This window comes from Sorghum bicolor, chromosome 1 (genome assembly GCF_000003195.3).
Source record: "Sorghum bicolor cultivar BTx623 chromosome 1, Sorghum_bicolor_NCBIv3, whole genome shotgun sequence".
Classification (NCBI taxonomy): domain Eukaryota; kingdom Viridiplantae; phylum Streptophyta; class Magnoliopsida; order Poales; family Poaceae; genus Sorghum; species Sorghum bicolor.
The window spans coordinates 77,668,738-77,797,258 of NC_012870.2; the positions used below are offsets into that span (position 1 = coordinate 77,668,738).

A 128,521-nucleotide genomic window follows, 5' to 3' on the forward strand; every position below is an offset into this window, starting at 1 on the left:
TCAACCATGATACTAGGGTACTCGTTGTCTCTACAGTCTAGACATCAGCGCCTAGCTCCTCATGTGGAGAAAAAGGAAGAGGACAAAAGGGAAGAGGACCGTCTTTGGAACCAATAATAATGATAATAATGTATAGTAGGAGAGGAGAAGGATCATGATCTTAGAGACGCAGAGATGTACGATGACGGATGACCAAGAGGCAAGAGCTATATCAATAGGATGCAGGGTTCAAAATATCAACAAAATTTTAAGAGTTTCAACATTTTATAGTTACTGAGTGAAAAAAAAATACTTATACGGAAGTGAAATGAACGGGTGGGGTCATCTACATCGCCTCGTCACTTAAAATATTGGCAATGCTACACGTTGGCCAATTTGGACCCTAGCCCCTTTGGCCCACAAAACATCGAGTCGTGCAATCCCTGTATATTGGAGGCCCATGCACCCCAGCCCACACTGACATAAGCTTCCCTCTTGTGTCGTCGAATTTCGATTAGGAAGCAACTCTATAGGAGTTAGCTAAAGGACCATTTGGTCACTTCACTACTGAAGCTATTTTTTCTTCAGCTCTATGAATAACTTTATCGGTAGAGTAGAGCTATGGTTGTTTTAGTAAATTATTTAACAAAACAGCTTCGTATGCAATCTCCTTAAAATGTACTCTTACATAACACTATGTAGGGCCCACTAGCATGAGGTAAAGTTGTGTGAAGCTACTATTTTAGACCGCAACCCGCCCCAAACCTTTATGAGAGCATGATTTAAGGAGCTTCTTGGGTGAAGCCATTTTGTTTTATCTCATTTAGCACAAAACAACTCCAAACGGCTCCTAAAACCGCTGAAGAGCCATGTCAAATAGGATCTAAAAATATAATCTAAGATATATCATTTAGTCATTCTATGAAATAGAATTTCCTTGAAAAAAACATGGGTTCTCCTAGAGCTTCTTTTACGGTGTAAGTAACCTACCTATTTGTAAAAGGTTAATCTTCGAATTGTTTAGACTGTGGAGGCCTTTTGTTTGAATGGGACTGGAGGGGTTTTACACCCCTACAATATTTATTAAAAGAAAACAACAAAAGTGCCAGTTACAGAACAACTAGAAACGAACACAAAAAGAGAGAGAGGAAGAGGTACAGGGGTGAATTAAGAGACGAAAAGAAAACCAGGAAAAGTAGTACTCGCACTGCGGCTAGTTGAGATTTGCAATCTATTGGTCAATGCCTTGGGAGTAGCTTCTTTTTGCTGTTAACAACAACTGGAGCTCGGCTTTGAAGTTCTGCAATGCTGAGTGGATGCTTATGTTTATTTGTCAGTTTCTGGATTTCCAGATGATTCATGCCATAATAATAATGATTTTCATGAAAAAAAAAGGCACTCCTAAGTCCTAACTGATCCCTGAAATTTTGCAAGTTCTGAAATGGGCCAGAGTTTTGACTTGTCTGCACATTAATCAGGTCCCAACACCGAATGGCAAAGGGGCATTCCAGAAAGAGATGAGGTAACGATTCCTCCATGGCGACATTACAAAGCACACAGTTAAAATCTTTCAAGTTCATGTTTTTCCTTCTCAGCAATTCCCTTATACTTATTATGTCCTTCAAAAGAAATCAGAAGAACACCTTATGCTTTGCTTTGGCATTCACATGCCCACAGCCATTTGAAAACTAGGTGAACTGTCTGATTTTGAGTTTACAAGTGTTCTCTTTTACAATACAAATTTGTTCCACCACAAACGATTGCATTTAACTGTTATGAAATATTTGGTGTTAAAGTCATTTTGTTAGGTACTCCAGAAGAATGTCGTTTTGAATGTTGACACGGTCTTCAAAGAAGAACACAACTACCTTTTGTTATCAAATATTAAAATAGAGTCTATATATACTTTATAAAACTAGAGAGGAATGTACTTACATCATTTTTATATTTTCAAATTCAACCCAAAAAAATTGTTTGTACTCAAAATTTAAACTGAATGTCGTTTTGAATGTTGACACGGTCTTCAAAGAAGAACACAACTACCTTTTGTTATCAAACATTAAAATATAGTCTATCTATACTTTATAAAACTAGAGAGGAATGTACTTACATCATTTTTATATTTTCAAATTCAACCCAAAAAAATTGTTTGTACTCAAAATTTAAACTATTTGACTTAAGGCAATCTCAAAATTACTTTCTTTAAGAACATCGAGGGAGTAATGCTTATCCTATTTCATAATTATTTTGAATATGGCAGCCATCATGATATACTCAATCCATCCTAAATTATAAGACGTTTAACTTTTTTAACACCAAATTTTACCATTCGTGGTATTCAAAAATTTAGGCATAATATCACTTCTTTTTGGTATGACTCGATTCATTTATATAAGTTCTTCAGAAATGGCTTAAACTTGACCAAGTCTGCACATATTTTTTAAATAAGATAAGTGATGGATCAAAAAAAAGTTAAATATCTTATAATTTGAGTGTCCTCCAACAAAACAGGAGGAGAAGAACGTAACAGGCAACTCGCTGGAGGACTTGAAATGGAAATTGAGGTGCTACAGAAAGAAGATTGAGGACCTCAGGCACCTTCTGATATCTGAAGCACGAACGACGACAATGGCCATACTGCACGAACGAGGTACGTTTTGAAAAGTTCGTTTCTTTGTTTCAAATTATAGCAGTACAAATCATGATTCTGTACGTGTAGGATAGTAACACAGCAGCAGAACATCAAACCCATCTCCTGCCAAGCTCTGACCAACGCCAAAGCCTCCAACGTGTACCGTACCCCGTACCCAGTCACCGACCCCTACCTCGGTCGCAGCATCCCTTTTACGTACACTATTGCGCGGCGCACGCACCAATCGACGACACGCCGGCGGGCGCACAGCTTATGTATGATTAGGTACTGAGGAGGAGGTAGTAGAGTAGCGTACATAACACCGTCTACTAGTGAACACGGGCAGGCAAAGAGGGTGGGAACGCCGGCCACCGCGCGCATCAGATCGAGGTCAGTTGGTGAGCGCGACGGCGGCCTCGTGCACGAGCGGCTGGGTGGCGTGCGCGACGCCGTCGGCCTCGCGCTCCACCTGCTCCCGGCACGCGTCCCGTGCGCCCGGCTGGGACATGCGCTTGACGAAGGCGGCGAAGCGGCGCCAGTTGTCGGGCTGGAACAGGTCGGGCCCCATGCGCAGGTACGTGAACGCCACCATGCGGTCCTCGGCGGCCCTGTCGGCCGCCGTGGCCACCACCTGGTCGTGCGCCGTCTCGTCGTAGCGCGGCAGCGCGTTCTCGCCCGCCAGCCCGACGCCGGCCTCCCGCGCCGCGGCCGCCACCTGCTGCACCAGCGCCTCGGGCCTGCACTGCGCGTCCTGCGGCTGCTCGTGGTCCCGCATCTCCACGCACGTGAAGTTGAGCACGGCGCCGTGGCGCGCCAGCATGCGCGCGATGGGCGCGTACCCGTCGTGGTGCCGGGTGTTGTAGTACCCCGCCGTCAGCTCCGCCGCGTGCGACCGGGTGCCGTAGTGCCAGTGGATCCCGGCCACCTTCACCGAGATCTTCACGCCGGGGGAACCCGTGTACACCCCCGTCGCCGCCGACAGGATGCGCTCGCCGTGCTCCAGGAGCATCTGCGAGTACCAGCTCATGAAGAACTGCCCGTACTCGTTGCTCCACCCGCCCTCGCGACGGAAGAAGCCCGTGTCCTCAGGCCAGTTCTTGTAGCCGCCGGCGTCGCCCGGACCACCGTTGCCCCACTCCGGCTTGCCCACCGACTCAGCAGCCGCCTTCAAGCTACTCAACATGTACTGCATAGATGCACTAGCTCTGATCAGAATCATATATCCGAGGGAGGGAGAAAACAAACGAACGAAGCATGGATTCATGCATTACCCTGTCATAGCACTGGAACTCGCCGATGCCAGGGAAGGACCAGGTGCCGTCGCTCTCCGGGTAGGACGGGTAGCGCAGCTCGCCGGCAGGGCCCATGCCGACCTGGATCTCCACGATGGTGTTGCCCATGAAGGTGGCGAAGTGGTCGCGGAAGGCGCGCATGAAGTCGGCGTAGCACTGGATGGGCGTGCGGCCCTTGAGCACGGGCAGCGTGTCGCAGCCGAGGGAGACGTACTCGTAGTTCCGGCGGCCGCTCCGGTCGGTGTAGGCCAGGTCCTGGTCCTTGTCCATCTCCTCCACAACCCATCTCGGAAGTGGTATGCTGCAACGTCCAAAGCCAAGTAGAGTAGGTAGCTCGTCGATCAGTGTCTTAATTCACAAACCTCATCAAAACCTTGTTATACATCGACCTGCCCGACCTACGCATGCAGGATCACGTGGCAGGAAACTAAAAAAAAAGCATATCTTCATCAGGAATGCAGGATTATGGGTTCTGCAGCCTGAACCTCTCTGGTCACGGATCTCATGGCAGATCACATGCCGAGTCGGCAGGAAGAGGAAAAGGACAACTTTTCTTCAGGTTATCAAGGGTAATGGATGGTGAACTTGTGGTTCTCCGTGGTTCACAATGGTTCACGGGGACCTTATTGCGTTCAGTCCACACCCAGTAGTGTGTAGTGGATGCAATTTTCAGACTTCTCGTGAAAAAAAGGTCCAGTTAAAAACAAAGGAAAAAGTGCTGATCTTTCTCAGCCACTGACTTTGACAGTTCTCGGCATCACGGAAGGCCCGTTGTTCACGAACAACCCCGAGCTAATCGACGGTAAAACTCGTGAAGGTGTGTGAAAGATTTCTTCCTTAATCAGATATCAGCATGCAGGTTTCGAATATATATAGTATTATAGTACTGATCTTTGGTGCATTTTCTTTCGTCAAAAAAAATTTATGTCAAGAGATTTAGTTTAATCTAGAGAATGTATACTATGTGAGGCAAGAACAAAAACACTGATGAGGCAGCATAAAGTAGTATAAGCAAAGAGTCGAAGAATAAAAGGCAGAGGTAGACACGTACGTGACTGAATCGCCGACGTTGCCGCCGCACTGGTGGAAGGACATGACGGCCTGGACCTTGAGCCCGGTCTTCCTGGCCATCTCCATGAGCTCCATGTACCCGTTAAAGTTGTACTGCCCGGGGCCATCAGCCTCGGCGATGCCCCACCAGACGTCCACCATGATGCCTTCCACCCCGGCGCTCTTGAGCGCCGCCAGGCTGGCCTCGACGGCCTTCCGGCGGTTGAGCGAGTTGCCGTCCTTACGCACGGTGTCGAGCGGCATCATCACGAAGACGGGCACACCGGCCTTGGTCTTGAGCTCGGCGGCGACGTCGGCGTGCTGCGCCTCGTCGGGCGTGCTTCCTTCCACCAGCGCCTGGCACGCCATGGCGAGGTCTGGCTTCACGGCGTCCGGCGCCTGCGCGGGCGCCGCGTCCACCGTCATCGTCTGCATCTGGAGCGCGGGCGCCGGGGCGGCGGACGCCGACGCGGACGGCGCCGACACGGTGGCGGCCGCCGCGACGACGGCGGAGCGTGGCGCCGTCGGTGCCGCCGTCACGGCCGCGCCGGTCTGGTGGGCCAGGTTGAGCGCCATCATTCACAGCGGTTGGTTGGTCGGATCGGATCGGATTGGACTCGAATGAGCGATGAGATCAGAGCACCAAGAACGAAGAAAGAGGAAGGATGGCTGGCTGGAGCGAAAGAGAGAGAGGGAGATGGATGGATCTTGCTTGGCCTTGGTGTCTGGAAATGGATTCGGTCCGGGACCCTGGGGACTCTCCCCTCCTGCTGCGATGTGACGGCGATCTGGACTGGGGATTCGGATGTTTATTAATTACGGGGAGGAAGGGGAGGGGAGCACCGGGCCGCGGGGTTAAATAAGGCTGGCGGGCACGGGCGCCCCGCGCGACGTGGCGCGCGGTGCGCCGGTGAGCGGGAACGTGAGGCGGTGACGGGAGGTGGAGGTGGGGGACGAGCCGGGAGCGGAGGGGCAGCAGCGAATTGGGGGATGGGCGGCGGACGGCGGACGGGCACGGGCCTCCCGCGGACGCGTGAGTGAACCGGCCTCGAAGCGTCGTGTGGGTGGACGGCGACGTGTTTGGGCGGGGACTGCGCGCCGGGCCACGTCGCGGTCCAGCGTGGAGAGAGGGCGGCTGGATGCGCGACGCGTGTCCCGAGGAACAGAACATGGGGTGCGGTTTGGACGGTGTTGGGCTGTTGGCTGTGTGTATGCTGCAGGGCCGTGTACTCCGTGCGTGGGCATGAGATGCCGCGGAGCGGTAAAATTGGTCGATAACATGGTGTTTTTTCGTGACTGTGTTTTGCGTGCGTGATTTTTATAGTGTTTGTTGTCCTGAACTAAAAAACTATAACATTTGGCTTAATTGGTTTTGAGAAAATCGAAGCCCCGCCAAAAAAAGAGCTTAGTCACCTTTATAGTCTAATGGAGGTCTCCTATTCTAATAGATATGGAGACGGCGAGAAGATTTTATTTGTATTGTCGGTTTATACAAATCTACATTGTGTAGCACGGTCAAATTTAACGTGTAAGTTAATGTTATAGGGTCTAATTGGTTGTCTATCTGTATTATGATATATTTTAGACTTTGTGCACTTTGCTCGTGTTTAATTATCTGTGTAGACTCTTATACAGACTTGCATTATGCTCAAAATAGATTTAGTGTGGTACGAGTTAGTACTCGCACAAAAATAATATATACTCTTATCCCTAAACATCTACAGTAATTAATAGAAACACATGAGACCTCAAGCAGATCTTGAAGGTGATTACATGCAACGAAACAACCAAACACAATTTTATGAAATGTGTCTTCTCTATGCAGAATAACCAAACATTAAGGGGCTATATATGTTTCCACCGGTTTATGTTATGATGTACGTATAAGATATAAGTTTGGATAAGAGTGACGTAAGCAACTAATTGGATTTTGTATCTGCTTTGAACTTAGCTAATGCTACATCAAGTCTACTTTAAGTACCATGCAGATATTCACAAGAGAGTATAGACACAATGTTTGGTTTGAGAAATGAGGCGGTTCATCTTCTCTACTCATTTCTCATTTGTCTTGGTTGATTTATATAGTGGTATATGTTTATACATCATCACTTTATTCCCCACAAACTAATAATTATTATTAGTATGATGAATGAACTTATGGTCAACTTATCTAGGACGGAATGGCTCCTCAAATCAAACACCACACTGGAAATTTAGAGCTTATTTGACAGGGCTCTGGCTACTCTGAACATGGCTCCGGCTCTGGCATCTCTGAAGAAGCAGCTTCTCTAGAGGAGCTAAAGCCGTTCTAGAAAACATTTGGCAAAACGGCTCATCCAGTCAATAAAGAGCTATGCAAAACTCGTTTTTTAGACTTCTCCTGTGCAGGCAAAAAATGGCTCCGAAGCCCTTTTCAAAACAGCGTTTAGCACAGCTCTTGTAGGAGCCGGAGCTGAAGCTCTGAGCCCTGTCAAAGAGGCTCTTTCAGCTCCGAGCCCTGTCAAAGAGGCTCTTTCAGCTCCGAGCCCTGTCAAAGAGGCTCTTTCAGCTCCGAGCCCTGTCAAAGAGGCTCTTATATAAAAACTAACACGCGTACAAATAAAATTAAAGAAAAAACAAAGAAACCAAAGACCAATAGTGTCGGATGGGGCGCATGGAAATGGACCATGATGGGTGGTCGGCGCTGGGCAAGCCAATTGCTCTGCGAGTTCTCACGCGGTGTCACATGCCTGCAATTCTGAACACACGCTACGCACGGCAAAGAAACCCAAACAACACTGCACCTCTCTCGCCTATCCTTGTGCAGCCAAGCCAGGCTAAACTTGCCCCTGTTATCTTGACCTAGCAAAAGACCCAAGCACACCCTGCCTGAATCACTCGCTGATCCGAGCAACTGGGGGCATGTTGCATCGCGTGACTTCGCGCCAACGCCGGAAGAACATGAATGGATTGCGATGGGCTACCCTCCTATCCACACGAACCAAAATCCAGAGCCCGATTGCTCTGAGCATGAAAAATCGTGTCTAGTACTAGTATATGCGGGAGCAGGAGGATCACGTGACACGTGACAATTCACAAGCTCAGCTCCTCCTGCAAAGCAGCCATGTCCCGTAGTCCTCCAGCGACAGTTCTACACACTTCCTTCGACTTTCCTTTTCCTTTTTATTTTTTTTTTGTATTTTTTTGCCTAGCACATTATTATAGCAACAGAAAAAAAAAAGGAAAAGAAAAGAAACTTCCCCAATAGGAGGATGAGGAGGTGCGATAGCGTTCGGTTTGTGGCTCTCCGAACTCTAACAACGCACGACGCCAATGCGACCGACCAGCACACGCCTCTGAAAAATAGCAGACGGGAGGGGGCCAAAAAAAGAAAGCGTAGAAAGCGGCGGAACGGGGCTGCGACGTTTGCGTTCGTTTAGGGCTGGAGGAGGCCAGATTTGGCGTCCCCTCGTCGCTCGCCTCTTTTGGTCTTTGCACGAAACGTGGGAGGCTGGGAGAGCAACCCGGCGGAAAATATCCCCTCGTTGCCATCCACTTCATCCACCTGGCCTGGTGTCATGGCACCCTCGATCTCAAATTGATTTCAATTTTCAACAAATCTTTAACGCAAAAAAAAAAAACTGGATAGGACTGAGATTACTCTCTTGTTTCTTTGAGGCTGAGATTTTAGAGTTTCAGAGACTCAACCGCGCGGGGTTCCAAGTGTACGTACGATATTTAAAACTTTACAGTGTGTTTCGTAGTAGCTGTTGCTTTCGTTTGAACCGAAAGCAAGGGGTACACTTTCAGCCTTTTCAAGCTAGAAAGAGAAGATAAGTTTTATAAAGTTTGACTAACTATTGTCCAAATAGTTTATGAAAAAAAACTTACACTAGAATATTTGTATTTAAAATGTCTCTGAATGATACTAATTCATTAGCAAATAATACATATTTTTGGAGAAACTAGTAAGGGTTAAAATTTGTGTCACTTTTGACGATCAAAACAATGCATATCATTTTGCGTGTTCCCATTATTATCCACAAATCGTACTATTGTGCTCCAATTTCACTTATGAGTTTTTTTTAGGTTGTCTTATATGAGTTTACGACAAGGCAGTGTGAAATACTTCCTCCATTTTAAATTTTAAGATATTTATGGTTTTCTCATAGGGGTTTGAACAATATATCATCTCATATCTTCTCAAAGGTTTTGGATGACTTTTTGTATTGTATGTTGTATCTCCAATTTTTCCACATGGGTTTTCAAATGAGATAAAGATAGTGTAACCTACAAATAACAAAAGGAGTTAAACTTATGAACCTATAGTTTTAGAAAGAGAGGGAATCCACCACCAAGCTATCGTTGTGTTTATGTAACTTTGGTGCATAAGCCATCCCGTTTCATTTTTTATCTCATGTTAGCATAATTGCTAGTAAGCTTATGTCATACCATTTCCACCTCTTTTTTCAAATTAGGTTTAGAAATTTATACAGCATATCCGTACAAATTTCATGCTTTTACAGAATTTTTTAGATTTGGGCATTATTGTACAATCTCTCTATGCTGAACTCGAGAAGTGATCTCATTACTTATAAAAGGTTAACTATCTTTGATCTTAGAATAGAGATTAACAATTATCTTAGTTAATTTGTTGCCACAGGTGTCGCTCGGTCATCGGTACTTTCAGGACAAGCTACGCTTTCACATGCATAAATTCAATAGAAAAAAAATACAATATTGTGTTCTTTTACTCTGTTTGGCTGATAAGCCCTGATTTGTTATCAAAGAAAAATGGCTGACAGACCAAAACGGCTGATTGGCTGACAAACTCAGTACCCGTAGAAGCTCAAAGCATACTCCAAACAAACCAAAACCGTTGAAAAACATTCAGATACGCATTTGTCAGTTTGCTGTACCGCACAAGATACAGACACCGCTGAGGGAAGGGCTGGCTCCAGGAAAATTTAGACAACAGAAGGTAACATAAAAGGTTTCACTCAACCATGGCAAAATCTTTAACGTTAACTAGCAATAGCCACATTGGTAATAGGTTCATAAAACCAGAACAAAAGAACTACGCAGTTATCAAAAAGATTCAGATAAGTATTTATGCCAGCTCACTTGAACTGCTCAAGGTACAAGAATCCTCTCTAGTAACCACCCTTGAGATCATTGACCACATCATAAGGAATAGGAGTGACTGTCTCAAGCGTAGCACCCTCAACCATGAAGCCAGGTTTGGGTCCCACAGGTTGCCTCTTGGTGCTGATCACCTCACCACGGGCCTTGGCATCCGCCTTGAGCTGGTCATTCTTGGCTTTCCTCAAGCGGAACTCCTCTGTGCATCGGGAGGGCTGCACATGCTCCACACGTACATGGATACGCTTCCTGATGATGCGGCCATTAACCTAGAAACAGCAGAATTAAGTCAAGTATTACCATGGCAATTCAGTCCAATTAGATGCACTAACTGATAACAAAAAAAGAGGCACGTCAAAGGGCATCATCACTTAGAAAAGATGGGTAGGGGGTATGCAACTTTGCAAACAATCACAACAAACCATATAATAACTTTACACATGTGAACAGAAAGAAACTAAACTACATATCCAACAGTTAAGGTTCAAGTGAAAGGGAAACAAGTCTTAGGCCTTGTTTAGTTCGCGAAGGGAAATTTTTCGCAACACTGTAGCACTTTCGTTTGTTTGTGGTAATTATTGTCTAACCATGGACTAACTAGGTTCAAAAGATTCATCTCGTCAATTCCAACCAAACTGTATAATTAGTTTTTATTTTCGTCTATATTTAATACTTCATGCATGCGTTTAAAGATTCGATGTGACGGGGAATCTTGAAAAATTTTGGTATTTTCGGTGGAAGTAAACAAGGCCTTACTATGCAAAGCAAACTTGAACAAAACAAGGCTTGAAGCATAAGTGCACAACCATAGAGGTGTATGCATATTGATCCGTGTAATATACATCTAATGTGCATACATAATGATCAATATCAACACGAACTTGTACTATGTAAAGAAAATAGTAAACACAATTGTAGAGTTAAATTTACATATGTATCATCCAAACAGGCTCCCCTAACTGATACTACTGGTAACAGAAGAGGTGCCAGAATGACAGAACTTGATGTATGCCCATCACACGTATGACGTGTGCCACAATACCCTCTCTCGTGGAATACCACGCCACCCCATGGCTTAAGGGGTAAGCGCTCGGCCTAGGGCAAAGAAAACAGGGAGAATCGAACAGTTCTGACACATCAACACTCAATGTTATTGGAACAGTTGTCAAAATGAGAAAATTTTCACCACGCCAGGACTTGATAAAGTTCAAGTTCTGAACACCCGGTAGTTCTAAATAACTGACTGTCAAATAGGAATGTGAAATTTAAAGGACAACTACATCAATTTGGTACTAATCAACACGAATTTGACATGAAACAAAAAAATAGTGTACTCACAATATTGATCGTCGAACAGTACAAAGAGTTACACTACGTCACACAATTTTCAAGAGTAGTTCAAACTTCCCTATACTACCAAAGTACAATCCATCACTCTGCACGGCTTAAATTACCAAAAGTACGAGCAAATTTATGTGATAGTGCAACATTATTAGTATAATATACATTCACCAACGAACGAATCGGTTTTTGTTCCAAAAAATGGTCTCAGGCGCACGACCACACTAAAAACTACTGTCAATAACCAAAACTTTCACTGTATAGGTAGCAGCAGCACAGATCTAGCAAACCGACCGCGGGCGTTATACCTGCTTGTTGATCTCGACACCGATGGCGCGCTTGGTGACGTTCCAGACGCGTCCGGTGCGGCCGTGGTAGAACTTGTGCGGCATGCCCTTGTGCACGGCGCCGTTCACCTTGACGTCGACGTAGGCGCCGATCTTGTAGGTGCGCAGGTAGGTGGTGAGCGGGATGTACCCCTTCTTGCGGAACGCCCGCGCGAACAGGTCGCGGGTCCGCGACCGCAGCCCGTGCCCCGCCGGCATCTTCTTCCTCCTCCTTCCTGTGGCTGGGCGGCGGCGGCGGCGGCTACTGCGGGAGTGTGCGGGTGCGGCGCTAGGGTTCGCGAGGCACGGGAGGTGGCAACTTATTTATAGGTCATCTTTGGGCCGTGGCCCGGGAGCGATAACTCTGTACTAGTTTTAAGATGGGCCGTCATGGGCTGACCCTTCTTGCGTTACTGGGCTGGGCTTTAGGTCTGGTACGAAGTACGAACTGAGGCCCATGACGAAATCGGACTCGAATTTGATGGATCCGGCGCCGGTACAGCATATATAGCCCATAGCGGCCCTCCAAAATCTCTCGCTTTTTTGACGCGTGAAGAAGAAAAAGAAAGAGAGCACTGAGCACCATTGGATTTCGACAAAAAAGCGAGCCAAACACGATGGCCGGAGATACACCAGTGCCCTCTCCTACTGCCACGCCGGTGGCGACAGCAACCACCGGCGACAAGTCCATCTGCAACCTCCAACCGGACACCATGAACAAGCCCTCCCTCTCTGGCGGCGACATCGTCCAGCGCAAGGGAAAACGCCGCCACGACGACGCAGCCTGCACGGCCGTGCCGGACGACAAGGGCGAAGAGAAAAAGGCCAAGATCGACAAGGCGGTCCGCCGTTCGAGCCTCTGGACGCGCCGCCGTGCGGACGCCGCGACGTCGTCGCACCTCGAGGTTCATGTTCCTGAGCGTGAGGCTCGCTTCTGCATGCTTCCGAGCTGCTGCGACTCCTCCTGCGGCGGTAGTATTCATGGCAGGAAGTGGCGGGTTCAGAAACGAAGCAAATAGGGGGCTTCATATTCGAAGCCTCCAAGTCTGAGCTAGCGGAAAATTAGATGATGTAATCATGGAGTAAGTAATAAAGAACACAAGTAACAGTATCGTCATGCTTATTGCTTCGAATGCGAGTCATGTTGATGCTTCGATTTCAGATTTCAGATCAAGGTTTTGTGGTAAACTTAAATAAATGTTTTAAAGTGCCACGTCGAGTCACTGAGCTTGTGCACCTCAGGTTGAGGTTGTGCAATCTATTCCTGCGATCTGACATCTCAATCAAACCACAGAGATTACCATCATCCAGTTAGTGGTCAATATAATGTCAGATGTAGGTCAAAGCTATATAGGCACGTAACAATTATGAACCCAGCATTACTGCAAATTCGTAAGGCATTAAATCTTAAGCTCAGACCACAAAGGGGGCAAAACGTTTGAACAAGCACCTGTTTTACCACTGGACAAGGTGTTGAAACTTCAGAAGCTACATAGTACCTTGCAAGATCTGTTTAACCACTGTTCAACCATTAATTCACAGATTTAAACCATTACACCAGAAAGTTTAGGTCCAAGCTCGCTATGACAGGAGCGGCCTAATGTTCTCCTAAGATAGGATACCAAGAAATCTGTCGATGATAACCTATCTATCAATGATATAAATAAAAAACTACAAGCATAATAAAGGAAAAATATTCTAATGGTGATGAGAACACGGTGGTGATCACTTCCAATGAAAAGTTCATAGCTGCGGAAGGTAAAAAGTATTTGGAGCTGTTCCACTCGGAGTAACACTGCTCTGAGATTTTAATTGGCACAAAGGCTGCTGGATCTGAACTGAACCAGATGAAAGAACAGTGCCCGGTTTCAATTGGCACAAAGGCTGCTGGATCTGAGCTGAACCAGATGAAACAACAGTGCCTGGTTTCAATTGGCACAAAGGCTGCTGGATCCGAACTGAACCGGATGAAACAACAGTGCCCCCAGGTGCATGATTTGAGGAATTATGCCCACTGGAAACCCCGATTTGTGAAGTTGCTGCCACATAGCTTTTCTTAACATAAACCTGTCGTCTGTCCTTTTGAGCACCTTGAGCAAGTAGTATGTCTCTAGGATGCACATGCTTATATTGAGGTGTGCTCGTTGACTGCTGACCTAATGGCTGATTGGTATTGTAATCAGATAATCCCAACTGACGTGCCAAATTAGCAAGTGATTCCTTTGATAGTATACCAGGCGATGGAACTTGTGAGCGTTGTGTTCCCTGAGCCTGAGTGTTCGGCGAGGAGTACCGTGAGAGGGGCACTCCAGTGCCAACAACTGTGTTAGGAGCAAGCTGAGGATATGATGGTGGTCGGTACTGGTGTCCCTGATATCCCATTGGTGCACCAACAGGAAACTGAGGGGGGTGCCTCTGAAAAGTTTCAGCACTAACATGGCCTCCTGGTGAAATTTGTGCAGGCTGAGATGCATGAAACCATGCTGGCTGCACCAGGCCATAGCTAGGAACAGAAGGTTGCAGATGATTACCATTTGAGGATGTATAAAGTGGAGCAACCTGGGCACCTTCTGATCCATAGCTCGGGATAGTTCTTGGCATAGTAAAACCAGTTACATTCACAGAACACTGCGAGGATGGTAATGTTGTGACTGAGCGATTGAAATGCTGAGGTATTCTTCGTTTAGGATTCGGCTGGCTTTTGTTTTTGGTTTGCCTCAGTCTCTTCCACTTTGAATCCTTATCTGTAGCATGACAATGCTGGTCCCAAAAGGGACAGGGAGCATGACAGTCACAGACATAACAATGGCACTGCATTTAAGAGATAAGCACACGAATGAAAATGTGTCCATGCCACAGCCTGCAGGAGTAGACTAAAGATTATCATCTGCAAGCAGAGGAAAGGGAATTAACTACTGACCATACTACAATGGCTTGCATGAGAACTGGTGCTGAATGGCAAGGTAGCACATAGATGGCGTGGATGAGGGAAATCCCTGCATGCTATCTGAAAAAGGAACATACAATTGTCAGTCCACATTATTAACCTCCCTTTAAAGCTGGAGCACTAAGATAGCTCCTGAATGCATAAGCACAAAAAATCATGAGAATATCATATGTAGTAGTAGTATTACTAGGGAACTGGGAACCCCTTTAAGGACATCCATAATGTGCATCAAGGAATCAACATGAGATTCAAATACGTAGATACATCAAAACATCAACCTGAACTTTTTAAATGATCTAGCTGATGCATTGACACTATTGGTAGAGTATTGCAACAATCATAATTATAAACAAGTTCCTCCCCACAAGTAACATTGGTCATCATATCATTACACGAGACCGAGCGGCTGAGCGACGCTCCCCTAGCCTCCGCCGGCGGCCACTCAGGCCGCCGCCGGCCACCACAGCAGTAGCCCTGCCCCCCCTACCCCCCCAACCCCCTCCCCCCCCCCCACCCCCAGCTTCCCTAGCGCAATGAAGTCCGTCGCCGCGCCGGAGTACGGTTCTCCCTCTCGCCTTGCTTGGGCTAAGGAGGTCGAGGATGCCGACTCCCTGGGCCGGCAGTCGCTGCCGCGTTCTCCGTCGCTGCTCAACCCAAATGCGGCGCCCTTCACCCCGCGCTCATCTCCCAGCGGCTCGCGTCTCAGCCGGGGCGGTCGGCTTTCCTTCTCAGATTCGGAGGCCTCTTCTGGATCTGCTTCCGCCGGCGTTGCGGGAGTGGACGTTGGGGCGCCCCGACGGCGGTTCCGGCGTCGACGCCCTCGCCACCGGCGTCGTAGGGCGAGGGCGGCACCTTCCGATGGCTGCGTTCTCCCCCGCACTCTGCCAGCAAGTCCCCAGCAATCTCTGCCAAGAAGTCCCCAGCGCCTGCATCCTGCCAGGCTCTCGGCGGAGCCTGACGCCGAAGGCTTTCGCGAGGTCCATAGCCGTCGTCGGTGGCGGCGCAGACCTTCTCCAGCCAGGGGGACGCAGGTTCCGGCAGATCTGGTCGGGCTATGTTTCAATTGCCTGCGTGAGGGGCACGTTCGGGCCGACTGCAGCTTCCCTTCGCGCTGTCGCGCCTGCCGGAGAGAGGGCCACCGTGCGCGGCACTGCCCGGAAGCTCACCGCCTCGCAGGATTCAAGCGTGGCCGTTCGCCTGGCTTCGCTGCCCGAGCTGGATCTCGCCGTCGGCGCTCGCCTGCGTGCTGCAGGTCTGATGCTGAGGACACTGTCTCTGGCCGCTCCATGTCCACCGGTCGCTCGATGTCGGTGCCTCGTTGCTGTGCGCCGCCGAGCCCGGGGCCGGCCGTTGTGCTGGCGTCTGGTGTTGCTGCCGCTGCAGGCCCTGGGCCGTCTAGTGTCGCGGCGTGTCCCTGACGCTGCTGGATCTGGGCCGTGCGCTGGAGGAGGTGGTCCGGTGCAAGCAGCTGCCTCCGGCGCCCCGTCTACGGAACCAGGGCGGTCGTCCCAGACAAGACTCCAGCTTCGAAGGAGTAGCCGTCGTCGTCTGCGTCCTGTCGATCGCCCGGCCGTGGAGCTGGTCATCGTTCCACGATCTGCGGACATCCAGGCTGCCGAGGAGGCGCTGTCGCTCGCGCTCGTCGCCATGGTTGCCGGCACGCGGCCACCGGTGACGCCTGCCATGGTGCGTGATCACCTGAGAACCCGCTTCGACATCCCTGATGATGCAATGTTGGTGCAGCGGCACGCGCCGGAAGACTTCATTGTCCGCTTCAGCAGGCTGGAGGATCTTGAGCGCGTTCTCAGATCGAGACCGCCCTCCGGCGGGGCGGCGCCGTTCATGTTGCTTTGGCGGCGCTGGTCAAGGCTTTCCGCGGCGTCCGGCGGGTCCTTCTCCTACAAGGTGCTTGTCGGCATAAAGGGCATCCCGGCCCATGCTCGTTCTCAGGCCGTGGCTGCGCAGCTCCTTGGGTCCTCCTGCGCCCAGGTTGAGCTCGCCACGGCGGATGCTGAAGGCGTGGATGATGATGACGCCCGTGAGCTCTTTGTGGCGGCTTGGTGCCTGCACCCTCTGCTGGTACCTGAACAGAAGCTCCTCGTCATCCCAGAGCCCCTGGAGCCGCATGACCCAGGTATCCTGTTCCTTCGTGAAGACGAGATCATTCATTCTGAGCTGCCGATCTTGCACTACCTCGCCGAGATGCGTGTAGTGGAGTACCAAGATTGGGACCCTTCAAGCTCCTCTGATGACGATGATGAGTTCCCCGGGGCTGTCGACTCTGACGACAGTGGGGATAGCAATTTCAATGGCTATCACCCTGGAATTGATGAAGGCCCGTCGCGTTCAAGGCCGTTCGGACCGACCACTGTTCGCCAAGGAGGCAGGAATGGCCCATCGCTGGGTCGTGGCTCTGGACCGGCGTTCCGGCCTCGACGACAAGTTGTCTCGGCGGGGAGCGCGCCCAGCGTGGATTTTTGGGGCGCTGCGTGCTCGGATACGTACCGGCTAATTCGTGAGGGCAAGTCTTCGCTCGATGGGAGGGCATGGTCCTGGTGTGGGAAGCGGCGCTTCGGACGCGCCCCCCGGGATGTGCTCCTGCAATCGGCTGCTATACATGGGCCGGCCACGGCGTGTGCGTCTGGCCAGGCCGCTCAAAGGACACTGTCTGAAGAGGTGCTCTTCCATGGGAAGGTTGACAGCCAAACCTATACCTTGCCCCGTGAGGATCCGATGCTGTTAGAAGCTGCTGTCGGAGTGTGCCGCTTGGCTGCTGATAGCTTTGAGTCAGTTGGCTCTCCTGACCTCGCTCCTTCGAGGTCCATACAGTCGAGGTCTGCGCGCGGCTTCATTGCTGAAGCTTTTGATGGCAGCCCGGGGGTTCGTGCTTGCATAACTGGTTCTCCGGTTTCGGTATCAGCTCAAACGGCCGTGGAGCTTCCGGTTGCGGCCTCAACTCAGACAGCCGCGGGGATCACGCTTACGAGCTTGCCCTCCAACGATGTCTCTAATGCAAATGACACAGAGAACAATGATGACAGCTCTGCCCAGGGGGAGCCTTTTGGGGATGATGATGCTGCCCAGAGGATGCTCGAGGAGAGGATATGCGTTCCGCTGCGGTCGCCGCTCATCAGGAGCCGGCCGAGACTACGGCGCTCTCGCACTCCAATCTCTGTGGCTTCGTTGCGTCGCAGTGCACGCATTGCTGCCAAGCCGAGGGCACCTAACACAACAAAGCAGGCGCAGCTGGTACTTCTGAGGAAGCTGGGAGTGATGGTCGATCAAGAGGCGCCTGAGGAGGACATTGAACGCAAATTCAAGGAAACCTTCCGCGGCAGCAGCATGTCCAGCGGCAAGCAGATGGCTCTGCAGATTCTGTTCAACTCTGATTTCGATCCGGCTGTTCTGGGCCTGGACGACGTTGTCGAGGCTTAGCCGGCTTGGCCCTGCACAATCTGTCGCTCAATGATGTTTCCATGTCAGCGCAATCGTCGTGTTTCGTTTGGAATGTACGTGGTCTCAATGGCCGCGCACGTCGCAATGTCGTCCAAGAGTTCCTGGTCCAGGAACGCCCGAGCATCGTCTGTATTCAGGAGACCAAAATCTCCGCGCTTTGTAATCCTATTGCCAATGAAATTCTAGGAGCTGCTTTCGACTACGACTGTGTCCCCGCCAATGGCTTGGCTGGTGGAATCCTGCTGGGATGGAACACGGACAGGTTCGTCCTCACTGATGTTGTCAAGGGCCGCTTCGCCATATCGGCTTTGGTGGCTGAGGCTGGCTCCACGAGACCTTGGTGGATCACGGTCGTTTACGGGCCGCAGCTCGACGACGAGAAGGCCCAATTTCTTGATGAATTGTTGTCTTTCCGCAACAATCACCAAGGGCCGTGGCTGCTCTGTGGTGACTTCAACATGATCTACCGGGCTCAAGACAAAAATAATGGCCGTCTAGACCGTCGCGGCATGAGACGCTTCAGTGCTTTCCTCAATCGAGCGCGCCTGGAAGAGTTAAACCTCGTGGGAAGGAAGTTCACTTGGTCCAGTCATCGTCAGCGACCGACGTTGGAGCTTCTTGATCGGGTGTTCGCCTCGGTGGAGTGGTTGGAGGGTTTCCCTAACCATGTACTCAAAGCGCTGTCGTCTGACTGCTCTGATCACTGCCCATTGCTGTTGCAGCTCGAAGCGTTGTCAGGTACCAAGCGCCGATTTCGGTTTGAGTCCTTTTGGGTCAAGTTACCAGGATTCCTACAAACGGTTGAAGAGGCATGGACGCCGACGCCCAGAGAGGCGGATCCTTTTCGTGTGCTGGATTACAAGCTGCGGCGAGTGGCTAAAGCTTTGACAGCCTGGAGCAACTCCAAGGTCGGTAGCGTTCGCCTCCAACTTGCCATGGCTAGGGAGGTGATTCGGTCATTCGATGAGGTTCAGGAGTGCAGGGAGTTGGCACCGTGGGAGACTGAGCTGCACAAAAGGCTAAAGCTGAGGGTCCTGGGACTGGCTTCACTGGCAAGGACCATCGCCAGGCAACGATCCAGGGTGCTCTTCCTGGCTGAAGGTGATGCAAATACCAGATTCTACCACCTACAGGCTTGTCACCGGAACCGCAAATGTAGGATCGATTCACTTCATGTACACGGGGCTGAAGTGGTCAGTGATGGGGCAATGGCAGATGCTCTGTACGAGTACTTCAACAGCATCATGGGAATTAATTTTGAGAGATCCAGAAGCCTTAATCTGACGGAAATCGGGGTGCCGACCGAGGACCTGTCGGACCTTGAGCCAATCTTCACAGAAGATGAGGTGCGTTCTGTCATCCAAGATTTACCCAATGACAAAGCCCCAGGACCGGATGGCCTAACAGGCCTCTTCTATAAAATCTCTTGGGAAATCATCAAAGTGGACATCCTGAATGCCTGCAACGCGTTCTGGGCAAGGGACAGGCGCAGCTTCAATCATCTAAATGAGGCCTTCATGATTTTACTCAAGAAGAAGGAGCAGCCGATGGAGATCAGGGACTACCGGCCGATCAGTCTCATTCACAGCTTTGGCAAGCTGATCACTAAGTGCCTTGCAAGAAGGTTGGCGCCACACTTGGACAGACTAGTAATGAAGAACCAAAGTGCGTTCATTAAAGGAAGGTGCATTCACGATAACTTTCGCCAGGTGCAACTAGCCTGCAGGGCTCTTCATGCCTCACGTATACCGGCGTTGCTGCTCAAGATAGACATCGCTAAGGCGTTTGACACGGTGTCTTGGCCCTTCCTCCTTGAGGTAATGCAGCACATGGGTTTCAGACAGCGGTGGAGGGATTGGGTTTCTGTCATCCTGTCCACGTCCAGCACCAAGATTCTACTAAATGGACAGTCTGGAAGACGGATTTGCCACGCTCGCGGCCTTCGGCAGGGGGACCCTTTATCGCCCATGTTGTTCGTCCTTGTCATGGAAGTTCTCAATAGATTCTTGCTGTGGATCGAAGAGCAGCAACTCCTAACGCCCCTGCGCTGTGTGGCGGGCAACAGGGTGAACTTGTACGCGGACGACTTGGTTGTCTTCATTGCTCCACAGGCAGCTGACCTCCGGTTCGTGAAGGCGGCTCTTGCGATCTTTGGCTTGGCTTCTGGACTTTTCTCCAACATGGAGAAGAGTGTTGCATCCCCAATCCACTGCAGTGACCTCGACATCGCTAGGGTCCGGGACATCCTTTCTTGTCGTGTGGAGGATTTCCCGTGCCGCTACCTGGGAATTCCACTGTCCGTTCGCAAGATTAAAAAATCAGATGAACAACACTTAATAGACAAGATTGCAGCACGGATTCCGACCTGGAAGGGGAACTTACTGAATGAAGCTGGGCGGACAGCCTTGGTCAAGGCGACCATGTCAGCCATCCCGGTTCACATGTCCATCGCCCTCTGTCTCTCCTCGTGGGCGCTGCAGTCCATTGACAAACTTCGTCGAGCCTTCCTCTGGTCAGGGAACGACGCTGTAGGTGCTGGGAAATGCAAGGTGGCTTGGGACACCGTTTGCCGCCCAAAAGAGCTGGGCGGGCTGGGGGTGACCGATTTGAGGAAGGTTGGCATCGCGCTCAGGGTGCGCTGGGAGTGGCGGGATCGCTCTTCTAGGCAAGACACCATTAGGAGATCCCAACTAGGCTCGGCTGATCACGCGGCACGAGCACTGTTCCAGGCAGCAACGGTGCTAACTCTGGGAAATGGACGCTCAATATTATTCTGGTCTGACAGATGGCTGGACGGCTGGACTGTTAAAGAGGTCGCGCCTCTAATCTTTGCGTCGGTGGGATCAAGAAAGAGAGGAGCAACAGTAGCCGAAGCCCTGCAAAACCACAATTGGGTACGCCATATCACTGCGCCTTTGACAATGCAGGTCCTCCTGGAATTTGATAAGCTATTCGACATGGTGGAGCGCTTCAGCCTAACGGATGCTCCAGACACATTCACCTGGTCCCTCTCAGCTGATCGTGCCTACAGCGCGGCATCGGCCTATGGAGCCATGTTCCTGGGCTGTTCAATGCCGTTAGGTGCCAAGCAAATCTGGAGGACTGCTGCTCCGCCGAGAGTGCGTTTCTTCTTCTGGCTTGTCCTGCATGGTCGCTGTTGGACAGCTGACAGAAGGTTTCGACACGGGTTGCAAACTTCCAATATATGCATTATTTGCGACCAAGAGGTTGAGACCATAGACCATATCCTACTCGGCTGCTATTTCTGTAGACAAGTGTGGGAGCCATGGCTAGCCAAGCTTGGTGTACATGGGGTGGTCTTGCTATGTGAGGAGCCAACCATGGAGTGGTGGATCAGGAGCAGAAAGCTTGTCCCAAAGGCAACTCGTCGAGGGTTTGACTCACTGTTCTTTCTCATCAGCTGGATGATCTGGAAGGAAAGGAATGCGAGGACTTTTGGGGGACCCGCGAGTTCGCCGAACGAATTGCAGGTGAAGATACAGGATGAAGTTCAGGCTTGGGGATTGGCTGGTTTCAGGCAGTTGCTGGCGTTTGCCTAATGCTGCCGTCGCGCTTCTTTGTAATGTTGTAATTTTGCTTCAGTGTCTTGCAGCTTAGGAGCTTGGGTAACCTGGGATTACCGATGCTCTGAGGGCTTTGTAACAAAACTCCTTTCTGCTTAATGAAATACATGCTAAGGCATGATCGCTAAAAAAAAAAGTAACATTGGTCATCAATAACAGCATATGCGCCCATGCAAATGTTAAATTTTACCCAAAGTTAGAATTAACCTTACTAGTACCGAAAGAAATAAAATGAACTGTGGTTCGACAGCTGCATTCGTAAAACAAATTTGTCGGTAGCGATATATAAATTGCCAAATATTAACTGCATAACAAGAGTACAGCTCGCTAAGAGGCGCCAACCCATTCAAAATCTTTTTGCCAGCCCAGTCAAAATCTTCTCGAGCTATAAACGACAACGGCGCACACGTACGACTCTGGATTCAATCGCTAGTGACTCACCATGACAACACAATCGCTAGTGACTCACAATGACACCATCATGCAACCCGTAACGGCAGTGGACAAATTAAAGCTAGTAAGCGGCGTAAGAGCAGTACCTCTCCTTTCTCCGCAACTATCTGTAGTTCATCCTCAGCAGCATCACGCGGGGTTCTCCCCTCTTCCTTGGCAACGGCAACCGGCTTATCAGGATCACCGTCAAGCATGACACAATCATCGTCATCGTCGTCGTCGCCACGAGCATCAGGCATGGTCGTGTTCTTGACAGCAACCACACCCTCGTCACCAACAACAATCCCCGTTTCAGCCCTCAGGGAATCAAAGATCTCCAGCATCTTCGCCGGACAACCAACTCCCTCCAAAACCGCGTCGTCGTAGTCTTCTTGGTCCAGTATTCCCTCCGCCCACGCAAGGGCGGCGGCGTCCGGTGACTTGCGCTTGCCAGCGGCGGGCGCCTGCGCGTCGTCCTCGTCGGAACTGATCACAACAGGCACCTCCGCCGCAGACCCCATCCGCCGCACAACGAACCCTCGGGAGGGCGCGCGGCGACGAGCAGGAAAAAGGAAAACCCCGGCCGCAGAGCCACCCACGGCGGTGGGCAACGAACCGTCCCTCCTTGGATGGAACGCACTAGCCGATCACCGTGGAGGTCGCCGAGCGCCCTGGCCGATGAAAGCTTGCAATCCGAGCCAAGAAACACCGGGGATCGCGGCGGCGGCGGTGCGTGGTGGCCTGGGATAAGAATCAAAGAATGCGGCTTAAATAAAAGTCACGGTTTTGTAAATTTCACCGGACTCTGCAACTTCCAGAACCCAAACCTCTCGACTCGGAAACAGAGAACCACCGTGCTACTATTTGCTAGTACTATATATAGATCAAAAAGAAGACGAAGAAAGATGGCAAGTACTATAGATATAAGTAGATTGATGAATGGAAAGAACAGAAGGCACAGACTGGGCTTGAGAACCGAGCGCATACCTAGGGGGGGGCTGCTTCGTTTTCTCCGTGACGGTCGAGGTCGAACGAAGGCGAGCACCGGCAGCAGGGCCGCAGAAGCCGAGACGAGATGGCTTGTTTTGGGCGCGTCGAGGAGGGAGGGAGGGTGTGATGGGACCTGAGGAGGCGGAGCAACTGCACTGCACCGCACCGGGGCCTCGCTTTTTGTCAGGTTTTGGGGCCCCGCGCCTACGCGGCCTAGCCACGGTGGGTGGGGCTGGTGTGGGGCCCACGCGTCAGTGGCCTGGCTCTTTTGCCCGCGCCGCGCAGCGCTGCGAGCAGGGGCGGTGCCGTGGTGGAGGAGCCAGGAGGTGCGGGGGGCTGCGGGCGCGGCGGGAAAGAGGAGAGGGGCGGACAAGGCGGCGAGCGGGGCGCTTTTCTCCTCTCCTCTTTCGAAGTTTCGCTCTCCGCCGTCCGCGAAAACTACGTAGTTCGTGTGCGACGTGTGGCATTAGAGCATTTTTCTAATAATTCTCGAAAAATAAATTGGCAGATTAACTAGTTTTTCCAAATGGCAGAAAAGTTGAAAGCATATTTATTGGTTCTTTAACAACTCTAAAACTTTTCTCCTAAAATATAAAAATCAAATTTACATTAAAAATTCTAGACTATTTATAAATCACCCTAACTATTTTTATGTTTAATTTCTCTCTTATACATTTGCATTGGTAACTTTTTCCTACTTCTTAATCTTATTGTTCCCCACATCCTTACACCTCTCCATATTAACCAATCCATATATATGTGTATATTTCCGTGCGATTGGAGAGATTTTACCAAGTGCAAAAAGATCGAGAGTTAAAACAAAAAAGTCGTTGCAAGCATTTTTTTAATTTTACTCAAAAATCAAGATTGAAAGTGGTTTAGAATCTCTTCAAGATGCTCTTACTCCCTCATACGTAAGTAAAATATTTCTTTGAGTTTTAAGTTAAATATTTAACTTTAATTTGTTTCATAAAGAAACATATTATCTAATGATATGGAATAAGTTGACTATATACTTCATGGTGTGTTTAATAATACTAATTTTAAATACTAAATTTTATTGATTTAGGGAAAGAGGTATTACTAAATATACCTAAAAACACAAGATGCAACCATCATAAAATACATTCAATAATATATTTATGATGGCTGTATTCCGTGTTTTTGTGTTGTGGAAAAATTTCAAAATGAGTTTATAAATTGATTATATCGATTTATTTTTTTCAAATGATTTTTCCTATAAAGTTCGATATATTTCTTGAAGCTTTTAGATAATTTTCATGACCAATTATATTTTATTTCGAGTTTTCATGCGTAGTCCATCACTATGTTTTTCATTGATATTATTTATGATTAAAAATCTTATTAGATGTTTATCATTGTTTTCAACTAAAAAATATTGCAATAGGATGCAATCTAAACGGATTTTATAGTTGGTAATAAGTCTAGTTTTAAAATTTAAGAAGGATAGGTAGACCAGAAAGCAATAGTTAACGGGGGTAAAATGAAACTTTACCTATATAGGGGTGTCTAGATGTCAGTTACATCTCGGGTTCTGTTTTTAGTTTGACTACTTTTTTTTTCTCTCCATGACATAGGAGAATATTGATGTGTCTTAGCTGTAAACTAAGATATGGTTTGCAATAACCAACGAGGCTTCCTCTGGCACATTGACACCCATCATCATCAGTCGGCTAGCACAAGGATCTTAGGACTGTAAACCCACTTCGAAGAGCGCCAAATAAACATAGTTAGTAAATGTGACGACCTACAACACTCTTTTTTCCGTGGTTGGTGATATATTATTATTATAATATATGGGGTGTAGTATTAGATTATGAGCATATTTGTTGCTAGTCACTCTTATTAGATATTATATATGATTAGAAATCTTATTAGATATTTATCAGTTTTCCAACTAAAAAAGGATGCGACCACTTTGAATACACTTTAAAGCGACACAAAGATGTAAGTTAAAAAATTATTATAGTTGGTAACATGTCAAGTTTTAAAAATTGAGAAGGATAAGTAGACCAGGGCAATAGTTAACACAGGGGTAAAATGAAACTTTTTGCACATAGGGAAACATAGAGATCGGTTACATCTCTAGTTCCGTGTTTAGTTTTACTACTACATAAGCGTCAAATTTGCTCTCATCTCTCTCTCTCATATAGAGGCATATTGATGTATCTTATCTGTAAACCAAGTTGTGGTGTATATAATGAGGTTTGCTCTGTTACATTGACACCTGTCATCATCACTCCACTAGCACGAGGATCGTTAGGACTGTGGGTCCATTTTAAAGAGCGGCTAGAGATACACTTGGTTATTGAATACGATGACCTATGACACGTTTTTGGGTGGCTGATAATATACTCTTATTATAATATGTGACGTGTAATGTTGGGTTGCATGCATAAAAGATACGCTAATAAAACCATATTTGTTAGTGTAATTGGTTTACAAGAGGATTTGCATGAGCCGATTAGTGTTTCTTTTACGGATTATTAGATCAAGGTTATTACCAATCCAAGAGATGAGCTGCCTCACTTGGCCAACACGAAGGGTCGGTAGGTGGTTAGAGAGAGCCACGGCTGGTGAATTGAATCCATAGAATAGGGCCTTTTTTAGTTACATTCAAAATTTAAAAAATTTTCAAAATTCCTCGTCATATCAAATTCTACGACATATATGAAGTACTAAATATAGATAAAAATTAACTAATTACACCATTTGTCTATAATTTACGAAACGAATCTTTTAAACTTAGTTAATTGATAGATAATAATTAGCAAATACAAACAAAAGTGTTACAGTACTTAAAAAACTTTTCACTCAAAGAACTAAATAATAAGGCATAGATTGCACAGTTCTGTTCACGATCGGTGTATGTATGTATATCTCCATACCTGCTCTCCGAAAACGCCTAATAATAAAGAGAAACCGGAAAATGGCGTGAAGAAACCAACATACCACCACTCTACCGTACTAGGAACATTTAACTGGAAAATGCCTTTTTTTTTCTTTTGGAAACTGGCCAATGGTGTACGCGTACACGTAATCCGAAAGAGGGTAAAGAAAACAAAAGGACAAAAGAGAGCCGGAGGGCTAGAGAAGAAAGCAAGCAGGATCGGCAGACGCGGGCACAACACGGCGCGTGTCACTGCTGCCTGCATACCGGATTTTTCTCGGAAAACGCTAGCAGGAACCGTTGAAAACGACGTCTCGGCGTACAAGGTTCAACGCCCTTTTAGGCCTCGTTCAGTTCCAAAAAATTTTGCAAAAATTTTCAGATTTTCCGTTACATCGAATCTTTAGACGTATGCATGGAGTATTAAATATAGATGAAAATAAAAACTAATTACACAGTTTGGTCGAAATTGACGAGACGAATCTTTTGAACCTAATTAGTCTATAATTAGACAATATTTATCAAATACAAACGAAAGTGTTATTATTCATATTTTGTAAAATTTTTTGAAGTAACCAAGGCCTTACGTCCCCGTCTCCTTTCCTCCAAAACGCGAGACCCTGCGGGCGAGCGTAGTAGCCTCTTGTAACGTCCCAAAAATTCACATTCAAAAATCACTCGTATTAAAAATTATTTTTAAAATATATTTTAAAAACTATAAAATAATTTGAGCTCTATAGTATCTCCATCTAATCCATCCATATTTTTCGCGCATAAATAACAGCAAGTACCAGCAAGCTTACATGCAAGAAAACATAGCAGTGCACCTACACGAATATATATCTCATGCATGCATGCAGGACGAGCATGCACCGTCCATTTGCATGCACCTGCATGCAAGGACACGGTGATTAGGCACCGTCCATTTGCATGCATCGTGCATGCAAATTAGGCACCGACCATGCGCTACAGTAGCATTTTTAATGGCAACGAGCTGAGCACTCTGGCCTATAAAAAGGCACTCTCGGGTGCTCACTCTCACCACCCGAGAAATACGTTCACTCACTCGCTCACTCGCTCTCACTTCGCGTATACCGTATACGGCCATACACACAAGCCGAGCTCGACTGTCGTCGCAAGACGAGGTGAGCAGCTCATGAGCATCTCCTTGCTCTTCTCTGTCTTTCTGTATTATTTTCCTGTATTTTTCCTTGTATTTGTCTGTACCGATTCACTGCCAAGAACTCCACGAATAGAACCATGACATACAGAAGAGCTCTAATGACCCCTGCTAATTTCTCTCTAACCATGCATGTGTGGGCCATAAGCATTAACTCCAAATAGTACATGCATGCATGCACTACCAGCCAAACAAATACCCACATGAAGCATCCATTCCTTAATCATCGTTAGCCTTTTTCGCATGATTAAATTCCGGCCATTTCACAAATGCCACATGCTAACTCTGATTTTAATAATTCTTTTTCCTAAATTCATCTAAAATTATGATCTACCTTCCATATTAATTTCATGATTTTTGGAGCTCATTTGAATTTATATGATTATTTATCTGTGCCTGTTGTCTGTGTCGTTCGTCGCGTATTTTAGCTGACGGAGTGAACGAGCCGGAAAACGAGAACGTTGGAAACGAGTACCGCGAGTTTGACGCCGAAGACCCGGACTGTCAGCAAGAGTTTGCTGAGGACGCCGACGGAGGCAAGTCCAATCGATCCCCTTTGATGCATATTGATCCTATTTTTAAACACAACCCGTAGAAGCCGTTTTAAATATTGCATGTACGATATATGTACGAAGTATTTTCGCTGCTTAGTTAAAACCTGTTGAATAGCCATCCTTGAATTGATATTACCCGATAATTGTCTTGTTCAAACCTAGGAACAAATAATATGCTATGACAGAAATATTATTATTTAGTATGCTTAGAACTTGTTACTCATCCTGGATACTCATCGCTATATTTTTTCAAATATAATGATTTTAAAAGTAAAAGGTGTGAGTGGTGAAAATAAATTGTGGATATTATGAAAGGGTTAATGAACAAGTTATAGATGTGATTACTATAGAGATGGGGCGGATGGGATCTCTTTTGGGATGCCCTGGTGTTGTGGCTTATACCTTGCGGGGTTAAGCGTGAAGATATCCGCCTTGTCTCGATTAAGGACTGAGTTGATGATTCATCTTGCCTAACTCATTTATCGTACAACCACTCGCCTTGCATGGGAAAGGCTTAGTCTAAATCCCTCTAGTTAGTATGGCAATCACCTGGAGGCAGGTGTGCAACGGGACACTAAGTGATGTATGTGAAATTGTGAAAATATATGAAAAGAGCTTTGTGAATTATTGTGGTATCATGAGAGGTGGCCTTAGTGTTCCCGTGGTGAGCGTCATTACTTAGCTATGGAGGATAATGACTTTGATGGATCTGTGCTTTCACGACGGTGTAAGTTATGGTATCCTACTTGTGGGAAAAGTGTACAACCTCTGCAGACTGTAAATCTATCTGGATAGTCGTGTCCGCGGTCTCGGACGGGTTATGGTTTGGTTTCAACAACTAGATGAGTTGGGATGAGTGAAAACATGAGAGTGAGTGTGATTTTGGAAATAAATGGTTGACTGCCATTGTGTTGTGGGAACAAGGGTTCAACAACACTTAAAATTGTGATCAAACCCCCATTTTCAGAAATACTATCATATGTGGAAAAAGAGTTCTTTTACAACAGTATTTGTGAAATGAAACCTTGCATGTGTAAAAAGATAGCTTTATGCAAATAAAACTAAGCCTCATCCTTGATTTATCCATATGCATATATATTGTTATCCCCTTTCGTAGGGTAAGGTTGGATTTGCTGAGTACTTTGTACTCACCCTTGCTTTATTAAACAGAGGAAGATCCGGACTTCGATCCCGAAGTGGCGTTCGAGTAAGGTCGTGTCTGCACCCAACTAAGCCTGTGGCATTGGGACTCGTCAGATGTTCGATTGTGATATCGTTTGTTTCTGGGTCCTTTGGACCTATGTTGTATTTTGATGTCTTATTATTATAGCGTGCCTTCCTTGTCCACGCTTTCCGAGACTACTACGCTGAAACTTATCTGATGTAATAAATGTGTTACTAGCCTCCTGGGACTAGTATTGTATCACATTTGAGTTCCTGGTTTACCAGGGGCGCTTCAGGTGGTATCAGAGCCGTAGTTGGCTGTAGGACGCGACCTTAGGCTTTTCTGGACCAGTATTTTACTAAATAAACGTATTTTACAAAAGTTCTTACCCTCTTCCCTCTATTTGAAAAAAAATATTTACTCTCATCTATGTCTCTCAGATGGCAGAAGGATGTTAGCAGAGGAAGACCAAGAGCCCATAGTCCTAAAAGGTATCCCAATCATGTCTCTAAAAACCAAAAGAAAGATGGACATAGAAGGGCCATCAGCTCTCCCACCCACAGAAGCCTCTCATGAAGCTTTAGAGTTGGAGCCCAGTAAGGAAGAAGGATTTCCCCTCCTCACCCAGCCACCATCAAAAGAAGACGGTGACCCACCTCTTAGTGCAAAGGAAGAACCACAGATGCCAGAAGCATGATCCACCTCAACACCAAGGGAATGAAGCCGTTCCGTCTGAAGAAGTTGAAGATTAGTATCACCTAGTTCCTCCTTTTTGTCTTGGGGAAGTGACGTTTACTTCACTTTTGTTCAACCCCCAAAGTAGATGAATCGTATTGTAGTACGCTTATTTCCTCCATTACTACGTTGTAAACCGCCCTCTTATTCAAAATATATATTTGTGCTTGTTGGTTGTGCTAAATAATTGAGTGCTCTATGTTGTTCCCTTACGGGATAGCAAGTCTTAAAACTTGCACCTTTTTAAAATATAACGCCTTAACAAAAAAACAACATCACTCAATAGATCTAACCCTTATCTAATGCTTTCTCATCTTAACCAACAGATGCCTCCCAAACCAGCTACCCACTCTCAACCAAGTGGTCGTGCAGCTAGTAGACAAAGCCAAAATCCAAATGGAAGTCAAGCCAATGCAAATGTTGATGGTATTCATGAAGATGAAGTGAGTCAGACTAGGAACCATAATGAAGGAGATGACTTGCCCCCTCCTCTAGTAATTGACTTAGCACAAGTCATGGCAACTCAGACTCGCCTTCTAGAGACCTTGGCTCAAGGCATGAAACGCCCTAGGAACAACCGTGGAGTCGGAGTCCAAGACAAGATGACTGAGTTCATGAGGCTTAAGCCACCCACCTTTACTGGATCTGACAACCCCATGGAAGCAGATGATTGGCTTAAGGTGATTGAAAGGAAGTTGGACACAATCCACTGCGATGGAAGGGATAGAGTTCTGCTAGCATCTCATCAGCTGACAGGAATTGCCCTTTCTTGGTGGGAAGCCTATAGTGGAGCTGTGGACAATGCAAACACTATCACATGGGAAGAATTTGTGGACGAATTCCGCCGGTACCACATTCCAGATGGGATCATGAAGCTGAAAGCTGATGAATTTCGCAACTTGAAGCAAGGAAATAAAACTCTGAGTGAATACATCTTTCAATTCACTGAGTTGTCTCGCTATGCCCCAGAATTGGTCAACACTGATGCCAAGAAGCAGACAAAGTTTATAGAAGGATTGACCTGTGAGCTTAGAACCCTCATGACCCCACAGATCTATCCAGACTTCAACACCTTGATGAATAGGACCATTCTGACTGATGTGGCCAAGACTGAAGAAAGGAAAGAGAACAAGCGCAAGTTTCTAGAGCGCAAGATTCAAGATGGTGCTAGATCCCAGAGGCTGAAAACCTTTAGCCAACCAAGCCAGCGGACTCAAGCCTCAATGCAGTTTTGCTCTCCTCCTAGTGTCTCCAATAACCAAATGCAGTCATCATATCAGCCCAAGACAACCTATCAAAATCAAACTTATGGCAAGACTCAACAGAACAGCACTAGTCAAGTCACAAACAATGTTAGAACTTGCTTTAATTGCCATGAGACTGGACACTACATTGCCAACTGTCCCTACAAGAACAACGCACCAGCAGTATCCACTCAGTCCCACTCAGTTAATGGACCAAGACCTGCAGTGTCTGGAGTCAACCGTGGTTTCCCTCGCAACAATAGCAACACCAACAATAATAGCCAGATGATGAAGCAACCTCAACAATCCTATGGTAGAGCCCGTGTCAACCATATTCATGCTCAGGATGCTCAGACTGCTTCAGGAGTGGTACTTGGTGAGTTCTTAGTCAATTCAGTACTTGCAACAGTATTATTTGATTCTGGAGCATCACATTCCTTCATATCATCAAGTTTTGTTGAGAAGCATCAAATACCCACAGTACTACTAAAGTTACCCCTAATAACCCGAACACCTGGGTCTGACATCAAATGTCATCTAGGTTGTTCAAATGTAAAGATCATTCTAAGTGGGGTAGTTTTCTTAGCAGACTTAGTAGTGCTCAAGTCCAAAGGAATAGATGTTATCCTTGGAATGGATTGGTTAACCAGACACAATGGAATTATTAGTTGTGCAACCAAGGAAGTATCATTAGTTAACCATGAAGGGATTAAAGTGAAATGCCAAACCCGAGGGTCTAAAGTTAATCCAATGGTCTTCAACTTGGATGCAAGGACCATAGAGGAAGTACCAATAGTGCAAGAATACCCTGATGTATTCCCTGAGGAACTACTTGGAATGCCACCAGACAGGGATATAGAGTTCATCATTGATCTTATCCCTGGGACTTCCCCCATAGCCAAGAGACCTTACAGAATGGCTCCGGCAGAGTTAGCTGAACTAAAAGAGCAGCTAAGTGAATTGCAGCAGAAAGGTTATATCAGACCTAGTTCTTCACCATGGGGAGCCCCAGTCTTGTTTGTGAAGAAGAAAGATGGAAGTATGAGGATGTGTGTGGATTATAGGTCCCTAAATGAAGTCACCATCAAGAATAAGTATCCCCTACCAAGGATAGATAACCTTTTTGATCAGCTTAAAGGAGCCAAGTATTTCTCTAAGATTGATTTGAGATCAGGTTATCACCAACTCAAGATCAAGAATAGTGATGTCCCCAAGACAACCTTTGTAACCAGATATGGACAATACGAGTTTACAGTGATGTCTTTTGGATTAACCAATGCCCCTGCCTATTTCATGAACCTCATGAATAAAGTATTCATGGAAGAGTTAGATAAGTTTGTTGTAGTCTTCATTGATGACATACTTATCTACTCTAAGAGTGCGGAGGAACATGGGCAACACTTGAGAGTAGTGTTGGAAAAGCTAAGAAGACACAAGTTGTATGCTAAATTTAGCAAGTGTAAATTTTGGCATGAGAAGGTTGCATTTCTAGGCCACATCTTGACAGCTGAAGGAGTTGCAGTTGACCCTGAGAAAGTAGAAGCTGTCTCTCATTGGCAGCAACCCACCAATGTGAGTGAGGTTAGAAGTTTTCTTGGATTAGCTAGATATTATCGAAGGTTTATAGAAGGATTTTCCAAGATAGCCAGATCCATGACAGAGCTTCTTAGGAAGGACAAGAAATTCACTTGGACAGAATCATGTGAGAAGAGTTTCCAAGAGTTGAAGAAGAGACTGACAACAGCACCAGTGTTAACTTTGCCAGACATTCACCAAGATTTCATCATATACTGTGATGCCTCAAGACAAGGTTTAGGATGTGTTCTCATGCAAGGAGGAAAAGTGGTTGCTTATGCATCCCGTCAGCTTAGATCTCATGAGCAAAATTACCCTACCCATGATTTGGAGTTAGCAGCTATAGTACATGCTCTCAAGATTTGGAGACACTACCTCATTGGAAACAAGTGTGAAATCTACACTGATCACAAGAGTTTGAAGTACATCTTCACACAGTCAGACTTGAACCTAAGGCAAAGAAGATGGTTAGAATTAATCAAGGACTATAACCTTGAGATTCATTACCACCCAGGAAAGGCCAACGTGGTAGCAGATGCCCTAAGCAGAAGGTCATATAGTCAGCAGTTGGTGCCTAAGAACACTCACCTACAAGAAGAGATAGCACAGTTGAACATGCATATAGTACGCCAACCTCAAAATGGCAGTCTGTCGTGCAGCCAACTATTGTGGAAGAAATCAAGCAGACACAACATAAGGATAAGGATCTGATGAAGATTCGTGAGCAAACTGGAGAAAATAAAGCTCCATACTTTAGAGTGGATAACAAAGGAGTATTGTGGTATAAAAACAGGATTTGTGTGCCCAAGGAGGGAAAGTTTCAAGAATTAATCCTTGATGAAGCCCATAACTCAGCTTATTCTATCCACCCTGGTGCCACCAAGATGTACATAGACCTAAAAGAAAGATATTGGTGGAATGGAATGAAAGCTGATGTGGCACGATTTGTTGCACAATGTGATGTATGCCAAATGGTTAAAGCAGAGCATCAGAAACTAGCAGGCTTGCTCCAGCCATTGCCTATTCCTGTTTGGAAATAGGATGAGATAGGCATGGATTTTGTGAATAGATTACCCAAAACTCTGAAAGGAAATGATTCAATATGGGTAATAGTGGACCGCCTTACCAAGGTTGCTCACTTCATACCTGTGCGCACCAAGTATAGTGGAGACAAGTTAGCCCAGTTATATGTGGATAACATAGTCAAATTGCATGGTGTGCCAAGTAGGATTGTATCTGACCGAGGTACCCAATTTACCTCTAAGTTCTGGAAAAGTTTGCATGAAGCTATGGGAACCCAGCTAGATTTTAACTCAGCTTATCATCCTCAAACAGATGGTCAGACTGAAAGAATAAATCAGATTATGGAAGATATGCTAAGAGCATGTGTGCTCACGTATGGTAAAGATTGGGAGAAAAGCCTAACTTATGCAGAGTTCTCCTATAATAATAGTTACCAAGCTAGTTTGGGCATGTCACCTTTTGAGGCCCTGTATGAAAGAAAATGTAGAACCCCATTGATGTGGTTAGAAGTTGGAGAACGAACCTTTCTTGGACCAGCCCTTATAAAGGAAGCAGAAGATCGTGTAGCTGAAATCAGAGAAAAATTGAAAGAGGCACAATCACGTCAAAAGAGCTATTCTGATAAAAGAAGGCGAGAGTTATGTTTTGCAGTTGGAGATTTTTGGAGATTTCGTGTATATCAAAGTCTCTCCTATTCGAGGAACTCGAAGGTTTCAAGTTAGAGGCAAGCTAGCACCTCGGTATATTGGACCATATCAAGTATTACAGAGGATTGGAGCTGTAGCCTATCGTGTTCGGCTACCTGAAGAAATGTCAGATATACACAATGTGTTTCATGTCTCCCAATTGAAAAAATGTCTCAGAGTACCAGAGGAACAAATATCGCCAGACACAGTTGATTTACAAGACGACCTAAGATATCAAGAAATGCCAATAAAAATCCTAGATACAGTCACCAAGCAAACTCGAACGACAACAGTCCGAATTTGTCGCGTTCAGTGGAATAGACACACTGAAGCAGAAGCAACATGGGAAAGAGAAGATGCCCTGAGAAAAGAGTTTCCTCACCTCTTTAGGACCCAGCCGAATCTCGAGGACGAGATTCCTTTTAAGTGGGGTTGGTTTGTAACATCCTAAAAATTCACATTCAAAAATCACTCGCATTAAAAATTATTTTCAAAATATATTTTAAAAACTATAAAATAATTTGAGCTCTATAGTATCTTCATCTAATCCATCCATATTTTTCGCGCACAAATAACAGCAAGTACCAGCAAGCTTACATGCAAGAAAACATAGCAGTGCACCTACACGAATATATATCTCATGCATGCATGCAGGACGAGCATGCACCGTCCATTTGCATGCACCTGCATGCAAGGACACGGTGATTAGGCACCGTCCATTTGCATGCATCGTGCATGCAAATTAGGCACCGACCATGCGCTACAGTAGCATTTTTAATGGCAACGAGCTGAGCACTCTGGCCTATAAAAAGGCACTCTCGGGTGCTCACTCTCACCACCCGAGAAATACGTTCACTCACTCGCTCACTCGCTCTCACTTCGCGTATACCGTATACGGCCATACACACAAGCCGAGCTCGACTGTCGTCGCAAGACGAGGTGAGCAGCTCATGAGCATCTCCTTGTTCTTCTCTGTCTTTCTGTAGTATTTTTCTGTATTTTTCCTTGTATTTGTCTGTACCGATTCACTGCCAAGAACTCCACGAATAGAACCATGACATACAGAAGAGCTCTAATGACCCCTGCTAATTTCTCTCTAACCATGCATGTGTGGGCCATAAGCATTAACTCCAAATAGTACATGCATGCATGCACTACCAGCCAAAAAAATACCCACGTGAAGCATCCATTTCTTAATCATCGTTAGCCTTTTTCCCATGATTAAATTCCGGCCATTTCACAAATGCCACGTGCTAACTCTGATTTTAATAATTCATTTTCCTAAATTCATCTAAAATCATGATCTACCTTCCATATTAATTTCATGATTTTTGGAGCTCATTTGAATTTATATGATTATTTATCTGTGCCTGTTGTCTGTGTCGTTCGTCGCGTATTTTAGCTGACGGAGTGAACGAGCCGGAAAACGAGAACGTTGGAAACGAGTACCGCGAGTTTGACGCCGAAGACCCGGACTGTCAGCAAGAGTTTGCTGAGGACGCCGACGGAGGCAAGTCCAACCGATCCCCTTTGATGCATATTGATCCTATTTTTAAACACAACCCGTAGAAGCCGTTTTAAATATTGCATGTACGATATATGTATGAAGTATTTTCGCTGCTTAGTTAAAACCTGTTGAATAGCCATCCTTGAATTGATATTACCCGATAATTGTCTTGTTCAAACCTAGGAACAAATAATATGCTATGACAGAAATATTATTATTTAGTATGCTTAGGACTTGTTACTCATCCTGGATACTCATCGCTATATTTTTTCAAATATAATGATTTTAAAAGTAAAAGGTGTGAGTGGTGAAAATAAATTGTGGATATTATGAAAGGGTTAATGAACAAGTTATAGATGTGATTACTATAGAGATGGGGCGGATGGGATCTCTTTTGGGATGCCCTGGTGTTGTGGCTTATACCTTGCGGGGTTAAGCGTGAAGATATCCGCCTTGTCTCGATTAAGGACTGAGTTGATGATTCATCTTGCCTAACTCATTTATCGTACAACCACTCGCCTTGCATGGGAAAGGCTTAGTCTAAATCCCTCTAGTTAGTATGGCAATCACCTGGAGGCAGGTGTGCAACGGGACACTAAGTGATGTATGTGAAATTGTGAAAATATATGAAAAGAGCTTTGTGAATTATTGTGGTATCATGAGAGGTGGCCTTAGTGTTCCCGTGGTGAGCGCCATTACTTAGCTATGGAGGGTAATGACTTTGATGGATCTGTGCTTGCACGACGGTGTAAGTTATGGTATCCTACTTGTGGGAAAAGTGTACAACCTCTGCAGAGTGTAAATCTATCTGGATAGCCGTGTCCGCGGTCTCGAACGGGTTATGGTTTGGTTTCAACAACTAGATGGGTTGGGATGAGTGAAAACATGAGAGTGAGTGTGATTTTGGAAATAAATGGTTGACTGCCATTGTGTTGTGGGAACAAGGGTTCAACAACACTTAAAATTGTGATCAAACCCCCATTTTCAGAAATACTATCATATGTGGAAAAAGAGTTCTTTTACAACAGTATTTGTGAAATGAAACCTTGCATGTGTAAAAAGATAGCTTTATGCAAATAAAACTAAGCCTCATCCTTGATTTATCCATATGCATATATATTGTTATCCCCTTCCGTAGGGTGAGGTTGGATTTGCTGAGTACTTTGTACTCACCCTTGCTTTATTAAACAGAGAAAGTTCCGGACTTCGATCCCGAAGTGGCATTCGAGTAAGGTCGTGTCTGCACCCAACTAAGCCTGTGGCATTGGGAGTCGTCAGATGTTCGATTGTGATATCGTTTGTTTCTAGGTCCTTTGGACCTATGTTGTATTTTGATGTCTTATTATTATAGCGTGCCTTCCTTGTCCACGCTTTCCGAGACTACTGCGCTGAAACTTATCTGATGTAATAAATGTGTTACTAGCCTCCTGGGACTAGTATTGTATCACATTTGAGTTCCTGGTTTACCAGAGGCGCTTCACCTCTTCTGCCGCCGCGGGGCGCGTGACTGACCGAACGCCTATGGGGGACGGTACGGATGGGAAGTTTCACGGCATGCGCGCATGCACCAGCGGCAGCGGTGGAGGTCGGGAACAGACGCGTGCGCTCATCAGGGGGCGGCCGTGGCGGTAGGTTGGCGTTGGTGCAGTGCAATCGTGCGTGGCGACTGGCGACACAAACCGGGCAAAGGGTGGATGGCCGAACCGGCGAACCGAGACTGCAACCGCGAACTGGCTAGCTTTCGGTCGGTCAGTGGGGGGATCCATGGACAAGTGTCTGCGTGCGCTTTGCCTTTCCTAAATGCCGATTGTAATTTGCCAATAGCTAGCTAATAGAGCTTCTCTCTTTGCTCACAAAAAAAAGTGGGAGATCCATGGGACGGACAGGGCAGTGCAGGGTGATTCAGCCGTTCAGATATGTGTACTTGCTCCATCCTAAAACAATAGTCGTTTGAGTTTTCGTGTCGTAAGTTTGACTAGATTTATAGAAAATACGTACAACATTTAAATAATTTTTTCATAAACTAGATTTAAAGATCTTTCCGATGATACTAGTTATGTATTATAAGTATTAATATTTTTTAATATATATTTAGTCAAAGTTATATAAAAGCGAGAACGGTAATTATTTTAGGACAACTGATGGCCAGTGAACACTTTAATGAGGGTCGTAAGCTGTCTAAATGCTGATGCAGAGGAGAGATGAGAGAAGAAAGAGAAGAAGCGGACTATAAGCTTTATAACCGATAGCCACAAGAACAAAGGAACTACTTGAGAAAGACAAGTGGATCATGTATTAATAGTGAAGAGCTAATCATTATATAGATAGACTAAGAGAAAACTGCAAAAAAAGCCTAAGATTTAAAGTTTAGTGATTCACACCACCACTAAGGCCTTGTTTAGTTCCAAAAATATTTTAATTTTTGGTACTGTAGTATTTTCGTTTTTATTTGACAAATATTATCCAGTTATGGACTAACTAGGCTTAAAAGATTCATCTCGTAATTTACAGGCAAACTGTGCAATTAGTTTTTGTTTTTATCTATATTTAATACTCTATGCATGTGCCGCAAGATTCGATGTGACGAAGAATCTTGAAAAGTTTTTGGTTTTCGGGGTCAACTAAACAAGGCCTAAAAGTACACGACAAGAATGTGTCCGGAAACAACTCTCTATCCTATATCATAAGGAGTCAATCTATCTTAATTTATTATATACCTATTTGTATCTTTAAATATATTTACAAAAAAATATGATATGATCAATCTAATAATAGTATCGTGTATTACAGGTATTATTATTATTATTATTATTATTATTATTATTTGATATATATTCGATAAAGTTTAAACTATTTGATTTTTTTTAATATGAGATAGGGACTTATTTTGGAAGGAAGAGGAAGTAATTTTTTTCGCTTCAAAAGCGAGAAGGAGCGTAGCGTACACCCCTAGCGCTGTAGTACTCTTCTCAGCTAAGGCCTTGTTTAGTTCCAAAAAATTTTGCAAAATCGACACTGTAGCACTTTCGTTTGTATTTGATAAAAATTGTCCAATCATGGTCTAACTAGGCTCAAAAGATTCGTCTCATCAATTTCGACCAAACTGTGCAATTAGTTTTTATTTCCGTCTATATTTAATACTCCATGCATGCGTTTAAAGATTCGATGTGACGGGGAATCTGAAAAATTTTGCAAAATTTTTTGGGAACTAAACAAGGCCTAAGCAACCAGGGCCTTGTTTAGTTTTAATTTTTTTTTAGAAATCGATACTGTAGCACTTTCGTTTGTATTTGATAAATATTGTCTAATCATGGACTAACTAGGTTCAAAAAATTAGTCTCGTCAATTCCGACCAAACTGTGCAATTAGTTTTTATTTTCGTCTATATTTAATACTCCATGCATATGTCTAAAGATTCAATATAACAGGAAATCTAAAAAAATTTACAAAATTTTTTGGGAACTAAACAAAGCCCAGGCAGCTACAACTGCACATCGTCTAGTACAGTATGGCGGCTGATCAGGGCTTTTTTTTTTGCACGATTTCTGCTGGCGTCTTCGCTTGGACAGTCTACTGGATATGTTCTTAGAGACTACTAGATACTATCATTCTTCTTGTAATGGCTGTGTGTCTTTGTTTTCTTTTGTTTTATATTTTGTTAATTAATGGTCGTGTGTATAACGCCTTACCACAGAGGTTATATATACGGAAAAAGTCTAAATAACCCCGTGAAGTATAGTTTTGGGCTTGACCTATGAAACCGGATATATGGGACATTCAACTTTGGATGTTGGTTTAATTTACCTCTTGGGTGATATTCCAGTGTGGTTTTCGCCTACGTGGCGGCCAGCGTGGCAGCTGACGGCGCATGGGGCCTTGAAGACGACCGCCCGCTCCGCTTCCGTTCCCTTCCTCGTCGGACGTTCCTCGTCGTTAGTAATGGCGGCACAGGACGCTCGGTGGTCCTCCACGGCCTCCGTGTGGGACCTCAAGGCGGCGCTGCGTGTCTGCTTCCCGCCCGCACAGGCCGCCTCGGCCTTCCACCTCTTCCTCCGCGGCGGCAAGCTCCTCCTGGACGCCCAGCTCGCCAACCTCTCACTCGCCTGGGGCGAGCTCGTGTCCCTCATCCCCTTCACCGCCAAGCCCGCCACGGGCAATGGCGTTGATGGCGTCGGCTGAGGTGTTGCCGCCGGGCGTGGATGACGGGTTGAACAGCAGGGGTCCCTTGAACACGCGCCACCCGTAGTTGCCGCCCTTCATCACCAGGTCCACCTCCTTGTCGGCGCAGTACATGTACGACGGCTTGCCGGAGTCGAAGCTGCACTGCCATGGGTTCTTGAAGCCAAGAGCGAAGACGGGGTTGTCCTTGGGGATGGCGTAGTTTCCCCACCCAGCCGTGGTGTTGCCGCCTGCAGATACATATGGTTAGTACACCAAGCTTGTCAGGATTAATTCAGATTCAGAGCTTGTTTGGTTTACTGTGATTTGTTATTGCGAACAAAATTCTTGATGCAGTAGTAAACTAGTAGTAAATCGAGTGGATTTATTTACTTGGCATGGTGTTGACGTCGATGCAGAGGATCTTGCCGAGCAGCGTCTTCTTGTTCTGCGCGAAGTTCCAGGGGTCGCCGCCGCTGCCGTCGTCGCCCATGGTGAATTACGTGTAGCCGTCGGCCGGGCTGAAGACGACGCTCTGGTACTGGCACGGCTGCTTGCCGTTGTCGGCGCCGAGCTTGGATGGGTCGCACCCGACGTCGGAATTGCAGGAGCAGCGGCCGGCGCAGGTGGCCGACTGCGTCTTGTCGCAGTTAATTGTAGGAGACGAAGAACCGCCCATTGGCTGCGAAGTCCGGTGGAAGGCGAGGGCCATGAGCCCGAACTCGTTGTCGAGGTGCACCTCGTCGGTGATGTCGAGGAACGGGTTTGCCGCGTCCAGCTGCAGCGTCTTCCCGGACCCCTGCGGCGGCACGGTGGCTAGGAACACCTTCCCGGCCTGGTTGCTCAGGAACACGCGGCCGGTGCGCCGCCATATATTGAGGTACGGCCCGTTGCCCACATGCTCTGTGGAGGTAAACTGCCACGCTGGCCACCACGTAGGCGGAAACCACCCTGGAATACCACCCAGGAGGTAAATTAAACTAACATGCAAAGTTTAATGTCTCATTTACCCGGTTTTATAGGTCAAGCCCAAAACTAGACACCCATCAATACTTTAAGGGGTTGTTTAGACTTTTTTCTTATATATACCTTTAATAATCTAAGTAAAGCTTCCTTCGTCCAAAAAAAAACATTGCACATCGTATAACATACTGTCAACATACACTGCACATCGTCGTCTTCTCCGAAATCATGTCAGCGGTCAGCGCCAAGCAAGGAGCGAGGTGAACACCCAAAGGCTACGGATGAGCAGATGTTGTATTCTCTCCTCTTCGAGTGGTTCAGGCGTACGTATTCAGCGAACTACGGGCTACGGATGGTCAGGAATCTACACATCCATCCATTTTTTAGGGAAGAAAGAAAGGGGGGAGAAAGTACATAGTTTTCCGTAACAAGAGATTTTTTTTTTGAGGGAACCCGAGAAAAGCCTGGTTACGACAGTTCTTATCCTTAGAGCAAGTATTATAGGCTGTAAGGGCAGTCTCAATAGAGAATTTATGATAGTTTCTATCTCTATTAATTACCTTGATAATTTAATTTTTTACTAATGTGACATAAGAATTAATGAAGAGAGGAGATATAAAACAAGGAAACGGTTTCTACCCCAAGGAACGATGTCGATCCTCGCCCCGAGGCGTGTAGACGCGACTAAATTTCCGTTGGGAAGAAACGAGTCGTTTCTTGTGGGATCGACTGCGTCGCCGATTTCCTCCTGCCTCCGCTTCCCTTGCTCCCTCTGCCGCGGCCTCGCCCCGTGGACTGCTGCGTCGCGATGCCTTCGACCTCGATGCCGGTGGCAGTTTCCGTGCCGTGGTCTGGTTCACCGACAACGAGGTACGGCTCCTGCGACGGCCTCCTCCTCCTGACGCCGCTCCGCGTCTCGTGGTACCGGGGCCAGTGGCACGACGAGGATGGTGCCGGACTCTAAGAAAAGGGTAGGGGATCGGCCTGCCGTCGGAGAAAGACGGGCACAAGTACAGGTCCAGGGACAACCGCCGGTGCTGCCGTGCTGCTCGGCCATCTCTATTGGATGCCGCGGCAGAAGACAAAAGTTAATGAGATCTGGGTCTGCAGGTATCGAATCCGGCTGCCGGCGATGATGTTCAGCACCTTCGCGTTCAATGAATCGTGGCTTAGGCCTTGTTTAGTTCGCAAAAATTTTCAAGATTTCCCGTCACATCGAATCTTTGGTTGCATGCATAGAGTATTAAATATGACGAAAATAAAAACTAATTACACAGTTTATCTGTAATTTGTGAGATGAATCTTTTGAGCCTAGTTACCCCGTGATTGGACAATGTTTGTCAAATAAAAACGAAATGCTACAGTACCCAAAAACGAAAAATTTTGCAAACTAAACAAAGCCTTATGTTATTTGTGTCAGAACGCAGAAGAGGGTGATATAGTCACCCAAAGTAGAAGCTGCTGCACTATGGCTTGAATCCGCCATCTTAAGATTGCTCTGCACACCTTCAAAGAAAGCCTCATTTGGCATGCATTTTTTGAGAGAGGAGGGCAATGTCTGTATATGCTTGGTTGGAATTGTCGATTGATCTGCTAGTTCATGCTTCAGATATTACAATTTACAACCTCGGTAGATGAAGTGAGAGTAAGCTAGCTTTTCTGCGAGATGTTTGATGTGATCAGGCACAAAACAATCAGGTTATAGGGTTGCTTGCCACAATTGATCGATTGCTTTATTGTGTTCCATTTAAGTTATCTCTTGTATATAAATTAATATAGAAACTATGGATTGGGAAGGATAGTTTCTATAGCATATTAATTGCTCTATTTCTCTCTTGGAATATGAAACAAGAAACTCTCTATTGGGGCTGCCCTAAGCCAGCTAAATGCTGAGGTGGAGGAGAGAGAAGAAGAGAGAGAGTAAAAGCGGGCTGTAAGCTTACAGCCGACTCAGACACAAAAACCAAGAAAGTCTGTGAGACAGACAAGTGAGTCATGTATTAATAGTGATGAACTAAACATTATATGAGTGGGCTGCAAAAAGGCTGTAAAGAAGTCTTACAGCCAGCAGCTGGCTGTATTGTCAGGCCACGATAGCTTAATGGGCCAACTTCAAGGCCCAAACAGGATAATACGGCTCAATCTAGTTTATATGGGTGTGTTTGGTTAGTTGACCTTGTGCCAACAAACTTAGCCTGGGCCACCTAGGCCTGTTCCTAGGGAGCCAACCAACGTATGTTTGTTTGTCTGCAAACATGAACATGGCTAACATCTTGTTTAGTTCACTCTAAGAACCAAAAACTTTTCAAGATTCTCCGTCACATCAAATTTTGGATCATATGCATAAAGTATTAGATATAGACAAAAATAAAAACTAATTGCACAGTTTGCCTGTAAATCACGAGATGAATCTTTTAAGCCTAATTAGTCTATGATTGGATAATATTTGTAAAATAAAAACGAAAATGCTACATTGCCGAAATCCGAATTTTTTTCGGAACTAAACAAGGTGTCAGTCAAGTTTTTATTTGGTTGGCTATGTTTTTTTTAATAGAATCATCACATGTGAACATTGGTAAGTTTACCCCAAATAACTATATCTTTTTTTTAAAGAATAAGAGAGACCCCTACTAGAATTAACTAAATAAATTAAAGAAAAAAAACGAGTACAAGTACAATGAAAGAACAGAGGGTCGGAGGAAAGTGGATAGAATCAATCCATCGAACAGCTTCTAGGTGTATCACCTCCGAGCTTATCTGATGATTTCTTGTTATCCTCGTCCTCTTCCCATCAGTCTCCACCATGAGCACAACAGAGCAAGCAATCCTCGTCCTCTTCCCATCAGTCTCCACCATGAGCACAACAGAGCAAGCAGGGAGAAGATATTCCACCATGAACAAAGTAGAGCGCGGCGGCTATGGCGGCGTCCACCACGTGCTCGCCCGCGTGCAGCGCCGTCGCGCCCACGCCGGACTCCACCTCGTGCAGGCTCTGCCACACTGCGGCGCCCGCGGGAGACGCGGGACCGGGACGGCCGCCGGAGCTTAGGAGCAGCACGACGCCCGGTAGCGCGAGGAGCGCAGCGGCGATGGCCAGCGCCGTCCACAGACGGCTACTGCTCGGGACGTCCCAGTCCCGCCAGACCGTTTCGTCGTCGACTCGAACTTCGAGGAACGGGCCCCAGAGATCCTCTCCGTTCGCGGTAATGGCTGCTCTGTCGCGCGCCCCGGCCGTCGGCTCGAAGATTGTCACCTGGTTCCTTGGGCAGGACGCTCGGGGGCCAGGAGGGACGCCGCGCGCCGCAGCTGCAGCACCAGCAAGCCCATCTCCTCCGATTGCTCCACCTCGGCGCACCAGCGGACCCATCTTCTCCACCCTGCTCCACCTCGGCGCACCTCGCTGTAGCTTGCTCACCGGCGTGGCATCCTCCGCCGTGTGCTCCTGCTCGGCCGACAACAATAGGGAGAGAGGGCGAGGAGAGGGTAAGTAGAGGAGGCGAGGAGAAGGATATCAGAGAAGACGGTGACAGGAAGCGCCAATGGAGCTGGCGCGAGCCAGGCTCCAGAAAAATGGATCTCCCCTTCGTTTTCTGGGAGCCTGGCCCCGACGCGTACGGTGGCTTGCTGAGGCCTGGCTTAGAGACGAAAACAATCAAGATCCGTTTGAGCAACTAGCCTGTCTAGGAGTTAGCCAGCTTACCAAACATGCCCTATGTTTAGAGAGATTTACCTCTCAAAAAAATGTCTCTTCCATCTATGGCCTTTGTTTCTTTGAACTTTCTTCTATGGCACTCAAACGAGTTTTTATTTCTTCTATGGCCTTTCGTCCATTTCAGCACTTAACGGTGTTAAGTAGAGGGGCAAAAGACCATAATACCCCTGGCATGAAATTTCTTTTCACAAAGTTTGGTTTGTTTTTTGTATAAATGAAATTTTTGAGCACATGATGTACTGTGATGTTGTCTAAATATTTATTGTGACCCAAATATGTATTGTTATAATGTCTAAATTATCAATTTATTTGTTTACTATTACTTAAAATATATAAGAAACAAACCAAACTTGGTGAAAAAAATTGACTCTAGGGGCATTATAGTCTTTTTACCCTGCACTTAACACCGTTAAGTGCTGAAAACGGACGGAAGGCCATAGAAGAAATGAAAGTTCGTTTGAAGGCCATAGAAGACGGTTAAAAAAAAAGAGGCTATACAAGGAAGAAGCATTTTTTTAGGGGCCATACAAGTAAATCTCCCGTATGTTTATCACTTGGCATTGTCATTATAACAATCTTAGTTGCCGTGCATTCTTAGGCCTTGTTTAGTTTGTAATAACTTTTGGTTCGGGGTATTGTAGCACTTTCATTTTTATTTGACAAACATTGTCCAATTATAGAGTAACTAGACTCAAAAGATTCATTTCGCGGTTTACAGGCAAACTGTGTAATTAGTTTTTATTTTCATCTATATTTAATGCTCTATGCATGTGTCGCAAGATTCGATGTGACGGAAAATCTTGAAAAATTTTAGGTTTTTTGTTGAACTGAACAAGGCCTCAGTACCGCACCGTGCTGCCGAATTGGAGGAGTTAGCAACGGGCATAAACTTTCAGAATGCTACTTTGAGTTCACGGTCCAATTTTCAGTAGTATTTTTACGGGATGTAAACTTTTAGTGTTATTTTACGGATATCGTGATCTTTCTCCATCCTCCACTGAAGTTGAGGTGTGAGCTTGCTTTGATTTCCGGTTGTCTTGCAAAGTCCTCCACTTGTTATCCCACGCCATGATTGAATAATGCTAGCTATGAATCCATCTCCTCAGCATCGTAACGATCCGCAACAGAACTTTTTTCATTCCCATCCACATACCTCCAATTACTGTCCCGCGTCCTGAGAGGATATGGCTCTTTGCCGAGCGTCCCGAGCTCTCGGCGAAGCGCCTGTTTCCAGTAGTGCTGTTTGAATAATGCTATCCATGATTCTATGTCCTCAGCATCATAACGATCTGCAACAGAACTCTTTTCATCCCCGTCTACGTAGCACCCTAAAATAAAATTTCATTTCTTATCTTCCATGCAGACCAGATAACTTATGAAGATATTATCTTACTAAGATTCTGACGTTTGTTAGCAACCTAGAACCGAGCAATCGACTGGCCCAGCAACTGTGAAACAGTTAACCAAACATTGATGACCATGCAACAATCACAAGAACAAAGTGTGAAATTAATTCCTTTTCATTGCAGAAAATACAAGGGGGTCACTAAGATCCCTATGTTTAGCCAAAATATCTCTAGTTACAAGTCTATTAAAGGACAAAAAGCCATCGAAAAATTTGAGCTCTCGGGGAAATTGAAATATGCTAAATTGAACTAACAAATCTCGGGATACCCCTTGTGATTAATCACAGCCGTAAAGAGATTACACATCATAGCGAAAATCCACAAAATTTGATTCTCCTCTTCAGAGAGGGAAATCTCATCCATCAAGCTACACAGTTCCCACCACAAGTTCATTATACAGTTAGAAACATTTCTTTTGAAGGTTAACATTAAGTCCATCCCAGAGGTGATGAATAGTTTTCCCTTTTGTTCATTGATAACATAAAGTCCAATAGATAATGGCTAAACTAGCGTTAGCTAACCAATGATCTTCTCAAAATCTATTATTCTTTCTATTTCCTACCACCCACTTAAAACCCATATGGGTTTCTTGCATGGCCCAAAGCATTCCCCTCCAAAAAGGTGAAGTTCCCATATTTGGGCAACATAGGACATTAGGCTTATTTGTTGTATATTGAAACCCACTATTCTTTTCCAAATTAGGTTTGAACTAAGTCGGTATCTTTTGTTTTGAAACGAAATTAAGTTGGTATCTAAAGATACAGGACATGCACTAAAAAGTGATAAGTTTAGAGTCTGAAAAGCCATGGTTGAAAATATTGTTTGCTGATTTGTTGTGAGAGAAAAATACTGCTGAATAGACATATTTAGCAGATAAGCTCAAGCGAACAGACTCTTAGTCTCCTCGTTCTAGGAATTCCTAAAAATCCCAACTTCCTTATACCGTGAAACTAGTTTCTTTTTTGAGGGATCTACTGTGAAACTAGTTGTTGCCAATTAGCATATATATTTTTTGGGAGCCACAATTGACAATTATCTCTCCATTCCAAATTATAAGTCATTCCAAAAATTTTGGAGAGTCAAAATATTTTTAAGTTTGACCAAAATTATAGAGAGAAATACTAAGATTTGTAACATAAAGTGAGTATACTATGAAAATAAAATTAAGGAAGAATCTAAGAATACTTAGTTGGTATCACAATAATAGTAATTATTTTATCATATAAATTTAATTAAACTTAAAATAGTTTGACTCTCTAAGATTTTTGGAATGAAACTTATAATTTGAGATAGAGGGAGTAGTAGATGATATTTATGCTGATCTACATCTGTACAGTACTATAATTCCACAAGATATGGCCCAACAGCCATGACCACCGTCCGTGACCACGGCCCAAAGCCATGGGATCCGTGGTCACGGACGTGTCGACACAGCCGTTCTGCCTCGCCTGGGCTTTTTGGCCGGCGTGGCCCAGACAGTGGGGACGGTGGTGGGCTGGCGGCAGCGGTGAGAGCGAGCGCGCGCAGGTGGCCGGACCGGAAGGGTAGAGCCTGAGCCTGCAACTCGGTCTTTGATTACCCCGCCCCGAAGGGAAGAGGAGCCTGTAGACAAGATGTGTCCCTGCCGTTGGCGGCGAAGAGGTAGAGATTGACGGCCAGGGCCATGGCGGCGACGGCTTGGCGGGGTCGGAGGAGTAGGTGAGGAAGGCGGACGAGGGGTCGGGAGGCGTTTCGTTGGCCGTTGGGTCTTGGGTGTGAGGACGTGAGCGGATTCCCTCCCGAGGAGGTGCGGCTGTCCCAGGAGCACTACAAGACAAGAGTAGAGACTAGTACTACAAGACGAGTGTCCAGTGGACACGAGTGGAGCGGAGTAGGACACGAGGTGGTTCCGGCCGGCCCACTCGCAGAATATTACACCGCCACTCGCCTTCCCTCTCCTCCCTTCTCCGCCACGAGTCATCCGCCGCAGCCATGGGCACGGAGGCGGAGCATCAGGACAGCAGCGTCCAACACGATGGCGTCGTGGTGGTGCCCGCGCCGCGCCCGCGCAAGGGGCTCGCCTCCTGGGCGCTCGACCTGCTCGAGTCCCTCGTCGTGCGCCTCGGCCACGACAAGACCAAGCCGCTCCACTGGCTCTCCGGCAACTTCGCCCCCGTCGTCGAGGAGACCCCGCCGGCCCCCAACCTCACCGTCCGCGGACACCTCCCGGTACCATTTCCATCTCTCATCTCTCCCTTCTTCTCCGCCAAAGCTACTATTCTCCTCCGTCCCAAAATAACTCTAGAATCTTCAATAGATTAACCGACTTTTATAGGTACTTATGACACCAAAAAAGTAGATTCTGAAAATATATTTATATATCACTCCTACAAGTCGATTTTTTTTGGGACCGAGGAATTAAGGCCTTGTTTAGTTCGCAAAATTTTTCAAGATTTCCCGTCACATCGAATTTTTGGTCGCATACATAGAGCATTAAATATAAACGAAAAATAAAAACTAACTGCACAGTTTACAGATGAATCTTTTGAGCCTAGTTACTCCGTGATTGGACAATGTTTGTCAAATAAAAACGAAATGCTACGATACCCAAAAACAAAAAAATTTGCAAACTAAACAAGGCCTAATAGTTCTACTACTACATGTATGTATCGTCAAAATACTTCAGTTTTGTGTGTTTCCTTTGTTTGCACACAAAAATTTCCTGTCACCGATTCAGATTCTCAGGTTCCTTGTATAAACAAACCAAAACATTGACCTGTGCTGTTGTGCCTGTGCGCTCTTTAACCAGACCCAATACAGTACTCCTACTAGTGCCTTGCCATGACATTGGTAGGCAACATGTATGAGTATCATTGGAGTCCTTTTACCAGTAGATGGACTCTTCAAGTCAACTAAAAACTATCCTTTTACCAGTAGATGGACTCTTCAAGTTAACTAAAAACTATCTTAAACTAATGCTTCCCACCTTAACTCTTCTAATATTTTTTCATGCCTGGTCTTCTTCCATTGTTCTTTTCATCTTTTGTTATTATGTCTTCACAATACCTTTTATATCACTACAGGCTACATCACTCTGTAGCAATGACCTGTAATTTGATAAATCTCTCCTTATAAAAGGAACGACTTTAAATGGAATAATGAGAATTGGCTTTCTTTGAGACAACTCCCTTTAGTAATGACATTTTCCTTATGCAGTCATGTTTTTGCTAGATTGTTCATATCTCCTTTCGTTGTCTCACTATCTTTTTTTGGTCATCTACAGGAGTGCTTGAATGGAGAGTTTGTCCGGGTTGGGCCTAATCCAAAGTTTGTCCCTGTTGCCGGGTATCACTGGTATTGACTCTTACTTGACGGCAACTTCCCTTTTCCTTAGAGACACTGTCGTAGTCACTGCTCCACTTTTCTGTAAAAGCCTAAAAGGTTAAACACCATTTTACAGTTCCAATCCAAGGGCATTTAATCACATACTATATTATATAGTGTTACTAAAGCATAAGATTCTATATGGCTATGTAATTCAAGAAGGGTTCATTCATAGATGTGCATTCACGCATCTTCCTTAATGTACACATAAGTGTGTACTGCTGTGGTTGTAGTTACTTACTTGTTTGTAATGCAAATTCCATTCCTACTTCCCAATATTTTTTTTGACCACAAAAGACTGGGGGAGATCCCCACAGTGATAGATCTATTTCCCAATATTTAAGTGTAGTATCTGTAATTAACAGCTTGTTTTTCAATTTTGTCTATGCAGGTTTGATGGAGACGGGTATGTGGTACTTCCTGTTTGGCTTGGAATACCATAGTTCTAGCAGTACATTCGTTCTGTCCTGCTGCCACTTGCATATACCATTCATGTATATTTGATTCTTTACAGCGGCATAGAATTAGGACAATTATACTATCACAAAATTCTCTTCATACACAGTTGCAGCTGGTGACAGGAAAACATATAATAAAGTTAATGCCCAATTGTACACGCAATTGTAGATGAACAATTTAAGACGTAGGTTATGTAGTTTGATTGTTCAGTGAAGAAACATAGTTACTCCCTCCATTCCAAATTATAAGTCATTCCAACTTTTTGGAGAGTCAAAGCATCTCAAGTTTTACCAAAATTATAGAGAGAATTACAAAGATATATGACATCAAATAGGTATACTATGAAAATATAATTAATGAAGAGTCTAATGATACATATTTGGTATCATAAATATTATTATTCTATTATATAAATGTGGTCAAACTTGAGAGTTGAGATGCTTTGACTCTCCAAGAAAGTTAGAATGACTTATAATTTGGGATGGAGGGAGTATAAACATGTCAATATTCAAATTTAAAAGAATTACCAGGATGTAATGAAGAAAGACGTGAATAGTCTACAAAAATACAAGAGGTCACGTTAGTAGTTTATGGTGCACTAATTGTGATACCATCTTCATTTTGTCTAATAGGATGATTCATGCCATGCGTATTAAAGATGGAAAAGCTACCTATGTATCAAGATATGTGAAGACTGCTCGCCTCAAACAAGAAGAGTATTTTGGTGGAGCTAAGTTTATGAAGGTAAAATTACTTGTTTCACTCGAAACCTAAGCATTTTATTAGCAAATGACCATTTGAAGTTGTAAGGCTAACACATACTTATCTCCATGTCCAAAGTCTGCTCTTTTTATAGCTAACCAATGTGTGACTTCTCTCTCGATTCACTAAGATTTTGAATACATACTAGGCATATGCTTTTTCTGGTCCACCATTTTGCTATGGAAATATTTGTTCTGAAACCAGCTTAGATTTTAATGAGATATCCAAAGTTCCAAATCGATGACCATCGTCTTGGAGTATGGTGAGCTTATAAGCTGTCATATCTTAATGTGACTTATATTGTGATGTCATCTTTGTTTCTTTGCCGCTATATTGATGACATATTTGGATTTCAGAGCGTAGTTTATTCTTGGTTATAGCATCAATTAGTAGACAATAGTATCATACAAATGATGTTTAGATCTTACCATCTGACAGTTCAAGGATAATGTTGATCCTAAATTCCTAATTCAAACCATACAACTTTAGCATAGGCCATCAGTGCTATGTGCAGGAATTACTGTTCACACACGTGAATACTGAATAGTACGCTTGTATTGTAGCATGAGAATAGGGATGTTAGAATATCTATTATTTGTTAAGCTCACAGCTTATCTAGATTTGTTCTGTCAAGCATGTAGAGGCTGCCACCCTTAGTAATCAATCAAGCAATGAAGAGTCAATTTAATTATTTGAGCCTTTCCAGTGTCTAATATAATCCATCTCCTAGGCAGCTCCACCTGGCTGTCCTCCTTACCCCTTACAAGCTTCGTACAAAATCATACATGCATGTGAATATGTGATTATTCCCTCAATTATTTGCAGATTGGAGACCTGAAGGGATTTTTTGGATTGTTTATGGTCCAAATGCAGCAACTCCGGAAAAAATTCAAAGTCTTGGATTTTACCTATGGATTTGGGACAGGTACCACCTTAGCCTATGATGTGTCTGTTAAATATCATGTCTAATTAAGGGTGTTGTTGTATGCGATGTAAATCTACAATTGTTTCACAAGCAATTTGTGATGACATTTTGGTTTTCTGATGCCTTTATCTTTCCAGCTAATACTGCACTTATATATCATCATGGTAAACTCATGGCCTTGTCAGAAGCAGATAAGCCATGTAAGTTCTCAGCCCATTATCACACTCTTTTTTGTGGACATGCCCTGTTGGAAAGGCATCTAACTTCTGTGTATAAATAAAATTGGTAAAATTTCCCCAAACTTTAGCAGTATTGTATGTTCTTGTGGCTAACAAGAAGTAACAATAAAGAAATCATATGCTAAAACTTGTGTGACAGTACCCAAAAAAATGTAGAATTCACTATTTGAGATAATGTTCCACTATGTAAGGCATGTAGGGGACACGTTGATTCATCTGTGCCATGCAGCTATAGAGGGTATGTGTAAAGAATAATGTAGGAGTTCAGGTTGAAGAGAGATACAAATATGGAAATAATGACAAACAGTCTATTGGTTGTTTGCTCCCACAAAAAATATTTGTTGATAATAGGATTTAAATCACCAAGTGCATTTACCACAGCAAAAGACGTCACACTGTGTAAGACAGATTTGCCATAGTAATCTTGAAAATCTTTTCTGATGGCATACTCTGCTTGCATCTATGTAGAGATCACATCCTGATTCATGATGATTTTTACACATTATTGCAACCTTTTGTTATCCACAGACCACACATCCTTTGCAGTAATTATGCTAATGCAGAACATGTGTTCCACATTTTCAGATGTTGTTAAGGTCCTTGAAGATGGAGACTTGCAGACTCTTGGCTTGTTGGATTATGACAAAAGGTTGAAACATTCTTTCACCGCCCATCCAAAGGTTGACCCTTTTACAGGTAAATTACATTGGCTTAGTACTATTTCTTGATTTCCCTCTGATTTCTGACTTTTAATGTTTGCATTTACCCTCCTTTTAGATGAAATGTTCACATTTGGATATTCACACGAACCTCCATACTGTACATACCGTGTGATTACCAAAGAAGGAGCTATGCTTGATCCTGTGCCAATAACAATACCAGAATCTGTAATGATGCATGACTTTGCCATCACGGAGAATTACTCTATTTTTATGGACCTCCCTTTGTTGTTCCGACCAAAGGTGTGTGGTATTGGTGCACAGAAAACCTTCTTTGCATTTTCTTTCTGTGCTACTTATTTACATTCAGCTGACAGATGTCCTAGTCGATTTCCATTTAATGCACTCGGGAAATGCTTCAAACCCGTTTTCATAACTAGATCCTTATTGTTTTTTTATTGTTTACAGGAAATGGTGAAGAACGGTGAGTTTATCTACAAGTTTGATCCTACAAAGAAAGCTCGTTTTGGTATTCTCCCACGCTACGCAAAGGATGAAAAAGTCATCAGATGGTTTGAACTCCCTAATTGCTTCATATTCCATAATGGTATGGCGCCTTTAGCTTTCTGCTGAATGTATGACCTTTTTAGATTTTTCTTGAACCTCCTTTTTTTTTGGCAAACTTGTGCTTCTCCTTTAGAAGCTTCTGATAGAATTATGCGACAGTATAAAGAACAGAACTCAAGCTAGATCCGTTTCCAATTACTGTGCTTGACTATGCAATTCCATGTATTGCACTTTCTTAGTTTGAGCTGATCTTTGAGGACATGTATTGTCACAGCTAATGCTTGGGAAGAGGGTGATGAAGTTGTTCTCATTACCTGCCGCCTTGAGAATCCAGATTTGGACAAGGTGAATGGACATCAAAGTGACAAGCTCGAAAACTTCGGGAATGAGCTGTATGTACCTGCAATCTCAATCTATATTTTATATGGAGTAATGCAGAGCTTGCCATTTTCCTAATGATAATATTTTAGGTACGAGATGAGATTCAACATGAAAACGGGTGCTGCTTCACAAAAGCAACTGTCTGTTTCTGCTGTAGATTTTCCTCGTGTTAATGAGAGCTATACTGGCAGGTACAAGGTGGAGATTTTCAATTCAGTTAGCAATGTTTCTTTTGTTGGAGTGGAAGCACACTTACTGTCAATTTCATTTTTAAATTTTATTTCCTCTGGTAGATAATACTATGAACTGAATGTCATAAAGAATTCTAGTTAGATGCTTCCTGAAGCTCTAAGGCTTTCTAATTCGCCATTTTGTTGAGAACAGAAAGCAGCGGTTTGTCTACTGCACTATACTTGATAGCATTGCGAAGGTGACTGGCATCATAAAATTTGATCTGCATGCTGAACCGGAGAGTGGTAAGAAAGAACTTGAAGTGGGAGGAAATATACAAGGCATATATGACCTGGGACCTGGTAGATTCGGTTCAGAGGCGATTTTTGTTCCCAAGCAGCCAGGTGTATCTGGAGAAGAAGATGATGGCTATTTGATATTCTTTGTGCACGACGAAAATACAGGGTACTCTATTCCTTGGCTCTGCATCCTCTTATCCCTGCATATATTGCCCATTTAATAGAAGGCCTGAAGTGTCTAACAGACAATGGTGTTGATGATGTCGAAAACTTGAGAACCCAACATATGCATCTTGCTCATAATATTTCAATTTGATGATTTCAATTTGATTCGACATGTGTTCTTGTGGATGCAGGAAATCTGAAGTAAATGTTATAGATGCGAAGACAATGTCTGCTGATCCAGTTGCAGTGGTTGAGCTTCCTAATAGGGTTCCTTATGGATTCCATGCCTTCTTTGTAACTGAGGTAATGACTACTTTGGCGCTTTTTCTTTGTTGCGTTAGTTTGTGAAATGTAGTTAGTTCTTAGTATCTGTTCTGCACTATTGACTTCGCTATAGCATCTCTGGCTATAATGGCAAGAGCAACTTCACGAGCCCTCAAACAAGGTTAATTTATTGTCTATGCATCAAAATCGAAAAAAAAATGCAAAACTGTAAAAATAGGAATGGCTATTAGTATATTTGAAACTTCGTGTGGTGGTTTGAGCTGTAAGTTTTGCTTGGTGTTTGGCGACAGGACCAACTGGCTCAGCAAGCGGAGGGGCAGTGAAGATACGGATACATCACCTGCAGACTCTGCACACGTGGGTACACGTTGAAAAATATTGTAGGATCTAAACTCAGAAACGGCAATGTATATGTATTTGTCTGGTAAATACAGTGGAGAGCCAAGACTACACATTAAACTCTCAAAAATCAATGGGTTGATATAAAGACCCCTTCACATATGTATGTATATATATGTCAGGTTTATTATAGTCCTGATCGATCACAAATTACTTAGTCTGTCTGTGGTTAGTGGGCTAAGTGTTTTTTTATAGAATAAGTGGGCTAAGCAACTGAAGTAGGCTAATTTTCCGTACCGCTGACGAGCCCGGGCGGAGGCCCTGGGTCCGCCAGTGCTGTGGACGTGTGAAATGTGATTGCACAGCTACGTCCATAAACCATAATACAAGTACGGCATGTGCCTCGCCGTCGCCGGGCAGGTCACAGCCTCACAGGCCAGCCTGTGATGCTCCAGAGCAACGGTCACGCGCCGTCTAACGGCGTATTTGGCCTTCCCAGTGGTCGGGGATGCCGTTGCCCCTGGCTCACCACGGCCAGCGCCGCGTGCGCTCGGAGCCAATCAAAGCAACAGGCAACAGCCAAGAGCCAACATGATTAAACACACACGTGTACCTTCCCTTGGTTCCTTTTGGACACGTGCTGAGCCACGGCAGACGCGGGTTAGGCCTCCCGACTCCCAAGACCCAGCTTGACGGACGCGGACGAACGCTCCAATGATGATAGAGAGGTGAGCTAATAAAGTCACGAACACAAGGCATGAGTCGCGACAGGGGGGCTTTTTTTTTTTCAATTTTTCTTTTAAAGAAGAAGGCACGAGTGGCGAAGGAGAGGAAGAGGACGAGGACCCCTTCGCCGGCGTAAATCATGTGAATCCCCGTGTGGCCGTGTGTGATGTGTACCCCAGTGCCTACGTCGGCTTCCTGTGCAAAAGAAAAAGCGGAGGAAGAAGACGACACGAGAGACGGAGGTGTAAAGGGCGTGGCGAGTCATCGCCATACCGGGCGCCAAACCAAACGTGAGGAGCTGATGAGTCCCGCCGCGCCCACCCCGCCGTTCCTCCTCCACCGTTGGCGAGCCCATCCAGCAGTGTGAGCACGACGCGACGCCACACACGCACACGCCTGCCTGCTGCTCCCGTGTACTACGCATGCAATCATGCAGATCCCGCAGCTACCGCGCGGGGCGGGCCCTTAAAACCCCAAGCACATGCTATGCTAACTAGCAACGCTGCCCTGCAGCATTTTGTCTGGAGTTCCAAGCAAAGCTCCGATCTCCGGATCACACTGATCCCCGCCAGGCGTGCCGGCGTCCAGTGGTTGCGTCGAGGGAGCCTTGGCTAGCGACCATGCTCGTGAGGAGCGCATCCACGCCGGTCCTCGGCGCGCTGCTCCCCTCCGGCAGCCACTCGCCGGCGGTGTCCTCCCCGGCCGTCCACTTTCCCGAGTCGCCGGCGGCAGCCGCCTACCACCCGCCGCCCATCTCCTGCCACCTGGCCGGGCCCGGGTCCGGGTCCGACCACGAGCGCACTCGCGGCCTCGGCACCGGCATACGCCGCACGTGCTCCGAGGACAACCTCGCGTCTCTGGCCGGCGTCCGCGCGGACGACCACCACCACCACCACCTCCCGCCGTCCGGCAAGGGCGCGCCCCGGGCGCGCCCGGTGCCGCTCGAGACCATCCAGTCGTTCAGGGGCCGGCAGGCGTCGTCCACCGACGACGAAGAGGAGGACGAGGAGGAGGACGCGTACGAGGTGGAGCGGGAGCTGCGCTTCGGCCAGTTCAGCTTTGCTGGCGGCGACGGCAACGGCAGCACCTACTCGCAGGAGCACCCGCTGTTCCTGGCCAGGGGCCTCGGCATCGACCGCCTCGGCTCGGGCCTCCTCAGCGCCGACGGCGGCGGCGGGTTCGGTGGCAGCGATGGCGGTGGTGGCGGGAACTTGGTGGCGTCGGGGAACGGAGGGGACCGCTCCGGCATCGAGATGCACTACAAGAAGATGATCGAGGAGGACCCCTGCAACGGCCTCTTCTTGAGGAACTATGCACAGTTCCTGTACCAGGCAAGCACCAGTCTCGTTCTTCTTGCGTTCTACTACTGTCAGTTTGGGCACGCAGATCTTGCAGAAGATAAAAAAAAAAGCAACGTATTTTGTTTCTGAATTCTGACGGCGGCACCTGCACATTGGGTTTCAGGTGAAAGGGGACTACAGGAGGGCAGAGGAGTACTACTCCCGTGCGATACTCGCCGACCCCGACGACGGCGAGCTCCTGTCGGAGTACGCCAAGCTGGTGTGGGACGTGCACCGCGACGAGGAGCGCGCCTCCAGCTACTTCGAGCGGGCGGCCAAGGCGTCCCCGCAGAACAGCCACGTCCTCGCCGCGCACGCCGCCTTCCTGTGGGACACGGACGACGACGAAGAGGGCGGCGGCGATGTGCTCAGCTGCTACACGGGGTTCGCTCAGCCTGCGCACTCGTCGCCTCTGGCTTCGGCGACAACCTGAACAGAACAGCCTCTCCGATCCGATCGTCTCTGAACTATGAAGTGAATTGTTGGAGGTAGCTAGTATGATAGTGTGGCCTGTGCTCGTCTCTGTAGCTACCAATAATATACGAGCGAACATAGGCCTAGTCCAGCGTATGTCTACTTGTGTTTGTTTCAGCAATGAGAAAGCAGATTGGTACTCTCTTTTCTTTGGGAGCTTAACCTTGATCTGTTGTTAATCTATGTTGTATATGCTTATCTGAAGATGCGATGCTAGTCTTCGGCTATACAGTCCTATTATAAATAGCGCGCTATAGCACTATTTAGCGTTTCTGGAAGAGAACTGCTAAGCTAGGAAGATTTCAACGCTAAATGATGGTTTCCGCTATTAGCAGCTAATAGCACGCTAATTTCGCTAAATTGGGTTAGTTTAGCGCCCCTATTTGGCCTTGGGCTTCATTTCCATCGGCCCAAATAGCAGGGATATGTCCCTATGTGATGTATGTTATTATTGATGTATCATGTATGAACTACGAATTTTGATGTAATATGTTAGTAAGACTTTTAAATATCTATCTCTATTGGTATCCATAATGTTTTATCTTTATTATGTGTAAAATTACATGATGTTTGACATATTTTTTGCTCAGCCGCTAAATGACTTAGCCCGCTATAAGCGTGCTATAGCTTTTCTTAGCTTTTTAGAGAGGCTGCCGCTAAAAGGCTTAGCTCGCTACTTAAAACATTGCTATACAGAGAACTGAGAGAAGGTTCAGTTGTGCTTTAGTCGAATGAATGCCGTGTAGCCATGCAATGATTTTGCGAGCAAGTTCGGATACTGTGCAGCTGCGGATAACTCTGTCAATCGGTTCAGACTTCAAAACAACTTCTGCTCGTGGTTTTCAGAAGAAAATCAGTAACCTGTGGAGGGCCAACACATTGCTGCGCACATGCTCGGATGACGTTTCTTCAGGTTACTGTTACCCCATGGATTCTGCAATTCTTAACACTGACATAGGTCACATCGGATCCCACGGAAACAAATCTGATTCCGATAAAAACTATCTTCGTTGACGCCTCCTGGCAATGCTCAATTCTGATTTCTGAAGCAACGCCTTCACTTCCACGGCAATGGAGTCTGAAACTCCATAAAGTTTCAGGCAACACATTCAGCGTAAAGCCCCTCTCTGAAAGTGCAAGGCAGATCGTCCAAAAAAAAAAGTGCAAGGCATAGTACCAAACTTGTCCTTGTACTTCTGTGCCATTGAGATATTTGCAGAATACCATAAATATCAAGCCTATAAAAATCCAGAGCTAATACCAGTAAGGCCTTGTTTAGTTCATCCAAAAAGCAAAATCTTTTCAAAATTCTCCGTCACATCGAATCTTACGCTACATGCATGGAGTATTAAATATAGACAAAAATAAAAACTAATTGCACAGTTTACCTGTAAATCACGAGATGAATCTTTTAAGCCTAGTTATTCTATGATTAGACAATGTTTGTCAAATAAAATCGAAAATGCTACAGTTCCGAAAACTTTTCAGTTTTCGGAACTAAACACACCCCGAAATCTAAAAAGTTTTTAAGATTCCCCATCACATCGAATCTTGCGCCACATGCATGAAACATTAAATATAGACGAAAACAAAAACTAATTACACAGTTTGTCTGTAAATCGCGAGACGAATATTTTGATCCTAGTTAGTTCATGATTGGATAATATTTGTCAAATAAAAACGAAAGTGCTACAGTAGCGAAATTCAAAATTTTTTCGGAACTAAACAAGGCCTAAATATCAAAACTGGTGGCGTAGGACGAGCAGCACCTGCACGAACTACAAGACGGATCGTTGCTAGGATTGGTTTTCACACCGCTGCATCTATGTTTCGTAGAGCAAGTATTATAATACAGCCAGTTGCTGGCTGTAAGATTTTTTTATAGTCTTCTTACAGCTCACTCATATAATGGTTAGCTCATCACTATTAATACATGGCCCACTTGTCTGTCTCACAGATTTTCTTGGTTTTTGTGTCTGAGCCGGTTGTAAGCTTACAGTCCGCTTTTACTCTCTCTCCTCTTCTCTCTCCTCCACCTCAGCATTTAGCTGGCTTACAGCCTGCTATAATACTTGCTCGTAGAGAGCTATCATGTTACTGCAAGACTCTATCATAGAGTCCAAGACAATTAATTACATATTATTTATGGTATTTTGCTGATGTGGCAGAAAGAGATAGAAAAAATAAGACTCCAAGTCTTATTTAGACTCTAAGTCCACATTGTTCGAGGTAATAAATAACTTTAGACTCCATGATAGAGTCTGCATTGTGACTTGTGAGTGCCCTAAGGGCATGTACAATGGGTCTTTTTAACCTGTCTCTTCACGGTTGTTTTTGCAAAAAGAACCCTGTTCAAGCCTGGAGACGGATGCGTCGTCGCTTCGCGAGACGACGGGGGAGGCTCGTGCTCCGAGATCAAAGCGACGACGGGAGCAGGCGTTGTACGGCTTGGCGCCTCGACTCGACTGCTTGCGAGGATCCCGCATGGGAAAGCTTTGATTTTTGTTTTGGCCCGTGCGGGTGTAGCACACCGACGCGGCGCTGGGCTTCAGGGCGGAAGATCTAGATGCGGTGCCATCGGCCAGTACGAGCTCCTCCGCAAGTTCGTCAGCCTGTATGCCGCCCACCACCATCCAGCTCCGTCGCAGTCTCGCGTTGTGCCGCAAGTGCTCGTCCACGGTAGACGGAGGAGCATCGACAGGTGGAGCTGTCGGCCATGGGATACAGAGGTGGATGTTGCAGCAGAGGAATTCCAATGTTGTGGCATGTCTGCTTTCTCTTACTGATGTAGCCATGATTATTCTGGATACTACTAGAGGTGAAGTTTGTTCTAGTTGCCTCTTATCTGTTTCTTCATAAAACTGCAGTCTTGTTTTTGATGATTGCAGATCAGTTTTAGCTCTAGTCTATGGAATGATTTTAGAAAATAGTGGTGTTTCAGTTATGAAAAAGGTTGACGGTTCTTGTGAATTCAATGTTCTATCAAATAGCAACACAATGGATATAAAATAATATTCATGAATAATCTTAGCTACATGCAAAGCATTAAATAGTTTATAGATGATCTCTTGTGTGTGGGTTGTACAATCTGTCTCTTTAGCTATCTGTATAGCAGATTCGAGGCTCTTAGAGACGACCTCCCGTCTATGGGTTGTACATGCCCTAACAGTTGCAGAACAATTCAAATGAAGCGCCAACAGGAACACTAGTGATCAAAGTGCTCAGGGCAATCAATCCAAAAGTGTCCTGCATAAATTCAGTATTTTGGTTCACCTTTCTTGGATGCTCTGTTCATAGACAGGTTACTCAATGTGATGTACCTGTTCTCACAACAACTAACAATTTATTTATCTTATAAATTGTGACGACACAGGGAAACGGAGGTATCTTATGTCCCTAGGACGATAAACATTTTGTTTAATAAGATTACTTCGATGGAGGAAGAAGAGGCTTTAGATGAAGAAGTTGAAAACCAAACTCCAGCAAAACCCAAGGCAGGAAAAGTGAGGCTTGTGGAAACAGAGGTTAGAAGAAGCTCCAGGCTAAAAGTTAGAAACAAGGGGTTCAAGAGTACTGGGTGCACCAAAATAAACTGTGTTGGGTGCAGCAACAAGCCCCCCACTCTTTCTATTGCAGTCATAAGGAACCTGGGAAAGGAGCTTGCTCAAATTGACCCTGAACTGCTGACAGATGACAACCTGATGAAGAAAAAAGAGACAGCTCCTACAGGGATAAAGAAAAACAATGACAAGAAGAACAAGAGCAAGAAGAAAGATGAAGACAAGAAGGACCAACCAGAGAACAAGAACAAGAAGAAAGATGAAGACAAGAAGGACCAACCAGATGCTTAAGTTTTTCTTTTTTTGTGTTGTTATTTTTAGATTTTGGTGGTCCCAGTTATCCTTTACCTGGCTGTTATATTGGGTTAAGACGCTTTCTAATGCAGTTTGCATTCTCTATTTTCTTATGTTTTCGTCCTCTATCTTCTTTTTTTGGCCTATGGTTCGCTTCTCTTTTGGTCTCTTAGGTTCCCCTCTCTAAACGTGTTTAATGAATCATTGTCGTTCTTGGAAAATTTTGTGTTGGAACGTCAGAGGCATTAATTCTGAGACTAAGTGGAACTCCATTATAAATAAAATCTCTGAAAGTAACAGTGACATATGCTGTCTACAAGAAACTAAAAGGGAAGTTTTTGACTCCCAATATATCAGAAACTTCTGTCCACCAGCCTTGGATAAGTTTCTGTTCATCCCTTCAAATGGTGCTTCTGGAGGCATTTTAGTGGTCTAGAAAAGTTCAATTTTTGTTGGGGAGTTACTGTTGCACAACAATTTCGCCATCTCTATCAGTTTTACCTCACAGCATAATGAAGAGACTTGGATTTTAACCACAGTATATGCTCCCTGCACGCCAGAAGGCAAAAGAGAATTCTTAAGATGGTTTCAAAATATACAGATGCCCGATGAGCTTGATTGGTTGGTTATAGGAGACTTCAACCTAATGAGGAGACCTGAGGACAAAAATAGAGATGGAGGTGACATTAATGAAATGTTCCTCTTCAATGAGGCTATTAGCAGCTTGGGGCTAGTGGAGCTCCCACTGATTGGTAGGCGATTCACGTGGACTAACAAACAAAATCCACCACTGTTAGAAAGATTGGATTGGTTTTTTACCTCCTCGGGATGGACAATTAAATATCCAAACAGTGTAGTCAAATCACTAATAATGGAAACATCTGATCATTGGCCCTGTGTAGTTGAGATCAACTCTAAAATCCCAAAAGGCGGGCTTTTCAGGTTTGAAAACCATTGGCTTCAGCATGAAAATTTCATACCCATGGTTCAGCAACTCTGGTCAGTGCAAACTCAACAACAAGACCCAGCAAGAAGGCTTACAGAAAAATTCAAAAATCTCAGAAGGGCAATCAGACAATGGAAGTCAAGTCTTTCTTCTCTTAGCTTGGCTATTCAAAAGATAAAATCACTCATCTATCTGCTAGAGACTCTAGAGCTACTAAGAGATTTGAGCCTACCTGAGTGGAATTTCAGAAATCTCCTTTGTGATAAACTCATCAATCTCCTAAAAATGCAGAGAACTTATTGGAAGCAAAGAGGCAAAATAAGATGGATTAAGGAGGGGGATGCAGGAACCAAATTCTTCCATGCACATGCCACAATAAGACACAGAAGAAATACCATATCTGCCTTAACTGATGATCAGGGTTTGGTCTGGACAGCACATGAGCAAAAAGCATGTCTAGCATGGGAATCCTTCAAGGAGAGGTTGGGGACATCAGAAGCTGGGAGCATGTTGTTCAACCTAAATGAATTATTGATCTCCCATGATGATCTCGAAGATCTTGAGCTGTTCTTTTCTAATGAAGAAATTGATAAAGTGATCAAAGAGCTCCCTACTGATAAGTCTCCTGGTCCAGATGGCTTTAATAATGAGTTTATCAAAAAATGTTGGCCCTTCATTGCTAATGATTTTTATGATCTTTACCAAGCTTTCTGCAATGGAGATCTATGTACAAGAAGCATAAACACCTCGTTCATCACCCTGCTGCCTAAGATTGAGGGGCCAACAAGAATAAATGATTTTAGACCCTTATCTTTGCTGAATTCCTCCTTAAAAATCATCACCAAGATCATGGCTAACAGGTTGCAGGAAGTAATACCAAACCTCATTCATAGGAACCAATATGGGTTTATTAAGAATAGAACAATTCAGGACTGCCTAGCTTGGGCCATGGAATACTTGCATATTTGTCATAAGTCTAAAAGAGAGATGGTTATTATAAAACTAGACTTTGAAAAGGCATTTGACAAAGTGGAACATAATGCAATTGTTCAAATCTTAGAGGCTCTGGGATTTGGTGAGAATTGGGTTAAATGGGTGAAGGACTTATTCAATTCTGCCACATCTTCAGTCTTGCTCAATGGGGTGCCAGGTAAAACAATACATTGCAAAAGGGGAGTAAGACAAGGAGACCCTCTTTCCCCTCTGTTGTTTGTGCTAGCAGCTGATCTTCTCCAATTTGTCATCAACAAAGCCAATGATAGAGGAATCCTCAGCCTGCCACTAGATTTGCATTACACAAATGATTTTCCAATAATCCAGTATGCGGATGACACTCTTCTAATCATGCAAGCATCTGCAAGGCAACTTCTCACCTTAAAAGGAATCTTACAATCTTTTGGTGAGTGTACTGGTCTCAAGGTAAACTACTCAAAGTCACTAATGGTACCAATTAACTTATCAGAGCAAAAATTAGAGCACTTGGCAAGGACCTTCAATTGCAAAAAAGGAGATCTCCCTTTCACTTATCTTGGACTTCCACTTGGGTTGACAAAACCCAAGATAATTGATTTCTCCCCACTAGTAAGCAAATGTGAGAGGAGGCTCATTTCTACTTCAATGTTCCTTAATCAGGCTGGCAGGTTACAGCTAACCAATTCAGTCATCACTGCTTTGCCAACTTTCTCAATGTGCACTTTCAAGCTTCACATCACAGTGTTAGAGCAAATTGACAAATATCGAAAGCACCGCCTTTGGAGAGGAGCTGATCCCAACTCAACTAAGCCGGCCAAAGCTGCCTGGCCAATGGTTTGCAGAGATAAAGAAGAAGGAGGTTTAGGAGTGTTAAATCTAAGAACACAAAATGAAGCCTTGTTGCTCAAATATTGGCATAAATTCCTCAATAGAGAAGATCTTCCTTGGGTAAATCTGATCTGGGAAAAATATTACCAAAACGGGAGACTGCCGGCAGCAAGAAAGGTTGGGTCCTTTTGGTGGCGAGATATCCTCAAGCTGATTGATAAATACAAAGGTATGGCTTGTGTTAACATTCAGGATGGAAGAACATGCTTGTTTTGGGAGGATCTCTGGAAAGGGATGGTACCCAGACTCAGTTTCCCTCGACTATACTCATTCTCAAGAAAGAAGAAAATAACCTTTTATGAAGCAAAGTTAACTCCAGACCTGCATAGCCTCTTCCATTTGCCACTCTCAGTGGAAGCTTTTGTCCAGTTGGGTCAGCTTCAAAGTATTATGCAAGAAACGCACTTAACTGATCTTTCTGATATCTGGACCTACTCATGGGGATCTACCACCTTCTCCTCAAGGAAAGCTTACAGGCAATTGAGTGGTCACTGCAATATTCATCCTGCCTTCAAATGGCTTTGGAAGAGCTCTTGTCAGAATAAGCACCGTGTATTCTTCTGGTTGCTCATGAAAGATAGATTAAGCACTAGAGGTTTGCTCAGAAGAAGAAATATGAAGATGGAAGATTATAAGTGTGTCTTATGCAATGAACAAACAGAAGAGACAGTAGAACACCTTTTTATTAATTGTACCTTTGCACAGGACTGTTGGAGGTTAATAAACTTGAGTGTGGACCCAACAGCTAATCCTTTTCTAAATCTAGAATGCCTCAAGAATCAGCTCAACCAACCTTTCTTCATGGAAGTTATCATTCTGCTAAGCTGGGCTATCTGGATGACTAGAAACAATAAGATTTTCAAGCATGTCAATGCCTCGACACAGAGCTGCAAGAATTTGTTTCTCCTGGAAATGGATGCTCTTTTGCTGCGTGCCAAGAAAGCCTATTCACCAAGATTAGAAGATTGGATAAGTGCTATTCCTTAATTTTTTAGATCATTGGTGGTGTACAACTGGTTCAGAATTTGCGGCTTGCTAGCTCTGAACTTCCTCTTTTCTTTCTTCTGACCTTTTCTTTTTTTGATCTGTATTTGTAATTGCTTTACAATTTTGCTTAATAAATTCCAGTAGGGGCCATCGCCCCTCCTGTTTCCTCAAAAAAAGAGGGCTAGGTAAGCAAAAAGCTCAAAATGACAATCACACACTTTACATGCATCAAGTCGCTGCTAAAAATGAAATACCATGCAGAAAGGTTTTAACTGAAAAACACTGCAGTATCAACTTATCTGCTGGTCTTTTCCCAGTATCCTTATAAGACGAAAAAGAAGGAATTTTTTTCTTAGCTGACAACTGTGGATTTGTAACTTTAAGCATACAACCACAGTTGTAAGCTAAGAAATGCAGGCATCACATCATAAAAAACAACAGAGATTTTAATAAAAATCCTTCGTAGACTAAATTTCAAGTTACCACCATATGCTTTGCTCTTATAAATAAGCAATTTGTTCCACACCTTCTAACTGCGGCACTACGTAGCTAATTAGGCCTTGTTTAGTTCGCGAAAAGAAAAGTTTTTAGGTGCTGTATCACATTTGTAACTATAATATTAGTGTCCAATCATGAATTAATTAAACTTAAAAGATTCATCTCGCAAAATACATGTAAACTATAATATAAGTTATTTTTAAATCATATTTAATGTGTCATGCATACGTCCAAACTTCGAGGCAAAAAGTTTTTAGAAGGGAACTAAACAAGGCCTTACACCAGCCGATTGTGATTTCAAGGCACTTCAGACTTGAACAAAATGACTTGAACAAAATAAGCCCCAAAGCAGTCAATAATTGGTCCATACCACAAACCTTTTGAACCCAATAAAGATTGTGCAAGGCAGCAATTGAAATTTTCAGAAAACATTGAATTAGGAATAAATATTTTTATTTCAGTAAAGTCCAATCAGAACACTTATCGTCAAACAAGATCTTCAAGATCATTCAATTATTCATATTAGAATAATGGAATTGAATTAAATTTTATCAAAATTTCAATTATATATAGATCAAATTGAAAACTTAATTTTTGACTTTGTGGGATGTGCCAGGCTCTGCCGATAGTGCAACGGTGCTGAGCGACACTCGAAAATCCCAATGGCAAGCCATTGTAATTGATTCTCTCCCACAAAAAATAAATTTAATATCAAAGTGGACACATGGTCTACATATCAGATATTAAACTGATAAAAACAGATACTACACTTGATCTTAGCCAAAAGGCCGAGAAAGGTATGAGTTGCCAATATGGGTATCTCTTCCTTTTATATGCACCTCGTCTGACCCACGATTCTGGCTAGGTGATGTGGTACTAAATATTGCTTCTTGTGATATTATTCGCAATCAGAGGAACGTAATCATGTAACTAAGTAAGCCAAACTGGGCCGCATAATCATATTGCTCCCTGCAAGCGGCCCATTAAGCAAGGTCCCTGCCCAGCATGGCATGAAAAAAAAATAGCACTATAGGACACTAGACTAGATATTTAAAAAGAAAAAAAAAGGTCACTAGACTAGATGCATATCTGAGTGGCTGTTCGTTTTTGTTAAAGAAAAAGCTATCTATATGTGCCTGTTCTGCAGTGCCTCGACCTCGAGGTCGAGGGATCACCTGAATGCTCCTTGCAGGCTGCAAGTGTGGCTTTAGAGTATCTCCAAGAGTTTTTCATATTTTGTTTCTTAAAATATAGTGTTTGCTAATTTCTAAATTAGTACGAGAAAGAAAAAAAGTTTTTTACTTGTCTTATATTTTGTATCAAAAATTCTAAATTTATTTCTACACGCGTTTAAGCCCTCCTACTAGATATTTTTCTCTTGACTACTTCTATTACGGAGCAACGAAGAAGTAGGTGGTATGTTTCATTGGTTTCGTGCCTCGGTTATCCTAGATTTTGGTACCTCATTGTCATAGTGTCACTGCATCTACCAACAACCTCAGGTTTTCTAAAAAAATATAAGTAAGGGTGATAAAAGAGGAAAACTATAAGCATGACAGACAGGCCCAAATGAAATCAAGTAAGGCCCCCACCGTAAGTTGTCTCCGCCTCAAGAAGCGAGACACCCCTTAGATCCACCCAACCAAGTAAAGATGACTTTGTACCCTCAACCAAATGCTAAGTTGGGATGGTTCCATCTAAAAAAATTAAAGATAAGACGACCACACTCCATCTTATACCGAAACCAAACACAACTAGCGCTAGTCGTGAGAGGTGGCCCCATGCACGCCGAGCTCTGTCCATGCTAGAGCCCTAGATCTAAGACCGTGTTGCTTGAGGAAGGGACGATAGGTGGCGGCAGAGACGACAAAGCACGTCTAGAGGAGGCTAGCGGCAGGCTCGGTCAGAAGGAAGGCTATGGGTGCAACTGGAGACAACAAGCGGATAGTGGGAGAAGGACAGACATAGATGATGTGCACGAGGATGCATAGGCAATAAATCGTAGCCTAAAGAAGATAAAGACAACATCGACATGTGAGAGACGTGGATAAAAGGAGACACTCCATGAGGTGGATGGATAAGGTTAGATGAATTGTTGACTTATACCAAGGAGGATAAGGTGCAATAGGTAAGATGAATTAGTTTTTTTTAACATTTTTATTTCTATATAACTTTGAAGTCTATACTTTCTTGTTTTTATTTATTCAATAAGATAATAACATATGTTGATGTATAGGATATTAGAGAATGTCTAAGCAGGTCACTATGGATACCGCATAGTATTTTTTAGAGTTATAATTAGATAAATACCATTCAAAGTATCACGGTTTGGAGAGATATATTATTACTATTCAGAATATTAAAAATGTGCTAATATATTTCACACATCTCAAAAATATACCACCACATTCATAATTTCTAAACTAAATTGTATTTTTTTCCTCTTCTTCTTTTTCTCTTTCTTCCATTCACCACTGTCATGGCACGCTGACTGACTTAGGCCCTATTTGGTTCATTGCTAAATTTTAGCTAGCTAAACTTTAGTCACTTTAGAGCAACTCCAACAGCTTGGCTATTTTTGTTGTAGAGGCTATTTTAGAATTTGCAAAGCAAAAAGTAGACTCCAATAGTTGTGTTATCTGCTTTTGTAAAATAGAAAGTTGGCTATCCCTTGATTTTCGGTGGCTATATATAGCCATGACACTAGCTAGCTGATTTTGTAAAATAACAAGACTGTTGTGGATCTCTTCTTTTTTAAGAAGTTTTATGTTTTACAAAATAGCTAAACAATGAAATTTGGTTACTAATTTTAGCCAAACTCTTGGAGTTGCTCTTAGAGCAACTCCAAAAGCTTGGCTAAAATTAGTAGCCAAATTTTATTATTTAGCCATTTTGTAAAATAGAAAACTTCTTAAAAAAGAAGAAGTCCACAACAGCCTTGCTATTTTACAAAGTTAGATAATGTGCACTAGGTAATGTGAAATAGTTTTTTTTTAACATTTTTATTTCTATATAACTTTGAAGTCTATACTTTCTTGTTTTTATTTATTCAATAAGATAATAACATATGTTGATGTATAGAATATTAGAGAATGTCTAAGCAGGTCACTATGGATACCGCATAGTATTTTTTAGAGTTATAATTAGATAAATACCATTCAAAGTATCACGGTTTGGAGAGATATATTACTACTATTTAGAATATTAAAAATGTGCTAATATATTTCACACATCTCAAAAATATACCACCACATTCATAATTTCTAAACTAAATTGTATTTTTTCCTCTTCTTCTTTTTCTCTTTCTTCCATTCACCACTGTCATGGCACGCTGACTGACTTAGGCCCTATTTGGTTCACTGCTAAATTTTAGCTAGCTAAACTTTAGTCACTTTAGAGCAACTCCAACAGCTTGGCTATTTTTGTTGTAGAGGCTATTTTAGAATTTGCAAAGCAAAAAGTAGACTCCAATAGTTATGTTATCTGCTTTTGTAAAATAGAAAGTTGGCTATCCCTTGATTTTCGGCCAACCAATGACACTAGCTAGCTGATTTTGTAAAATAACAAGACTGTTGTGGATCTCTTCTTTTTTAAGAAGTTTTATATTTTACAAAATAGCTAAACAATGAAATTTGGTTACTAATTTTAGCTAAACTCTTGGAGTTGCTCTTAGAGCAACTCCAAAAGCTTGGCTAAAATTAGTAGCCAAATTTTATTATTTAGCCATTTTGTAAAATAGAAATTTTTTAAAAAAAGAAGAAGTCCACAACAACCTTGCTATTTTACAAAGTTAGATAGCCCGTGTCAGTGGTTGCCTATATATGGCCACTGAAATTTAAGAGATAACAGTGGCGGAGGCAGGGGAGGGCCAGCGGGGACCATGGGCCCATCAAATGTTACCTAAAAAAATTAATAACTTTTCATTAGTTCTGTACTTCTATGCATATACCGATATATGGTCTAAGCCCATTAGCCATTTATCCATTTAGCCCATGTACGTAGGTAATCAAGCCTTCTCGACGTACAGATACAGCAGTTCCATACTTGCCTTTCGTCGAGACACAAATCTGAGTCTGCTGCCGTAGAGTGTCTGCTGCCGTGCTAACTCTATTAGTTGGTTATTTTTCTCTTAAAGAATCATAGTCATTCTTAGAGCAACTCCAACAGTTTACTAAAATTCACTTGATAAATATATAGTTTTGCCAAGTCTCAAAACCAAATGCCAAGTGAAAAAAGAGGCATTCTCCAACAGTTTGCTATTTGTGCTTGGCAAAAGAACTTGGCATTATAGGATTTTTGCCAAAATCATAAAATTGAGCCTCCAACAAGTTGGCAAAACTAGTTGGCAAATTGAGATACACGTGATGGCAAGCGATAGAGGACTTAGCATATTTGCCAAGTGAAGGGGGAATTTTGTCAAGCTCACAAAATTGCCAAATAGTTTTGCCAACTTGTTGGAAGTTATTTTTTATGGTTTTGGCAAAAATCCTAAGATACCAAGTACTTTTAGCAAACCGTTAGAGTTGCTTTTTCTAATAATATTCTTTCTTTGCAGATTGATTAGGCTCCTGCTAACTCTACCAGTTTCCACAGCAACAGTCGACAGAGCGTGCTTTTTCTGCAATGGAACTTGTTAAAACCAGGCTTTGGAATAAGATGGAAGATGGTTTTCTAAGAGATTACTTAATAATTTACATTGAAAAGGAGATTGCAGTGGAGTTTGCAACCGATCAACTTATTGATGACTTCGATGCGATTCAGACGCGCAGAGCAAAATTTAAATGAAGCATGTGAAGGGTCGAGATGGCGGACTAGAGGGGGGGTGAATAGTCCTTTCTAAAACTTATCGCGCTGGCTAACCGAAACAAATGCGGAATTAAAACTATCGGTCTAGCCAAGACTACACCCCTCTATCTAAGTTCTCTAGCACCTTGAAAAGATCCTAAACAAGCACGCAAGGTGCTACCTTAGCAAGAGCTCACCTAATCAAATCTAGGAGCAAGGTCACACAAACCTATGCAACTAGTACTTTACAAACCGAGGGAGCTCCTACACAAACTAGTGAGGCAAAGCGCACAAAGCCTAAGCTCACTAGCAAGCTCAATAATAAGGCAACTAATGCCAAATTAGAGAGCGCAACTTACTTAGCTACACACACTAAGCAATGTGACTAACAAGGTTACACAAACCAAATTAGTCACGCAAGGAAACTACTTCTAGCTACACAAGCAAGAAGGTAACTAGCAAGCTACACAAGCTAACTAATTACAAGAGCAACTATGCAAGCACAAGTATATGAATGTAAATACAAGCTTGTGTTAGGGACTTGCAAACCAACGGGAAGAACAAAGTTGACACGATGATTTTCTCCCGAGGTTCACTTGGTTGCCACCAAGCTACGTCCCCGTTGAGACAAGCTCCAAGGTTGCCGCCGGTCCTCTTGCTAGTGGTGACCCGCAAGTCACACTCTCCCACGTGGAGTGCTTACCACAAGCTCTAGCACTTGACCCGGCTGGACCACTTGTCGCTCTTCACGTCTCGCTCAACTAGAGTTGCTCTTCGCGATCCCCGCGGGGTGAGCACCGTACCCCTCACAATCTCTTCTCCGGAGCACCGCACAATCTCCTTGCGTGCATCGACGGAGTCACAAGTCACCAAGCCGTCTAGGAGGTGGCAACCTCCAAGAGTAACAAGCACCACCGGCTTGCAACACGAACACCTAGTGCCACTCGATGCAATCTCTCAATGCAACGCACTAGAATCACTCACTCGCTATTGATTCGCACTCTTGCAAGCACAAGTGAGTTAGAGGCCTTCCTAGCACTCCCCAAGCATGGACACTAAGTCCCAAGGGTGCTCAGCACCAGCCAAGGCCGGCCACCACTTCTATTTATAGCCCCAAGGGCTAAACTAGCCGTTGCCCCTTCACTGGGCAAAACACGTGAGCACCGGACGCTCTCAAGGAGCCACCGGACGCTCAACACCCAGCGTCCGGTGCTCAGCTGACCGCCACGTGTCACTAGCCGTTTGAAGTCCACCGTTGCCGCCAACGGCTACTTCGCACGCGCGCCTGCACAGCACCACCGGACGATGGGCACCGGACGGTCCGGTGCTCACCGGACTCGTGCGCAGAGAGTTTGTCAAACTCGCGACCTCACCGGACGCTAGGCACCGGACGGTCCGGTGCTCACCGGACTCGTGCGCAGAGAGGGTTGCAAAAACCCCTCACACCGGACGCTAACCACCGGACGCTCTCAGAGTGCGTCCGGTGCTTAACCCTAGCAGGGTCAAGCTCACCGGACGCTGAGGCCAGCGTCCGGTGCCTCCGCACTCAGCGTCCGGTGAGTGTTTCTCAGTGAGAAAACACTCCCGCGACTTCTCCAAAATTCCCACCGGCGCAATAGAAAATATACACTTATTTTTCTCAAAAGCGCCGAATCCCGCCGAGCGACCTCTCTCAACCCTAGGAACACCACCTCCTTTGCAAATGTGCCAACACCACCAAGTGTACACCACCATGTGCATGTGTGTTAGCATTTTCACAAACATTTTCCCAAAGGAGTTAGCCTCTCAAACTTGCCACGCCACTCGATCCTAACACGTATGCAAAGTTAGATCGCTCAAGTGGCACTAGATGACCGATATGCAAACAAGTTTGCCCCTCTTGATAGTACGGCCATCTATCCTAAATCCGGTCATAAACTTCTCTACACACCTATGACCGGTGAAATGGAAATGCCCTAGGTTATACCTTTGCCTTGCGCTTTCCATTCCATCTCCTCCAATGTTGATGCAACACATGCACCAACCAATCACCAAATGATATGATCCACTTCATATCATCACGTGACCGTATTGGTTCATCGATCTTGACCTCACTTGCTCTTCACCGTTGCCTCGGTCCATCGGCGCCAAGTCTTGCTCAAGCTTCACCGTCACACGCGGTCCCTCGCTTCAAAGCCTCCGACTTGCCCTTCACTCTTGCAACCGGTCCATCAAGCCAAGCCTCATCTTGATCTTCTCCACCTTGGTCACATGACTCCATGTCATGTCTCATATGCAATGAGCTCCTCCATCATCACATAATCACCTGTGGACTAATCTCCTGTGTATCTCACATAAACACTATTAGTCCACCTAAGTTGTCACTCAATTACCAAAACCAAACAAGGACCTTTCAGCATGTTAGTTCCCTTAATCATTTATGCTTTTTGTTGCAAATTTGTCAGTGCGTATATATATATATTGAAATTTTATAGTATACTATATATATATTTGATTGTCCGGCCCCCTCTATATATAATTCCTGGCTCCGCCACTGAGAGATAACCAACTTTCTATTTTACAAGACCAGATAGCATATCTGTTGGAACCTACTTTTTGCTATATAAATTCTAAAATAGCCTTCACAATAAAAATAGCCAAGCTCTTAGAGCAACTCCAAGAGAAGAGCTATCCATGTCATGTATTTTATATTTAGCTATTTTAGGAGAGAAAAGAGAGTCCAACAGTTATTGTATTTGGTTTGCTAAAATAGCAAGTCATCTATCCCGGAGTTCTCGCATGGTAAATATAGCTTGCATGTCCCGCTAGCCATATGATTTGCCGTATAGAAAGACTGTTGGGGATTTTTGTTTTTTTACATGATTTTCTATTCTAAAGGCTGGCTAAATCTTGAATTTAGCCATCCATTTTTATCAACTCTTTTGGAGTTGCTCTTAAGAGTTGCTCTTAGTAGCTAAAATTATAAACATATTGACTAAAAAGGAGCTAAAATAGCTTAGAGCAACTCCAAGAGAAGAGCTATCCATGTTATGTGTTCTATATTTGGCTATTTCGGGAGAGAAAGAGAGTCCAACAGCTATTGTATTTGGTTTGCTAAAATAGCAAGTCATCTATCCCGGAGTTCTCGTATGGTAAATATATCTTGCATGTCCCGCTAGCCATATGATTTGTCGTATAGAAAGACTGTTGGAGATTTTTGTTTTTTTACATGATTTTCGATTTTAGAGGTTGGCTAAATCTTAAATTTAGCCATCCATTTTTATCAACTCTCTTGGAGTTGCTCTTAGTTCAATTAGTTACTCAAGAGTAGCTAAAATAATTTTAGCTAACTAAAATTTAGCAAGTGAACCAAACATATTTTTAAAATAAAAAAAAACAAACATGCCCTTATGTTATACCCACACCCTTAAAGTTGGGCACAAGAAGGTGAGAGAGAGGTAAGCTGGACTAAATTGCCCTTGCCCTTGCCCGCACGCCCCTTAGCCCGCCGCCTGGACTCGTCTCGCCCGCGGCCAATCTCCTGCATCCGCTCGCCGCGCCGCAATCCGGAGGCCGGAGGAGACTGCGCTCAGTCGAGCACTACCTGGGGCCCAGCATCCTCGCGACCATCTCCGGCACAACGTCCGCCCTCTGCAGCCCCGGTGTCCCTGCGACCGTCGCTGCTGTCCTACTTCGCCACTGGCCACTTTGCCCGGCGACGAGCACCAGCAGAACACTAGGTATTCCCTCCTCCCTTCCTGCTGTGCGAAACCGTGCGCCCAAACCTTAACGTAATTCATAGGTAAAAAAATTCGTGCGCCCAAACCCTAACATACTATTTGTAATCGGATCTGAATCTAATTACAGTTGTATAGCCTACTAACTTCGATTGCTTTGCAAAAATTATTGGGTGTACATGTGTACACCCATGTCCTTTACTGGGTCCGCCCCATGCCTTATTCTGATGTAATTGATTTTAGTCTTCATATTGTGCTGGCCTATGTGTCGATTTCTGGTGATTACAGGTTCCTGCTGTTTTTAAGGGGGAAAAAAGATCAATGGAGGCAAAGTTGGCTTTCTCCCAGGACAGCCCACCAATTTCGATAATCTGTGCAGCAAAGTTTGTGGGTCTACCCCTAACCATCGACCCTGCTGGCTCGGCACCCACCCTACGGTTTGCTTCTGGGTAAGTTCTTGCTCCTCTTCTCAGGTACATGTTATTTTTCTCTTATAAAATGTCTCTTTGGTCAATTGCTGCAAACAGCATACAACTTGTATCATAGTTAGCTTTGGAACAGTTCACATATGGGTGGGGATGCTGCCAATGGCAACCTCGGGTTGTTGCATGGAACTAGAGATGGCTGATGCACTGTTAGTTATGCACAAATTATTGCTGCAACAGCTATTGTGTTTCACACAGTTCATTATTATTGTCAGGACAAGAGTGATGGAGTATATCTAATATGATTTCTACTTTACTATTCTGTACCCACCTTTTGTGAGTCTGCAACTTTGTAATGGCACTCCCTGATACTTTATGTGTCAATATGTAAAATTTCCAAATAAATGAGGGCTATCTGTTTTTATCCAGTTTCATTTCATGTATTCATATTTGGTTTCACTCACCATCTGGGAGTTTATATGATTTCTCACACAACCTTTTGTATTCGTGTACAGAGAATCACTCCATGGTGTCAACCCAATCCTCCTCTACCTTGCCAGCAGTGCATCAGTTTCCTGCTTCTCTGGGAAGAATGATATTGAGTTTGGGCATGTATGTTGCTGTCTACTGCTTATTAATAAGTTACTTATATTGTCCTGACTATTTCTAATTTTCTATATTCTAAATTGCTGCTGTTAATAAACTTGTAGGTTGTTGAATGGCTTGAATATGCCCCCACCTTCCTTTCGGGCTCTGAATTTGAAAATGCCTGCTCATTTGTTGATGGATTCTTGGCCTCCCGGACCTTTCTGGTTGGTCATGGCCTGACAATTGCTGACATTGTAGTTTGGTCAAATCTTGCTGGTAAGCTGTGTGTTTTTTCATCATTTTTCTTTCAGGCTGGCTCTAGGCATTGTAATGTTTAGCTTGCTGTGTCATTTTCCTTCAGGAATTGGTCAACGGTGGGAGAGTCTAAGGAAATCAAAGAAATACCAAAATCTTGTCCGCTGGTTCAACAGCATAGCTTCAGAATACGGAGACATACTGAATGAAGTTGTGGTTGCATATGTTGGGAAACGAGGAATTGGAAAATCTCCTGCACCAAGCCTTAAGGAAAAGGTACATGATTCAAAGGATCCATCAGCTCCAGAAGTTGATCTCCCAGGTGCAAAAGTTGGAAAAGTCTGTGTTCGTTTTGCCCCAGAACCTAGCGGTTACCTCCATATTGGGCATGCAAAGGCTGGGCTATTGAACAAATACTTTGCTGAAAGATACCAAGGGCGTCTAATAGTTCGATTTGATGACACAAACCCTTCAAAAGAAAGCAATGAGTTTGTCGAGAACGTTTTAAAAGATATTGATACTTTGGGGATCAAATATGATGTTGTCACATACACATCTGATTATTTCCCAAAGCTAATGGAAATGGCTGAAAGTTTGATAAAGCAGGGTAAGGCATATGTTGATGACACACCAAAGGAGGAAATGAGGAAAGAGAGGATGGATGGTATTGAGTCAAGGTGCAGAAATAATACTGTGGAGGAAAATCTGTCATTATGGAAAGAGATGGTTAATGGAACTGAAAGGGGCATGCAGTGTTGTGTACGGGGTAAACTTGACATGCAGGATCCTAACAAGTCACTCAGGGATCCTGTTTACTACCGCTGTAATACTGATCCTCACCATCGTGTTGGTTCAAAGTACAAGGTCTATCCAACATATGACTTTGCTTGCCCATTTGTTGATGCATTGGAGGGGGTGACACATGCTCTTCGTTCCAGTGAATATCATGACAGGAATGCACAATATTATCGGATTCTTCAAGACATGGGGTTGAGGAGGGTAGAAATTTATGAATTCAGCCGATTGAATATGGTTTACACTCTTCTAAGCAAGCGGAAGCTTCTTTGGTTTGTACAAAACAAGAAGGTCGAAGATTGGACTGACCCACGTTTTCCCACTGTCCAAGGTATAGTACGACGTGGCTTGAAGATTGAGGCATTGATACAATTTATACTCCAACAGGTACACCTGTGTGCTAATGTGCTCTTGCTTTATCTTCATATTTCCTAAGTGTTTAATACTGATTTCATATCCATGTTTGATGTTTTGAAACTATATCTATTTTGTTTGTTGAAGGGTGCTTCAAAAAATCTGAATCTTATGGAGTGGGATAAACTGTGGACAATCAACAAGAAGATAATTGATCCAGTGTGCGCAAGGCATACTGCTGTGCTAAAAGACCAGCGTGTCATCTTTACTCTTACAAATGGTCCAGAGAAGCCATTTGTTCGAATTTTACCAAGGCATAAGAAATTTGAGGGTGCTGGAAAGAAGGCTACAACCTTCGCCAACAGAATTTGGTTAGATTATGCTGATGCAGCAGCCATTAGCAAGGGTGAGGAAGTAACCCTTATGGATTGGGGGAATGCTATTGTTAAAGAGATCAAGGTGGTGAGTGGAGTAATTACGGAACTAGTTGGAGAACTACATCTTGAGGGCTCCGTGAAGACAACAAAATTGAAGATCACATGGCTAGCAGATATAGAGGAGCTAGTCCCCCTCTCATTGGTTGAATTTGATTATCTCATCAGCAAGAAAAAGGTATTTATCTGCTCTCTTCACCCACTGCTTATGTACTAGCCTGTGATGCTCAAAAATATCATTTTGTGCATGATTGTCCATGTTTCTTGATGATTAGTTTAATCATAAAATTAGATATGACATATTAACATGTTATAATGTGATTTGTGCATTATCTTATATATAGAAGACTATGCTGCATCTGCACTGAATCAGATTGCATGCTGATTTCCATGGCATCTTATATTCTAGATATGCAGCAAAACTGCAGTTTCATTCACTAGTTTTCCCCTTAATTTCTAGTTAATCTTGTATAACGATGCTACAAGAGAATCTATGTTGAATCCTTTTTATTTTGTTGAAAAGTATGTTGAATCTTTAGAATGGACATTGTCGGAGTGAATGCAATGTCTGCCTCCAGATTAAAGACTTAGGGAAAATTCCTTGTTAAGTTTTAATTAGAAAGACCCCTTGTTCTTCGACAAATTAATGTTGAATTATTCTGTTGGTGGCCTCTGGCAGCTAGAGGAGGAAGATGACTTCCTTGAGAATCTCAACCCTTGCACTCGACGAGAGATCCCAGCCCTTGGAGATGCAAACATGAGGAACCTCAAGCGTGGAGAGATAATACAGCTCGAGAGGAAAGGCTACTATAGGTGTGATGCCCCTTTTATCAGATCGTCGAAACCGGTGGTTCTGTTTGCCATCCCAGATGGCCGGCAGCAGGCCTCGCTTAACTAGGCATGGTGACCAATATTGTTGCATTGTACACTTTAATATTGTACTGTGATTAGGTTTTACTCGCAGTGGATGTCTTTCACTGCTAGATGGCCAGGTATATCCTGCCAACCAAGCAGAGCAGCCATTTTGATTTTGGTCGATGGTACTTTTACCTGAGCTTGAAGATTCTTATACTTTTCTAGCAGTGCCTTTGTTATTTTGCTGTTAGATTATTTTTGTTGCGTCAACTGTTTTTTCTTTTGCTCGGGTATTAACTAGCTTAATGTATCGTGGACGGGTATGGTTTGTTGTGTCATGAGTATTTGCAAGTGTTGACCGACCCTAAGTTTGGGACTGGGAGTAGGATGACCAAGTTGGCCATTCTGTGTTTGTTCGATGTTTTCTTGTCCAAGATGTTTCTCGTGAAAACATTGTCTCGCCTGTGACTGCTTAGCTCGGCCCCTGCACATGCCAAATAATTTGAAGATAAGGTTTTCTGGTCTGAAATCTTTGGGCTTTCTCAACTGACAGCGCCGATTGATGCGAAAGGAAAGGAAATGCCTCGATTTGTACAGAAGAAGTGCAGATGTTAAAGGTGGTGAAGGAAGATGGTTGCATGGCAAAGGCGGATGCCTAAGGCCTTGTTTAGTTTTCAAAATATTTTGCAAAATTTTTTAGATCTGTGTCACATTAAATTTTGCGGCACATGCATAAAACATTAAATATAGATAAAGTTACCTGTAATTTGCGAGACGAATCTTTTGAGCCCGGTTAATCTATGATTGGACAATATTTGTTAAATACAAACGGAAGTGCTACAGTGTCTGAACAAGGCCTAAGCTTGTGAGAACACAATGATCACATCATCAATAGATGAGGTGTTTCTTGCATGGGTTGACTTGCATAATACTCCCTCCATTCCAAATTGTAAGTCATTCCAAGAATCTTGAAGAGTCAAACTTTTCAAAGTTTGACTAAATTTATATGATAAAATAATAATTATTATGATACCAACTAAATATCATTAGATTCTTTCTTAATTATATTTTTATAGTATACTCAATTTACGTTACAAATCTTAGTATTTCACTCTATAATTTTGGTCAAACGTGAAAATGCTTTGACTCTCCAAGATTCTTGGAATGACTTACAATTTGAGATGGAGGGAGTAAGTAGCAAACAGAGCAACTGACTGAAATGACACCTGGATTTTGCATATAGCATACAAGTCATAAAGCATGATAGTTGTAAACAAACGATTTGGTGCAGTCCATGGCGGCCACCAGTAAACAATGGACAGGTCCACGTTTTCTGGGTTCACACATAGGCTGATAGGCAATCTTCTCCACTCACTTGGAGGTTTTATTTTTGTTTTCTATCAGAGCTTAATCAAAGTTCAGCTAGCCCTTTCTCCGTGTAGAAGGCTTACTGTACAGTTTAGATTGGTTTGACTTTTGAGTGTATGAAGTGCCAAATAAGAGTATTCTTGTAGTGCCTATAGCTTGTTGCTTCATATATTAGCAGGTGTTGCACTTTGCACAACCTCTCTGCACAATTCTGTTTCCCTATACTTTGTACAGCCGATACCCATAAAAAGAGCAGAATGACTTATGCACTTCCATATAAATTAATGGAACATGCTCCTGGGATCCTGGCAGATTGCAAAATTGCTCCATGCACAGCTTTAGCAGATGGTTGTAACTTATGAAACACTCGATATAATTTTCATCTTATTGCCAAATCTGTCATACAGGCAGTAGCTACAGGTGAAGCAATTTCTGAAGAAAGTTTATCCAGATGTCAATATTATCTGTCTGCTATCCAAACAATGTAAATGCCATCTGCATCCCATATTTCCACGTCCCTTCTATCAGCAGAGAATTTGCAGCAAATGCTGCTTCTAATGCTCAAATATATATCTCCTGGTGGATCTGCTCACAACTGGGCTGACCTCTCAATTTAGATTCCAATTAGATTAGCCTAAATGATGCTTTGCATAGTGATTCAGTGGCCAGGACTAAGAGTGGCAAATACTATGTCCAGATTCACTCTGAGAAAATGATCATACAGCTTCATGGAAATTCTTTGTTGAGTAATCCACAGGTGCAACCATCATTCTAGCAGTGTGCACAAAGGTAATCTGGAATTGTAGCATCATCATTCATTTTCATCTCCATTGCTATTAGATTCAACAAGTCATAGATCTCCACTGAGCCAGGATGAGTCTTGTCCTGGGCAGTGAACCTGGAGAGCCCTCCACCAACATGAATCTCACTAAATCCAGGGACCTTTTTCACACCCCTATCCTCCATTACCTTTCTAGCTTTCTTTGCCTCTTGCCACCGTCTGGCAACAGCATAGATATTGGACAGGCCAATGTACCTGCCATCATGGTCTGGCTGCAACTGGACAAGCTGCCTACCAACTACCTCCCCCAGCTCCACCCATCCATGCAAATGACAGGCATTCAAGAAAGCACCAAGCACAGAAACACTGGGCTTCATCGGCATACTTTTAACAACACCGTACACTTCCTCCAAGCGCCCTGCTCGGCCAAGCACATCTACCAGGCAAGCGTAATGCTCAACATGTGGTCTGAGCCCTTGCGCTTCAAGCGAGCGGAAGAACTTCCAAGCCTCATCCACTAGACCGCCATGGACACAAGCACTCAACAGACAAAGGTACGTGATCTCATCCGGTGCAACCCCAGCACACTGCATCTCCTGGAATATCTCCACAGATTCAGTGGCCATGCCATGCACCGCAAGGCCACCAATCACAGCATTCCATATCAGAACATCGGTGCTCTCCACCGGCACAGCCCAGAACATCTCTAGTGCCTCATGGATGGCCCCGCACTTGGCATACATGTCAACGAGCGAGGTCGCAAGCTTGAGGTTCAATGGGAAGCCGCGCTCCCTCAGGCACCGGTGCACCCACCTCCCACGCTCAAGGTCCCCAAGGTTCGCACAGGCTCCAAGCACGCTCACCATCGTGACGTCATTCGCCCTTGCCCCACCCCCACCATCCTCCACTGACCTGGCGGCAGCGTTCTCCATCATCTCGAACAGCGCGAGCGCCTCACGGTGCTCTCCACACTTGACACACCCGTCGATCATGGCACTCCAGGACACCACGTCCCGCTGGGGCATCCGAGCGAACACCTGCCGCGCGGCGGGAAGGTCCCGGCACTTGGCGTAGCCATCGAGGAGAGCGTTCCAGGAGACGAGGTTGGGGCGCGGGATTTCGTCGAACACCCGGTGGGCGTGGTCCGGCATGGCGCAGGCCGCGTACATGTGGACGAGGGAGTTGGCGACGTGGAGGTCGGCGGGGAGGAGCCCAAGCCGGAGCGGGTGCGCGTGGAGCGCGGCCGCGAGGGAGGCGGAGGACAATCGCGCGGCGGCGCGGGCAAGGAATGGGAAGGTGAAGTGGGACGGGCGGAGGGAGGAGCGGAGGAGGTGGATGAAGAGGGAGAAGGAGAGGGAGGGGGACGGCGAGGATGAGGCGGACCGGATGAGGGGGTCGAGGAGCTGGGTGGTGAGCGTTTTGCCGCGGAGGTCGCGGAGAAGGTGCGGCAGCGGCGGCGGGTAGGGAGGCGGAGGCATGAGCATCAGTGATGAGGCCGTCAGCGACCGTCACGGGATGGGCGGCAACGGACCAACACGCCTTCTAATCAAATCAAATCCAAACGGAGAGCACCAGCCTTGCCGGGTTGCCTGCTCCAAAACAGCTCATACCCCGAAACCGCCGCCTCGCCGTCGCCGGTCATCGCCGCCCATAGCATCCCGCCTTAGATGGCCATGCTCGCCGGGGCCGCATCCCTCATGGCCTCGGCCTCCGAGGTGGCCGAAGCGGGCGGCGACCCGGCCGTTCTCCACGCGGTCCTGGTCAAGACCGCCTCGTCTTCCCGCGCCGCCTACAACCTCCTCCTCTCCCGCTACCCTCCGTCGCTCTCGCTGCCCTTGCTCTCCCGCCTCCCGTTCCGCCCCACCGCCGCCTCGCTCACCTCCTCGCTCTCCTCCCTCTCCGCGTCCTCCCCGGCCTCCGCGCTCCCGCTCCTACGCCGCGTCCTCGGCATGTCCTCGGCCCTCCTCGCCGACGGCCCGCTCTCCTCACTCCTCCGCTCCATGACGCCGTCCCTCGCACCGCTCGTGCACGCCCTCGCCTTCAAGCTCGCCCTCTCCTCGTCTCCTTATTCCGCCTCGTGCCTTATTACCCTATACTCCCGAGCCCGCTCCCCCGCGTCCGCCCGCCACCTGTTCGATGAAATCCCCGTTGCAAATCGGGACCCCGTCTGCTACTCTTCCACGATTGTTGGGCTCGCACAGAACGGGCAGTACGAAGAATCTCTTTCTGTGTTCGCTGGTATGCGCGCAAATGCTGTTGATTCTACCATGTATGCACTGTCCGGTGCTCTCCGTGCCGCTGCAGGGCTTGCTGTGCTGGAGCAGACTTGCGGGATTCATGCGCATGCGCTGGTGGTTGGGCTTGATGGAAATGTGGCTGTTGGGACCGCGCTGGTGGATGCTTATGGTAAGGCTGGAGTTGTGGGTGATGCAGCGAAGGTTTTTGAGGGGTTGGGCGGTGATCGGAACCTAATCACATGGAATGCGGTGCTGTCTGCTCACGCTCAGCAGGGAGATGTGCAAGCCGTCATTGGGCTGTTTAACCAGATGATGGAGCTGGGTTTTGCTCCTGATGGGCTAACATTCCTTGCTGTTCTCACGGCTTGTAGTAATGCCGGAGCAGCCACTGAAGCTGAGTTTTGGTTGGAAGCAATGCAGTCGAAGTACAGTGTGAAGCCTGGCCTTGAGCATTATACTTGCGTGGTGGGTGCAATGGCACGGGTGGGGCGTCTAGTGGATGCAGAGAGTGTTGCTTGTACAATGCCATGCAAGCCAGATGCAGCAGTGTGGCGGACACTTCTGATGGGCTGTGTGGTTCACCGCAAGGTTGACATGGCAGAATCTATGGGACAGAGGCTTCTGGAGATTAATCCCAAGGATGACTCAACTTATGTCATGCTTGCCAACGTGTACTCAGCAGCTGGGAAAAAGAATGAGGAGGCTGAGGCATGGACTGCAATGAGGGACCGTGGAGTCAGGAAGGAAGGTGGCCGGAGTTGGATTGAGGTCAGAGGGCGGGTACATGTGTTTGTTGCAAATGAAAGAAGGCATGAACAGCTGCTAGAGATATATGACAAGCTGAATGAATTGGTTCAAAAGGTAGAGAAGTTAGGGTACAAGGAGGCAGATGAGGGTTTCTGGCATCATAGTGAAAGATTGGCCCTTGCATATGGGTTGATCAGTGGTGCTGCACCATCAGGAAAGGTGTTGAGAATAGTTAAGAACTTGAGAATATGTGCTCATTGTCATGAATTCTTCAAGTATGCTAGCATGGTGATCGACAGAGTAATTGTAGTACGGGATGTTAATAGGTACCACACAATTAAGAAAGGTGATTGCAGCTGCAGAGACTACTGGTGAAACACATATATCCTGAGGACAAACTATGATGTAAGAACCATTTGTGTGATTTTCAGATACAACATGAGATAATTGACTCCAGAAAAAACTCGCTGCAGATTGATTGGAAACTTGCTTTGAAGTTGTTGCCATAGGGCCAACTTCCCTAGATCTTTGAAACCTTGAAGAGAACTGTGGTCTTATGGTGTTGCAGACACCATAACATCTTGGTTGGATAGACACCAAAGCTTCTTGTGACTCATGAAGCATAAATTAGGATGGCAAAGTGATGCTCTTTAAGTGCAATTACTCTGGGAACCGTTCGTGCCTGCTGATTAACAGTTTGGGTTCTCAGAGATGCTCCAGTCCAATAGTGCCTAATAGTTGCTTCTTCTTGTTGTCTTGGGGCTGCTATGCTCATCTTGTTCCGGTAACATGAACTGCTGAGAGGAAGTACCGTTCCTCAGTTGATCCGTAGTCTGTAGCATCCGATTGATTCTTCTCTCCCTTTATTTATGATCGTTTGGCTTTTCATAGGTTTTTTCCCCTTTGTTTTTTATTCTCGTATTGTTTTCCTCTCTCTTTGCATTCTTTCAGTGAAGAATTATCTTCGATTCCTTTTATTTTGACTTGATTGAAATTAAGTGGATACAGTGAAAAAAAGAAGTTGAGCTAGACTATTATTTCAATCTAGTATTTTAAATTATAAATGTAGATTCAAGATAACATAACGGTGTGTAGTTCTTTCTACCACACTTTATGATCCCAAGCATTCCTGGACACGATGCGACACGTATATCTGACCCCGTGAGCCACGTCCGATTAAAAGGAAGCAACTTTGCACCCGCGTTGAGAAATTTTTGATGATTTACTCGTAATGACTGATTTCTTTGTGACTCTACAACTTTGTATTCGCAGGTACTAATGAGCTGGTGTCGCAACGCCGCGGCGCGACAGGGAGGACCGAGAAGATGGAATGGAAGAAGGTAGGGTCCAAGGGAGGTGGCTATGGCTACCTACAAAAGGCAGCAGGCAGCGATTTACGGTGGCGGCAGCACTGCATTACATTGTGGAGAACTGGAGATGGAGAAGAAAGAATCAACAACCAAGGAGAGAGAGAGACGACGGCAGTCGCGTGTGCACTGCGCAATGCCATGTGCATGCACTGATTAGCTAGGCTAACCCTTACGTGGGCCGGATGGATTAGCAAAGTCAGGCTCGCTCGGAAGCCCATCGGCATCATTTGTCTCTTGCTAGTGATGGAAGGACTGACGTAACAAGGAAGCCACTTATCAACTTTGTTGCTGCATCTGCAGCTAGTCTTTTTTTGAAGAACAAAGATTACATGGCAAAATTATTTCTCAACACTGATCGTGCCGTGACATGTCATGCTCGTGCAGTGCTAGGGTCGACCCGCTCGTTTGGCCAACTATATATAATCTGTTCCATCTTCTTTCTCCGTCTCCTCTTTGTAGCTGAGAATCATCCATTCGATTCAATAGAGTGGCCATACTCCAGCAAACGACCTCACATACGAGCTGTCATGCTCTCGTTCTTCCTCCCTTAATTAATCCCTTCCTCCCTACCTCTTAATAATGCGAGCTAGGCTATCTTTCCATCCAAATCTGAACTCCTGCCCCTCGGATTAAGGATGAGGATGATGCTTCAAATAGATATCCGTGGTTTTTCTCTAATCTAATTTAATAAACTAAGGGAATGGTGCTCCAAATGGGTACTCGTGGTTCTTCTCTAGTCTAACTTAATGAAGAGAATTTTTTTTTATCTATTTAGTTTATTAAGTTAAACTAGAAAAGAACCGTGGGTATTCATTTGGAACACCATCTCTATCATTACCTCGGATGTGGAAGCACCAAGATCCTCCATGTCACTCTCCACATTGACGACGACCATGTTCTCCTACACCTGGATGACGATCGAGCTTGTCCAAAGCGGGAACGGCTTCCTGCACGCGCACGGCGCAGCGTGAGCAGGAGCAGGAGCAGCCAACCGACGCAAGTGTCTCTTCTCATATATATACACATTTACATACAAAAGCAACATAACAAACAGATAACATGATACAAAAGTGTGTGGTAGTTTCTTGTCAGTGACAATAGACGCATGTACTATTTCCACCAAGAATTGTCGCCTTCACTTTTCCACCAACCATCGCCTGCAAGCTTTACACAGAAGGAAAATCGGCATCAAATGCATATGCAACACAAACAAGCAAGCAAAAAAAAACTCAGATTCCTTACAGAAATGTCAAAGAAAATACAAATTGCTATCTCCTTTCAATTTGGATACAAGATATATCTAAGTAAACCATGTACTGATTGCCGTAGAAAATGACTTTGCCTCACCATAGGAAAAAGTCTACATCACCCCTTGAATTATGAGGTGGTGTCTACTTTACCCCCGAACTATGAAACCGTCTAATTTACCCCCTAAACTATCGAAGACCGTTCAAATCACCACCGGGTGGGTTTTGATGGCGGTTTTTGCTACAGTAACCACGGTTTTGCTACAGTAACTATGGTTTTGCTGCAGTAACCGTAACTATGGTTTTGCTGCAGTAATCGTGGTTTTGACTTTTTTTTCTATTTCTTTTCATATAATCTTTGAAAAATCATAGTAGTGATCAAACAACCTATATGCGTCTACTGAACAAATGGATGCAAGATATATAATCAAACTTATGTACTGATCAAGGACTCTGTGCTTGGCTCCTATTTAGAAGTACTCCTCGCTCTACTCTTCACAAGGTACGAGCAGGCGCTTCGTATGTGCTCCGTAGTGTGTGAAAAAATAAATGGTTTATAAATCTAATTTCAAAGTGGTTTTAATAAGATAGTTAAACCTTTCTTTGCTCTCATTTTCCTTCTCTCCCTTTTTGGCCCATTTCTTTTTTTTTGAAACGGAATCCACTATTCCCTTAACAAACATGTCCATGCAAATCGCCAGATACAAGGTCAATTACAAATTCAGGAGCTTGATTGAAAAATATAGAGCATTCAGGGGTCAAAACACAAGCTCCATGAGAGGCTAAAGCATCAGCAATCCTATTACATGTTCTATCACAGGCAGAGACTTTACAAGAATTGAAGTCATGCAACATGTGGTCTCTAATCTGATGGATTAATGAACCTATTGTACTTCTGTCCCTCTCCATTGAAGATAGAGCCAATGCTAAGGTTGTAGCATCCGTTTCCAGAATGATATGCATCATGCCAAGATTTGCTGCATGCTGTATTTCTTGGAGGGCAGCCATTGCTTCAGTTTGCAAAACAGAAGCCGCATATCTAATATTACCAGCACCAGCTGCAAGCACATCCCCACATGTGTCCCTAATCACAAAGCCCCAGCCCCCTGTTCTTGTTTCTTGATAAAAGGCACCATCAATATTGATCTTGTAAATGTCAATCGGTGGTGGCTTCCATGAGCATGGTATAGCTTTTTTAATTGACTGGCCTGTATTGTTCAATCTCTCAAATTCAAATAGATGGTATAAAACAGAATTCTGAGTTTCTTGTGCATTCATGAGCCTGTGTCCTTCATTTGCTTTATTCCTTGCCGACCACCATCTCCACAGCAAAACTATCACCTTTATTTGTACAGATTTATCCAGAGACAAGATCATGTTGACAGTTTTCTTTCCTGATTGACACGTTTGCAACATCACTCTGTGTTCCTCCATGTCCATTAGTCGCCAACATTGTTTCACATATTTACATTTGAAAAAAATATGGCCGCAGTCCTCATCCAGTCTATTGCAAACCGGACACAGGGTGCCTATCTTGATTCCTCGACGTGCCAAATTTCTTTTAACAGGTAGACTATTGTGGGCTAAACGCCAAATAAACATTTGGACTTTGTTGGGGACTTTCAGTTGCCAAATCTTATGCCAATGGAATTCGTCTTCCCTGTTACTTGCACTCGCAGATGTAGAAGCATCCATGTGGCTAAGTGCATCTCTCTTGGCCACAGCTAACTTGTAACCCGATTTAACCGAGAAATGTCCCTTTGAATCAAAATGCCAAGCAGGCCAATCTTCCATTCGGACATCAACAGGAATCCTAAGAATCTCATTTGCATCTTCTGGCCAAAAGTTATCCTGTACTAGTTGCACATCCCATTGTCCTGTTATTGGACCAATTAGCTCATTTACTCTTGTCAATAAAGAAGTACGCCTTGGTGTAATTGGCCTTCTAGGTAGTGCCTCTAGGTAGCCATGGGTCATCCCAGATTTTTACTTTTTCTCCATTGCCGATCCTCCAAATCAAGCCTTCCTTTAGTAGTTCTACCCCTTTTAATATACTTCTCCAAGTATATGAAATCCCTGCATGCGGGCGACAACTGAAAATATCTGACCGTGGGAAGTATTTGGCTTTTAAAACTTAACCACATAATGTTTCAGGATTTGTGAGTAATCGCCATGCTTGTCTGCATAACATGGCCATATTGAAAAGATGCAAATCCCTAAATCCTAGACCACCCTTTTTCTTTGGTCTAATCAGCTTATCCCAACTCAGCCAATGAATTTTATTATTTTTGTCTTGCTGACTCCACTAGTACTTAGCAATCATCATGCTCAACTCATCGCACAGGCTCTTTGTGAGATCAAAACACGACATAGCATATGTTGGACTGGATTGAGCAACAGCCTTGATCAAGATTTCCTTACCAACCTTGGAGAGGAGTTTTTCCTGCCAGCCCTGTATTCTTCCCCATATTTTCTTCTTAATATACTCAAAGGTCCTTTTTCTTGATTTCCCTACAGACACAGGCAAACCCAAGTAATTTTCTCCTTTAGTTTCATAATCTATTGATAAACACGCCTTTATTTCAGTTCTCACATATTGATTTGTATTTGGACTGAACATGATATATGATTTGTCCTTGTTGATCATCTGTCCAGAGGCCCTTTCATAAATTTGTAGGATATGTGCCAAATGTTGTGCATCACTTGTTCTTGCTTTCATTAGAATTAGAGAGTCATCAGCAAAAAATAGATGATTCACACTCGGTGCATCTCGACAGATTTTAACACCCTCAATTTTCCTTGTGTATTCTAATCTTTGTAATAGTGCTGACAGACCTTCTGCACATAAGATAAATAAGTAAGGTGAAAGTGGGTCACTGAAAGGTCCTTGTTTGGTTTTGGTAATTGAGTGACAACTTAGGTGGACTAATAGTGTTTATGTGAGATACACAGGAGATTAGTCCACAGGTGATGATGTGATGATGAAGGAGCTCATTGCATATGAGACATGACATGGAGTCATGTGACCAAGGTGGAGAAGATCAAGATGAGGCTTGGCTTGATGGACCGGTTGCAAGAGTGAAGGGCAAGTCGGAGGCTTTGAAGCGAGGGACCGCGTGTGACGGTGAAGCTTGAGCAAGACTTGGTGCCGATGGACCGAGGCAACGGTGAAGAGCAAGTGAGGTCAAGATCGATGAACCAATACGGTCACGTGATGATATGAAGTGGATCATATCATTTGGTGATTGGTTGGTGCATGTGTTGCATCAACATTGGAGGAGATGAAATGGAAAGCGCAAGGCAAAGGTATAACCTAGGACATTTCCATTTCACCGGTCATAGGTGTGTAGAGAAGTTTATGACCGGATTTAGGATAGATGGCCGTACTATCAAGAGGGGCAAACTTGTTTGCATATCAGTCATCTAGTGCCACTTGAGCGATCTAACTTTGCATACGTGTTAGGATCGAGTGGCGTGGCAAGTTTCAGAGGCTAACTCCTTTGGGAAAATGTTTGTGAAAATGCTAACACACTTGCACATGGTGGTGTACACTTGGTGGTGTTGGCACATTTGCAAAGGAGGTGGAGTTCCTAGGGTTGAGAGGGGCAAATGGTGGTGTACACTTGGTGGATTCGGCGCTTTTGAGAAAATTAAGTGCATATTTTCTATTGCGCCGGTGGGAAGTTTGGAGAAGTCACGGGAGTGTTTTTCAGTGAGAAACACTCACCGGACGCTCTGTGCGGAGGCACCGGACGCTGGCCTTTAGTGTCCGGTGTGCTGTCGGGTGCAACAGAGTGCATCGGACGCACCGGAGAGAGTCCGGTGCTCAGCGTTCGGTGTGCGGGCGGTTTGGCGACCCTCACTGCGCATGAGTCCGGTGAGCACCGGACGCTCAGGGTGCGTCCGGTAACCGTGCGAGTTTGCGGAGCTCTCTACGCACGAGTCCGGTGAGCACCGGACGCGTCTGGTGTAACGCAGTAGAGCGTCCGGTGGTGCTGTGCAGGCGCGCGTGCGCTGTAGCCGTTGGCCGCAACGGTCGAGTTCAAACGGCTAGTGACACGTGGAGGTCAGCTGAGCACCGGACGCTAGGTGTGGAGCGTCCGGTGGCTCCCTGTGAGCGTCTGGTGCCCACGTGTTTTGCCCAGTGAAGGGGCAACGGCTAGTTTAGCCCTTGGGGCTATAAATAGAAGTGGTGGCCGGCCTTGGCTGGCGCTGAGCACCCTTGGGACTTAGTGTCCATGCTTAAGGAGTGCTAGTGAAGCCTCTAACTCACATATGCTTGATAGTGATCATCCGATTGTGTGAGTGAGCGATTCTAGTGCGTTGCATTGAGAGATTGCATCGAGTGGCACTAGGTGTTCGTGTTGCAAGCCAGTGGTGCTTGTTACTCTTGGAGGTTGCCACCTCATAGACGGCTTGGTGGCTTGTGACTCCGTCGAAGCACGCAAGGAGATTGTGCGGTGCTCCGGAGAAGAGATTGTGAGGGGTACGGTGCTCACCCCGCGGGGATCGCGAAGAGCAACTCGAGTTGAGCGAGACGTGAAGAGCAACAAGTGGTCCGGCCGGGTCAAGTGCTAGAGCTTGTGGTAAGCACTCCACGTGGGAGAGTGTGACTTGTGGGTCACCACTAGCAAGAGGACCGGCGGCAACCTTGGAGCTTGTCTCAACGGGGACGTAGCTTGGTGGCAACCAAGTGAACCTCGGGAGAAAATCATCATGTCAACATTATTCTTCCCGTTGGTTTGCAAGTCCCTAACACAAGCTTGTTCTTACATTCATATACTTGTGCTTGTGTAGTTGCTCTTAGTTAGCTTGTGTAGCTTGCTAGTTACCTTCTTGCTTGTGTAGCTAGAAGTAGTTCCCTTGCGTGACTAATTTGGTTTGTGTAACCTTGTTAGTCACATTGCTTAGTTTGTGTAGCCAAGTAACTTGCGCTCTCTAATTTGGCATTGGTTGCCTTGTTATTGAGCATTGCTAGTGAGCTTAGGAGCTTTGTGCTTTTGCTTACTAGTTGTGTATGAGCTCCCCGGTTTGCAAAGTACTAGTGGCATAGGTTTGTGTGACCTTGCTTCTAGAATTGGTTAGGTGAGCTCTTGCTAAGGTAGCACCTTGTTTGCTTGTTTAGGATCTTTTACAAGGTGCTAGAGAACTTAGATAGAGGGGTGTAGTCTTGGTTAGACCGATAGTTTTAATTCCGTATTTGTTTCGGTTAGCCGGCGTAATAATTTTTAGAAAGGACTATTCACCCCCCCTCTAGTCCGCCATCTCGACCCTTCAGTCACCTTGCCTAAGACCCCTTTGAGGAATAAGACGATGAGTGTATGATCCATTAATTTTAATGCTATAAGACACCGTGGACACACACTTGAAAATAAGCTGCACCCACTGCTCATTAAACCCCATTTTGCGCATCATTTTCATTAGAAAATTCCATTACTCTATCATAGGCCTTGCTCATATCAAGCTTGATTGCTGTTAGCCCACCTGCCCCTTTTGTTTTAGATCTTAGATGATGTGTCAACTCATATGCCAGTAGGACATTATCAGTAATTAACCTTCTTGGAACAAAGGCACTTTGAGTTGAAGAAATGATGTTGGGAAGGATCTTTTTCAATCTATTGGCTAGGACCTTAGAAATTAGTTTATACAGCACATTGCATAGGCTGATTGGCCTAAAATCTTTAATACTTTGAGGGGCTGCAATTTTAGGGATTAGCACAATAATTGTATGATTCCATCCTTCCGGCATTGGGCCACCATTCAGCACCCCTAGGACCTCTTCTTTGACCCTATCACCAATTAGAGACCAAAAAGTTTTATAGAAAATAGAAGGCATACCATCAGCACCAGGCGCCTTTAAATCCCCTATACTTTCCAATGCGCACCAGATTTCATCACCAGTGAAAGGCATAAGCAGGGAATCATTCATTTCTTGTGTGACTCTAGGTTGCACACAATTCATGACCTCTTCGAAATCATTACCTACATATGACATGAATAATTGTTGGTAATGGTTAGCAATAAAATTCTTTAGCTGTTCTCCTACTACCACGTTTCCATTTTCATCCTTCAGTTGCCTCACAAAATTTTTCCTTTTTCTTTTTGAGGCAAAAGCATGAAAGAAGCTGGTATTCCGGTCTCCTTTAGTCAACCAGGTGTTATGAGCTCGCTGCTTCCAATACACATTTTGTTGATCTTGCAAGCGTTGAAGCTTATAACACAATAGATGTTCCCGGTTAACATTATATTCTGATATATTTTGTCTTCGACATTTTTCTAATTCCTTCTTTATATTGTTGATCTTCCTCTCTAACTCACCAAGGACATTTCTATCCCACTCCCATAACTCCCCCAACATTCTCATTTGTACCTCCATCAAGGTTGTATCACTTTCTGCCAAGGCCATCTTCCATGCTTCCTCCACCCGTGCCATGCAGTCATCTTCTTCCAACCACCTTGCTTCAAATTTTGGTAGGCTTTCCATCTGTTGAATCCACTCTCTTCTTTCTCTAGTACCAACATCAATAATTATTGGTCTATGATCTGAGTGTCTCGGATCACCATTTATCACTTTTACTACAGGAAAAATACGTCTCCAAGCACTATTTGCCACTGCCCTATCTAATCTTTCCTTTATGTACCGGGCAGCAATATGGTGGTTGTTACGCCAAGTATATGGGTCCCCAATAAATCCCAAATCATGGAGATCGCAATCTTCTAGGGCCGAGCAGAACTTCTGCATGCTCAACTCCTGTCTAGGGTGTCCACCCTCCTTTTCACATCCAAATAAAATCTCATTAAAATCCCCACTGCATAGCCATGGCAAATCATATTTATTTTTCAGATTACGTAACTCTTCCCATGTATTATCTTTTGACAATGTGATATTTGGATAAGCTTTGTATAGTAACATCAATCTCCCTCTTCCAAAAGAGCGCCAAACCACCAGCCATTCTCACACTATCCACCGTTATCATATTTGGCATTTCTATTTTCCACCTCAACCAATCCATCCATTTCCTATCATGTTTGGTTTCAGATAGGAAAAGGATATCAGGGGCCTCCCTCTTCTGGACATCCAGAAGACCATGAATTGCCGGGCCATTCCCCAATCCCCGGCAATTCCAAGTGATGATCCTCATTTTTGCGAGCGAGATTGTACAAGCAATCCCGCCTGTTCAATTTCTGGACCCATTTTATTTCCTTCTTTTAGTTCCTCATCTATAATATCCATAGAAATATATTCTTCTGGTTTCAACTTCTTCTTTTGATCTAGATCATTAGCTGGTATTACAAAATCCTCCTTTGTAGAAACTGCTCCAAAGATGGTTCCCTTGGCTTGTGGTACCATTGCCAACTCATTCTCAAAATCTTGATGTATAGGTTGACGCGAATCAGTATCTGACCCCGTGTTGTTACATGGCTGCTTGCGTTTCTTGCTCTGTAAATCCATCTGGTCATTCTCAGAAGGCAAAACCTCCAAACTGATAGTATCACATAGATGAGGGATCAAAGCATTCATTGGAGATGTTGCTTGTTTTATCATCCCCACCTTTGGTTCAGTCAATGCCTTATTCCTTACATTGGTGTCATTCTCAGTATTCTCAGTATTTGTATATCAGTATCATCAAGTCGACTGCTCCTATTGATGTTGCGAACATGATCATTCAATGACAAAAAATTACGATGTTTCTCCTGTACTAAAATTTTCTTCTTATCATCAGAGGCACGAAGTTTCTCACTATATGGCAAAAAAACTCCATCATCACGCTCAGCTGGGTTAGGACATTCAATTGATGAATGCCCTATAATTCCACAAGAAAAGCAAAAAAAGGGCAAGTTTTCATACTGCACATCATACCATTCATGCGCTTGTCGTCTTGCTGAAAAAATGCCCACACAACGACGGAGGGGTTTTGAAACATCAATCACAACTTTTGCACGCAGGTATGGGCCCCATGCCCTTCCTTGTTCATCAGTTTCTAATTTTTCAACCTCACCAACCATACCTGCAAGTTGAGATCCCCATTTATTATTCATAAGGCCTAATGGTAAGTTCATGATTCTTACCCAAATTGGTAATTGATTGAACCTAATATTAGCAGGCCTCAGATTTGGATCAAATCTTTTTAATAAGTACAGCTCGTTTATTTACATTCCATGGTGAACCATTTAGTACACGTTCCATATCTTGTTTGGATCCAAATTCTGCAATGAATAAGTTCTCCCCCACTGGCAACTAGGTCTTTTGGATTTCCCCAAGCAGGCCGAAGTGCACTCATGATTGTTTGTATGTGTAGCACACTAGACGATAAGATCTTACCAACAATAGCACGGTCAGAAAAAGCTAAAGTATCCTCCATATCATCATTTACTGTCAACACTTTCCTTTCTTCAGAAGTAAGTTTCAATCGGCTGAATCAATCAATCACTCCATCCCCAAGGATTTCATTATCCCCAATTTCTTTGCCCCTATCCTGATTCAAATTTTTCGAAGAAATTTGCTTCTCAGCCTCCATTATAAAGCTCAGTTGGACACAGGACACAAAAAAATCCCCAACTTCTTGCCACTTCAATAGATCAAGCTAATAAATCTGTCTGCTCCTCCAATCGCAGACCAAGGACGGGCAGTGAAGCTAGGTTCGCCCCTTAGTCGTCCCAAGTTGCAGAGAAGAGAGAGCAGCAAAGATAGGCAGCTGACGAACAAAGAACTAGCAAACTGTGTCACCTGTTGCTTCTTGAGACGATCCCAAAAGCAGCCGGAAGCTCCCGAATCCCAAGATCCGCCACACGAAATGTGAAAGCCGAGCTTGGGATTGGAGAAGATCGAAAGATTCGATGCTTTATCAGCTCAAAAGAAATAGCTCAGAAGGAGAAAAGCAGCCTCTCTCTACTGTTCACAGGGAACCCTCGAGAAGGCACACGATGTTTACTATATTGCACTTTTTTGGCCCATTTCTTCAATCTAGCCCAATCCTCCGGTCTTCTCTCTCCCTTCTCTGACGTCTTGTTCAGCTGGCAAAATTTTAAGATTTCAGGTACTGTAGCTTTTCCGTTTGTATTTGACAAATATTGTTTAATCATAAACTAATTAACCTCAAAAAATTCGCCTCACAAATTACAGGTAAACTATATAATTAATTTTTATTTTTTTATATTTAATACTCCATGCATGTGTCACAAGATTCGATGTAAACGGGATCTAAAATTTTTGACAAAACTTTTTGGGAACTAAACAAGGCCTAGTTGAAAACCATCCGGCCCAACTATCAGCTCGGCCCACTCCTCCCTCCTCTATTCCTCTCTTCCCTGAGGCCCAGTCCGCGGCCTGGCGGAAGCAGCCCGCCAGCACGCGCTCTCCTCTCCCTTTCTGCTCTCTGCCACGCCGACCCCGCTCCCTTGCGACACTGACGTCCTGTCCCCACTGGTCGGCCTCTCTACGCCCTTCTCCTACCTCAGTCCGACACGGACTCTTCTGAATGGTGGAATCACAAATCAGCAGCAGTAATCCGCGCATCCAAGCCGCCCTATAATTATAAAGGTCACAAATCTTCGCCGCCCTCGCCTTTCGGTCTCCTCGTGCTACCTTAAGCCCAAGCTTCGTCCCCGCAAACATCGGATCTTTGTTGAGCTTGGAGAATGGAGACCAAAGAAGCCGCCGCAGTCGTGCATGCCGTTTGACCATCCCCAACTCGCCGTCGAGCTTCGCGTCAAGGTAAGGAAGCTGTAGGTACTATTGGATATTGGAATTGAGCTTTCTTTCAAATAGATTATTCATTGTTATAATCCCGATTACGAAGAAAAGTCTTTCAATAAACACATGCGTACCATACATGTATATTTACTAGTTTGTTGAAAACTCTTCAATGTCCTCTGCATTTCACAAACTAAGAACAGGTGTTCCAGGGTAGCTATTGTGGCGTGTACATTTTATTATGAGGCAGAACTGGTGCCCAGACTTAGGTGTTGCTATTTGACTGAAAAAGTTGCTTCAGAGAAGTTTCAGAGTTTTGGTCATGCAAAGTAGTGCTACTATTATCCAGTTCTGTGTTACCATTGTGACACAAAGTTGGTGTTAAGTTTATATGAAAATGCATTCTTTTCTAGGAGTACAAGTTATTGGTAGCTTGATCTTCTATGTTTCACTCTGGCTTAGTAGTTGCATGTTCATGCTAATTTACCATATATCTGCTGGACCCTCTGAAAGTTCTGTCTCTTTACCGTTCAATCCCTTTGGTGCTGTTGAATTCTGTCACGAGAACAGGAAGAGATGGTGGCACAAACAGTCGAAAAATGCAATGATTTGTCTCATTGCGAACGTGCTGCCATTAGCGAAGATTCTTGTCTGCAATAAAAAATCCAAGAGAATTTCCACCGAGGGGTTCCTTCTCTACTCTGTGCATCGTGTGAGTGAGCAGGACGACAAGTGGCTCATATATATTATTTAAGACTTGGAAAATCGTCCCCAGATGCAAGAATAGTGTGTGATCTGATCTGGTCTGATGTCAAGAACTGCATCGCAACCTTTACTTCTCGCGGGCCCTGATGTCACTGTTCACCTAAGCTGCAAAGGGAAACAAGGAGTTTCATCATAGGGCTAAAGGGAAACATGCAGGACTGAAAGAAGGAGCCTACAGACTACACAGAGAGTCAGAGATGAGGGCTTCAGGTATGTAGTATGATCACATCAAAGCTCGTCCAGAAAAAAAGATCATGTTCTTTTCCTCCATGATGGGTGGCCAGGGTTTTGTTCCAAGTTGCAATGAGGGTGGGGGCAGCAGTTACACTGCATTGGATCCCAAGCACACTTTGCACTAGGTGTTGTTGAACTTGGACAGATAGAATAGTCCAGTTAGGCAGTTTAGCACGCCAAGGTCGCAATAATGTTAGAAATCAGGCTTGAGGAGCAGCCGAGCAGGCAAGAATGTTGGGCAACGTGTGTGTTTTCCATCCTCCGTGCAGCTACTCCTATCCTATATATGCCGAACCGTAGGACACGCTTATGTTGATGAACTGTTGTTTACCTTGCCCAACATTCTTTAAGTCGGCAGCATTGTATTGTATACTACTTGAACACCGACTGACGTGCTGCATTTCCTTCCTTGTCAGGCTGCTGGCTGGCTGGCTTGGTGGTGAGCACTCGCATTTCGCAAGCAAAGACCAGTGGCCTCTGTGGTCGGTCAACAGGATCGCCGACCGAATCTTTGATCAGATCAACAACTCTGCTCGCAATTGAACCGGCCTGCGAAAAAGGGGCTGCCAAAGATTGCCGCCATGACCTGAATCTCTGAAGCTCTGAATCCCTGATCATGGCATTGAAACGGAACCGCACTGTGGAACGGAGAAAAGAGGTCCTGTCAAAGCGCTCTCCTCTCCGTCCTCCCGTTCCTCCTGCTCTGATCCTCTCCGGCTCTCCCACTCCGGAGGCAGACTGCCAGCAGAGAGAGCAGAGAGCAGAGGAAAGCAACGACCTTTTTTTACCCGGGCTTAGGCCCCAAAAACCCAAAACTTTACAAGATTTCCCGTCACATTGAATCTTGCAGCACATGCATGAAACATTAAATATAGATAAAAAAGATAACTAATTGCACAGTTTACCTGTAAATCACGAGACGAATCTTTTAAGCCTAGTTGCTACATAATTGAATAATGTTTGTCAAATAAAAACGAAAGTGCTACAGTGTCAAAATCCAAAATTTTTTTGATCAAACCAGACCTTATTAGGGCGGAGGGAGGTGCAACAACGGACGGACGGACGGACGCTCCTGCTGCCGGTCAGCCGGTGCGGTGCCGGCGTCTCCTTGCCTTTTCACCTACCCACCCTTCACAGTTTCAGTTATGAACGAGCAGGCGAGCAGCGACTCCTGAAGCCGCTTGAGGGCGTGTGGTCCGGTCGTGTGGGCCATGCCTGGGCCTGATCCGGCCCCGTTGCCCACCGGAAGAAGGTCTATGGGCCATCATTGACCCGCTCGTCGACGTCAGCCGCGCGTAGACGCCGTCCATGTCCAGGTAAAAATCTTGTCCAGACTTTGACGCCGCTGTTGTCCATCAACACCTTTTTAGATTAATAATAACGAATACTCTCTCCATACCCATAAAAAAAACCATTTAGAATAACGACACAGTCTCCAAAACTTAACTTTGACTTCTTATCTTTTATAAAAATATTTATAAAAAATAGTATATATATATATATGAAAATATTTTTGAAGATAAATCTATTTATATGTTTTTTATATTTTCAAACTTAATAACTTAAAAGTTATTCATGATTTATATTCCCCAATGTTTTGATCCAGACCTTGTCTAAAATAATTTTTTTATGGTTATGAAGAGAATATTTATTATAACACAAAGTACGTATTACTTATTCTTCGATCACCATATGCAGGGTACAAAAGATGGAACAAATAAACAAAGGCTCTTTGACAGTAACAGGAGGGGCTGCAAAAACTTGTATCAAGTGACTAGCGACCGTATTCCTCTAGTGAAGACAACATAACTCAATGCATCACAACGATGCCCAATAAGGAAGGTCTTCAGCATTGAGTGGTTAATTAGCGTTTTGTTGATGTGCATGATTCTCAGTAATCTCTCACGCGTCTCTCGCTGGGACATGCTCCCATTATTTATGCATCCTTTCTCTCTCTCGTGTGAAGCCACAAAGAGATTTACGACGCACTTGTCATCTACTCTGTGTGTACACACACGTGTCGACGTGTTGTCAAGTTGTGAGTGAGGTGTTTGTGTGGGCGTTGCGTTCATGTATGAACATGCACTACTGTGTGCCCAATTAAATAAAAAGGCATGGACACTGCTTCCGTTAATCATGCACTGCTATGTCCTGAGAAAACACGTACCGCCTCGCTACCACGCTAGAAACCATTAGGGTTCATGTATAGTACGTAGCTCCGATCCGATTGACATGTCGGATTATGGTCCATGCATGCATCCACATGCATGTGTCTGCTGCGACAAGCACGCACATACGATACGATACATTGCCGGGCCGGGGGCTCGCGCGGGGGGGACCCTGGATTCTTGCGGGAGCGCGCGTTTTGTGTTTTGTCCCACTAGGGTACGGTGGCATGCACACACCCTTGCACTCATCCTGCTTGCCCAAAGCCCCCAAATTTAAAGGCAAGGCCACAAAAGTACAATGATAGTGGCGAGTGGTGTAAAGATCGAAAAGCTATGCACACATGTACGTACAATATGATTATAAAATGTGTATATCTCGCAAGCAAGTTACCAGCACTTGCCCGTGAAAGATCCATGTATGGCAAATTGTCAATGGCCAAAAAGCTAAGGTGTGCCCTCCAATTTCCCAATTGCCCTTGCCTGGATGAACCACCCAGCACGCCAGCTGACCATGCATCTGATCTGGGCCCCCGGCCGGCCGGCCGGCCTAGCACTAGCCAAGGGCCAAAGGAGGAAGAACTCAGAAACTATGGGCTGATGCATTTGGAGGTACACCTATGACCTACTCCTATGTTATGTATGTTGGAGGGTATAATGCCATAGTGGTCGAAAGTGAAAGGCTCTTATTTGCACTGCCAGTACTGCTGCACCTGGTGAGAGAAGGCAATCATCCAAAGGGGAAAGGCAGGCGATCAAAGCGAGAGGAAGTTTCGTGCTTGACTGCTTGCTTTGATGCCGCCTCGCCCTCCCTCGGTCCCTCTCTCCCTCCCTTGTGTTGGTGTGGTTTTTTTTTCACTTTGCCCAAAGGATGCGTATGCGTGCGAGCAGGGGAGATGGCCGGGGTAGAAAGTAAAGCGATCACGATCACGATCACGGTCACGCAGCGATCGATCGGGGTTGGGTGAGGCGAAAAAACTGCTTTTTTTGCGGTGTGCGAAAGCGTCGGTCGGGCCTTGTGGGTAGACGGAGGGAAATGTACTACCTACTGTGCAGCAGCTTTCGTTTCAGGTACTGTACCACTCACTGCCTACAAGTATGAGTATTTTTCTTTCAGGCTTTCAGCGGAGCTGCTAGGGCCTTGTTTACTTCTAATTTTTTTTTTTTGCAAAATAGGAATAGTAGCATTTTTATTTGTATTTGACAGATATTATCTAATTATGGACAAACTAGGCTCAAAAGATTCGTCTCGTCAATTCTGACCAAACTATGCAATTAGTTTTTATTTTTATCTATATTTAATATTTCATGCATACGTCTAAAGATTCGATGTAACGGAGAATCTGGAAAATTTTGCAAAATTTTTGGGAACTAAACAAGGCCTACATGGCACCTTTCCGTGTATGTCAAATCGGTCACTGGTCACAGATGCACAAGTCTGTGTGTGTATGTGTTTTTTTTTAAATAACTTTGAAGTTTAAGTCTCCTTTGCAAATACTAGTACTAGACTACTGTAGTAATGCTCTACTATCAAAACACCTTCTGATCCGTCTCTTTGCTCCAAACCTTTCTTGTTCGTGTGGCTCATAAGCCACAGAAAAAATACTGTTGGCTGATTTATTGTGAGAGAAAAATAGATCAAGTGAACAACTATCACCCGCTGCAAACCACAAAGCCTTTACTGTAGCACAGGCCAGCAGGTACATTCTAAAAAGGCCGATGCGCCGTGGCAGGAGCACGGTCCGACATGCACATGCAGCATGCATTTGCATGGGGAGGAGTCAAGTCCCTCAGCGTGACAGGGAAATTGACAGGCATGTGAGAGCATATATTACTCTCGTTGGTTTATGGTTCATCCTTTCATCATCAGCAAACAAAGTTTCCTGAGTGCTGCGAGTATAATCTGCTAATCCCTGTCATGTTGATGTAAAGCTGGGGGTGAATCTAATCTAATCCTGAAGTCACGGTTCTGGCACTCCACAACGAGATCTTGGGTGCAGAAAAACGAACGTTGCGGTCGAAGAAAAGCACGACAACTTGGAGAGGCCTACAAGTTGATCTTCTGCGGCCAAACATTTTAGTACGGGCAGCGGTGTATTAGGCAGGCCGCACAGTAAGCAGAGAGGTCCATAAAAACGCCATTGCACCAAAATTTTAACTTCACGTACTTTTTAACGAGTTCAACGCGATGTATATTACTATATCCTAGCCAACATATACACTTTTTTGTAGCGTATTCTTGTCAAAGATAGGATGATTATGGTGTCCATCACAAAAGGCCTCGAGTCAGAATGTCCCCTAAGCTCTCTAGCCAAATTGTCATATTAGCTACAAGACCAAAGCCGCAGTTGTCTGGGAGGACAAATGAATGTGGTGTGACTTGAGAGCTTTAAGCTTTGTATGAACGAAAAGTATTGACGGATAAAACTTCTGCGGACATGTACAACAAACGCCACTTTTGAATCGAATCGGTTTAAAACAAAGATAACACAAATTGATGGCCGTCGAAGAAGCCACTTTTGTTTATATATAAAAAGTGATCGAGGAACGAGGTTAGAGCATCTCCAAAGGTTTTGGCAAATTAACTTGGCATTTGTTGCTATTTGCAAACTCCCATAACAAAATGCAAAGGATAAAAATATGTCATCTCCAAGAGAATTGGCATTTGGACTTGGCAAAAGATAAAAATAGAAGGTCTCCAGGCGTGCGCGCTTTTCTCGCGCGTGACTTTGCTCGCGCAATCGGATTTGCAAAGTCGTCCACAACTTGGCATTTTTGCCAAGTTTGCTCCCTCATTTGCCAAGTTGCCCAAATTGCAAACTCTAAATGCAAAACCGTTAGATACCTCTTTTGGAGCTTTTTAGCAAATTACTCAAATGCAAACTTCAAATGCAAAACACTTGGAGGTGATAGAGTTGGAACTGACAAGATCCAAAGCACAGGCCAAATGCCGAGTCCCTGGTCCTATACCGAGTACCGAGTGGTACACCGTGCGTCCAAATTAAAACCTGTAGTACTCCAGAAGGCCATTAGCATCAACTTAATGCGCCTAATAATAACAGAAGGGTACAATCAAAGACTGAAATCAGGCCTAACGCCTCGATGGAAGTACTCGTACTCCAAATACTGCAAGATTTGCTCCCGTTCCAGTGCTCCCCACCACAACATGTCACGAGAGGTAGATGATGATTGTCGATATCAGGATTTGCTGATTTAATCTTTTTGAAGTGCTCATAGAAATAACGTGCAAGTCTACAAAAGATTATCCAATATAAATAATTAAATAAATAAATAAATAAACAAATAGAATTGTTATCTTGTTTAGCCACATATTCTTTTAAGACATCAGTAATTTAAACCGTGGATTGTTAGTTGATACTATTTTGTTGTAAGAGAAAAAAAAACTATACCATAACTGATAAGTACTGATGAGTTGAAGCGGGGCAGTCTTGCAGTCCCTCCCCTTGCAAACGATGCCCAGTCAGCAGCGCACCTGAACATGGGCGTGAGGGACAGAAGAAGGATTGTCAACCTGCTGAAGTCATCCAAGAGCAACGGAGTTATCGGAAGCGTCCCCGTTGCAACAAAACCCTCTAGCCTAAGATAACTAAGATTACAAGTCTCTTTCCTGACAACAACATTAGTATATATCCTCTTTTTTAGCTTTAGCCCATCGAGACGTTGGTCCACGACATTTTGCTTTTGAAAACCGTAATCTTGTTTAGCACTTTCGCAACCACAGCAGGTCCGTTTTGCGGTCGAAAATAAAGCTGATGAGTGCCACCAGCTGCAATTTTGATTTTGCGTGCAAGCTCCGATTTTTCCTCCTCGAGCTCTTGTTCACTTCATTTCACTTCACACGCTAGAGATGCGCGTGCTTTCCCCCGTCCTCTTTCCACATTAACCGCGGCATTAACGTCATCAGCCGAAACAAACGCAGAGGGGCGGAACGGAACCGGAGAGAGAAACAAGGCACCTGGCGGTGGTGGCCTGGTGGGCGAGGCCAGAGGAGCGCGGCGCGGGGCGGAGGCAAAGGCAAGGCAAGGCAACCCACCAAGCAGGCGGAGCCGCGAGCGACCGTGGCAGAGTTCAGGTCCAGTCTCCAGTCCAGTACACTCCCACTCCACACCATCACCACCGCCGCCGCCGCCGCGACGAAGGGGCGAGCAGAGAGGGAGAGTACGAGGGCCGAGGGCAGGGAGACGAGGCCGAGAGATCCCCCCAGGACCCGGCGGCGAGATGGGCATTCGCAGAGCTCGCCGGTTCCTCTTCCTGGCGGTCTTCGTCCTGCTGCTCCACGCGCCGCCGCCCGCGTCGTGCGCCGACATCTACGCGCTCATCTACAAGGGCTGCGCCAACCAGAGCTTCCCGGGCGGGGTGGCGCCCGCGAGCATCGCGGCCCTCTCCTCCACGCTCTCGACGCAGTCCGCCTCCGCCAAGTTCTACAAGACCTCCTCGTCCTCGGCCTCGACGGCTTCCTCCACCTCCGTCTTCGGCCTCTTCCAGTGCCGCGGGGACCTCTCGGCCTCCGACTGCGCCGCCTGCGTGTCCCGCGCCGTGTCCTCCTGGCAGGGCGTCTGCGGCGCCTCCGTCGCCGCGCGGGTCCAGCTCGCCGGCTGCCTCGCGCTCTACGAGGTGTCCGGGTTCCCCCAGGTCTCCGGCATCCAGATGCTCTTCAAGACCTGCGGCACGGGCGGCGGCGGCGGCGGGGGTGATTTCGAGATGCGCAGGGACACCGCCTTCTCTGCGCTCGAGAGCGGCGTCGCCACCAGCTCCGGCGGCTTCGTCGCCACCAGCTACCAGGCCGTCTACGCCATGGCGCAGTGCGAGGGCGACCTCTCCACGGGGGACTGCAGCCAGTGCGTCAACCAGGCCGTGCAGCACGTCGAGGTCGAGTGCGGCGGCGCGCCCTCAGGACAGGTCTACCTCGACAAGTGCTACATTAGCTACAGCTACTACCCGCACGGCGTGCCCCACGGCGGCGGCGCGGGAGGTCAGTCTCAGTCTCCTGTCCTGCCTTGTTTAAGCTACGCTCTTCGATTTGACAACTTGGTGCCTTGGCTGTGCTTGCAAGTTTCATTTGCATCCCCAGTATTCCGATTCATTCCAATTGCTTGTTGATGGGTCCGTGGATACATTGGCCCGATTGATGAATCGGGCAAATGCAGCATCATTGTTCAAGTGCAACCAGTTATTAAGATTCATGTGGGTGCCTAGTTTATGACTCTGAAAGTTTTGTTGGAAGATTTGTTTGTATGTGTGTAGGTGAGATCTTGGCAGTGCTCTTTGTTCACTTGTGCTTCAGAATTGATTGATTGATAGCGATTGGTACCTTTTAGGTTGTTCCTTTGGTTGTTTTGGGCAAATTTGTGTAGATTAGTCCACTCTCAGGTGTATCATTTCATACATTAGAATCCTTTAGTGGTCCAGAACAGAACTATAGATAGCTATGGCTCTGACGAAGTGGCACTTTGATTGAGATGTGGCATGATCTTGCTCTTATGCTGTCTGTATAGTTTATTTATGAGTTGACAGACATGGATACGTTTGTTTGCCATACCATATGTACATATCCTTCCTCTTTCTCTTCCACATTCTACATGTTTCTTCGGCTAATTAGTTCACCTTAAGCTTAGGACAGAAATTTGTGTAGATTACTGAACCTCCATCAACTCCCATTGTTTGGCTCACGCTTTCTGTAGGTACTATATGGTAGTTGTCTAGTAGGGTATTGTAGTTCCATTTTCCCACCTTGTTTATGCATCTGTCTATTCAAAGCTTTGATAAAAGTTGTGTTCATTGCCTTTTTGCCTTTCTTCCTGAATTTACCGGAGATATGCATGAATGATTGTTCCCATGATTAGACCGTGGTGCCCCTAGTCTGATCAATCGATTTGCCTCTTCCCGTTGTGCTTCTCACTTCTCAGGGCAGCAGACAGCAAAGACTGTAGCCATTGTGCTCGGGGGAGCTGTAGGCCTGGGTTTCGTGGTCATCTGCTTGCTTTTCGCTAGGAGCCTGGTCAAGAAGAAGGATGGTGAGTTAGTGGAAACACGAGCACGAGCAGCACCACGGCTCTCTTTGGGCTGCCACCAATCTGTAGCTCCCACTGCTGTTTGTTTCACCATATGGCTGACTGTTCCTCCTTACCAAACCTGTGTGTATCTCATCCTGTGCTTGCAGAATACTGATGGAAGAGCACGGGAGGAGAATCTGGACAAAGGCATTGGGAGGGGCATGGTATGGCATTTTGATGGTAGGGTTGTGTATGTTTGTTTCTTCAAGGTGGTGACTGGCGAGTGGAATACAGAGGGGGTGTTTTTTGGCTCTTCTTCCTCTGGCCATGTGAGGGTGCCACCCCTCCATGATGACAGAGAGGGGAAAAAGAGGTGGGAAGCTGTTCAGGAAAGAAGCTGTCCACTTCTGGGGGGCTATTTTGATTCTGAATTAAAATTGGTAGATGAGCTCGGGGGTGTCATCTTCTTAGCCTCTCCTGCTTTAGGGTTCTAGGAGTACATTGATTCTCTTGTATTTTTTTTCCGCCAAATGAAAATACTTGTTAGGTCTAGGCTGAACGCACTTAGTCTCTTGTTTAAGGTTGCAGGAGCAGGTTTAGAGTCAATTTGGTTGGTTTGTTATGGAAAATTATTTTCCATATGCACTAGAACCAGATTTAACTCTAGGGTTTGGTAGTAGTTGGTGCTACCACCATTGGTTAATTGGTCGCTAGCGCTGCTGTATGGACATTGCTGACCTGATAACCACACAGCTGTGCTGCTGTGCAGCTGTTTTCTTCTTTTGACTTGTGGCTATTCGTCGTATGTTCCTGAATGCTTGCCTGAAAACTTGCTGCTCTAGCGACCAACAAGGGCCGTGTCAAACTTGTGATGGTTGCGACATGTTGTGTTGTCGCTACAAAAGCTGTCATGACATCAGATGAGAGTTACCTGTTGACAGATCATAGAAGCAGGTAGTTAGATGGGTTGATCTTATCTGAATGTGAAAAGGAGCTTCAGATAGCACTGCAGCCTGTACATAATTGATAGTTCTATACGTTTATTTGGCGGTGCTTCACACTTCCGATATACAGTAACAATTTCTGTAGCCGAGTTCGTTACGGACAGATGGCAATCGAGCAATGGGCTGGGCCGGTTATATGGCTAGTGGTGGCCCATGGAGCCCCTCCCGTGCACCCTGACACGAAGCCCATTCTTCATGTGAAGTACGATGGACAGCTTCAGCTCCACGACGTGGCCCGGTACCAGCTCGACGGCGAAGTTCCACAGCACGGCCGCTGCAACTGTCTTCATCTGCACGAACGCCATCTCCTTGCCGAGGCACGTCCGTGGCCCGGTGTTGAAGGTGAAGAACCTGTAGGCGAGGTGCAGCAAGAGGCTCTTCTCCACCTTGTCGCGGCTGCACCGTGCCGTGAAGGCGCGGAACCGTGGAGCGGTCACGAGCATCTGGGTCTTCGCCCGCTGGCGCCGCCACGACTCCCCATCGGAGTTCAAGATGCCGGCGCCAAGAAGAACGTCGAAGATCTCGGTGTACTCGTGGCCTTTAGTGTAGTTAGCGAAGTTGGAAGTGAAGATGTGGCGCACGTTGGCCGGGGCGCAGGTGACGATGAACCGTTGGCCGTGGACTCCTTTGAGTTCCATCTTCCATGTTGTAGCCGGCGTCGGCGAGGAGGGCGGTGGCCCAGTCGTGCAAGTGGTGGATGTTGGCGGCCAAGCCGGGGAGCTGTCCCACTATTGGCCATTTGATGGGAACCAAAGGGCTCGTCTTCTGAGATTCTAGGTAGCGGTAGTACAGGGATGAGAAAGCAGAGAACAAGGAGCAGCTCTATGAGCAGCAACAACGGATGCATGTCTGGCGAGAGATGGAGCAAACGACACGATGCAACATGGTTATTTTTATACTGCATAGCCGCACGGGGCACGCAAACACCATGAATTCTGAGGCTGGTGAGGCGTCTACCATCGCCAAGAGACGGAGCGGTCAGTGTCATATTGTCACTGCCGTCTCCCAATTACTCCAAGTGGTTGTTCGTTTGGACAGTTAAATTTAAAATAAAGTTTTTTTTTAGCAAAACACACGTTTTTAGAGGATGCTTAGGAAAACGAGTTTTTAAGGTTGTCATTCAGTTTTTGATGCAAAAGGTTATTATTCAGTTAATACATATGTAATTTTAATCCTGTTTGATTTTTTAGAAAGGGGAATATATATATTAACATCCCAGTTTCTGCATCGATCAATGCATGCATATGGCTGTTTTTAATCCTGTTTGATAATAACCCTTCTCTAGTCTTGATTGATTAATTAGGCACTAATCCTTATATCACTGTTAACGGCAAGGCCTGGTTAGGTGCGAAAGCGTGGTGTTGAAAGAAGTTTCTGCGTAACAGTGGCTCCATGAGTTGCTCGAAAACTGGCCATCTTCGGTCGGCTCCATCGGGTTTGTTTTCTTTTTTTTTTCGCGAATGTGTAGAAGGACGTATTTCATTAGGAGGAAGAATCAAATTTGTTTTCTTAGACCTTGTTTAGATCTATTTTTTTTTGGATTTGACACTATAATATTTTTGTTTATATTTAACAATTATTGTTCAACTATGTACTAACTAACATCAAAAGATTCGTATCGAAAATTATAGACACACTATAAATTAGTTATTTTTTAATCTATATTTGATGCTCCATGCATATGCCACAAGATTTGACTTCATGGAAAATTTTAAAAAGTTTTTAAATTTTAGGGTGAACTAAACAAGGCCTTAGATTGGAGATGGTAGTAATATACATGATCAAGAAGCAAAGGACCGAAGAGAGTGCTAGGGATATGAACAGAGGATCCATGTCTATGGTCTTGGCAAAAATACGAGATTACTGTGCAGTGTCTATGATCTTGCCAAAGATGCGAGGTTACTGTGCAGTGCCTACGGTCTTGGCAAAGATGCGAGCTTAGTGTGCATAATTCCATTCTCACGGTCGTTCAGTAGTTTTCAATTCAGCGAACGATATCCAGCGAACGATCTGACAACTAATACATACCGGTCGCGTACCCTCCTCCCCCCTCCTCCCACTTTCTTTTCCCTCTGCTTTTAACGTTATCATAAAAAAAGCAAAATATTTTCAAATTACTATAACTTTTAAATGATGTATCTATTTTTAATTCTGTCTACATCGGTGTGTTCAACGTGATGAGACGAACAAAACTAGACCTGGCTTCTGTATGTTTCGAAGATTTTTATTTTTCTAGTAGCAATTTATGTATATTAACTTATAACATATAAGTTATATTGCTAACTTATTCTGCTAAGTTATGTTGCTAACCTATTCTGCTAAGTTGTATTTTATAACTTCTGTTTGTGTATAATAACTGCATAACTTTCTATATACACTAGTGTATTAGTTGTGTAACTTATGTACATAAGTTGTATTGTGTAAATTATGTATCCCTTTATTCCAAATTATAAAATGTTTTGATATCTCTACATATATTGAATTTGTTATGTGTATACATATATAGTTGTGTCTAGATACATAGTAAATTCAATTTGGAAAAGTCAATATGCCTTATAATTTGAAATAGTGGGAGTAAACTTATGTACATAAGTTATATAGTATAACTTTTTTGAGAACGACTAAGTTAGCAATGTTGAGTTATTCCTCAAACTTATATTGTCTAGAAGCACTACTAAGTTAGTACTGTTAAGTTTATTATGAAAGTTATGCTTTTTAATTTTGTTTTATAAGTTATGAGCACATGCTCCTTAAAAAATTTAAAAAATATTAAAGAACAGGTGATCTAGCAAAAGAAAGTGAAAAGAGAATCGAATGTCTTAAAAGAGAAAGAGAAACGATTCCTATTCTATCTAAAAATAAAAAGTAATATATGAACTTTTCAAAAAAGAAAAGGAAATGACTGTCGGAAATTAATTGACCGCTGGTTTCGTTTTCGATGAACGTTCGTAAAATAGTGGCGTCGCTTAGTGTGTGCAGTAGATTGGCTTGATTTATACTGCATGTGAGAACTCTCAATTACATGTGATAATCAACACATACACACATGCGCGTACTACAAGGTTGCTTGGATGCTAGGATACTGAATGACTGTAGCAGTTAGCAGGACGATTGGTGTAGCGATTTGCTCGATTAATCCATGTGGTATTCTGTCATGTCCCCAACCCTCAAGATTGCGAGTGTCGAGGTTTCTACTTCTACTCCATCCATCCCGGTGTAGCGATGTGTAGGTGTAGCGATGTGTAGCGATTGATCGATTAATCCATGTAGCACTTTGTGTCTAGGTTTCTATTTCTTCTACTCCATCCATCACTAAATAATTGTTACCTTTAATGTACGTATTACAAATTTAACTTGATTTAAACAAAATGTATGTAATGGTAATGATACTATGCGGGCGTCCATCCCATCTGGGCGCCGCGCACCTAGGCCTGCAGCCCAATTAAACAAACGCACCTGAACCAACTCACCTAGCTTCGTCCTTGTTCCTTATCCCTTTCTTCGAATCGGACTCCCGCAGCGCTCATGACGTTCTGCCTGCCCTCTCCTCCTCCGGCTTTTCCACTCCCTCGCTCTACTCGCGCGCTGCCTTGCCTCCCCTCCCTCCATGACCTCCAAGCCACCAGAGAGGAGGGCGACATCAACGGCTTCCGGCGAGCCCCCTTCCTCCATTCCTCCCTCCCTCCCTCCCCCTTTCACGAGAGAGGAGGGCTACGGCTTCTGACGAGCCTACCTTTCCTCCCTATATCGCTTCGCGACCTCCATAGAACCGAAGACGAGGACGACGGCGGTGGCTCCAACGAGGTAGGTGGTAGAGGGATCTAGATCTGAGGTCTTCCTACCCCTCCCTTCTGTTCTGGATCTGATCCGAGCCCTCCTCCTCCTCCTCTTCTTCCTCCTCCTCTGGATCTAAGGGATGCGGTGGTGGCTAAGATTCCAGTGAACTCTCGAGGTTCAGCTCTCGCGCATGTTGTAATGGTGTTCTCCAGATGGTGCAGTACGTTTTCAGCTGTTGTCTTAGTGGGCTAGGCTTTCGGCGAGCTCTTGGGTTTAGATTTTGCTGTTGTTGCAATGGTTCTCTCTGGATGTTGCGATGGGTTTCAGTCGTTGTTGGAGTACTGTTTTTTGATATGTTGTTTCAGTTTCTTCAGTTGGCATGTTGCAGTAGTTGTTGCAGCAGTTGTTCGGGTGTTGTTGTAGTAATATATTCATTGTGTTTCAGCAACTGCAGTATAATATTTTAACTGTTTTTTTCTTGTTTGTTACTATAATATGTTTAAGGTCTTTTAACTTCATCATCTCGCTGTTGGAGTTGTTGTTATTTTTTTGTTGTTATAATATATATGTTTATGGTGTTTCAACTGCTTCAACATTTTTGTTGCAGCAGTTTGTCAGGCGTTGTTTCAATATCGCGTTTATGGTGTTTGCAGTGACTTCACCCTTATGTTGCAGTGCACAGGTGGGGAGGGGGTTGGGGGTTGTGGGGGCGAACTGACAGCAAGCGGATGTGCTGCAGGCTGGCGAGGTTGGGGCGAGTTTGATCTATTTCCTCCTCTGTGCGCACGTTGGGGGACGGGGTGGCGAGTGTGGGGGCATGCGGGGAGGGGGGGGGGGGGTTGTGGGGGCGAACTGACAGCAGGCGGATGTGCTGGGGGCTGGTGAGGTTAGGGCGGGTTCGATCTACTTTCTCCTCTGTGCGCACGTTGGGGGGATGGGGCCTTTCCTTTTTCACTTTCTCCTTCGTGCGGGGTGGGCGAGTGTGGGGGCGTGCGGGGACGGACGGCCCCCTAGGTACGTACGGACGCCCCTGCATCCGGATGTCTGGACGCCAGGAGCACCGTTTCAATAATACTAATTATCATAAATATTAATATATTTTAATATATATTTAGTAAAAGTTTTTTCTTAGGAAATGAGAATAACATATATTTAGGGACAAGTATGTGCACTTCTAGATTTAGACATTTACTAGGTAGTATGCACATACGTTGCTACGAAATAACTAACATTTTGTACTTAAAACACACAGATCACACACGATAAGATAACAATAATGTGAATTAAATACTGACGTTAAAATGATATTTAATCGAAAAAACAAAGTTCGTGAAATTAATAAAGTCACGAAAAGTGTGACATCGATAGGCCTTTTCGTGATGCGGCTAATTAAGATAAAATAAGAAATCTCTAATATTCATTTCTTTCGTGTACCAATAAATTCATGAATAAGTTAGGTTGTATCTCTATATTATCCTGTATATAAGTTCCTACCATGTCGTCCGTGTATTGCTGCTAGTAGATAGCCCTATGCTAACGCTATGGTTGGCATTTTCGATGCATGTGAAAACAAGGCCTTGTTTAGTTCACCCCAAAAAGTAAAAAGTTTTCAAGATTCTCCGTCACATCGAATCTTGTGGCACATGCATGAAGCATTAAATATAGACAAAAATAAAAACTAATTACACAGTTTAGCTGGAAATCGCGAGACGAATCTTTTGATCCTAGTTAGTCCATAATTGAATAATATTTGTCACAAACAAACGAAAGTGCTACAGTACCGAAAATCCGAAATCTTTTCGGAACTAAACAAGGCCAAAGGGGAATCCATATATAGGGCCCGCTCTTCCTCATCCTGCTCGTTGTTTAGGATAACAAAAAAATTAATTCACAGCTATACATACTGATCTCTATATTTATATAAAACAAACAAGTATTGCAGGGCTCTTATCATTTGGAGGAACTAATATCAAAAGAATCGAACGTGTTGATTGTCGATAAAATTAAAGAGCTCTCATTTGAAAGGAACTGATATCCTCTCGTAGCAGCTCTTTCTCTAACCGTGGCTTGCTAGCGACCGGGAAAGGTGAGGGCGAGGCTGTGGTGGAGCTCGCACCCACCCTTCAAAAGACTGACACACCATTTGTCCGGATACTAGGAGCGACATTCCAATAATATTAATTATATATCATAAATATAAATATATTTTAATATATATATTTAATAAAATTTATTTCTTATAAAATGAGAACGACGTGTATTTAGGGAGGGGTATGTGTACTTCTGGATTTAGACATTTAGTATGTATCAGATGCAGCATATACGATGTTACCCGTCACACGTCAAATCAGAAAGGGAAGGATGCAACAGCAACACCCACCGGCCACCGCCACCACCTAGTACAGCACGATCGCCGTTCGCCGTCGCCGTCCGTGGCTCCAGCGCATGCCCGTCCGAATCAAATCATCACGCGAGCACAGCACGGATTTCACGCAGAGGAGGCACAAGCTTCGTGCTCGCCCTCCGCCCAAAACTTTCCTGAAGAATGCCGCGCGCCGCACTTTTTAGCAAATAGAGCGATGAGATGAGCGAAGGCTTGGAGAGGAATAAGAACCAGAGAAGCATGAAAAGAATGGCGATCGAGGAGCCGAGGACAGGATTAGTATTCTGAATATTCGTTTACAATCTTGCCTCGTCTAATGAGGGATCCGATTTGTATGTTGCTAGGTTATATATATGGGAGCGTATGCTATGGAAACCAGTTTCTTATGCAAACTATAAAAACTCTCATCAGGAGCGTAGGATGATCATCTGATGGTTAGAGATAATGGTGGGATATTTTCCACTTAAATTTCCCCACTCATCATACTCTAATTAATTCTTTTGCAAATTACCTCCTGAAACCTAGCAGAACCCACGCCGCTGTCACCTATGCGAGACGCTGTCGCCCCGTCACCTACCCGAGGGAATCCGGCTCCCGTTCGCCCGGTTCGCATACGACGCCCCTCTTCTACGCGAGACGCCGTCGCCCCGTCTTAGGAACGCCATCGCCCCGTCTTCTACGCGTGAGGAACGGCTTCACGAACAGGAGCAGACGTCGTTGCCCCGTCTTCCACGGCCGCCGCGTAGCTGGCCGCGACCGCCTGGCCACGTCGCAATGGATCAACTTGCTGCTATTACTGCTGCCGACGGTGTGTATGCGAACCGGGCGAACGGGAGCCGGATTCCCTCACGTAGGTAACAGGGCGACGACGTCTCGCGTAAGTGACGGCGGCGTGGGTTCTGCTGGGTTTCAGAGGGTGATTTGCAAAAGAATTAATTAGGGTAGGATGAGTGGAGGGTTTAAGTAGAAAATATTCTACCATTGTCCATAACCATCGGATTATCATCCTATGCTCCTGATGAGAATTTACATAGTTTACATCTCAGGACCTCGTTGGTACACAGTTCTATCCGAAGCTGTTTTTTAATTTCTTTTTTCCTGCTATATCTATATATATAAACCTTTTACAAACAGTTACACCCATAAAGCTTCTTAAAACACAGCTCTCACATAGGAATGAGATGAGATTATAGATGATGCCCCCAAGCCCATTTAGCCATAAACTTATGTATATGTATACATGCTTGATGCTTCCTTTATTTTCTTACCGGACATACTTCTACTTAACATGATGAAATGAGCTAGTCGTGGCCGGCCTATGCCCTTCGGTGCACCCTCACAAGAAGCCCATCCTTCATGTGAAGTATGAGGGACAGCTTCGGCTCCACGACGTGGCCTGGCACCACCTGGACGTCGAAGTTCCACAGCACGGCCGCCGCCACGGTCTTCATCTGCACGAACGCCAACTCCTTGCCGAGGCACGTCCGTGGCCCGGTGTTGAAGGAGAAGAACTTGTAGGACGGCTCGTGTCGCAGCTTCCCTTCCTCGGTGATCCACCGCTCCGGCCGGAACTCCATGCAGTCCTTGCCCCACACGCCCTTCATCCTCCCCATGGAGTAGTTGAAGAACAGGACCTTGTCGCCTGCCTTCAACTTCTTCCCGCTCGGCAGCTCGTCGGCGGCGGCCGCGACCTTGTGCTCAAATGGGACTGGTGGGTACAGCCTTAGGGACTCGCACAGAGCAGCGTGCAGGTATACCAGTTTGTTCAGTTCGCTCGCCTGGAACGTCACCATGCTGCTGTCCCGAGACCGGGAACTAACAACAACGGTGGACAGCTCGCCTAGAAGCTTCTGCTCCACGCGTGGGTTCTTGGACACGAGGTAGAAGAACCACGAGAGCCCAGTGCCCGGGCCGTCACGGCCGGCGAATAGGAGGTTCACGGTCGTGTCACGTATGGACTCGTCGGTACTCCTCCGGTCGTCGTCACTTGTGTTATCGTCGTGACAGATGAAGGATGAAAGCAAGTCGGCACCTTCGTTCACTTTGTCTACTCGTCGTCGTGTGATCATCTCCGCGACGAAGCTGTCGATCGTCCGGCGTGCAGCGGCCATCTTCCGCTCGGGACCAACATTTAACCTTCTCATCAGCTTCCAGCACGCCATGGGGATGATGTGCCGGAGGAAAATCGTCTCCAGCGCGACGTCCGCGGCGCGCAGGAAGGGAACCTCTGGCGGCAGCCCGGTCACCTGCAGGCACGCAGGGTCGATGCCGAAGATTAGGGTACAGGTGAGGTCGAACGATAACCTCAGGAACACGTCCTGCAGATCGCACGGCCTTCCCTCGTCGGCGGCGAGGGCGAGGAACGGCAGGAGGCTCTTCTCCGCCTTGTCGCGGCTGCAGCTTGCGGTGAAGGCACGGAACCGTGGAGCCGTCATCAACATCTGGGCCTTCACTCTCTGGCGCCGCCATGACTCGCCGTCGGCATTGAAGAGGCCGCCGCCGAGGAAATCATCGAAGATCTCGACGAACTCGTGTCCTTTAGGGTAGTTAGCGAAGTTGGAGGTGAAGATGTGGCGCACGTTGGCCGGGTCGCAGGTGGCGAAGTACCGCTGGCCGGGAAGTCCGTTAACTCTGAAGGTGTAGCCAGCGCCGGCGAGGAGGGCGGTGACCCAGTCGTGGAAGTGATGGATGTTGGCAGCCAAGCCTGGGAGTACCCCCATCACTGGCCATTTGATCGGAACGAAATGACTCGTTTTCTTAGATTGCAGGTGGCGGTAGTACAGGATGAGAAAGCAGAGGATGGAGAACAGCTCTATGAGGAGCCACAACGGATTCATGTTGGCGAGAGATGGAGCAAACAACACGGTGCAGCATGGTGTTATTTATACTGCATATAGCCGCATGCAAAGGCTAACAATTCTGAGGCCGTGTTTAGTTGGCGAGAAGAAAAAATTTTGGGGTATTATAGCACTTTTGATTTTATTTTACGATTATATTCAACCATGGACTATTTAGGCCCAAAAGATTCATCTCGCAGATAAATTGTGTAATCAGTTATTTTTTATCTATATTTAATGTTCAGAAAATTTTAAAAAATTATTGGATTTTGAAAGAACTAAACAAGGCCTGAGGCTGGTGACGTGTGCCATCGGTAAGTATCGGCTGAAGTGACACATGAGCTTTGTCCTTGTTTAGTTTTTGAATTTTGACATTATAGCATTTTCGTTTTTATTTGATAAACATTATTTAATTATAAAGTAATTAGGTTAAAAGATTCGTCTCGTGATTTACAGGTAAATTGTACAATTAGTTTTTGTTTTTCATCTATACTTAATGCTCATGTATATGCCGCAAGATTCGATGTAACGGAACTTGAACAGTTTTTAGTTCGTAGGGTGAACTAAACAAAGCCTTTGTCAAAGCAGATGGCAGGTGCTCATCCATAACAATGCGCATCCCAGTGCAACACGTGCATGTTTTTATTCGTCTGTGCTTGTTGACAATGAAGCAAGACTAGGAGGATAAAGCAACCGGAAGCCTGGGGAGCTCTAGTTCAAGTCCTGCTACAGAGGCTGTCCCAAACAGGCACTCATGCTGCTACAGTCTTGTAGGAGCTTAGGATTAATGCAGTTAGCTGGACGACTGTGTAGCCATTGCTCGATTAATTAATCTATGTCCCCAACCCTCATAATTGGGGTTGTCGAGGTTTTTCCATATCTTGTGTGTTATTTCTGTAACCGTGACACGACGTCAAATCAGAAAGGGGATTGGAAATGAAAACACCCACCGGCCACCGCCTCCGCGTCCGACGATCACCGTTAGCTAGAGCACAACACGGATTTCACGCAGAGTTGGCACAAGCTGCGTGCTCGTGACGGCGGTGACGAAGGCAGAGGCGGTGGTGACGGCGGCAGCAGCGGGCCACAGCAGCAGGTCATTATGCACACACCCATGAGGAGGCGCGCCCGGCCGGCTAATCCACAAGGACATGCTCCAGCTGCGCGGACGCACCGGCGCTTCCGCCGTGGAGACGTGCCATGCCGCCATCGGCTGCGAGGACGTGCTCCAGACCATGCGGATGTGCCCCATTTTTTACAATTTAGCTTTTTTTTTTAAGAAAATTCTCTTTTAGACCTCTAAAAAACTTAAACTCAGTTTTGAACCCAGAAGATCGACGCCATGCTTCACGGCGTCGAGGTTACACATTTCGACGCCATGGATCACGGCGTCGAGCTCCCTAGCCGAGCCCAACGTGGCAGAGAGGTCGACGCCGTACATCACGGCGTCGAGCCTCCGAGGCAGCTACCCGCTAGCATATAAGTATGTACTTATATATACAGCACAAGCATGCGACGCCAAAGCCAAGCAATAGAAGTCCGTGCATGCATGCCTCCACGTGTCGGCACGCATCACCCGTGGTGGCAACACGTGATCATACGAGAAGCCAAAAGGCCACCTGTGGTTTCGATCGCGTGTGGGCACGCATCTATACTACTCATCTTTCCTTTTTCCGATGATGGCCGGCGTGAGTGATTACTGATCTGCTGGTCGAGTGACACGCAAAATAAAACCATGCAATGCATGCATGCATCCATGTCGTCTTCTTTGATGGAAATGGGGAACTTGAAATTTTCTCTTATATTAGGAGTAGATCTCAACGCGTGTGCAGCGAGGCGCGTACGTGTAAAGACCCTGCCACCGCTTCCCCGTTCCCGGCGGCCACCAATAGCCTTGACACCGCCATGACGTGCGCCACCGGCTGGTCCTCGCGGCGACCGCCGACCGTCGTCGAGGAGGTTGTCGTCTTCCCCTTGGGCTTCTGCGCCGGTACGGAGGGCGCCAGCTTACGTGCCGCCTCCCGGAGCTTCACCTTCTCGACCTTTCCGAGCGCGTTCCTAGGCAGCGCTCCGACGACCTGCACCTTCTTGGGAACCATGAAGCGCGCCATGCGCTTGCGGCAGAACGCGAGCATGTCGTCCTCACTGAGCTCGGCAGCGTTGTTCCTGGGCACGACAAAAGCGCACGGCGTCTCGCCCCAGCGGGGGTGCGGCATGGCCACCACCGCCGCGTCGGCCACGGCCGGGTGGCGGAACAGCACCTCCTCCACCTCCTTGCTGCATATATTCTCCCCGCCGCTGATGATGACGTCCTTGGACCGGTCCTTGATCTCGATGTATCCATCCTGGTGCACGACGCCGACGTCCCCTGAAGGCGTTGTCGTTCGCCTCCGGGTTGTTGAGGTAGCGCTTCATGACGCTGCTGCCTCGGAGGACAATCGTTGAAGGCTCGACGCCGTGATCTACGGCGTCGACCTCTCTGCCACGTCGGACGCCACGCTGGGCTCGGCCAGGGAGCTCGACGCCGTGATCCATGGCGTCGAGACGTGTAACCTCGACGCCATGAAGCATGGCGTCGACCCCGTGGGTCCAAAACTGAGTTTAAGTTTTTCAGGAGTCCAAAAGAGAATTTTTTTCAAAAAAGGATCAAATTTTAAAAAATTGAGGCGGATGTGCTCCTGGCCGTGTGCGAGGATGGGACACTGCCGCAGGAACAAGACCTCAGCCGCGCGTGAAGACGCTCATCTGACCATGCACGGTGCTGCAACCTCAGCCATGTGCCTCCAAGTGAGAAAATGCTCTGAAAGAGAATGACGACCGAGAGGGATGGAGGGAGGAGAACGGGAGAGAGTGAGGTGGGAGTTTCCTTATATATCTAGGTTTTCTAGATCCAACGGTGAGAAATGCTCAGAGTGAATCCAATGGCTGAGAATAATCGAGCTGTAATCGTGCCAGCCCAGCACTATGGGCCGGACCTGCGGCCCAAGCACGGTCCGAGATCGTGCCTGTGCCGGCACTGGCACTATAAGTCACGTGTCCGTATCGTGCTAGTGTCGTGCTTTTTCAGGTCGGACTCATGCCAGACCATAGTGCTTGGGCCAAATGGCCAAATATACCCGGCCCCATGGTCAACATCGTGAGGACCTCATTAGGAACGGCGCCGAGGCCTCATCCGTCGACTGGTAACTAATGCTCAAAATAGTGGGATTTAGCACCAGGCATAGTGGGTTTTATGGTCACTCACAATAAATCTGCATAATATCAACCGCTTTTACAGCAGCTGAACAGGGCAGCGTTTTATTAATTCAGATGCTAACATCCTTTAAAGAGATTAGCTAAATTGTTTTCTAAAAATAAATATGGTTATTATTAAAGAAAAAACATCTCCAATAAACTCAATTAAAATGAATTTTCAAATTTAGTGGATCTCTGTCTCGATTTTTTTTTTGTAAAATCTACTTTATAAAGTATCTAAATCAGTAAATTAGCCAATATCTTGAAGATGATCTAAGCTATGACAAATTTGTCGCTAATTAATTTTTCTGCTAGTAGAGACAATAGCATGCTATTTCCGCTAAATCGTTTTCTAGTGGAAAATCGAGGTTCATTTAGGGCTGCTATTCTGTGTGGGCATTTTTCTCGGCCCAAATCATGCATACCCAAATAGCTAGGATATCACTTAATGTCTTGTTTAGATGTTGTCGGATTCACCTCAATCCACATATGTTGGAGTGGATTGAGATAAAATTTAGTTCAATTTCCACTGCAACTCACCCCAACACATGTAGATTGATGTGAATCCGACTACATCCAAACAAGGCCTAAAGGTAGGTGTCACACGTATAACCCTAGCCATTGGACACCGTTCCTTCCGACCTCGCGTAAGGCCAGTCTCAGTGGGGGTTTCACTAGGATGTCATGCATATTTATTAGAGCGTCATGTCAGCAAAACTGCACTTTTTGCATGAAACGAAGAGGAAAGAGAATGAAGTAGTTTCACCATGGTGAAACCCCACGGGCGTTGTTTTCCACGCGGTGAAACGGGATGAAATCCCCACCTTGCATGTGATCTAATCATTTTGCATCAATTAAATGTTTTGTTTAGCCTTGGAAACAACAAAGTGAAATGCTTCATTGCTGGGGTTATTTTATAGATGGTTTCATTTCAATCTTGATAACGTGTTGGTATGTGAAACCGTGCAGTGATACTGTCTATTGAGACTGGCCTAAGTGCTGGCGGCGCCGCCGCCGGATGTTGTTGTTGCTGCGACCGATGAGCGGCGAGGGTGCAAGACCGGCGATTGGTGTCTGGAAGTGCGGGCGGCGGCGAGGCGCCTGTTGGTGTTGCTGTGACGACGGCCATGTTCCCAGTCCCAGCCAGAAGGGATAACCGATTGGCTTAGGCCAGTCTCAATACATGTTTCATGAGAGTGTCATGCACATTAAATAGAGTGCCACATAAGTAAAATTGCTGACTTGGCAGAGTTATTAAATGAAGGAGTTTCATTAGATGAGAGAGAAGTTTCGTCTCTATGAAACTCATGTGGTTCGATTAACTAATTTATAGTCTTGATAACTGTGCCATAAAACTATACATTAAGACTGGCCTTAAGAACTTTTTTTTGTACTACTGCATTAAGCTTGCTAGTGTTGTTAAGTGGTTTACTCGTTAGTCTTTGCTGTAAATAAATTGGCATTTATAAAGTAGAGTATCAGATCTGTTCTAGTGCATTAAATGTGCCACTGCGATTGTTGATTAGGTTCACTCTTTATTATAAATACAAATAGCTTAGGTTTTTTTTTCTTTTTTTTTTGTGCTGCTGCTGCTGATTGGTTTACAGTTTACTGTAAATAAATTGGTATATATCCTATCAAGCAAGTAGAGTATCAGATCGATCTATTCTAGGTTGGTGCAGTAAGTTTAACATTTTTTTATCTCATATTTATTTTGTTGCTTAGGTGGCCCATAAGTGCAATCAGCTTCAACCAAAGTTGCTATGGCCGGCTGCTAGTAGTATAGAAACTTACAGCCAATCTATCAACCCACTCGTATAATAGTTAGCCGACCTACTGCCTATTTGTCTGTCTTACAGTATTTCTTGGTTCTTGTATATAAGCTAGTTGTAAGCTTACAACCTATTTCTCTTCTCTCTTCTCTCATCTCTGTTCCACGCCAGCATTCCGTCCTCTTATAACCTCTTAGGCATTGTTTAGTTCCCAAAATATTTTGCAAAATTTTCCAAATTCCACATCACATCAATTCGTGTGGCACATACATGAAGCATTAAATATAGATAAAAATAACTAATAATATAATTTGTTTATAATTTACGAGACAAATCTTTTGAGTCTAATTAAATGATTGGACAATATTTGTTAAATACAAATGAAAGTGCTACAGTGTCTATTTAAAAAAATTAAACTAAACAAGACCTTTGTATACTTGCTCTCATCCAAGATGAGTCAGATGACCCTACGTGGGGTCATTGTTATTGTCCAGATGCGAAGAAGCATTTAATAGTGTGCAACGATAAACGTTGGAATTACAAGAGCGAAGTATCTCATCTTGCTCATTTCAGTGGCAAAATGTTACTTCGCTCTTGTTTCGGTCAGTGGTAGTTGTATCACGCGTGCATGCATCTAGCTTGAGCGACGTGGCATGTAAAAGAACATGAGCACGACAAACCAACGCTAAATTAATTCGCGGACTTGTAGCGTGCGTTGGTGCCTTATTTATATATATATATATATATATATATGAAGTAGATAGAGATGAAAACGGATCGGATACGATCTTATTTGTCTCGGTGGCAAAATGTTAGTAAGTGTGACAAGGTTCTGACCGATGTGAAGGGATAGATGCTAATATCCCCCACCTCCACCACCTGTTGCCGCCCCGCCGCGGGCGCCTTGTTCCACTCCTCTCTCCTGTATGCCGCTGCAAGCTCTAGGCTGGACTTCCTTCTTCCCATGACGAGCTCCGGCTATGGCAGCCCTGCCCTGACCTGGCCACCGCGAGGGCCTAGAAGACATTCAGCCGCCATTCTCATCGTTTGGCCAGCTTATCTCTCCCCAAAATATCCCGACCGGAGTTGGAGAAAAAAATATGAGGAGATGCTAAAGAGGGAGACCGGAGTTGGAGAAGAAGGTGGCCGGTGCCGTTGGGCGCAGGCACATCGGACGGCCACGCATCGGACGACGGAGAAACAGTGCGTGCGCTAAGAGCGTGGATTCTACACGTGTGAAAAGAATAACTCCCCATAATAAAAACATAGATCTTATGGGGGTGTTTGAGACTGCTCTGCTCCACGTTTTTCAGCTCCACTCCACGTTTTTTAGCCAAACGGTTTCAGCTCCACGCACTGAGTTCGAGAAAAAAGGGTGGAATTGTGAGGTACTTTTTGTGGAGCTACTCCATGGTGGAGTTTGTGGAGCAGTCCCAAACACCCCCTATATCTATTTCGGTATTGATCTCACCTATATTTTGGTATCATCTTTACCTTTTTTGGTACTTTTATGTACTTTCACTTTGATCTCTTCTATTTTACACCGTTCGATTTCTCTCGTTAGACGGTCTATATTTTTTCCAATTATTGTAAAATTTCTCAGTCTTTTTATACTACTAGTATATCAAGAAAATTTATATATTTGTATTTGCACCAGACAAAAATTATGATAAATGGGTGATATTTGTAACTGATTGTATGGGTATTTAAGAGCAACTCCAAGAGCTTAACTATTCTTATTGTGAAAGCTATTTTAAAATTTCTATAGCAAAAAATAGGCTTCAACACATGTGCTATCTGGTTTTTTAAAATAGAAAGTTGACTATCCCTTGATTTTCGGTAGCCATATATAGCCAACCACTAACACTGGTGATTTTGTAAAATAGCAACTGTGTTGTAGACTTCTTCTTTTTTAAAGAAAATTTCTATTTCATAAAATGGCTAAATAATAAAATTTGGCTACTAATTTTAGTTTTTTTAACTTACTAATTTTAGTTAAACTCTTGGAGTTGCTCTCATCCGTTTTCCTCACCTATGTCTGTGTCTGTGTTGTCTGTGTGCAGTCGGTTGGATGGTTGGTGGCAGCCGGGGCAATTGCGCATGCACGGCATGAGATACGGAAGCGGAGCATTGGTGGATGTCGTGAGCACACCGTTGGTCGTTGGGGGCAGTCATGATCGCAGAGATACTCCTATATAGTACTCTAACAGCAGGGGTAGTCAGCCTCAAAAAGGAAAAGCGTAGCAGGAAGGAAGACGGAGAGCGTTTGTACGTGCTGAGTTTTGTGAGGATGACAGAACAGCAGTTGCCACCACCGCCAGCATGGTTCTTCTTCCTGTTGCTCGCTGTCGTGGGCGGCGTCTACTCGGCGTCGCTGTCGTTCCGCCTCCTCTCCTACCTGGCTCTTTCCTTGCGCCGCCCGAAGGACCTACGCCGCCGGTACGGCGCGTGGGCCGTGGTCACCGGCCCGACGTCAGGCATAGGCCGGTCCGTGGCTCTGGAGCTCGCGCGCCGCGGCCTGAACCTCGTCCTCCTCGACCTCGACGCCGCCAACCTTGAGGAGACCTCCGACATGGTCATGTCTCGCCATGGCGTGGAGACCAAGACCGTGGTGTTCGACCTCTCCCTCGTCGGCACCTCTCGAGGTACGGTATACTATACGTGCCTCCTCCGCGTTTGGCCACGCACGGGCAGGCACTTGCATCACTGAGTCTTGTTGGTTTTCAGGCGACGAGTCCATGAGGCGGCTCCGAGCAGCGATCGAAGGGCTGGACGTCGGTGTGCTGGTGAACAATGCCGGGGTGTTGAGGCCGTCCATGGTGTACCTGCACGAGGCCGACGTGGAGGCGTTGGTGCGGATGGTGCGTGTGAACCTGTGGGCGCTGACGGAGGTGACGGCGGCTGTCCTGCCGGGGATGCTGGAGCGCCGGCGGCGGGGAGCCATCGTCAACATGGGCTCCGCGTCGTCCGAGGCCATCCCCTCCTTCCCACTCAACACCATCTACGCCGCCACGAAAAGGTACGTACGCGTTCGTTTCAGCACACTACGATGCTGTAGTACGACGTTACATACATACAAAGCAGAGGCTACTGGTTGTTATTGGGTTTCATTTTCATTTCATCAGCTGTCTCTCTTGCACCGTCGTCTGTTCATCTTAAGCGCAGGTACGTTGCCATGTTCTCCCGGAGCCTTCACGTCGAGTATAGAAGCCAAGGGATTGATGTACAGTGCCAGGTAATTAATATTGATAACCAGCAAATTTCCGTAGCTCAAAAAGATTAGTTCCTTTTTTTAGAGTGTGCGTGCCGCACACAGGCTACAGTAACTTAGGATACGCTAGGTGTGCTTATAAGGAGAGAGAGAGAGAGAGAGAGAGAGAGAGAGAGAGAGAGAGAGAGATTAGTTCCTTAACCTGCTGCTTATTAAGTCGAGCAAAGAAATTTCGCCGCGATAATATATGTATATACTTTGACGGCAGTCACACATCAAAGTTTTTGTACCTCCTTTGGGGTAGTAAATGTTCCAAATAGCCCAATATAGTCAGATTTAGCCTCAAATTAAAGGCTGTAGCTAATCCACTTTTAGTTCTAAACGCTTTTTGCCGCTATTAGATGGATTTATCCCGCTAAATAGCACCTCATTTAGCCCGCTAAATATAGGGAGAAACTGAACAGAGTTGTTGAACCAGCTGTGCAAAGATAATCCACTTTGAACCTATGTGTTTATGATAGTATTTGTAGGACTATGACTTGTTAATTGGTATTTGCAATATGTGATTCATCTTTTATGTTTATATATAGGTAGAATCCACTAATATTTGACATATATTTTGTTCAGCCGCTAAATGGCTTAGTCCGCTATTTAGCTCGCTATAGCCTTTTTTGGCCTTTGAAAGAGGCAACCACTAACGGTGTTAGGGCCCGCTATTTAAAACATTAGGTAGTATATATATGTTGTGGTACGCTAGCACGAAGTAGCATATTGAATTCTTGTGACATCAGGTAGTTGCTCACATTCAGAGGTGTTAAAACTTAACATATATTGTAACATTTTTGTTTTATTTAACAATTAGTGTTTAATCATGGACTAATTAGACTCAAAAATCATCTCGTATATTATTTTCTAACTGTGTTTTTAGTCTTATAATTAGTATATATTTAGTACTATATATATATATATACTAAAACATTTAATTTGATGAAAGTTTAAAAAAATCGGGAGAAACCAAACAAGCTCTCTATTCACTGGTCTGACACTGCACTCCAGGCCCCGTTCTTCGTGGCGACCAAGATGGTGACCAGCTGGGCCGTGCGAGACAATTGGCTCTCGGCGCTCGTCCCCACACCAGACGCCTACGCTCGAGCTGCGACGCGCTGGATCGGCCACGGCCCGCTCTGCACCCCTAATCTCGGCCACCAGCTCCTGTGGTGCCTCGCGGGCATCCTGCCGGACGGCGTGCACGACTGGCTCCGCCTGCGCGAGCACCGGCGGCTGAGAGCGCTGTTACAGGAAAAATGAGGGCGTCCAAAACTGGGCCGAATGCAACAAACTGACACCTCAGTTTTTAATTTGTTATATACAATTATCTCAATTCGATCGTGCACGGACAGTAATTTTAGAAAGAAGATGAAGTTTATTGCAACACACGAGAAGTGATTTCGTATTGTCAGCAGACAAAAAAAAATTTTATTGACTGATGGACACTTTGGTTTATGATAAGTTTGATGAAATACTCTGCACATGCACCCATTAAAATGTTCATTTGTAGCTTGAGAGAAGAGAGAAAATTAATGCCCAGCTCGCGTTCCCGCCGGCGTGTGTGCGCGCTGTCGTCCTAGCTTGGCTTCACGCGAGCTCGCTCGTCCCGTTCGCTCCAGCCCAGCTCACGTTCCCACCCGCGTTCGGGAGATCCGGCCCGGTGTTCACACTCACGCAGGAACCAATCAGAGATATGAAAAATTAGAAGAATAAAGGTTGCTGGAATCACATGTAAAATTATATTATATGTACAACTAAATAAAGGTTAGTAAATGACGTGATAGTAACTTAAATAAAAACATAATGATATTTGCTAGTTGGTTGTACTAGTGGGTGCTGATGGAACGCTTTGCATAATGAGTTGCATATGCTAGTAGATGCTGATAGATGTGGACACTTTGATGGCAAGATAGATAGCTAGTGGAGGTTGAAAATAAAAGAGCAACTCTAAAGTGTGGGTATGAGCGACTATGGTTGTCGTTACGATAGACCCCTTCAATAATGGAAAGGGTTTTATGTATATACATTGTTTCCTATATTACTTATGCATCCCCTCTAGAAAGCAAGGTGTGGTTGGATGCGGTCACGATTTTTCAAATCAATAATATGCAGAAGGGAGGGTTTTTACGCGACAATGAAATTATTCTTATTCACCAAACCACTAATTTCTATGCAACGTAGGCGCCAAAAACTTTTCTACGCATTTTGACTATTTGATTCTATGCATCTAATCGTCATCACGTGCCATGATTCAAATCACGGTTGTGTCAGATGAAATGTCCATCTCGCGGCTTTAGATGGTAATAAAATTAATTTTTGTTCATCCAACCACTAACTTCTGTGTAACGTCAGCACCAAAAACTTTCTGTGCATCTTGGTCGTTGATTTTATACATCCAATCGGCCATGACATACCATGATTCAAAAGTCAAAGTTTAGAGGAAGACGAGATCATCTCCATGTTTTACACGTCCGGTCTCTATGTTTTATGAATTGTTCCTATGTTAGTTATACACCCTATAGTGAGGAGCATGATATTGGTGGAGGCAATTACGGTTGTTTCGTGGAATATCTATCTCATAGAGAAGTTTTTATGCGATAACAAAATTAATTTTTATTCACCCAACAACTAATTTCTATGCAACGTCGACGTAAAAACGTTTTTACGCATCTTGATACTTGATTCTACGCATCCAATCGGCCATCACGTGCTATGATTCAAATTTAAAATTTATGAATTTTAAATTTTTTCAAAAAAAATATTCACAATGGATCTTGAATCATGCACAAAAATATCAGGAGTTTAATGGTGAAAACCGTTTTTGAATCGAAAGCTTCATTGAGAAATTATTAAGAAAAAATGGACGAGATTAGAATGGACGCATACAAGACTGCATGTGTCAGTACGTGTCAGGTGCAGTTAGGTGGAACGACTAACTCGCAGAAAGGTTTCTATGTGGTAACGAATTGATTTTAATTCATGCAACCACTAGATTTTATACATTGTCGGAATAAAAAACTTTTTGCGCAGTCTGACCTAGAATTTTATGCGTTCGATTGGTTGGGTCCCCAAGGGGTCCACCACCTACGCGCATGTCAGCTCCGTAGTGAGTTAGGTGGGATGGCTGGTTGGGGCTTCCAATAGCTATTTGTAGCCCTGGGCTCCCAATATACCAGCCCTATATATATATATGGCTGTAAGATGATGATGTATTCCATAGTGCTTGTAAGATGATGATGTACTCAACTATGATCTAATATGTTTATTCTTTCACCTAACAAAGTAGTATAATTAAAAGAAATACTCTCAAAAGAGAATTCATAAATTACAAAGGTGGCTGAACATTAAATAAAAAATTAGGCACCTGAAATATAGGACAAGTGTTGCCATATGTATGGTGTGTTTAAGTCACAGCATACATACAGTATGAGTCATATTATAGATGCTAATTTGTGAATAAAGTAGTAGAGGACTGCTCAGGAGGGAGTTTTAAAGTTGTTGTCAACAATATTGCACCACCTACTTGGAAGAGCGCACGCATTGCCTCCTTCTTCATGGGCACGTGGCGGATCAAGATCCTAAGAGTGTTCCTTATAGGGCCACCTACCCGAGAAGAAGATGGGACGGCCCACGATCTGTTTGAACTTTGAAGGCACGAGGGGTGATGTGTGCTCTTCTGCAACTAAGTACTCCATGGGCAGGATGGAGGGATGTGGGGGCAAGGACTCCCCCATCACATTTTATACTTCTATTTACACTTTTTTCTAATATAAATAATGTAAACGGAGCGGAAGAGAGCTACCCACCAATTCCATAGCTTTTTAGGCGTTTAAGCCTTTTACACTTGTTCCAAATTATTTGTCATTCTCACTTTCTAAAATACATTTTCCCTAATACATCTCTATCTTCATCCTTTTCATTCTTATTTTCTATACATTATATATTTTTACTTTTTTAAGATTCCTGTGCCTAGAGCTAAAACGACTCTTATTATAAATTATGAGACGGAATGATTGGAGTACATGCATTTGATTAGGAAAAGCTCATACTATATGTTAAACGCTAAACGCTAAGAGAACTCTGCATCGCTAGTAGAAGTTGCAGATTCTGGTTGTGATGACAATGTGTTTCTGCCACCTAAAGGTTTGACTTTGGCAAGAAACAGTGCTACAGTTGGAGCTGATAAAAATCGCCACAAATTAATATCAGTAGAATTTATAATAATCCTTTGGAGTCTGCTGTGGAATCTAATCGAAATGGAAGAGTTCAACAAAATAAGACGATTTTTTTGGGGGGGGGGGGGGGGGGGGCAAAAACTACTCGAGAAAGTTTCTCGAACCTCTACTCTCTATCCCGGGCAAGAGCCGACAGATCTAGCTAGCAAGAGATCACACATTCACACATAGATAGGTACTGTAGAACTTATCTTTCCATGCATCATGGATGATCACGTGCATGGAGACTAAATAAAAGATATATAACCTACATGAGAGAGCTACCAAAATCAGAGATTTTGGCGAACCAAAATGTGGTGCCTGAATTCGTCCATTTGCTCAGTTTGGTGACACATCGAGCTCATCATTTCTTCACACCCTGGCACAATAATGCATGCTAGGCCTTGCAGCTTGGACGCGCTATTACTTTAATTTCTACTGATATACGGACGATTTACAAGCAGTACGCGATAGGACTCACAAGTCACAGCCCATATGCACTGGTCCCTATTAGTATCTATCGATCGTGATATATAGCAGGTGTGACGACGATGCATGCGTGTGGATATACTAATTACTAATGCCACCGGCATATCCATATAATGCTTGGCTGGCATGGCGCTGCTACAGTGCTATGTAGTAGTGTATGTCATCTCGCAGTGGGAATTTCAGGAGAATTTGACTTGCATTTAATAGTCTAACTCTCTTGTCACAATTACTAACACTCTCGTTGAGTCTTAGAATTTAATGTAATGAAACTTTATATTGAGAGTGATTGTTTCATCTAATTTTCATTTTGACATGACAATTTAGAAATAATATAAGAATATGACAGTCTTAGAAATAACATAAGAAAACTATCTCCACTGAGAGAGTTTCAGTTCCACAACTTGGCCATAGCGTTCCTTCTGAATAACTGGAGCAGTACTTAGCGTCGCGTTCCAGCCTAGGAGCTGTTTGGTTTCTTTCGGAAAAGTTTAACTCCTATTACGTCAAATATTTAGATATATACAAAAAATATTAAATATAACTAGACTATTTATAAAACTAAAAACACAATTAAATAATTTATGAGACAAATATTTTAAACCTAATTAGTTTATAATTAAATACTAATTGCTAAATAAAATAAAAAAATATTACAACTCCAATCAAACACCGGCTCACGCAGGGATCGGAGAAGAGACCCGCCCAAGTGCCTCCTGCCGCCCACACCTCCTCACTCAGGCCTTGTTTAGTTCCTTGTCGAAATTTTTTCGAGACACTGTAGCACTTTCGTTTGTTTGTGGTAATTATTGTCCAATCATAGACTAACTAGGTTCAAAAGATTCGTCTCGTAAATTTCGACCAAATTGCGCAATTAGTTTTTAATTTTATTTATATTTAATACTTCATGTATACGTCTAAAAATTTGATGTGACGGGAAATCTTGAAAAGTTTTTGAATTTTAGGTGGAAGTAAACAAGGCCTCATTTGATCCATGCATGCTAATTGCTATGTGAACCCTGCAGCTGCAAGGTCATTTTAGCTTACGTACTATACATGATTTCTTTTGCTAGCTACGAGTACGTGAGATTTTTGAAGCACAAGGAGCGTCCCTTCACGGCTTCACCAACCTCCAAAGAGGGGCAATCCATGATGGATCCGTACACACGACAAACAGTGAAATCACCTGTGTGTAAATGTACCATGCATGCATGGACACACAGTACCGACACGGCGACAGGCACGCGTGTCTCAGGGCAGTGGCCATGCAGATACTGTAGTAGTACTACCTAGCATGCACAGCGAATGGGTTCGCAACAACGGCAACAATCACCATGCATAATCACTGCTCTGCAGCAAAAGCCCACGAGAAACGAGATCATTGTGCATGCAGCATGCACATCGATCATGCATACACAGAAGAGTCGATCGTGCCGGCCGGGTCCCATACAGATCGAG

The 128,521-nt window shown here is 44.9% G+C and overlaps 12 protein-coding genes and 1 pseudogene across 12 annotated transcripts; 7 read left to right on the forward strand and 6 right to left on the reverse strand.

The window, feature by feature from the left end:
* LOC8080586 (beta-amylase 1, chloroplastic) lies at positions 2,631–5,810 on the reverse strand. The gene is made up of 3 exons (XM_002468488.2): positions 4,955–5,810; positions 3,883–4,204; positions 2,631–3,797 (listed from the first exon to the last, which is right to left on the reverse strand). The coding sequence occupies exons 1-3, from the start codon at positions 5,530–5,532 to the stop codon at positions 3,003–3,005; spliced, it is 1,695 nt and encodes a 564-aa protein (XP_002468533.1). The 5' UTR covers positions 5,533–5,810; the 3' UTR covers positions 2,631–3,002.
* Positions 9,915–12,048, reverse strand: LOC8080587 (60S ribosomal protein L21-2). The gene is made up of 2 exons (XM_002468489.2): positions 11,724–12,048; positions 9,915–10,343 (listed from the first exon to the last, which is right to left on the reverse strand). Exons 1-2 carry the CDS (start codon positions 11,958–11,960, stop codon positions 10,086–10,088), a joined length of 495 nt encoding a protein of 164 aa, XP_002468534.1. The 5' UTR covers positions 11,961–12,048; the 3' UTR covers positions 9,915–10,085.
* On the forward strand, positions 47,839–54,796 carry LOC8080590 (carotenoid 9,10(9',10')-cleavage dioxygenase). The gene is made up of 14 exons (XM_002465837.2): positions 47,839–48,177; positions 49,232–49,302; positions 49,724–49,738; positions 50,424–50,535; positions 51,379–51,478; positions 51,616–51,678; positions 52,303–52,413; positions 52,495–52,679; positions 52,845–52,983; positions 53,218–53,335; positions 53,414–53,515; positions 53,709–53,960; positions 54,151–54,262; positions 54,535–54,796. Exons 1-14 carry the CDS (start codon positions 47,941–47,943, stop codon positions 54,565–54,567), a joined length of 1,650 nt encoding a protein of 549 aa, XP_002465882.1. The 5' UTR covers positions 47,839–47,940; the 3' UTR covers positions 54,568–54,796.
* LOC8085508 lies at positions 55,455–57,627 on the forward strand. Its single transcript, XM_002465838.2, has 2 exons — positions 55,455–56,640; positions 56,774–57,627. The coding sequence occupies exons 1-2, from the start codon at positions 55,930–55,932 to the stop codon at positions 57,080–57,082; spliced, it is 1,020 nt and encodes a 339-aa protein (XP_002465883.1). The 5' UTR covers positions 55,455–55,929; the 3' UTR covers positions 57,083–57,627.
* LOC110431835 (uncharacterized protein DDB_G0288629-like) lies at positions 59,480–61,088 on the forward strand. Its single transcript, XM_021451506.1, has 2 exons — positions 59,480–59,941; positions 60,497–61,088. The coding sequence occupies exon 2, from the start codon at positions 60,558–60,560 to the stop codon at positions 60,972–60,974; it is 417 nt and encodes a 138-aa protein (XP_021307181.1). The 5' UTR covers positions 59,480–59,941; positions 60,497–60,557; the 3' UTR covers positions 60,975–61,088.
* LOC8085509 (glutamate--tRNA ligase, cytoplasmic) lies at positions 73,569–77,892 on the forward strand. Its single transcript, XM_002465839.2, has 7 exons — positions 73,569–73,772; positions 74,058–74,218; positions 74,710–74,806; positions 74,905–75,058; positions 75,144–76,219; positions 76,334–76,798; positions 77,300–77,892. The coding sequence occupies exons 2-7, from the start codon at positions 74,091–74,093 to the stop codon at positions 77,516–77,518; spliced, it is 2,139 nt and encodes a 712-aa protein (XP_002465884.1). The 5' UTR covers positions 73,569–73,772; positions 74,058–74,090; the 3' UTR covers positions 77,519–77,892.
* LOC8085510 (pentatricopeptide repeat-containing protein At5g08305) lies at positions 79,190–81,126 on the reverse strand. The gene has a single exon (XM_002468492.2). The coding sequence runs from the start codon at positions 81,106–81,108 to the stop codon at positions 79,615–79,617; it is 1,494 nt and encodes a 497-aa protein (XP_002468537.2). The 5' UTR covers positions 81,109–81,126; the 3' UTR covers positions 79,190–79,614.
* LOC8080591 (pentatricopeptide repeat-containing protein At2g03880, mitochondrial) lies at positions 81,263–84,415 on the forward strand. Its single transcript, XM_021451937.1, has 2 exons — positions 81,263–83,013; positions 83,881–84,415. The coding sequence occupies exon 1, from the start codon at positions 81,292–81,294 to the stop codon at positions 82,981–82,983; it is 1,692 nt and encodes a 563-aa protein (XP_021307612.1). The 5' UTR covers positions 81,263–81,291; the 3' UTR covers positions 82,984–83,013; positions 83,881–84,415.
* On the forward strand, positions 101,794–104,926 carry LOC8080592 (cysteine-rich repeat secretory protein 11). The gene is made up of 3 exons (XM_002465841.2): positions 101,794–103,076; positions 104,011–104,118; positions 104,265–104,926. Exons 1-3 carry the CDS (start codon positions 102,323–102,325, stop codon positions 104,270–104,272), a joined length of 870 nt encoding a protein of 289 aa, XP_002465886.1. The 5' UTR covers positions 101,794–102,322; the 3' UTR covers positions 104,273–104,926.
* Positions 105,242–105,739, reverse strand: LOC8085512 (cytochrome P450 86A7). The gene has a single exon (XM_002468494.1). The coding sequence runs from the start codon at positions 105,737–105,739 to the stop codon at positions 105,242–105,244; it is 498 nt and encodes a 165-aa protein (XP_002468539.1).
* Positions 112,346–114,150, reverse strand: LOC8080593 (noroxomaritidine synthase). Its single transcript, XM_002468495.2, has one exon. The coding sequence runs from the start codon at positions 114,096–114,098 to the stop codon at positions 112,578–112,580; it is 1,521 nt and encodes a 506-aa protein (XP_002468540.1). The 5' UTR covers positions 114,099–114,150; the 3' UTR covers positions 112,346–112,577.
* LOC8080594 lies at positions 115,916–116,513 on the reverse strand (annotated as a pseudogene).
* Positions 121,338–123,802, forward strand: LOC8080595 (very-long-chain 3-oxoacyl-CoA reductase 1). The gene is made up of 4 exons (XM_002465842.2): positions 121,338–121,749; positions 121,832–122,123; positions 122,270–122,339; positions 123,372–123,802. Exons 1-4 carry the CDS (start codon positions 121,395–121,397, stop codon positions 123,621–123,623), a joined length of 969 nt encoding a protein of 322 aa, XP_002465887.1. The 5' UTR covers positions 121,338–121,394; the 3' UTR covers positions 123,624–123,802.

Coding starts and splice junctions, on each gene's coding strand:
- LOC110431835 (XM_021451506.1), top strand. CDS start 60,558: ATGGAGGAAGAAGAGGCTTTAGATGAAGAAGTTGAAAACCAAACTCCA.
- LOC8080595 (XM_002465842.2), top strand. CDS start 121,395: ATGACAGAACAGCAGTTGCCACCACCGCCAGCATGGTTCTTCTTCCTG. Junction 122,124..122,269: donor ATCTACGCCGCCACGAAAAG/GTACGTACGCGT, acceptor TCTTAAGCGCAG/GTACGTTGCCATGTTCTCCC. Junction 122,340..123,371: donor GGATTGATGTACAGTGCCAG/GTAATTAATATT, acceptor ACTGCACTCCAG/GCCCCGTTCTTCGTGGCGAC.
- LOC8080593 (XM_002468495.2), bottom strand. CDS start 114,098: ATGAATCCGTTGTGGCTCCTCATAGAGCTGTTCTCCATCCTCTGCTTT.
- LOC8080587 (XM_002468489.2), bottom strand. CDS start 11,960: ATGCCGGCGGGGCACGGGCTGCGGTCGCGGACCCGCGACCTGTTCGCG. Junction 10,344..11,723: donor GTGTCGAGATCAACAAGCAG/GTATAACGCCCG, acceptor TGCTGTTTCTAG/GTTAATGGCCGCATCATCAG.
- LOC8080591 (XM_021451937.1), top strand. CDS start 81,292: ATGGCCATGCTCGCCGGGGCCGCATCCCTCATGGCCTCGGCCTCCGAG.
- LOC8085508 (XM_002465838.2), top strand. CDS start 55,930: ATGCTCGTGAGGAGCGCATCCACGCCGGTCCTCGGCGCGCTGCTCCCC. Junction 56,641..56,773: donor ATGCACAGTTCCTGTACCAG/GCAAGCACCAGT, acceptor ATTGGGTTTCAG/GTGAAAGGGGACTACAGGAG.
- LOC8080590 (XM_002465837.2), top strand. CDS start 47,941: ATGGGCACGGAGGCGGAGCATCAGGACAGCAGCGTCCAACACGATGGC. Junction 52,414..52,494: donor AAAGGTTGACCCTTTTACAG/GTAAATTACATT, acceptor CCCTCCTTTTAG/ATGAAATGTTCACATTTGGA. Junction 54,263..54,534: donor ATGCCTTCTTTGTAACTGAG/GTAATGACTACT, acceptor GTTTGGCGACAG/GACCAACTGGCTCAGCAAGC.
- LOC8085509 (XM_002465839.2), top strand. CDS start 74,091: ATGGAGGCAAAGTTGGCTTTCTCCCAGGACAGCCCACCAATTTCGATA. Junction 74,219..74,709: donor ACCCTACGGTTTGCTTCTGG/GTAAGTTCTTGC, acceptor ATTCGTGTACAG/AGAATCACTCCATGGTGTCA. Junction 76,799..77,299: donor ATCTCATCAGCAAGAAAAAG/GTATTTATCTGC, acceptor GGCCTCTGGCAG/CTAGAGGAGGAAGATGACTT.
- LOC8085512 (XM_002468494.1), bottom strand. CDS start 105,739: ATGGAACTCAAAGGAGTCCACGGCCAACGGTTCATCGTCACCTGCGCC.
- LOC8080586 (XM_002468488.2), bottom strand. CDS start 5,532: ATGATGGCGCTCAACCTGGCCCACCAGACCGGCGCGGCCGTGACGGCG. Junction 4,205..4,954: donor AACGTCGGCGATTCAGTCAC/GTACGTGTCTAC, acceptor TGGACGTTGCAG/CATACCACTTCCGAGATGGG. Junction 3,798..3,882: donor AGTTCCAGTGCTATGACAGG/GTAATGCATGAA, acceptor GCATCTATGCAG/TACATGTTGAGTAGCTTGAA.
- LOC8085510 (XM_002468492.2), bottom strand. CDS start 81,108: ATGCTCATGCCTCCGCCTCCCTACCCGCCGCCGCTGCCGCACCTTCTC.
- LOC8080592 (XM_002465841.2), top strand. CDS start 102,323: ATGGGCATTCGCAGAGCTCGCCGGTTCCTCTTCCTGGCGGTCTTCGTC. Junction 103,077..104,010: donor CCACGGCGGCGGCGCGGGAG/GTCAGTCTCAGT, acceptor CTCACTTCTCAG/GGCAGCAGACAGCAAAGACT.